This window comes from Stigmatopora argus, chromosome 1 (assembly GCF_051989625.1).
Source record: "Stigmatopora argus isolate UIUO_Sarg chromosome 1, RoL_Sarg_1.0, whole genome shotgun sequence".
NCBI lineage: Eukaryota > Metazoa > Chordata > Actinopteri > Syngnathiformes > Syngnathidae > Stigmatopora > Stigmatopora argus.
In genome coordinates, this window is record NC_135387.1 from 24,631,065 (window position 1) to 24,753,906 (window position 122,842).

At 41.1% G+C, this 122,842-nt stretch overlaps 5 protein-coding genes across 11 annotated transcripts; all 5 read right to left on the reverse strand.

Annotated features, from left to right (window-relative positions):
- Positions 1-2,463: 2,463 nt before the first annotated feature.
- Positions 2,464-10,103, reverse strand: rnf41 (ring finger protein 41). Its single transcript, XM_077611808.1, has 7 exons — positions 9,959-10,103; positions 8,915-8,974; positions 8,721-8,836; positions 6,894-7,165; positions 6,510-6,645; positions 5,732-5,835; positions 2,464-3,949 (listed from the first exon to the last, which is right to left on the reverse strand). Exons 3-7 carry the CDS (start codon positions 8,808-8,810, stop codon positions 3,595-3,597), a joined length of 957 nt encoding a protein of 318 aa, XP_077467934.1. The 5' UTR covers positions 8,811-8,836; positions 8,915-8,974; positions 9,959-10,103; the 3' UTR covers positions 2,464-3,594.
- A 2,351-nt stretch (positions 10,104-12,454) lies between these two features.
- LOC144083273 (serine/threonine-protein phosphatase 6 regulatory ankyrin repeat subunit C-like) lies at positions 12,455-38,304 on the reverse strand. The gene is made up of 28 exons (XM_077610959.1): positions 38,057-38,304; positions 37,433-37,516; positions 37,256-37,334; positions 36,188-36,258; positions 34,516-34,716; positions 34,350-34,437; positions 33,453-33,595; positions 33,139-33,351; positions 31,924-32,002; positions 30,931-31,045; positions 30,250-30,332; positions 30,042-30,159; positions 29,038-29,106; positions 28,804-28,944; positions 28,449-28,511; positions 28,255-28,366; positions 27,873-27,944; positions 27,572-27,773; positions 26,631-26,718; positions 26,413-26,530; positions 26,019-26,241; positions 25,842-25,929; positions 25,542-25,625; positions 25,118-25,263; positions 24,572-24,654; positions 24,401-24,483; positions 24,186-24,277; positions 12,455-23,359 (listed from the first exon to the last, which is right to left on the reverse strand). The coding sequence occupies exons 1-28, from the start codon at positions 38,081-38,083 to the stop codon at positions 23,088-23,090; spliced, it is 3,237 nt and encodes a 1,078-aa protein (XP_077467085.1). The 5' UTR covers positions 38,084-38,304; the 3' UTR covers positions 12,455-23,087.
- Positions 38,305-39,786: 1,482 nt separating this feature from the next.
- Positions 39,787-67,909, reverse strand: src (v-src avian sarcoma (Schmidt-Ruppin A-2) viral oncogene homolog). 4 transcript variants are annotated; one of them, XM_077611000.1, is made up of 14 exons: positions 67,499-67,909; positions 50,102-50,362; positions 49,243-49,342; positions 48,903-48,920; positions 46,939-47,037; positions 46,343-46,369; positions 46,109-46,212; positions 43,913-44,062; positions 43,675-43,830; positions 43,331-43,510; positions 42,225-42,301; positions 41,918-42,071; positions 41,685-41,816; positions 39,787-40,814 (listed from the first exon to the last, which is right to left on the reverse strand). In XM_077611000.1, the coding sequence occupies exons 2-14, from the start codon at positions 50,352-50,354 to the stop codon at positions 40,606-40,608; spliced, it is 1,659 nt and encodes a 552-aa protein (XP_077467126.1). In that variant the 5' UTR covers positions 50,355-50,362; positions 67,499-67,909; the 3' UTR covers positions 39,787-40,605. The 4 variants fall into 4 exon arrangements, with proteins under 4 accessions (XP_077467126.1, XP_077467135.1, XP_077467142.1 ...); XM_077611009.1 differs by lacking the exon at positions 48,903-48,920 and having other exon boundaries at positions 67,499-67,908; XM_077611016.1 differs by lacking the exon at positions 46,343-46,369 and having other exon boundaries at positions 67,499-67,908.
- An 814-nt stretch (positions 67,910-68,723) lies between these two features.
- Positions 68,724-92,046, reverse strand: kcng1 (potassium voltage-gated channel, subfamily G, member 1). The gene is made up of 5 exons (XM_077597527.1): positions 91,948-92,046; positions 89,293-89,370; positions 80,845-80,982; positions 71,653-72,499; positions 68,724-69,992 (listed from the first exon to the last, which is right to left on the reverse strand). Exons 4-5 carry the CDS (start codon positions 72,442-72,444, stop codon positions 69,213-69,215), a joined length of 1,572 nt encoding a protein of 523 aa, XP_077453653.1. The 5' UTR covers positions 72,445-72,499; positions 80,845-80,982; positions 89,293-89,370; positions 91,948-92,046; the 3' UTR covers positions 68,724-69,212.
- A 1,667-nt stretch (positions 92,047-93,713) lies between these two features.
- nfatc2a (nuclear factor of activated T cells 2a) lies at positions 93,714-120,393 on the reverse strand. 4 transcript variants are annotated; one of them, XM_077612825.1, is made up of 10 exons: positions 120,256-120,393; positions 115,912-116,830; positions 115,663-115,831; positions 111,456-111,658; positions 111,108-111,280; positions 110,015-110,155; positions 106,067-106,122; positions 105,864-105,996; positions 104,406-105,077; positions 93,714-95,554 (listed from the first exon to the last, which is right to left on the reverse strand). In XM_077612825.1, exons 1-10 carry the CDS (start codon positions 120,311-120,313, stop codon positions 95,499-95,501), a joined length of 2,580 nt encoding a protein of 859 aa, XP_077468951.1. In that variant the 5' UTR covers positions 120,314-120,393; the 3' UTR covers positions 93,714-95,498. The 4 variants fall into 4 exon arrangements, with proteins under 4 accessions (XP_077468951.1, XP_077468962.1, XP_077468945.1 ...); XM_077612836.1 differs by lacking the exon at positions 120,256-120,393 and adding an exon at positions 118,500-118,583; XM_077612819.1 differs by lacking the exon at positions 120,256-120,393 and adding an exon at positions 118,007-118,412 and having other exon boundaries at positions 104,412-105,077.
- Between the last annotated feature and the right edge of the window lie 2,449 nt (positions 120,394-122,842).

Below are 122,842 nucleotides of genomic sequence, written 5' to 3' on the forward strand. Positions count from 1 at the left end.
ATATGAAAGGTGCATGCAAGCACGCTGTGTGAGGCCAGGTCACAAGTTAATTTGAGTCCATTTCACACAAGCATGCTGGATTTCCCTGCAAAGGCAGGAAGGAGACAGACGAACGGATGGACGGACGGACGGACGGACAGACGGACAGGCGGACTGACTGACTGACTGACTGACTGGCTACTTCATTTCATGATGAATTTGATCCCAGCATGAAAAAGGACTCTTCTTTGGTTTCAATTTAAATAAACGTGTATCATATACTTCTACTTTGAATTGATTTTTGGGGTCCTAGTCAACTCATTGATTCACTGCCACACATTAGCTTCATTTCTTCAATTTGAGTGTTTTAAGTGGTAAAAAACAACAACAACAACAACAAAAGTTAAGGTGTTGCCAACGTAAATACAGACCGTCACGGATCATTTTCTTTACAACTTACAGTGTGGTACATGTTAGCAACTTTAACTGCTATTGATGACATCCAATGCCTCCCAAACAAATCCCCCAAATTTATAGTAAATAGGAATTATCAATTATCAAGACACCACTACACACAAAAAGTAAAACATGGCATTTAAAATACATTTCTAATATAATTGACTCACCGTTTAATCTGGGCCTGTTACAGTAAATTCAATAAAAATGATGCACTAACCATGATTTACTTTTTCTTGTATATAAAAACAAGTGCATTAACAGTTGAAGTGTTCCTCTCATCTCATTTTCTGAACCGCTTTATCTTCACTAGGGTCGCGGGGGGTGCTTGAACCTATCCCAGCTGACTTCGGGCCAGAGGCGAGAGACACCCTGAATTGGTGACCAGCCAATCACAGGGCACAAGGAGACAAACAACCATTCATAATCACACTCACACCTAGCGGCAATTTAGTGTCCAATCATGCATGTCTTTTGAATGTGGGAGGAAACCGGAGTACCCGGAAAAAACCCACGCAGGCCCAAGGAGAACATGCAAACCTGGATTCGAACCCAGGTCCCCCCACTGTGAGGCCGACGCGCTAACCACTCATCCACCGGGCTGCCCTCAAGTGTACTTTTGTCCCCCAAATAGACGTTCAATAATGCCCCCTAAAAAACATCACAAATGTCTTGCCGTTCATTGGATAATTTAGTCGTCGTGCACATAAAAGTTATGTTGAGTTCAACACGTTCCCAAATGTCCACCCACGTAAAGGCCACACTGAGCAACGCATCCCATAATGCGGAGCGTCGACAACAATGCGTTTGGGAAGTCCCTTGTCACATTCCAGTGTCCACAATGGACACGGATTAGACACCACAAAGAGGACGCGACTGGCCTCTGAGGACAACAACGACGGGAAACGTGCGGCCCTCTGACAAAAGCCAACCTCGGACCCCGTGACGCAGTTGACTGGTTTAAACTTCCCTTCCACTTGACCCCAATGAGCAGCTTTTTCAGGGCACCACTGCCCTGATTTGATCTTTTACATCAAATATAAAAGCGTTCTGGGCCTAGAGCGCTCCCTAATGGCGTCTTATAACATAGTTTAAAAAAAAGCAAGTACATATAGACTACATTTGCTATTTTAAAAATCCCAAGGAAGCTTTCTTTATACGCTTGGCCTACATCCGGCCTGGGATGCTGCTTGACCCTCAATCTATCCATATTTTCAAATTAACCTCCACTGGAAAGTGCAGTGGTTATTTTTATATCATAATAATTACTCTGTATTAGTGTCAAATGGTGTGATTTCATTGTGCCAATAATGCAAGATGATATTCAAAATAACAAGGCAATTTGGTTCAATTTTTAAAACCAACTACATATGCAAAAAAGGGAAAAACTGGTCCTCAATGCATACATTTGACAGGGCCAGGTCTTTAATTTTTTAACCATTGTTTGGTTAAATCACGCAAATATCATTTTAATATTTATTTGTGAGATGCCTACTTTTCCCCCTTTAACATTTGCTGAATTTACACTTTTTAAAATGTGTCAGACACACAAAAAGCATTTTCAACACATTATTCTAGTGTGGTGTTTAAGGTTTAAACAACTCAGGAAGAAGCAAAAAATAAACCTAAAAATAAGATGTATAATATAAAACATTTGTTTGGATGCTGCATCAAATCCACAAAAAAGGACATCTATCGCCGTCAATGACAATGAAACATGATTGGTCACTGTTAACCAATCTTCCCTCTAAGCTGTGCGCGTGATCCAATTCGACATTTTTCAAGACGTCATACAAATATCAATGCCTATACTTTTAGCGCAGTAAAATAATACAAAGAATAACGTAATTAGTAAGTCATAAATGGTCCCTGGTCCTAAAACCACGACTACTGAAATGTATCCGATCTCGGGACCACATTCGATACACGAAAACTAGCTGTTTCGCTCACAAATATTAAGAATCATCTCGGCACTTCGCTGGTAAAAACTCAAGGCAACCATGCGATTTTCATCTGACATTGACAAAATACTTGTGACATTTTATTCATTTCTCTGTACATGATTCACCAACACAAAACAAATTTAAAAACATTAACAAGAAACTAACCAAGGGCGCCCATACAAAGTCACTGTTACTGCTCCTGTAGTCATTCTTGTCTATTTAGACTTTAGAGAAAAGACGGTGGGACGCCATACACTTGTTGGAAGCCACGGGCGCGACTTCAATAACGATTTTTTTACAATCTCAATGCTGTTACCACGTAAAGAGATGCTTGCTAAATGCAACCTACAGTTGGACAACATAAAGATAAAGAATAGATTTTGTAAAGGCAACCATTGTGGTCATCACGTAAAACCCAGACACACAAACAATTGAACACATTGCAAGTGGACCCATCCTACCAAATAAAGGCGACCGAAAACAACAAATATTTATCTTCAAATGCACCGAAAAAGGCAGATTTTTGACTTCAAGCTTTTGTGTGTGTGTGTGAGTGTGGGGACACAAAAAAAGGCAATGGAATAAATTAAACAAAAATGGCACCAAAAAAAAAATGGACAATGCAAAAAGGAGTAAATGATCCTGGTGGAATATTCACAGCGCAACTTAATCTCCTGAAAGCTCGCTACGAACGAGAATTAGTGAAAAATGAAACCGTAAAAGGTTGTTCGAAAAAAAAAAAAAAAATCAGAGGAAGACAATGTCATTGGAGTTAATATAGTATTTGTATTTACAAACATTTACACGAGTGAGGTACCACCGTATTGATACGACTGACGTGGCCATGATAAATCCGCAGCGAATAGAACGTCCAAGTTTTTAGCGTGCCGAGCGACGTCTGGAATCGCTTTCGACGCTCCGTGACGATCGTTTCGCGTGATGCTCGAAAAGGTTCCAAGATGGTGCCATAGTTCCTCCGGGAACGAAGCGCCGATCTTGCCAGTTTTTCACTTCATAATGCATGTAGTGGAACAATCATAACATATAATGCACTAAATATAAACCATGTAAACATCACAACTCCTTTCTCATCAGTCATAATCAGCTCTACTTGCCAGGTTGATAGCATCTTTGTCCTTCCTTTAAGGCATGGGTATCAACATTTTGTTTTAAATAGGCCAGATTTCTTGTTGTTATTTTTCTTCCCCCGGCAAAATTATAGGATCTCCTCCACGCCGTGCGCAAAGATCATGACGAGGCCGGGTTCCAGGATCATGTCCTCCCCCATGTGCTGGTTCTCGCAGGCCATCACCACCACCGCCTGCTTCCCCGGGATGCGCTTGGCCACGTAGTTCTCGTAGTAGCGGCGGTTCATCTGCCGCGTCTCCAGCGAGGCTAGACCCTGCGGCCAATTGCGCTCGTGGGCGTTCTCGATCAAGTCGTTGACGATGGAGAGCGGGCAGCCGCTGTCGATGAGCGAGCGCTTGATGACGGCTTGCAACACCGCGTCGGGGGTGGAGATCATGCCGCCCCAGCGGGTCACCCGGGCGGGCTGCATGGAGTTCACCCACCTGATAGACAAGCCAGCCGTTAAAGACGCTTTCACACTGACTTAAGAGACGAGGTACACGGTCGATTGGTCGCCGGTCTTTTGGTCGCCCGGAAGGTAAGTGATAATTACCATTTAAATCGTTGCTCAAATTCCCTAAATACAAACTGCGAATTACTATTTAGTCATACTTAATGCCCTAGTAATTATTAGGCTAAAGGAAAGCTCCAAATTTCCCGTGACTTTTATTGTTTTTTGCTGGAGAACTTGTTAAGACCCTGACTGACGTAGCTTCTTAAAGGGACAACGCATGTACATACAAACTCTTACGTCGGCTCAGTGAAACTGCTCATGGCCATTGTTGGCTTTTATTGATGCGTAGACCGTGTTGTTTTACCTTGTTTTGTCGCCGGTCTTTTGGTCGCCCCGACCGCGACAACGGGCGACCAAAAGACCTGCGACCAATCGACCGCGCTCAAAAGTCGAAAACGCATGCCGGATTTTGCTTTCTTTTTCATTTGGGACGCTTCTCCAAGTCCAGTCATGAACGATTGCACGCCAACAACCAAATGAAGAAATACTTTTGTGCCTCAACGATATCAGGTTGGCCAAAATAGGAGGTTTAAACCAGGGCCGTCCAAACTGCAACCCACTGCCCAAGTTTAGCCTGGCCCGCATCAAATGATGAAATTCTCATTGACCCGCAAGAGAATGTTTAATACAACCTTTACTGTGTTCCATTTCTCAGTTTGAACACTAGATGCTGGTAGTTCCTTAAACAGCGCCTCTCCATTTATTCCAATGTAGAAAACTGCAGAATTTGAGTTTTTCATTCATTCGATTTCAGGAACCGCTCACCCTCACAAGGCTTGCTGGGGGGTGCCGGCGCCTATCGCAACCAACTACGGGCACCCTGAATTGGTGGCCAGCCAATCGCAGGGCACAAGTAGACAAACAACCATTCTCAAAAGGAGTTCAATAAAATGAACATTGAAAAAAAAATAACGCACTTACCTTCAGAATATGTTGTCAACAACCTATCAGATGCTTTTAAGATCTCATTTGAAAATATGACGTCAACAAACTTATCACGTCCTCTCAATATTTCCTTTGAAATGTCGAGAAAAGACCCCCACTTTTGCAGTTTGAAGGAATACTGCCTTCCATCTGGTCTCTCAATGCTAAGTTCACAATGTTGGCGATGTCTAAATCCATCCAATATGCAGTTATATGATTTTGATGTCCATAAAAGTTGAAGTGAGGATGAGCTATATGCAGTGTCTGGAATCTTTCCAATTTAACAACATTGATCGCTATTTTAGTCATTTTTCTGTGCTAACAGGTGACATTGCAAGTGATGTCCTTAATGTTAATGGCATTCTAATCTCCCAAATTGCAGAGTAAAAAGTGCCACATAGTGAGACATTAAGAATTTTGATTACATGCAAGTTGAATTATAAAACAATTGTATCAATAGTGTCAATAGTTTGACTCCTCCCGCCTTTCTGCGGTTCTATTAATCTTTGAAACAGTGGGCTGATCAAGATGGGCTAATAGGAACAGCAATTGCTACTCAAAATATCAGCACACTTCATAAATCTCAGTGAAGAAACAAACAGTGTAGACCTGATTTTTGTGAGTATTATTAAAGGGGATGTTAATGTACCACAACTTGTTGGTATGGCTTTATACAGTCAAGGTTCAAGAAATATCACCTATCAAGAAATTGCACACTTAATAAATTCAACTGTACTGGCAGGTACCGGAGAGGAAAAGGAGCAAAGAAAAAAATAGAGGGACTTACTCCAAGATTTCGTTGTACTCGATGGTCTCCTCCAAGTTTTGCAGGTTGGGGTTAGCGCTGCGGATGGCTCGCATGTACGCTTTTAGCAGTTGAATATCTCGTTTCTGGGGTGCAAAGAGGGCAAAAGGTGATTACAAAGCCCTTTTAAACCTTCTCACGTGACCATTTTTGGATGACGAGCCGACAAGAAGCAGAAAATTGCGCTCTGCTCCGAGGAGTCTTCATTACAAACCGTTTTTTTTTTAATTGAGTAGTGGAGATGCTAGTCCCCATTTGTGAAGGCACCATTAAAGCTGGCACATCATAGGTTTTGAAGGAACATGACGAAATCAGAGCTGTATCTTCTTCAGGGATGTTTTGCTTATTTTAGAAGGACAATGCCAAGATGCAGAATTTTTAGTACATAAAAGAGTGAAAGCACACTACTAGTACACTACACTACATTTTTTTACCTAGGTCTACAACTGCAACCAAGGAAATTTTCGGGATGAAATAAAGTTCTCATCTCATCTAATCTAGCCTGCCAGCAGTTCAGACCTTTCCACCATCAAAAATCTGTGGCGTAATACGAAGCTGTAAATAAGGAAACGAAGACACTGTCTGTCAAGCAACTGGAGTTATAAATCAAACAAGATTCGAAAATAATTTGGTGGCGAAGTCGGCAGCGTGGATCGCCTACTGACACAAGGGTAAGCATTTCGATCCTGGTACTGACTTCCCAAGTATAAGAACAATCCGCGTTTGGGCAAAGAAGCCACGCACAAGCAGACATACTTACTTGTTCGCCCAGCTGGTGTTTATGTTCGGCCACAGTTTTCTCCAAATCTGAAATTTTGCTTTGCTGCTGCTGGACGACATTTCGCAAATGTTTGATGCAGTTGTGATTGGCCACCTCGTCTTTGGGCATCTCCAGGCTGCCGTTGCCAGAACAAAGCAGTGTTAAGATCGAAGATATTGTCAATCAATTTGTGTTGTAAACATCTGTCTATATTTATTATTTGCATGCGATCAAGTCTGGGTTAATGATGTTTGCTGGTTTTGCATGACATTTGGAATCATTACGTGACATTTTTTTTTAGCAGAGGGCACATTCATTCAATGGCCAGCTATCGAATATATTAATTTCACAAAGACGTCGGTCCAAGAGTGAAGCAGCACTCACCCGCACCCCTCGTCACAGTTGACAGGCCTTTTGGGGTTGTGCTCACAGTCCTTGAGGTGCGACTGCAGCTGGTCCAGACGAAGCGTGGCCGTGCAGCCGAAAGTGGCGTTGTCACAGTTGATCTGCAGCTTGGACAGCATGTTGCGCATGATGCGAGGCACGGGCCGAAGGTGAGCCAGCGTCACCACCGTGCGGTCCACGGGACAAATCTGCTGCTGGGCGAACCATTGCGTGATGCAGGCATTGCAGAAGGCGTGCTCACAGTGTGGGGCCTGGAAGGAGAACCGGGAGCAAATTGAAGAATTATTTGATTCCCAATAGATTTCCATACGTGTGGCTTGCGTCGAGAAGGGCATTCGCCGTAAAACCAAAACCAACGGGCGATTCTATGTTTTCGCCGTGGTGATAAACTCAAAGCCCACCGTTATTCTGACTAGAACGTAGATGATCGGTCAAAAGTTGAAACTCACAAGTGTATCATTTTAAGGAAAAACGTGTTGATTTTAAATTTAAGTGTGACAAAAAAAATCTTTAAAAAAATTTAGACAAAGCTTTAGCGAAGCAAAGCTCTTAATGAGCTGATGTAATTACAATGACCAGCCTTTTTTTACTAAGCGCAAAAATGAAGCATTAGTGACGACCAATGTCAAAATTGTTCTGCGTTTCTATATAGCACTTCTAAACATTCATCAAATATTGATATTGTCCATCGTAGAAAATTAATTCCACCCCTTTTAGAGTTAACACTGAATACAGACGCTCCCCTACTTACGAACGAGTTAGGTTCCGAGCGATTGTTCATAAGTTGAATTTGTTTGTAAGTTGATTCAGTGCTATATTTTGTATTATAATTCATGTTTGAGGCCTATATAAGTATATTGAAGGTTTATATAAGTGCATTTGTATGTTTAAGGCTTGTATAAGTAACACACATTGGTTTGTACTGAAAAAACATTTAATAAAATGGAGAGAATACATACAGTACTGTATACATACATTAGAGAGAGAGAGATTTACTAGAAACTGACCGAAAGAAGCTATCTAATGACGATTGCAGTTTTCTTTTTTTCATCATAAATGATGCGATAGCACTGTATGGCATCATTCAATTGATTTGCAAACTTTGTGCAACGTTCAATATTTGGGTCCTGCTGCTCGATCTTTATGTTTATAAATGGTACTGACGGTCGAACGATTCAAGTTGTATGCCCGTGCAACGCTCACCACTCTCACGCGCATCAAGCTTCGTTATTATTGCCACTCATTTCAAATGAAATGGCTTGCCTCTTCCTTGCATCTCCCTCAATAGAAGCCTTTCGCTTTTTACCAACCATATTCAATAATGGATGCACGAGATATTTAATGATACAAATGAAAAAGGTTCTTTGCGCACTGGAGACACGTTCACGCACTTCCGCATTGCAACGAAGTGGGCAGAAGAAGGTAGATGCTGGGTGAGCTGAGCTCTCACAGCGCCAGGCGTTGGTATTAGCGGCTGAAAGAAGTACTACAGGGAAAAATACAAAATCGAACTTACGAACATTTTTCGACATAAACGCAATTTGCAGACATGTTCGTATGTACCGTTGTTCGTAAGTCGTATGTTCGTAAGTAGGGGAGCATCTGTTTACACATTAATTCACCTGCATTTCTCTTGAATAATTGGACTCCTTTCATCAGACAAGAGATTATTAGATCTGATTGTTTTGTATTCATGATCCAAAAATAGTTTTACACATATTGACATTGCATTTCCACATCCAACACTGACCATTTACATTCACTGAACAAAACACCAAACATACAACATCAGCTTCAACATCCTACCTGCACTGGTTCTTCGAGAACCCCGCTACATATTGGACACAGCAGGTCTTCATCCACCTCCCCTTGGAACCTCGTCACGTCGTAGCCCATGGTGCATCCCTGGCACCGACCGCCTCCTGCAACATAACGTCAACTGCGATATCTGTGTCGACTTTATAAAGGAAAAGCTGGCAAAAAAGACAGAAAATGCCTACCTTACTCACAAACAGCTTCACGTAATTCCATTCAGTTGGTGACTCTTTGTTTTATTTACGCTGCACACAAAAAAGGCAACATGCTCACAAACATCTTGATGGATAGTTTGGGTTTGCTTTGAATTCTTACGTGCTTCTTCTGAATCACCGCCCCGGGACTATTATCCTAAACTAAAAACACTTCAGTGCTGTTTTGATTACCCAAGAAACGTCAGCAAATTATCCCAATGACTTCGTTTGGACACCACCCAAGAACTATTTTGGAACTGTGGCTAAAGAGCTCAACCTTTATTTCATTTAAGGGTGTGCACATCGAGCTCTAATTATTTTGTTTTTATTCAATCAGATAATTTTAACTCCTTAGTTAACCACATCAAGTGACATGCCGTTTCAGAATGTATTCATTTCAAGCTCCAGTGAACATAGTTTGACATAAATTCGGAAATATTAAGGGGACAGACAACTTGAAAATAACTTATTTGGGAAACTGCATGAGATTTATGAGCTGATGATAAATGGTAGAGACCTATACGGATTTACGTATAAACCTGTCTGCTAGGAAAAGAGCTGTATTCCGTTAAAAAACAAGGGCACGTAGTCTAATTCTTGCCGTTTTCTTTTCGAGATGTACGGTCAAATCGGTAATCTGTCCCCCGACCCTCCGTGTTTTTATGACCCAGACATGTAGCCTGTTATGGGCACACAAGCAGGTGATGCTGTCCTCTCATCTTCACCAATCATACTCACCGACTCCCCCATCAAAAAACGGCCACGGGTTCGAGGTCGCTCCCTACCACTCTTGCAAAAAAACCTTCCATCAAAATTTCTAGTTAATGCGCGCATCCTTGGAAAATGCTTGCGGCTGTGTCAGTCAGTCTCATACACGTAGCGTAGCTAGCTAGCGCAGCACTTAGCAACACCAGCGCTGTTTCCTGCGGACATTAGCCTCTGAGCTAACCCATGAAAGCTACTATATTATCAAAAATTGGCTATCTATCAACATGCGCGATCGACCAAAACGAGGCGAAAAAGTACTGAACTTACTTTGGAGGGCGGTAAAGTTGCTGACGGGCAAGAATTTTGCGTAATTTGGATCGTGTGACTTTTAGCCAGAGCTAGCCGCGTCCCGCCGTGCTATATCCTACGCCGTCTGCGTTACACGTACGCTAACGGACAGTGACGTCACGACGCAAATTCTGGCAACTGGAACAACAATGCAGTACTATTTATTGATAAAACCATTATTTAGATTTATTCAACTTTAACAAAATGCATGCGTACACATGGGTAAAAAATGCCCCTCTTATTCCATCATGGATGAGATTTTTTTTGCAGTCTATTGTTTGAAATCCATTCATAAAAAAATATTAATATTTAAATATTTAAAATGTAATTTTTCAGTATACTTTACACACGGGTAAAAACATTCGAATACATAAATAAATATCTTGCTAACATTGATGTAAATAAAACAATGCATATAAGCCTTGTTTATCCCCTTCACCTCCACCTACTTGTGTTTTCCATACATGCTTTAGCTATTATAAAAATACACACCATATCCATTCATTCAACCGCTTGTCCGCACAAGAGTCACCGGGGGTGCTGAAGCCTATCCCAGCGGACTTCCTGAATTGGTGGCCAGCCAATCACATGGCACAAGGAGAGGGAAAGCCATTCATACTCATACCTACGGGCAATTTAGAGTGCTCAACCAGCCTACCCTTCATGTTTTAGGATGTGGGAGGAAAACAGACTACCCAATGAAAATCCACACAAGACCAGGGATAACAACCTCCACATGGGAAGGTCCAGACCTGGAATTGAACCCTCAAGCCCAGAACTGTGAGGCTGATGCACTAACCACTCCCCTATTGGGCCACCCTTGAATTAATTGTCCAAAATCGAAGCCTTCTCCAAAACGTTCCCATGAAGCCAGAATTATTCATTTGCAATGAAAGCTCATTACTTAGCATAACATTCGGTTGTTTTGTGGTGGCCAAACCCAGACTGGTCCCACCAGATATAACATTGCATGTGTCACTTTCGCTTCTGTAATTACCAAAAGAGATTGGTGCGTCGGAAAAAATTCTCTAATGTGAATTGGTGTACACTGAATCATAAAAAAACTGATTTGAAAAAAATAATTAAAACATTTTAAGTAATTTGCCAATTGCTTGGTTAAATTCTTTGAAATCATAAAGTTCATTTACACTGTTTCCAGACGAGTTTTAATACAGCAATACCTTGATTCTTAATAAGTATTGAATACAATTATTTTTCTCATCTATAATCCTTACAAAGCGTGATTTATGGATGGTTGTGTGTGTGGGTATGTTAGGATCATCTCGCTATGTTTGTACAAACCATGCTTCGTAGAGAGTTGACATTTTTCATGGTGGCCAGAAATGGCTGTCGGATCCTAATAGACAAGATTGAATTTCTTCACCTCCTCTAAGTGAGTAAACTCAATCCTTTATTTGTTAAAGCTGAAAGCAGACTTGATATATGCACCGTGTGGCTGATTGGTCTTAAGGTAGGACACCTTTCCAAGTCATTTACAAACGTCATTTTCGGAAGAATTTCCGCCAGCAAGTTTCCAGGTGCTCCCCGTTTTTTTTTCTGTTGTGACTTTTCTACTTTCATCCTTTATTGCGATCTGCCCACGTGTGGATTACCCACTGTGCTTCTCCCTACACGAATAGATGACCAAAACACACGCAACCTCTCCAAAGCAGGTGGGACCCTTCTGCTTGTAATATCTATACAGTGGTACCTTGACCTACGATCAGCTCGTGGTTCGACGAAAATTTCGATCGAATAATTCACCCACGATATGATCAAAATTTCGAGATGCGAGAAAGCCAGGTGGCCATGACATGAGAGGCTGTTCATCATTGTAGCGCACTGTCTTTTTTTGCCGCATATCTTTTGTGTATAACAGATATCTACGAGCACTGAGCGATTTATTCAGACGAGTTTCGACCAGGAAACGCACAACGCGCATGCGCGGGCAAAAAGAGGGCTTTCTGGGTAATGAAGTATACTCGTGCACACAACACCGATAGGCCGATATCGCTGTCTCTACCCTTCGCGAAATGCGTCTAATTTTACTTCTATTAAACACATTTTATTACTATTAAACCACTAGTTATGTGGTACTTTGTTAATAGATGGTGAATTAGAAGAAATAAAAACTTTTTTTCCAATCCAACATCCTGTTTTTGGTGTTTTTTCAGAGGGTTGCAACGAATTAATTTGTTTTTAGTTCATTTCAATGGGAAACGTCCGCCCGAGTTACGAAAAGCTCGACATACGATCTCAGTCCCAACGGATTAAGATCGTATGTCGAGGTACCACTGTATTTAAACTTCTGTTAATGGAGAAAATGTTTCAACACAAAAAATGACATTGCTTACAAACATAGCTTTCTGTGAAATCATTCACGCAGAGAATCAAAAACAGGTGCATAGGAAAATATTACATGTGTTAGTGTATTACAATATGTATAAATCGCTAATCAAGACAGCAGACAGTAAATATTTAGCAATAGCACTTTATTGAACACAAACAACCCTAAGCCACAATACTGAATGACGAGACCAATTGGCTGCAGCAAACATTTTATAAAATAGATTCATAGGTTTGAATGTCACTAAATAGTTTTTTTCTTTTAATGTCAGAAAGACAAATGCAGGTTTTTCCAAAACAGTGAATGATCATTTACATATTTAACCTTTTTTTTTCTCGTAACAAACCATCATTCACATGTTCACACAAAGGAATAACAAGGCAAAGTGCTTTCAGGATTGCATTGTCGAATAAACTTAAGTAAGGGGAGGAAACAAATGAAATTGCTTGAAGGTTGATGCGGGGAAAGCGGGTGGGATGAGTTTAGGGGGCAGATCGGTCCTGTCTTGCTTTGGGGGTGGGTGCATAGGGTTGGAAGCAACGTGGATTGTGGGATGGGGGGTTAATTTGACCTCAAAACCTTGTTCTACACCCCTTTCTGTCAAAGTGATCGCAGGGTGCTTGAGCCGGGTGCATAGACAGGACGCCTACCAAAGCACAACATGGTTTACGTGTGAACGCAGAGTGAGCAGAAGGGTTCAAAAGGCAAAAACGGCCCGGAGAGCGTTCACTTTCTCACCATTTGGTGCCGAATCACAAATCCACCCTTCCATTGTCACACCGGCGACAACTTGTGACATTGTCACATTCAAGGGTACTACTCAATACTGTTCCAGAATGAAATTACAGTTATAGTCAGAGGTGAAACTGGGATTTGAGGGGGGTGGGGTCTAAAAGCCAATACATGGTTGCCTGTTTCTACAAGATGAGTCCGCTGTATGCCACTTAAAGGTTAAAGGGGACTATCATCATAATCTGCATTGTGACATTGTCTGGCTTCACATTCCAGTGGTGTTTTTCGTATAAATGCTTCTCATAAATGTGTTTTTTTTGTCGTTTACCCCCGGACATCAACACGTGCAAACACAACCAAGTACACGATTTTTTTGAAACTACCATTGCTTCGGGTAAAATTCACTTTTATTCCTATACTGGCGAGTTCTTCTAGTAGGAACAAGGTGGGCAAACAAAGCATATTCAAAGCTGCAAAATCAAGGAGGTAGGAGAAATGCTACAGAGAACAACACATGTTGCAAAACGCCAAGGTTTGTTTCAAATTCACGAGGTGGAGAGTCCACTTGTACTACGGCAGCTCATCTGGCAAAACTGGCAAACTTGGACAGCCCATCAAGTTTGTTGCCTGCTACGTCTGACCTCAAGTAAACTTTAGTTTGACTTGACTAGTTTTGTTTTCACCAAAAGCCTGACCATTAATACGCCATTGGAGTGTAAAAAGCTGCTTGCTCATAAAAAAAATTGCCAGATCGTAAGAAGCCGATTTCTGCATTTGGCATAGACCAATCTACAAATCAAATACGACAAAATCACTCCAAATATTTTTACTTTGATTGAAAAAAAAAGAAGAGATTTCTAGTTGTATAATATGGCTGTCAAGAATCGTAAAATTCTCGATTCGCTTGATTGGACGCGATGAGCTGCATTATGAATTGACAACACCTCCAAAGAAATTCAAAACCGTACCAAAGCTGATCTTTAAGAGTTTCTCCAAGTTTCTAATCGTCTAACATCGACACTCTGGTCGGTCCTGTATAGTCATCACAGGTCTTGCTGCTGGTGATGGCATTGACTCCTTTAGCGCACAGTAGAACAAGTAGGTTTGCAGATATTGTAAATGAGGTAATCAGGCTAACTAGGGAACCCTGTCACTGATGCAGGCACACAAGCACACGCACGAGGCCACTTCAATCACCCGTAAAGCAAAAAAACACTAACAAGCCTTTTGAGACAGACAGGACCGCGGAATATGGAGTCAACTTTGGAATGTCGGGTGGATGCACCAACTTTTGTGTGTATGTATGTGTGTGTGTGTGTACAATTCCTCCATGTAAAGGTGCACTGTGAAATTAGTTGATTGTAAATCATCACATGCCCTGATACAGAATCATTAAACTCCTGATTAGGGCTCACTTGTATGTCCCCTAGATAAGCCACTCCCGAGTTAAAAACAGGCAACCCCTTTTCTACCTGTTTCTTTTTAGACTTAAGGCTGCCCGAGCAGCAGATCGACACCTGCTTCAAGTCCAGTTGTGAGGATTGTTGATAGCTTGTGAGCATCAATGAGGTGGCGACATCTACGTACAGTGACTAAACAAAAGCAACACGTGAAACAAAGATACACACACAAGCACTCCTAAAATGTCACAGGACATGCAGGTTTACATCCCTTTCCTACAGTAAGCTATTCTTCAAAACACATTCAAGGGGGCTCCTAAGGGACAAGTTCTCCAATATGGCTCTGCTTTAGAGGAATCAAGCACGAAGAGGCGATTTCCACCACGCGGTTAAAAAGGTGCTCGCTCCAAAAAAAGAAAAGAAAAGAAAAAGAAAAATGAAAATCCTCACGGCCTTATTTCTATCAGGCTGGATTTACAATGCAGAGATTTCAATCATATTTGCGCTTTACAAACTACGGGTTGATTGTAGCCAAAGCTAACTTAAACAAGTATAGAGGAAATGAAGTTTTTAAAATTGTATTTCATAAGGAAAATACCTATTTGACCAAATAAACAAAAAGAAATTGCCCCGGTTGTCAAGATTGTCGTCAAATGAACTCGGACTAATGGTATTATGTGAAAAGCTAAATACTAGACTACAGATCAAACTCAAGCCCAGATCTGCTTGATCAATAAATAGGACCTGTATGATAAAAAGTTGTCCCAAAAAAGCTCAGGATGCCAAAACTAAATGCCCAATCAAATTCAAGAAGATGAAAAATGAAATAATTGACATCCATCGTCAGTCTGCAAAGGGCACAAATGGTGAAACCGTGAAATAGTGGTGAAAAGAAAAATGACCTCAAGAGCACAGAGACAAAACATTTGAGAGGTCACAAAGGAACCAAGGACAACATTTATAGAGCTGCAGGTCTCCTATGGTCAATTTGAATGACCAAACGAGAAGAGAAAGCGCAAAAATGGCAAGTTCAAATGGCAAAACCACTGCTTAAAAATAATGATTCGTAGAGCAAACAAAAACATTTGAAAGATTCCCAAGACTATTGGAGGGCCTGATGAAATGAAAGTTGAACTTTTCTTTGGAAGGTGTTAATCATGTTAACACAGCCTTTCAAAAAGAGAATACGTAAACAGTCAAACACAGTGGTGGTAATTTGGTGGTATGGGGCTGCTTTCATGCTTCAGGGCCTGGCGACTGGCTGCAAATGATGGAACCATGAAATCTATTGTTTACCCGCCAAAAAATAAAAATCTCCAAAAGGAGAAGGTTCAGTCATTAGCTCGTGCCCTCCAGCTCAAGTGCACTTGGGTTCTGCAGCTCCCCAACAAGCCAAAAGACAAATAAAAGATTAGAATGACCTAAAAAATATAAATATTGTGGAGGCCAAGTCAAAATCTAGACTTAAATCACATTGAAATGCTGTGGCGTGACGCTAAAACACTCAAACAAACGTGTGTGATAATGAATAGAAAACAATTCTGCTCAGACGAGTGGGCCAAAATTAAACATTTAAAATGGGGAAAAAGTTCAAGAAGTGGCTGTAAATCCAGTATAAACTGGTTTCTGTACCAGCAAAAATCCTAATAATTCTGCTGGATTTGTTGTGTTTCGGTACTGGATTTGCAATGTAAGACAAATTTCTTACCAGGGAAGCACTAAAGGAAAAACATATATGGCTAAATATCAAGACGTTGTTACTTTTTATGGTACTGTTGTGTAGTCAACACAAGAAAATTGAGTGAAGTGCTCAAACGTCAGCGTATTTGATCCTATGAGTATTTTTTTCTGCACTATGCGCTGCTTAGAAAAAAAGGAAAATCTTAATTGTGTCACTCTAGCTCTGCAATGTAAATCCAGCCCGAGTTGTCAAATCAACAATGAACGTGAGCAAGCAAGGCCTTGCTTTGCAATTTCCCTCAAAAGACACTGACTGCTCCTCTGCTGGTGAAAACAAACGGCACTTTCGAGGGGAATGTTTCTCGGAAAAAATAAAAACCACAATCAACTCCAAGTAACAAAGTGTGGAAATACGTACAGTAGGCTATACAGTAGATAGAAATCTCAGGAGTTGGACTGTACAAGCTGAAAAGGGAGGAACACGCAAAAACCCTAATGCTCAACATTAACACAAATAAGGCATTTTCAACACTCCCTTTATCCGCATATATCACAGACAGCAGGACTATACACTTTTTTTTTTCCTTTTTTTGTTGAAGAAATGTTTCATTCACGGAGGAGGCTGCATATACATCTATCTACACATGCAAAAGAACATGGCTACCAGCTAAGAGACCATAAGTGGAGGAATAAAAGATTCCAAATTACAATAGTGTCATCCATAAGGATACGCATAAACATAACCAGCCACCCACCCACACACACACACGCTCATTGTATCTACCAGCCAACTTGTGCACGGTGCTTCCGCCAAGCAGGCTGCTCATCAAAGCTGCATCACAGTTTTAGGAACGGAATAGCACGCACGCACACATACACACACAAAAACACACGGACAAACGCCACCGCTCTGAAAACAAACAGGTGAAAATCCTTTATTTGCTATAGCTGAGTGACTTTTGGTGTTCAACTTAAAATCATCTTAAATAATTAACCGAGGAAACAACGACAAACAAAAGGTTATTGCACTTTTATCTTTTGTCTATTTCCAAACGAGGTCAGCTTAAGAAGATTCATGCCTCGGTTAAGACGACACGTGACGTCACTTCTAGAGTACGATTCACACGGTTATTAACACTGCACACCGGCTACTACTGCAACCCTACTTGTACTCGGTCTAGTCTAAATGACACACAAATCAAACACAACAGTAACTCTGCTTCGCCAAGTGTGTTGCGGAGCCGGAAATCGTCAACGGATACCGAAAAAGGCGAGAAGACTCCGAAGGAGCTCAGAGAGTCCACGCGGTTGTCTTTCTACAGTTTGTGTTTACGGACAGTCAAGTTTGGGATGCACCGATTGGCCAGATTTTCGCGCCACGGTTCGCTGTCATCCAACATAAATGTTGTTCATGCTATCCTTCAATGATAGGACACCTTGGATAAAGACCTTGTTCTCCGAACACCAATTTGTTCCTTAAAGATGTCTTGGTTATGCTACTACACCCTTGGTGCTAAAGGTATCAATGCATCCCATAATCAAATCTACTCTGTATTGAAACAGATCCTCAAAGCTCCTTAAAACGAGGTTTCGGAAGGGTGAACACAACTTTGGATTCGTGCTTTCATAGCGTTTGATCCCAATGCGTGCGCAAAAGATTATCCACAAATGTGCAATTTACACCACCCTTAATGTAGTGTAGCTATAATCAAAACCAAATGAATCTGATGGCAGAGTGTGAACGATGGGGGTTGGATGAACTGCAAGCCTGCGGTTCAGTGAAATTTCATTTTTTCTCCTGTATGTATAAGGCTTCCGGGAAATATAAATGGAAGACCATACCTTTCGGTAGTGACAAATAAAAGGCACTGTGCCACCGCTGTGTTTGATAGTACACAGGTCCTACTGATAGGGAGGGGAAGGGAATGTAGAGTCTTGGCGAATAAAGTGGTTGGCCAGTGGTTTGAAATTGTTTTTCGATAGAAATAGCTACCATTCTACTCTATACCCATTATCTTGTAGGACGGGCACAGGTAACCAACCGACTGTTGAGTTATGGGGAAAACAACAACTTTTTTGACCTCTCCTAGAATCAAAAGAAAGAAATCCTTCTTTCATGCCGGCGTGGATTCGCCATGCGTGAAAGGAAGACGGTAGCGAGGAAAAAAAGAGCTTAGTTAAAGTTGGTGTCGCCACAAGCGGGATGAGGTAAAAACTGCAGGTCCGATAAAAATGACGAGAAGGTGCAGCAAGAATTACTTGGTAAAGGTAGGTAACGCAAGGTAGTGACAATCTGTCAATATCTATCAGTGATTTAGGCTGGTTTAAGCACAATTACTTAAGTCTGGACTTTTCAAGTAGCTGCATTTGTTTTTCTAAAGAGTTATTGATCTATTATCAATGCAATAGTTATTTTATATCGGTTCTGTGTAAATAATGCGAGGCGCAATGCTTTCAATTCCTAGTGGCCATTTTGGAGAAACCCAAGTTGATTGTTCACAAGTGTATACTGAATCTATTCATTCAAAATGGTAAATATGGCATTATCCTCCTCTGGGTCAATCTCTGCAACCATGGCAACCTTCAATGATGTGCTACCTCCATAGATGTGTGTGCTTCTTGACAACTGTAGGCCAACATGCCAGTTTTAGCTGTCTCTTCCCTAACGAAACACAGCCGATGTAATGTGTCAGGTCTTGCCAGGGATCCAAATCTTTTTTAAAAAAATGATTTTTTCAAAAACTATTTTTTTTAAAGCTTTTAAGGCAAAAGGCTCAACAGTGGATCAGAGTTCAATTGAAATTTGCCATTTTTTTCCTCCTTAATATATTCGTAGTAATATTTCAAGTAACAAGTGAGACATCCAAAGAGGTAAAGAAATTCTGAAAACACCATGCTTTTACCCCTTGAAATTGTTATGACATCAACAAATAATTTCGGACACATACACGCACTTTGATTAACACTCAACCGCTGCATTGCGTTGCCATTACCAAAACTATGCTGTCCAATTCAAAAACTCTACTGACCGAGTTATTATATCCAACAATCCCATGCAAATATTCATCATACCGCTGTCCTACATGATACAAAGACATGCAAGTCCAAACATAAATATTGTAATAATTGTGTCTATAAAGGAACAAGTTACTGACCAATTTGAGCTACATCTAAAGGCAAATAAAGGTTTCTATGGCACTAAATGGGTGTTGCGCCGATGCATTTTTGAATTCCAAACATAGGCGAGCATTTTCAATTGTAGACCTTTGCTTATCTTGTTTTGTTCCAGTTTAAAAGGCATTCTCACTGAAATGGATGTCAAATTTCACCTCCAACAAGCGTTGGCGTCACTAAAAATCGATGGAAATTCCGAGCCAACAACCTCCATGTAGCTAGCACCTCAGTTCAAGGTAGACCACAACACAGAGTCTAAAAGAAGCGTCGCTTCCAAGCTACTGGGTATTGGGCACTACTTTGAATCGCCATGCCCGAGGAAAAACCAACCCCAAGCTGACATTCATTTCAGTCGTGGCTCAGATTGAATGGTCAGACTGTAAACAACCTGAACGAAAGCAAAACTGTTGCTGTCGGGAGGAGGTTTCCCCAAGTCTTATGCACGGGTTTTGGCAATAGTTGGGATTGCGTAGATTTGTATTTCAAATCCACCGGTGGCATTGATGACTTTGACTAAGCGGATGGCGATGCATTCTATCTCACACTCGTACTATTGCTACCATTGGACCATCCACATGCACAACACTTGGGTAATTACTAATACAAACCTACATACAAAGCATCTTTAAGAACATTACTATGTCCCAACTAAAGATTGTATAGTTGCAGGGAGGCAATGGCTCCGTTTACTGGTCATATTTGGACATCATTAGAGGAGAAAAAAAATATTCCCTGCCAGAACAGACATCCACAAACAAATGGCCAAAGCGTGTGGCGTTTCTGAGGAGCCCACTCGAGGTGTGTCGAGTCGCCTTACTTGACTTCAAGCGTCTGTCTGGCATATTAAACACAAAAGTGCAACCACTCAGAGAATGCTCTCTCTTTCTCATACACACATTCACACTTGCACACACAAAAATGAGATGGAAAAGCCAACGGTCAGTGGACAGCGCCCCGAGTTGTCAGAGAAACATTTAGCTAATCAATGCATGGCGCGAATCACTGACTCGCCGACCGTTCCTCTAATTCAGCAGCAACACACATGCATGTAAACATAAGTACATACATTACATCTGCTCCATTTTGCACACGTAGAACCTGAATGTACGAAAGTGCGTGCTTGACGAATTAAGTGCTATGGGATTAAGGTCTAAAAGGGAATCCAATTTGATGAAACACCCTATCCACAAAATCTAATGCTAATTATCCTGCTGTATTCTGATTGGTTCATTAATTTTGCTTGCTGCTTCAAGCACAGATCCTGAGATCACAAACGAATGATGTACCTTAAATTGATAACCAAAGAGAATAACAAAGTTCATTTCATCGGCAAACTAGCAAAGGCTCCTTCGGACTGGAGTCGGCGTCACTTTTTAGTAGCGATCTCAGGGAAGGGGGGGGATTCAGCTTTGTCTCATTCCTCACCCATCTGGTCAACTAATGTGTGCAATTGTGCCACTTCACTAACAGTAGATACTGTACAAAGTTATCACGGGCAGGAGATGAACCACATAACGACAAATTTAAAGAAAACACAATGCTAACAGCTCTAACGGTGCGATACAATCATCTTTAGTATGCATTTAGTATGTTTAGTACCGGAAATAGGATGAAGAGACAAATTCAACAACAAAAAAAACCCAGCAAGAACATTTTTGGATATTTGCTAATCCTTAACTCAGCACTCTGGATGGGCATATTTGCGTGGAAAGGATTGTTGCTTTAACAACTCTTGAAGCACCGATGTGTGCTGTTCATTCAGTCTTATTAGAGCTGCTCTCTACCGATGAAGATGCCATGCCAAAGTAGATTTAAAACACACCGAGGGACTGACTAAACTTAATTAATTCCTCGCGCTTCATTTTCCAAAAGAGATTCACTCAAATGCCACTTCTTTTCAACATGTGTCAGCCAAAGCAAATATGTCTCCCATTTCTGTGACAATTTTTAAAAACAAACTTTTGAATGTTTTCGTCCAGACCCTGGGACATTTTTTTTTAAATTAATGAATGTTTTCGTCCCCAGACTGTGACTCGTGCTATCGAAAGAAGGAAATGTGGGGATCGCCAGATAGGAGAGGTTCATACTAATACTTTTGCCACTTTGCAGTCCAACTAATGAGACGGAAGGCATGGGTCGAAAAAGGCATTCCATGAGACGCCGTCAAAGGCAATCCAGTGCATTTGTGTTGACACAGACGGTTTAAAATGCCCCAAAACACACAAAGCCATTCGTTTAGTCTTCAGGTCATCTGTCACAGAGTAAGACCAAAAGGAAAACCAAACACATTCCAGGGAAACAAAAGCCCTTGTGACAGTGATTGTCTATTCAATAAAATAATCGAAAAAGGCCAAAAGAAAAATATTGCTCATAAGTTGCCAAATAATAATAATGGAGGCAGTAAAATAAGCAGACGATACGCTTCAAATGAACGACCACCGAGAGCTAGAAGCTATTAAGACAAGTTCGAGAAATAATCCTTCAACACTGAACGACACGCACGTGAATAAAAAGAAAAGGCCTAAAACGCCACACTGAACTATATTGCTCAGACCAGTCTAACTCTGAAATCTTTGCACAAACACTGTTCAAGAGATGGGAAAGAAATTGAAATGGCTTGTTCATTTATGTGCTCAGATATATGACGCTCTGATGAGGTGTTGTTGGCAGATATTACTTGTAAAGCCTTCATCTAATGAATAAACAAGGCCTCGGTCATTTCACTACATCCTACAGTAGTTATGCTGACCTACAAAAAAACAAAAATAAAAACAAAACATCAGGCCTACGGACTCTGGGCGAAGATGATGGAGCAGCTGCTAAACGAGTTGACGAGGTATATCAAGATCTATTGTCTCTCTCTGTACAGTACAGTTCATCTCAAATAAATAATTTTATAGCCATAGTAGTGTTGATCAACTTTGGTCATACAATATTCTTAGAAACATTCTAGCCTAACAAACATTTAGGATGTTTAAAATGTCAGCGCTGGCATTCGGAGCCGACGCCGGCCGGCGTGGCCTTCCTTTGCAAGGAGGCGCGCTAATGTACGGCTTCGGCGGCATCGCCTAATTATCTTCTGATGCCGCCAAAGTTAGGAGCCGTATGTTTTTAGAAGTACACCACGGAATCTTTGTGACCCTTTTCGGATTGTACGGTCGTACACGAGCATTGCACTTTTCAGCTAATTTGATTTTCGTTTCCCTTGTGTGGTTTCCTTCATTAAAATAAAATTTAAAAAAAAAACAGAACAACTAAGCCAATGTACAATTAAAAATAAAAGGGAGGGGGGGGAAACATCTCTAAAGGAAACTCTTTGATCATTTTTGTTTGGGAAGGCCGGGAGCTCCTCTACAAGGTCACCTACGTGATATGAGTTCACGCAACGATATGACGGTGAGACTTGTTCCAGTGCCGTTACGTAACTGATTTAAAGGGTTCGAATGACTTCCGCGTGGCCAGATTGCGGTCGTTTGGTTCTAACGTTTGATCAGCGTGGCCTTGTAGAGCAACGAGCCTCTACGTCGTAAGCACTAATCTGGGATGGAGGAATGGGGTTCTAATTGCATATTAAGTTTGACTGCACCTCAAGAGAAGACCAAACACTCACGCACACGCAGACACAGACATACGTACGTACATACATACACAGAATAGATATGTAGGCGGGTGCTCTCCTGGTCCTCTTGGCCACATTAAAGGGAGACACCCACTGGTGGTAGATGACAGTGACAGCAGCATGACCGAGCTCGGCCGGCGCCGACGTCCCCCCCCCTCACTCGGACAGGCAGCCGTCGACGCCCACCGGTGCGCCGTGGCGATCTTTGACGTAGCCGTTGTGGAGGCCGTTGCTGGGCAGCGAGGCGCAGGTGGCCGTGATGCCGCAGTGCTTGAGCAAGTTGAGGCCCGGTGAGGGGGAAACGCCAGGGGAGGAGCAGGAGCAGGAGGAAGGGTCGAGCTGGGGGAAAGGCTTCATGGTGGAGAGGATCAGAGCCAGACAGTCAGCCACGTCTTTGTTGGGCGCGCACGCCAGGGCTGGGGTGTGGCCTGGGGAATGAGAGGCGGAGAAGAAAGTCAGGAATGAAAACCCAACCTGTACTCTCCGGTGGTGGTTGATTATTTGTAAATACATACAATGTCATTTTTGCTATGAAATGCAGATTTTCATTGTTTTTGTCCATTGGTACATAGAAAGGAAAAAAGCGCTGCTCTTTTCTGTTTTTGTTGAATGAGTTAATAAACTTTACAGTAAAAACCGTGTGCGGTCGATTGGTCGCCGGTCTTTTGGTCGCCCGTTGTCGCGGTCGGGGCGACCAAAAGACCGGCGACAAAACAAGGTAAAGCAACACGGTCTACGCATCAATAAAAGCCAACAATGGCCATGAGCAGTTTCACTGAGCCGACGTGTGAGTGTAGAAGAGTTTGTATGTACATGCGTTGTCCCTTTAAGAAGCGACGTCAGTCAGGGTCTTAACAAGTTCTCCAACAAAAAACAATAAAAGTCCGGGAAATTTTGAGCTTTTCTTTAGCCTAATAATTACTAGGGCATTAAGTATGACTAAATAGTAATTCGCAGTTTGTATTTAGGGAATTTGAGCAACGATTTAAATGGTAATTATCACTTACCTTCCGGGCGACCAATCGACCGTATACCGTAAAAACACCCGCAATAGGGGAAACCCAAATTCTCATGTGACACATTGTAACTGTAGAGCCTATGAAGACACTCAGATTACTATTCTGTGTCTAAGCATCTGAACAATATATGGTCCAATCGATGAAGGGCCCAGACGTGCAGATTGAGCAAAACTGCACTTGACATGATTGCGGCGCCAATATGAAAATCCTACGTCGACATGCATACAATGCTCACCTTCCTCATCCACAGCCAAAACAGTGGCTCCCCTGCTCAGCAGTGCCTGCACCACTGTGGCCAGGCCATTACGGGCGGCGAGATGGAGGGGCCTAGAGATTGGTCAATTACAAAATGATTAGCTCATATGTATCCTTTCGAAGAGCTTGAATTAAACTAAGACGTTCGACAGTTTTCACCAGTTCATCCACAACATCAACATCTTATATTCTCACATTTGCAGAGCACTGTTGGTTGCGTTTACAAGAGTGGGACTGTGGATCTCTCCCAGAATCAGCAGAGCGCACATTTCATGGGCCTGACGGTCAGAAAAAGGAAAAAAAACTGAGATATCCTGAGAAAACATTTTGGAGGGAACCAAAGAATTAACAAGTGAATGTATGTACCTTGTTGCAGGCTAGGTGCAGGGCAGTGTTCCTATTTTCATCCAGCAGAGTGAGGTCAGCCTTCGCCCGATGAAGGAGGATGGCTAGACACCGACAACCAAAGACAAGTTATGACAATATCGTATTTGAGTATAGGGCCATGTTTTTGGTGCGGAAAAACCTATTACGAAATTGCAGGTAAAAAAAAATGTTATGTTTTCCCTCCATTCCCCAAAATCAACTATAAGAAAAGAAATTAAAATGGAGACATTGTCATTTTACACATGCAAAACTAAACTCTCAATGCTCAAACAACACGATTTCTCGTTTACAATACATTCTGAAGAAAAAAATCACGAGTTGTGATCTTGAGTGAACATGACTGATCAGTTTATTTATTATTATTCTGATCTTGTTTGTAAACCTTTCCTCGGCTTGAACAGTCAAGAAGAGTGGCTGACAAATTCAGCGGGGATCAGATAATTATCCCACAAGACTGCATGTTTACCTAGTACATTAAACTATGGCAGACACATTCGGTCTATATTTGACCCTCAAATGACTCACCCACGGTGCCACTATGTCCCTTGTCAGCAGCAACCATGAGAGCAGAACGTCCATTGTTGTCCACCGCATTGATCTCCGTCCCGTGGCGAAGCACTAGCTGAAGACCTGCGACATCCTCGGCAAAAGCAGCAGCATGCAGCGGTGTCCTGCAGTTGCGCACAGCGACGTTTAAAACTGAGGATTATCTATGCAACTGGTACCCTTTCCTCGTATTTCCTAATTAGTGAACGCAAATGACACTAAACTTAAGTATTAAAAAATGGTAAAAAAAAAAAAAAAAAAAACATTCTTGAACATGTACTGTTATCATTAGGTTTGTTAAAAACATATATAATAGATTCAAACACAGTGTATTTTTGGCATAGTCATGCACCACCTCATGCATAAAAACCTAAGAAAAAACGTAGGGCTTTCGTGGTCTTACCTCCCTTTGGCATCTCTGGTGTTAATCATGTGGACGCCGGCACATTCAAGAAGCCGTTCTGCAGCACCGCTGTGGCCGTTCATCCTGTTTACAATGTTCATTATCGTAAAGTACTCATTTAAACCGATGAGCTTTTTTTCTTATGGTCATTAACGTGACAGATTCCAGGTTATTTCTTAAAATACAATTGACAGTTTGGATCTCACGAAATAATGTATCAAAGATTTCTCTATGCCAACTGTGTCTAAAAACATCAGCGCATTACCACAATGACACAAATCCACTAATATAAGAACTCACAGAGCACAGTGCAGGGGAGTGAAAGGGTTTCCCTCTTCATGAATAAATGTTTTGAATTCAAGTAAAACCTCCAAACAGTCTTCATGCCCTGAAAACAAAGACACCGTGTCACGAAAAGGGAGGAACTACCGTATTTCAATTTCAGTGAAAATTCAGGTAGTTTGAACTCAGTCAGACCTTTGTATGCGGCCCAGTGCAGTGGAGTAAATTTTTTATTGTCCAGCAGTCTGTCTTGTAGTTCCACTGTGGCCGTGACGGCCTGGACCAAATTTCCCAGGATCTCGGCGTGGCCCCTCGATGCGGCGTAGTGCATGGGCGTCCGACCCAAGGAATCTTGACACAGTGCGGAAGCTTTGTGCTCCAGCAGGGCTGACACGCAATCATCATGGCCTAACAATGCCTAAAACAAACAAGCATTGATAATAAGTGTACCAACCATAATCACAAGTGGGTAAAATAAAGTGTCTCCCCAAAATTGGTTCTTTGCCTTGTAGCTATATCCAACCACAATGATAATGACCTACATTTTACTATAATTTTAGTGCAGTCTCATCCATATGTTTTGACTTACCCCTCTGTGCAATGCTGTGCTGCCTCTTTTATCCTTGGCATCTGGAACCGCCCCTTTCGCCAACAGGAATCGGACACAATCGGTGTAACCCCCGAGAACGGCGAGCATCAAAGGTGTCCTGCGCGGCATCACGAGTTAGGAAAACAGAAGTTTTATTGTTTAACAGAGCAGAAGGAAGCGTGAAGCTGTTGTTTAGAATGAGACACAGAAGAACTCACTGGCCAAACTTGTCCGCCACATTGGCAAGGTCACCTTCCTCCCCGCATTCAATCATCTTGTGCAGGCAGTCTGAATATCCGTGGGCAGCTGTAGAAAAGTAAAACATTTTACTGAGCATTAAATACTACATGATTTGGGGAAAGCTTCTGTCATTAAAATACACATACTGCAGGTTATGAAGTTTTTCCACAAATACGAAATGACAAATGCATCCAGCATTGCGACAATGAAAGAACTACAATTAAATGAATTGCATCAAAGACATTGTACAGTAATCCCTCGAATATTGCGGTTAACCCTAGAATGGTAACCCTCTATTTCAGGGGTTACCTTTCACGCTTCTGAAGTTGAGGGTTACCATGGTTACAGGGGGGAAAAATGGGTACCCTTCATTGCACCGTCTTGCTTAGGACCCATTTTCCCCCGGTAACCCTCTATTTCAGAAGTGTGAAAGGTAGGTAACCCCTGAAATAGAGGGCTACCATTCTAGGGTTAATGTAGTCCAGACATGGCCCCGATAAATGAAAAATCGCGAAGTAGGGTCACCCCTATTATAACTATCTTTTTTAAAATTTTGTTTCTTCAGTACGGAGTCCTAGTAGCAAGCGGAAGACAGGGGACTGGCTTCCGCTAACGAGTTTCAGCGTGGATTTTAACATTTTTATGAACTTTAAAAAAATAAGAATATTTTTTCCTTCATTGCTGAAGGAAAAATGAACTTGAAAAAAATATTATTATTTTTAAATAATTAATAGCAGGGAAAAAAATAGCACAGAAGTGAATTCGCAATAAGTGAAGTCGCGATAATCGAGGGAAGACTACTATTTTTTTCCTTTTATTTAACGCAGGCCTTTGAGATCCAGCAGTGCCAATTAATTTGCCTGGCTCACCGAAATGCAATATAAATATTGATTGCAGAACTGATGCAAATGCAACATACCCGCAACATGAATCGGGGTCCAAATGAGGCGGTTGTCGTTTAGAAGACACGAAGCCCCCTGAGCCAAGAGCACCTCCACACATCTGGCGTAGCCTTTTTGGGCAGCCAGGTAGAGCACGGAGCGGCCAGCGGCATCCTGCATATCCACATAGGCTGCCGTCTCGGTCAGTACCTGCAGCGCCTGCCAGTGACCTCTGTCAGCCTGCACGCAAAGGAGTTGAGAGGAAGGACATTCACGTTGCTTTTATTTTAGCTGACAAGGTCATGAGCCAACGTGGAAGGAATGCTCAAAGATACTCACAGCGAGATGCAAGGGACTGACAGGAATACTGCTCTCTATGTCTCCAAGTGCATTAAAAGACATCTCCAACAGCTACAAAACAGGCTTGTGTAACTCTTGTGTGTTAAGCAACATTTTTAAAAACACTTGTTTTCCTACATTAAAAAAACGGAGGCGATGGGAAAATGTTATCTGTACTACGTTTCACTAGTTTGGTTGGATTTTAATCCCCATTGCGGAATAAACCCCCTGACTTGGAGGCATTGTACCTGGAATATTTGAAAGTCACTTTTTGAAGACTGTCAATTACTTTTGCAAATGGGCCTGACATTTTGGCGGCATTTCAAACAGGACAAATACAACGCAAATGTTGCTTTTGGACAGAGAAAAAAAATGGACATACCAACTCCAGGTTCTGTGTGTTTCCATGATAAGCTGCGTAGTGAACAGCGCTGTAACCTTTAGCGTTGACCATCGAAGGATCGGCACCATTGTCCAGAAGATGCTCTAAGCAGCTGTTGATTAGCAGTAAACACGCATGTAGTCATTATGTGATCAACAAAACACAGATGTTGTGAAACAGCACAAGAAACTCACAAGTAGGACTCCTTCACTTCTTCTTCACCCTGCTGATGATTCCCATAAGAATTACCATCACCCCTGAAAAGACCAAATCAAAGCACATTTGTTCCTGCAGAAAAATAAGTCGAATCTTCCGCATAACTAAAATGTTAATACTTTTGCACATTTGCACAATTTTCCAAAACTGAACACTTTAAAATTAAATGTCTTTGTCATTGCACAGGTACAACAAAATGGAAATCTGCAGTCATCGGCAAAATGCGTATATAAAAAGTATCTATGTATGTATGTAAATATAGACCCATACCCAGGAATATTTCCGCGCACGCACGCACACACACACACACGTGTTGCTGATTGTTGTTCTCACCTGCTGAAGGCTTGTGAGGCTGCAGAGTAGTGCAGAGGGGTACAACCTGTTTGGTCAGGCTCGTTGATCTCAGCCCCAGCAATTACCAGGGTCACAGTGCACTGGTACCTCCCATTAGCAGCCGCGTAGTGTAATGGTGTCCTAGAAGCGAGACAGCAAAAATGGTCAATTGCCTTTATTTACTAGGAAGCAGACAATACTGTTGCAAAGAAATCTGACAGAGGTTGCTCGCACCTTCCCATTAGGTCCCTCCTGTTCAAGTCCGTGCCGCTACTTAAGAGCAAGTTCAGACATTCAACATTTCTGGGAAGAAAATTAGACAACCATGGAGAATTGGTGAGTATTCTTTTCAAAAATTCAAAAACCCAACAACATAAAACACAGTAAATTTGGTAAAAACAACAGGCCAGTTGACTAAAGATGGCTTAACTTGTGGAAAAGCAACTAAGCTAGCCGTAGACTGTACAATTTATTTGATGCATGCCACGTTCAATTGGTTTAAAATTCCGTGTCAGCAGTGTGCATGTGCATAAAATATTACTTGTTTAAAAAATAAGGAATTATGGTGGGAAAAATGGGTTGGACTTGTCAAAGTTTAAAAACACCTAGTTTAAAACAAGCAATTTAATGTGAATCTTGATTTTAATTTTTTAAATGTAACTCAGTTCACTCCAAACTAACAAACTAACTGGAAAAATCTTTCCAAAACAAAGAGAAAACAGGACTCCCAAAAAGAAAAAAATAAGGTCTGTTCTTTTTTTAAATCACTGCTGCACTAATCTTTTTATAGGGCTATCTTGTTAGGATGGTTTAGTTTAAAAAATAGACACTTTTTTCCTCCTTAATACATTACCAAAGTATTAGATTAGAATTAACTCAAAATCAAGTGAATAATACTTGTGTAAAAATATGTGAACAGGACATTGCTACAATTTACACTACTGCAGTTAAACCTGCATGAAAAGAATGGCCTCTGGGATCACAGATAGTTAAAATTTTATTGGCCAATGAACATTCCATTTGTTGATGAAAGCTGTAAAGGGGATGCAATAGCTCGTAAAGGTCAGGGGGTCTGTTTTGTCCAGGATGTGTTTATTTGCAGGAGCGCAGATCAAAGAAGGAAAATCATTTGCACACCGACCATTCAGAATGTGATGATGTCATTGAGATAAGAGAGAACAATAAGACCCCCAGCCTTGTCCTGGAGCCGAAGCTATGTTTAGACAACACTTTCTTACCCTCCGAAGGCAGCAGCGTGTAGACAGGTCCTCCCAAAGTTGTCAGGAGTGTTAATGTCGAACCCTGCCGACAGTACGTGCTCCTTACTCATGGAGGAGACGATGCTGTACAGCTGACCTGTGAAAACAACAAATTCATAATTGGACCGTGAACATGTACCACCACAACAGCGGTTCAACTGCTTGAGCTTGATTTTCGGTCACAAACCTGAGGACAGTAACTTGCGACAACAGTCCGAAAACCCGTAAAGCACTGCTAAGTGCAAGGGGAACATTCCGTGGATCCCGCGTCTGGAAAAGTCCCCAAGAAAAGAAAATTAGCCTTTGTCAAATACCGATTCTGTCGTTTAACCGGCACATTTCATAATGTCTGGTGAGTAACACGTGTGCGGTCGATTGGTCGCCGGTCTTTTGGTCGCCCCAACCGCGACAACGGGCGACCAAAAGACCGGCGACAAAACAAGGTAAAACAACACGGTCTACGCATCAATAAAAGCCAACAATGGCCATGAGCAGTTTCACTGAGCCGACGTGTGAGTGTATTAGAGTTTGTATGTACATGCGTTGTCCCTTTAAGAAGCTACGTCAGTCAGGGTCTTAACAAGTTCTCCAACAAAAAACAATAAAAGTCCGGGAAATTTGGAGCTTTTCTTTATTCTAATAATTACCAGGGAATTAAGTATGACTAAATAGTAATTTGCAGTTTGTATTTTGGGAATTTGAGCAACGATTTAAATGGTAATTATCAATAACGATCCGGGAGACCAAAAGACCGGGGACCAATCGACCGTGTACCGAGTAACATACACACCTCAATCACACTCTGCTGAATTTTCCTTGCCCTTTTGGGCAACATACTATGCATTTTATTTAATGGTCTCTTTGCTACCTTGCCGTGTCTGCTCCATTGGTCATCAGCGTGCTGATCAGCAGTTCATGGCCGAACTTAGCAGCGACATGGAGAGGAGTATTGCCATATCTATCCACACAATCAATTTCGCCACCTAACCACATACAAAGAGGATCAAGTTAAACAATCTTTGAATAAAAAACCCTTTATTTTTGATAGATTTCTTTATTCCCCCATGAATATTGCATGTAGCATTACAGACAAAAATCCCAACACATGGGTGGCATCGTATTTTCTCACATATTAGCCGCCACCACGTATAGGCCGCACGCTTAAAATGGACTTAAAAATCATTGAATTTTACAATTTCTCTCGTATAAGATGGCCCCGGATGCACAATTTGCACCTGCATAATCATGGTTTTAAAAGGGACTACAAATGTTTTACTTTGAAGGGAAAATCTTAAGAAAACTCATCGATCGTGGTATTTTTGAGATACTTTATGAAAAGATCGGCCGCTTTATTGCACATTTCTAAAGGGTGATGCCTGCACGTAGACAAATTCACAAAGGAAGTGACGTAAGCAGTACAACCAGGAAGTGTATCCGTAGCGGTCTAGTTTGTCATCCCTAGGTAAGATGGCGGCGCCCTGAGCAGGCAATAGCAGGCACAAGTGAGTTTTTTTCACGTTCAGTTTTTTTTTCTTGAATTTCATTCGTAGACGTCTTAATAAATTTTGTTAAGCGTTTTCTGTTTTTTCTCTATTTTGAAATAAATGACCGTATCGCCCGCATTGACTTGCGTTATGGCGTTTCGTCCTTGTCATCTTGTAGTTTCGTGAATGCCAAGTCTAATTTGTGCACATATAAGCCGTACCCTTGATTCAGTCATTTTTTGGAGCGACAAATATGGCGAATATGCGAGAAAATACGGTACATAACTAAAAAAGTAAGAAAATAAGTTCTGATCCAAATGAGAATTTCTGTCAAAAAAAAGTTCATTTCTAATAATGAAGAGCCAAAAGGTAATTACCATTCTGGATGAGGATCTGAGAGCGAGTGAAGCGTCCATGAATGGCTGCCATGTGCAGGGGGCTCTTCCCTTCTTTGCTCTGTTGTAGGGGGATAATAACGTTTTTTTTTTTTCAAACACTAAAACAGGATCTGAACAGAATACAGTTTCAGTTTTTGTTCAGTCAGCAAAGTAACCATTCAACAGGACTATTTTGTGGTTGTTGTTTTAATACGTGCACCGCCAAGAGATGTAAGCAGGAGTTCGGAACAATATAGCCTTAAGATAACCGAATCGATTTTATTTTACTGCATTTTTTTAAAGCCTAGAGAAATGTATTTTCCTACTGTTACCAATTTTCCTGACTAGAGCATTAAGGTATACTTGCACCCTTATGCTGCTCTACTGTGCATGCATTCCATGCCTGGAGTAATAAAGCAATAAAATAATAAAACAATCATGTGAGTGCTATGTGGTCAGAAAAACCCCCAACTCTTTTGTGCATGTCTATCTCATGGATATAAAACGCGGCACAACAGGAAGGGGAAAACTTGACTTAATTATTAGTTATTTTTTAAATTATGGCAATAAAAAAGGAATAGATCAAATTAATTCACTAAGTCAATGCATCGCTCAAGCCTAGTGAGAAAAATGTTCTCATTTAGTCGGACATTTCCGACTATAGTATTGTTACAATTCTACTTAGTAGTGTGTCAGCATCAAAGGCTTAGGGTGATTATCATTAGGAACCTGTAATCAGATTTTCTTCTTTGCGAATAAAGAAGTACAGTAAATCTATTGCAGCCTGGTTATCCTGAAGTGGATCCCTTCATCTTCTATAGTTTGTTGTCTGTTTTATTATTACCTATAAACTGCAAATTCAAACAATTCAACCGGTCATTGACTCTTTTTGACTTGATCTATATTGTGCTAAACGGTGACGTGCAATTTCTCTAATTTGCAGATTCACTTTTGTAGTAAAACTAGCAAGAGTTTAAAAAAAGGGTTGCTAAATATTAGTTGGCAACAGAAACCACTTGCTTTCTCATCCTCACAAGCGGCACGGCACGATAGTTGTCATGGTAACAAAAACGCAGTCGACATTTGACTGAGATTAAATGCCCTCCCCACAAACACATTGTGACATGCAATATTGTTTTTTGTCCCCGTGCCCAAGTCAGAAGCATACAAAGCGTTCAAAATTGTTAAAAAAAATAAATAAAACACAATACTGACTTGCTGGTTGACATCAGCCCCGTTGTTGACCAGCAACTCCAGACACAGAGCGCCGTTCGTGGAAACAGCAGCCAGGTGCAGAGGCGTGAAGCCACACCTGTTGGGCTGGTTGACGTTGGCGCCGTGGTTAACCAGCTCGGCGGCTACGGCTTCCTGCCCCATGTAGCAAGCCATGTGGAGCGCTGTGTTCCCAAATCCGTTGGGCTCATCAATCTGAGGACGCAAAATTTGCCCCACGGGCCAGTCGCATTATTTCAGAGTCAAATTGTAATGAAAAATCCCAAATAATACAACATTGCGGCACTATTGGTTACCTCCGCCCCCATCCTCAGCAGGTATTTTACAATGTCAATGTGGCCACTCGCAGCGGCGGCGTGAAGAGCCGTGTAGCCCTGCTTGTCCTTGCTGCTCTTGTCTGCGCCGCGTGACACCAGCAGTTTCACAACCTCCCCATGTCCTGCCATTGCATGGACATCAAGAGCACTCGATAAAGCAAGGCAGAAATATAGGTCTCAAATATAGTTTTTTTTCTCCTGAACTCTAAATCCTACTTTTGAACAAAGTTTTCCCGAGTCGGTGACTTTTGTGTACTCGGAGGCAACACGTTTTTTTTCTTTTTTCTCGACGTTCAGTCTGTGTGAGCATATCTGATCTTCGCGTAAGGTTAGAAGATTGAAGTAAAATTTGGGCAAAAAAAAATGTATAATACGAGATTTAAGTCGTTTTCATGTTTTTAATGTTACGTGAACAGGAAGATGTTTGGTTTCAAGGATATCAACTTTTGGCCATGTAAAGTCCGGTGGCAAAACATTGATTTTTGAGTAATATTAAGGGATTTAAGTCATATTAGGAGAAAAAGTCCAAAAATGATGAGATTTAAAAACGTTACATCACTCAAACCGTTGTTTGGAATCAGCAGACATCAACTTTTGGTGCTGTTATGTCGGCGTGAAAAATTATTTCATTCTTGGTGATAAAACTTAATTACATTGTAAATATAGGGGACATTGTTAATGTTTTGGCGGGTGGGACAAAAATACAGTCATCAAAACATTCTTATAAAGAAGTAAACATTTTTTTTTATATATTAGATGTACTATGCTTTCAAGAAGGCGGAAAACCCTAGTCTTCACCTGTACAATGAAATACTGAAAATCCAAAAGCCTGTCTGCTGAGAATTTGATACAGTATGCAATATTTTGGTAAATTACCCAAGTAAGCAGCAGAGTGGATGGGCTGACGCTCCTTCTTATCAATGGCACTCAAGTTGGCTCCCTTGTTCAACAGCAGCTTCACCATCTAGCAGAGATTCTCCATTTATCTTTTTTTATTGCGAGGGCTAATGTGTGCGAAGAGCACCCGGGGTGCATGCCTCACCTCCTGGAACCCACTCTGAGCGGCGTGGTGCAGTGCAGTTCTGCCGGTGCGATCCGCCATGTTCAGGTTACTCAGCTGGCTCAACAAAGCCTCGGCGCAGCGAGTGGCTCGGTTGGCCGCGGCCACGTGAAGCGCCGTCTGCCAGAACTTGTCTCGGGCGCTGGCCTCGGCGCCGCGCCTCAAAAGCAGGCCCACGGCCCTCTGTGGACACAAAAGACAACGCGACAGGATTTTAAACTACAGTGGTACCTCGACCTATGATCAGCTCTACCTACGACATGCTCGAGGTAAGATGAAAATTTCGATTGAATAATTCGCCCTAGATACGTTCAAAATTTCGGGACCAAGCCAGGTGGCCATGACATGAAAGGCTGTTTATCATTGTAGCGCACTGTCTTTTTTTGCCGCATCTCTTTCATGTATAACAGATATCTACGAGCACTGAACGATTTATTCAGACTAGTTTCTCCTACGCATCGACCAGGAAACGCACAACGCGCAAGCAAAAAGAGAGCTTTCTGTGTAATGAAGTATACTCGTGCACACAACACCGACAAGGCAATGGCACCCTTTCTCAGAATAAAACTTCATTACCCACAATCAATACATGGGTAGGCTGTTATTCCTCCCTTAGCCTGTTAGCTCCCGCGATCGCTCATTCAAGACTACTTCTCATTGGCAAGCTGTCGTGCGTTATCCTATTGTGAGGACATTTGTGTGCATCATTTACGGAATATTTTGAAGGGAATACAACAGAAAACAGCCCATCGATAGCGAACGTGAGGGTGGAGGCGTGGCAAACAGCTAACCCGGCCAGAAGGTATAAAAATGTAAAACAAAATTAGAATTCAGTTTTGTGTAAAGTTACATTAAACGTATGTTTGAGTGTGTCTGTATATATTAATCCAAGTTAATTTAAATGTGTTTGTTTGTTTACGAGTGCGTTGTTGCCATGGATAAAGTCCCCCCGAACAGCCCCCCCCACCGCCTCCATGTATGTAGCTGGCTCTACCCTCCGCGAAATCCGTCTAATTTTACTTCTGTTAAACACATTTTATTACTATTAAACTACTAGTTATGTGTTACTTTATTAATAGATGGCAAATTAGAAGAAATAAAACATTTTTTCCAATCCAATATCCTGTTTTTGGTGTTTTTTCAAAGGGTTGGAACGAATTAATTTGTTTTTAGTTCATTTCAATGGGAAACGTCCGCTCGAGTTACGAAAAGCTCGACATACGATCTCAGTCCCGGAACGGATGAAGATCGTATGTCGAGGTACCACTGTAGTTTGTGGCTTTACAACACATAAAAATAACTGCAAGCAGGATCATATACTACAAACATTTAATTGCAAAAACCGTTATACTATACGTCAGCTGGCTTGAGCAATGAAAATACAGTCTTAGCATTAAGACGATAATCAATGACTAATGTTTAAAGCTTGTACATATCAGTAATAGGTTTAGAGGCTTGAAAATTGAAAATATACTGAGCTATTGACAGGTATATTGATTTATAGCAGAGCATAAAGAAACATGCTTTTTAGGAATAACACCGTGTGCAGAAGTTATTGCATAACATTGTGGGTCTAATAAATTACTCTAAGCACTGGAATTAGGTCATGAGTCCTTGTTAAAAAAACAAAAAACAAATACATCGTATTGCTTACTTCGTTCCTGGAGGCAGCTGCCCTGTGCAAGGGGGTGAGCCATACATGGTCTTTAGCGTTCACATTGGCACCTGAAGGTAAAAAGGGGTTATGTTGTGGCCAAATAGTATCAGCAAGTTGTGATTTAAAAGAATACACTCAAATATGCAGTAAGTCTAACACATTGTTACATGATTATTACACTGATAAGTTGTTTTTTTGCCAACCGCTGCAGTGAGATGGTAAAGTGTGCACCAATTTTCAGGTTTTCAGCAGTGTCATAATAATTTACACATCTAAAGTCTAAATATACATCTTCAAAAATCGATTTATCAAAAATCTTAAGTGCTTGCCAAACCTATTATAACTAACTTTGGGCCTTGAACTTCTCTCCAGTGAACTGCAGAGTACATGCAGTTTATGCAGACATATTTTTGGAATGAAAGTTAAAAAACCTAAACGACGGGACGGCCTAGGAAAAACTTCAACACCCTCGACTTTCTGCTGTTCTAACGAGTTGGGCTACTTCTCAAAGTGAACTCGCCATTACGGACAGCAGCCTAAATCGAGCGCAGCCATTATCTCGCATTGTCATTAATATTCTATTTTGATGTTTTTTCCCATATGTTATTGCTTGTATTGGCCCGTGGTCAAAAGTCACTATAAAATAGATACGCTTTCAAAATATGACTCACTGGCAGCAAACGACGTCCGAGTCAAAACGTAAATTCATATCTATATTTCTTTTTTAAAATTATTATCTTTTGAACCATCTCACACACTCCATACAGACATTATAATAAATTACAAAGCAGAAATCCATCCCGATAACGCTTTGCGAGTGGGGCGTGGTGGCAATACACGTGCTATTACCTAAATACTGTACGTGAATGTCATGTGCTGCCTTTTAAAGGCATATATACAATAATGTTTTATTTCAATGGTTATAGTATGTGAAAGAAATAAAACCCATGAAAGTTAAATGTATATAGTCACTACATTTGTGTTTTTGATTCTGGCCGGTAAGTTTAGAAATACATCCTCTACATATATATCATTTTTGAATGAACAGCATGGCATGTTTCTGACCTGATTCAATGAGGAGATCCATGATATGAACATCACCCATGCAGGCAGCAGCATGAAGTGGCGTACGGCGCTCTTGGTCCTGTTCAATTCCAAAATAGAATCAAAACCAGGTTCCATCCCCTTCACATTTTAGCCCGTGTTAAACGACGATGAGCCCCGTTTGCTCTACAAACATACCAGTGCATTGACATCCTCCTTTTTGTGCAATAATTGTTGGACTTCTTCAGCATTACGATTGAAGATGGCCTGGACCAGAGGAGGCTGCAACACAGTACAGAACTGTCACCGTGGTTCTAATGTTACAGCCCAACTTCCTCGTATCGGCAACGTACAGTGACGATAAGGCTTGCCATTCTATTCAATAAACTAAACCGTATTCAAATCGAGTCGGCTGAATCTTTTTGCGATTTTTCCTTGATTTTTGCTGCGTTTTTACACTTGGGCGACGTGACATGGAATATTGCAGCTACTATTAGAAATGAACGAGGCATCCAGCAAATAGACACAGCCCATAGCGAGGCCCGCACAGGGCCCGAGTGTCGCCAGTCACCTCGCCTGATCAAAAAGAATATGATTAGCCGTGAGCTAAGGGAGCCAGCCTGGAGACATATCGGGGACAATTCTACAATGCAAATAAATGCAAGCTTCAAATTTGATACAACAACGGCGCCGACATTAATTTAAAGAAAAGATAGCATGCCAGTAACTAAATATTGAAAAAGTCCGTCTTTCGAAAGAACGCCGCGCTATGCTGCGCAGAAGAACATTCCAGCAAGTAGACGGCGATCATTGTCGGCGTACCTGGTCTGCAATGTTGAGTACTCCCATCTCCCAAACTCAGCCGGGACGGAGCTCCTTCATGGGGCTGAAACTTGGAGGTATATTGCGGCGGGGAGCTGCTGTTTCCACCTTTTACACGACATCCATCACAAGCGGAAAAGACAAACGCGGCTCCCTCCCGACCTGACACTGTTGTTGTCTGCATCTGATGTCGGCTTTGACGATGCTGCCTGACTGTCGCTCGCCTAGCTTCGCGTTGGTCCGCCTACAGGCTCGGCGGGCGCCTATCGCCCCGGTTGGGAAAAGGACGACACCCTGTGGCCGGAACGTGCAAAGTCTCGAGGAGATCCTGTCCCAGACAGAAGCAATCGATTTAAAAATGTCGACACGATGAGCATTGCGCAGGAAACCGTGGCACTTGCGCGGTGGAAAATTCAAGCCCTGCAGTACCAAAGATTGCCACTAAAGGCGGGTTTCAAAACCCTCCATTTAGTATTTTAATTTATATTATGTGCAATTTCATCATAAAAATGGCAGCTTTGCATCGTTTAAACTCAAGTCATACAATAAATTAATAATTCGGTTTGAAAACAAAATCTATATTTCATTTTCTTTTTATTCAAGCAACCTTTTAAAATATGAACAATATTCAGGAGGAGCTACCAAAAAGCTATAATCTCATTTCCATTTGATACAGTAGAAAAGAACATGTACCGCAGCATTATTACTCATTATTGTGTGTGCAGACACAAGTATTATATATATATATACATATATATATATATATATATACATATATATATATATATATATATATATATATATATATATATATATATATATATATATATATATATATATATATATATATATATATACACACACACATACACATATACATACACATATATATGTATATATGCACACACACATCTGCATAGTCGGAAAAAAGACCAATAGAACCCCACAGTAACTATTTTTGCCTGGAGGCATACTTGCAATATGGCCCTTTTTGTGCACGTGTCGGTCAACATGTTTCCTTATGAAAGCACACAAGTCAATTAACCAAAGTAAGATCAAAATGAGTTGACAGGGTTGAGGAGATGCTACAACTCGCGAATCAGACTTTTTAGCGGGCAAGTACCTCTGAATGCCGATCCATCTGCTGATTTAGAATACAATCAGCATGTAAACATGTGCAGTGGCTATTGGAAGATCAGTACAGTTGTTTTTTTTTTTTCTCCATTAACAACCAATAAAGGTTTCACAGAAATACATGCATAAATATTACTGCAACACAAATGTGTTTTCTTTGTAAGCACATCATTAAAAGCAATATAATTCAGAAAAGTACTGCAAAGATTAAAGTTGATTATGTATGGAGTATTGGGTGGCCACAGGGAAAAGAAAAAATACAAGGAATAATAATATAAGAGTACAATTGGCATATAATAGCGAAGAAATTGCAATGAGAAAATACAGGTTTTCATTGCTGTTTTATGTAAAACCCATTTATAATCCTAAACAAATGACTATTGCTTGCATTATGATTTATATTCTCACATTATGTATGTACTATCGTGTGAAAAATATTGTTTATTATTCTATTCTTTTCACATTAAGACTTTTTCCATATCATTTTTCTTTTCCATGTGGCCATTATGAGATGCTAAATGCATAAAGCGTTATTTAAAAAAAAAAAGAAATAAATTATAAAAAAATTACACATGTAATTATACAAATTATAAACATTCAGTATATATACAGTTGCATTTATTTAAAGATTCAAACTAATTTGTCGTGCTTATGTATTTGGGAGGGCTTCTTCTTAGGCCCCTTACAGACAAAAATATCATCAATATTGACTTTGAGAAGCTAGCAAGAAGCTCATTAATTCCAGTGTATGATTTTGCTAGCATTACACACAAAAAAAAATGGAATTTGCCCAAAAATCGGGGAAACATTTAGGCTTCACCAACTCATGTCCAGTCACTGACGGTAAAAGATGACTATTCCATTTGTTATTGAAATATCATATTTGGATCAGACGTCTATTGTCGTCAATAGCAGTGAAATAAATTTGACAAAAAAAGCCACTGCAGTACCTTTTGTACAGTGGATGGGCCCATAAAAACGTCATTGGCACACTTTTTTTTTTGCATCGTCTTCTCCATCCTGAGCTGAACTTTATTTTTCAGTAGCCATTTTGCCACGCTTGATTTGAGAGAGACCATTTGCGGGGGGTCAGCGCCACCAGAAAAGAAATTGTACAAGAAAGCAAAAGGTTTGTAGCTGAATTCATTCCAGCTCATTGCAGTCTGCTGAGCATAATAAAAAAAAGGAAGACAACAAGTCAGCGTTCATCAAAATATGGAGTTTCAAAATTATTTTGGATCGACATCACCACCCATAGAAAAGACGCCGTGATGACAAAAATTCAAGAGCACAAGGGAAGCCCTCCTTTGGAACACTGTGGTCTTTCTTTATGGCCGTCACTCACGTTGGACAAGACTAGAAGTTGCTGCCTTTGATCCCAATTTGATCCATTCATTTTTTGGTAGCCCGTTGCTTCACAAGTTCTCGCCAGGCTGATACTGAGGCTCAGTGGAAGTAAAGTAATCCTCCAGGAAGCTCTGGAGGTACTCAAAGGTGGGCCTTTCCTCTGGATCTTTTTTCCAGCACGTCAGCATCAAGTCGTGCAGAGATTCTGGGCACTCTGTAGGGCACGGCATCCTGTAACCGCGCTCAACCTGGTCCAGAACTTCGCGGTTTACCATACCTACGTAGGAGACACACACACGGATATAAAGACCTATTCCACTGAAAGGAGAATGTCAGCGTCTCACCAGAGTGAGTACACGTCTTATATTTTCATCAATTTATTGTAGCTTTTTTTGGACAATGCTGGGACTTCTTTTATATGTCTATCCTTATAATAATTCCATCTGCGAGCAAAAAAACCCCTCATAATCTAGTCAATTTTTTTCCTGATGCTTTTCACCTTGTCCTAAAAAAACGCCTATTTTTAATTCGTATCTGCTTGAGACTGATGTTATCTGGGGAAGATGGGCTCCTTTAACCATTAAATCCATCACTCTTTACTCAATTTTATTTATATGCAATATGCCTCAAATTAAATGTATTCCGCTCAAACCTAACGATAAATAATTTGTGAGTAAATACTGTTCTTTTATAGTACAGTCTTCCCTCGATTATCACGACTTCACTTATCGCGAATTCACTTCTTTGTGATATTTTTCCTGCTATTAATTATTATTATTATTTTTTTAAGTTCATAAAATGTGAAATTCCACACTGAAACTCGTAAGCAGAAGCCACTCTTGCAACTAGGACTCAGCACTGAAAGAAAAAAAAGGTAGATATAATAGGGGTGGCCCTACTTCGCGATTTTTTAATTATTGCGGCCATGTCTGTTCTACATTAACTGCGATATTCGAGGGATTACTGTATAGCACATTTCTTTGTGAGGACCGGCTTTACATCAAATTTGCTGTCCAGTTAGGTTGCAGACAGATAAACAAAGAATGTGGGCATATCTGTTTGTCACTAATGTGATTGAAAATGGAAACCCTTTTAAATTATTTTTGGAATGCGGCCTAATAACAAGATTTGAATAAACATGGCTTGCCTGGATATGGCACTCTTCCTTTGGTAGCCAGTTCAGTCAGCAGGATCCCGAATGACCAGACGTCAGATTTAATGGTGAAACGTCCATAGTGAGCTGCTTCTGGAGCCGTCCATTTGATGGGAAATTTGGCTCCTGCAAAACAAGTTAGCACAACACAGGGCAGCGCTTCACGTGAATGCCGACATTCCCTATTTGGAGAGTAAATTGATGCTAGAGGATGCCTCCTTGCTCACCTTGTCTCGCCGTGTATTCATTATCCTCGATGAGGCGAGCCAAGCCAAAATCTGCCACTTTACAAACCAGGTTATCTCCCACCAGGATGTTGGCGGCTCTCAGGTCTCTGTGCACGTAGTTCATCCTTTCCACATACGCCATCCCTGAAGCAATCTGACAAAGAATAATGTTTGTATATTGAAATATACAACCATAGGAACGGAATGATGATGAAAAACAGGACATTTAAAATGCAAGGGATAAGAGATTGTGGCTCAGGTACCATATTGGAAAATGATATTACTGAATGACAGTATATATTCTGACCTGTGATGCCATGTCCACCAGCTGAGGGAGGCGGAGCATCTTGCCCATTTCACCTTTTAGGAAATCCAGTAAACTACCTGTTGTCAAGGCCATAGAAAGTGAGATAGCTTCAAAACACTGATTCATTTTTTTTAATGGTGTTTAATGTGGACATGTTTTATTCATCTTTTCGCTAGATTTGTCCGGTTAATCCCTGCATTGGGTGCTATTCACACATTAGTCTGAAGTCTCAAAATGATACAGTGGTAATCAACACAATATGTAGAAATATATATTATCCAGACTTTACAAAAAGTAAAACAACCCAACATTGTATTTCGTTGGAGGCAGAGGTTAGCAGTGGCTAACAGCGTCCCCGTTCCATAAGAAACTTTGTGTACGTTGGCCATGAAATGTGAATTTACTAATTCCTAATTGATCTACTTTGGGTGTTGTGAATGGTACACGGTCGATTGCTCGCCGGTATTTTGGTCGCCCGGAAGGTTATTGATAATTACCATTTAAATCGTTGCTCAAATTCCCTAAATACAAACTGTGAATTACTATTTAGTCATACTTAATGCCCTATTAATTATTAGGCTAAAGAAAAGCTCCAAATTTCCCGGACTTTTATTGTTTTTTGTTGGAGAACTTGTCAAGACCCTGATGGATGTAGCTTCTTAAAGGGACAACGCATGTACATACAAACTCGTATACACTCACACGTCGGCTCAGTGAAACTGCTCATGGCCATTGTTGGCTTTTATTGATGCGTAGACCGTGTTGTTTTACCTTGTTTTGTCGCTGGTCTTTTGGTCGCCCGTTGTCGCAGTCGGGGCGACCAAAAGACGGCGACCAAAAGACCGGCGACCAATCGACCGCACACGGTTGTGAACCCTGCATGTTATCCTACTACTACACTTTCTATGTACATGTTAGCAAAACATCCATGAATATGTTAGCATTTTATCCAGCTACAATTGTAAAATGTCACGACTTTCACGAAAAGAATGAATGTCCTAGTCAGCAGAAAACAATTTGGGTGTTTGTGACTAAACGTCAGAAGACCTCTGAAATTCATCGCAGAAAACAAAACCAAGCAGTGTTAGCAAGGGTCTTAGTCTGACCTTTTCCCATGTACTCAGTGACAATGTAGATGGGCTCCTCTGATACCACGGCGTAAAGCTGAACCAGCTTCTCGTGCCTTAGCTTCTTCATGACCTGGGCCTCCTGGAGGAATGCTTCAGGAGACATGGTGCCAGGTTTTAGCGTCTTGATTGCCACACGGGTTGTACCGTTCCATGTTCCTGACAAAAGATACATCCATGTCATGAATTGCAATCAATCAATCTAACCATTAAAATACTAGACCAAAGTTTTCGACCGTGAACTTCTTGTACAGACCCTAAATTGCTAGAACCCCCCGTAATCTTTGTTACTATTGCAATTCTAGGCTAGCAGACATTCTTACCCATCCAAACTTCTCCAAAGCACCCCTGTCCGAGCTTGAGGTCTAGACGAAGAGACTCTCTGGGAATTTCCCACGCATCCTTAGCTAAACCCTGAGTCTGAGGTTTCAGCACTGGACAGATGTTGCTCAGACTGTGGCAAAGCCCGTCCGCATGTTCTGGAGACGCAAGGCAAAAGACAGTGTTTCAGTCACTGACAAGAGTACAATCAAGATGATTCAATGATGCCAAGTCACTCACTGCGATAGTGATTAACAAGCTGCTGCAGAGTGCTAAACTGCGTGCGGGAAGTAATGTAAAAGCCGCCACTGTCCAACTTCCTGATCTTGTAGTGTTTTACATTCAGTCCCTTGGTGTTGTCGTAGTCGAGCACAGACAAACAATAAGCACCTGCAGACAGAAACAACTTTGGCATAGCATCTGAGTTTATCTTATCATATAAGAATAAGACAAATACTATCTCCATCACAGTTGTTGAATGAAAAACACAAATTCATGTGAGACTCCTGTGCCAAGTTAAATGAAACATCATACCGGTCAACCTCGGCCAATTGCTCCCCTTATTAATGATTGCAATTCCCCTTATTAAGCGATAAAAAATAAATAAACGTACAAATGCAATGCAGTGCATATTTACTACATCGGGCACACTTAAAAGTCAGAAATTTCCTCCAAAGTGGTCAGGGTGCCCTATCAGGATGCACTAAATTCAAGATTCTGTAGATGTCGCTGTATGACGCGGACAGGTTGACTGTCTGGGTACATTGCTTGTTGACGCGCTATATTTATATAGTTAAAAGGCGGATGGGTGAAATGGGAATGCGCATATAATGCTTAAAGCATGACTATTAGCAGTCAACGAGGATGTTTTCGTCTGCTACCAGTGACCGAGACGATCTGTATTAGAGCCGAAATGGGTCAAACAAGATCGGTTATTCAAAAAACGTACTTAAAAAAAATCCCGTACAAAGGTTTTTATACGGCGTACACAATTTGAAATGATCAAAAACATAAAATATGGGAAAAACATTAAAGTAGACAGGTATGAAACATGTATATTGTATTATGATACTAGACCCTCCATTTGCTCTTCTAAATTAAGCAACCGAATGGGACTAAATTTCCCAGTCAATTGGATTGGATTGGATTGGATAACTTTATTCATCCCGTATTCGGGAAATTTCATTGTGACAGTAGCAGAGGGTGATTAGACAGAACAACAAAGCAAAAGCACAAAGTACAAAGCAAATCAAAGTAAATGGGAATTACTGAGTCCTGCAAATGAACAACCATTCAAACTCACATGGGCACCTTTTAAAAATTTAGACTCAAAGAGCCCCAATTGGTATTTTCAGAAAAAGTTCCTAACTAAGGAGTAGCTACCTACTAACATTGTTGAGCATGAGTGCAAATCATATGTGTAACTCCATGAAGCAACAACATGTTTGCTCTGTTAGGGAAGAGACAGAAAAGAAGAGATGTGGGATGACTGCACGGAATTTGAAAGCAATAAGAACCCATCAGAAGTTGCCGTTTTAGAATAGCTTGCATTTGACATCCACTATGCGACTATAAATCCCACAGGCAATGTAGTCTTAATGCCACCAGAGGGCAATCATCATCAAGTCAAATGCACTCCACTGGCTCCGGGCACTGCCCCTGGCATGTATAAATGTGGGCGAGATTGGTCGGTGGTTGTATAGACCTCATCTCCACACTGACCTAATTCTGTCTGGATAAGCCAGCCAGGACCTCCACATGGCTCCTTCTCACACTGTCCCCTCTGATGTCCATAAACTGTCCCTGTTCTGTTTTTCATTTTAAACACAGCCTAAAAACCAGAAATAGGACACACACACACACAAGCAGCTGAACCCAAAGGAAGAACGCAGCCTATCGGAAGCATCTTCAAACATATCCGAGAGGCATCTCGTCGGACATTTTCCCATCTGCTTAAGTTAGCCCGTAGCCCGGGACAGCTGACAAAAAAAGCATTATGTTTCACCCTTCTTGTAGCAACACGTTTGGAGAAATGTGTTACGGAATTCGAGCATTTCAGCCGTAACAAAAAAGATTGTGGATATCAAGATCTCCAATTCTTAGTGTTTTGGATTTTTGTTTCGCTAGCATTTTTCATTCCCAATACGTCTCTTAATAAGGGGGCATTAACATGGTGACTAATGGCAAATTATAACTTGTGTCATTTGTAAGCAAAAATGAGCTTTGTACAAATAAAGAAACATTAAAAACCCGGGCAGACAGGTGGAACAGTTGAATAAATTGGTTACGTTTCATTTAGTTACGTAGCTGGGATAAGCTCCAGCACCCCCGGCGGCCCTTGTGGATAAGCGGTACGGAAAATGTATGAATGAATAGTTGGTATTGTGAGTTATTCTACAATTCCTTCCTTTCCATAGAAAGGGAGGTCAAACTAACCTTTGGTGGTCTCACTTTCTCTCACCAGGAATGTTCCCCTTCTGTTCTCCAAACTGAGCAGGAGCCTCTCGGAGTCACGGCGGGTAATCTTGCCAAAGTACCACCTGATTAAGTCGAAGAGGGTGGGGGTGGGCAAAGGAAGGAACAGGTTGGTGAAGGCCTAGCGAATCTTTGTTAAAGACAAGAAGAAGCAAACATGTAAAGGCACTAATCTCTATGACAACAGCTTCTTACCTGGACTCTGCAGTCAGTCTGAGATGACTGCAGAAGAAGGAAGGCAAAAGGTGAGACAAAGAGATGTTAAAGAAGGTTAGTAAAGCATATCAAGACTGATCTGAGCATTCTGTGAAAGGAGGAAGGAAACATACTCCATGGATAAATGTACTGGGATATGATCAAGCTACAAGAAGTAAAAGGTGAAGGGATGTGGAGTTATTTCCCTTTTACACGCAAAACAGCTTCCACAGATCTAGGAATTATTTTTCAAGATGGAGTACTTGAGTGGGAATTTTTATCCATTGTGAGCTAAGAAGCAACCAATAATGGACCTAACAGAAGTTCTGCTGGCACTACTTCAATCTTTGTAATCCAAAAGGTCTTTGATGGTTGTGTTCTTCCTCAGAAAAGTGCCTTTCCCAAAGCGGCCAAAAGAAAAGTACAAAGGTTTGGATATTATTACCAAGTAAATTTACATTTAAGACTACCATTGAGCACCAGTGTTGAACAGTTCAAATGTGAAAGGCACCCATCCTTAGTGCTAACTGAAGAGTGTATGTATGACAAGCATGAATGATTAAAGTGAGGATAGAAATTAAGGGAAAATACTGTACTCTTCTGCTTGGATAGAGTCCGATGGGGCCACGTAATTGCTGGGAATATATCCATTCTCACCGGAGGTCAGGGATCGCGCTAGCCACCAATCACCCTCTCTGCAACGAAAACACATGTAGCGTGAGGTACAAAAACACAACATGGGCAGTTTGAATGTTTGGGGAATTGTTTGGGGCAGCAAAATTATGATTATTGTGAACTGCCAGGGATGGGCATGATCAACCGTTTTTTGTTTATTACAAATTCGGAAAATGAACAGATATTGCGGTTACCAAAATAATTGTGATAATAGTCTCCACATATTTTTATGCTGATATATACAGTACTTATTCCACTATGTTGCTTGACGATCCTCATCCTTGTTGCAAAGATGGTATCATATAAAAAAAACAACAACCGTATTTACTCGCATATAAGCCGCCGAGCGTATAAGCCGCACCCTTAAAATTGCCTTAAAATTGTTGAATTTTACAATTTCTCGCGTATAAGCCACCCCCCCTGATTCCCAATTTTCACCTCCATATTCATGGTTTTAATAGGGAGTACAAATGTGTTACTTTGAAGGGGAAATCTTGGTAAAAACGTGGTATTTCTGATACTGTATGAACCAAAAGCACATTATTAGGGTCAATATAATAAGGAAGTTAATATGCCTGTCTTTGTAAATGCAAAATATCAAATTATTCAATTTGAAAAAAGAAATAAGTCTATCTTGATGAGAACTTGATGCTTTCTAATTACAGAAATTACAATTTTGTTACCAGAAGTTTAAGATGTTGTGGCAGCCATATTGCTTATTATGTCAAAATATCTCAAATCTTTCGATAGTTCATATTACTTCAATAGTTATCACTTTCGAACAAGAAATAAAACAAAAAAAATCAAAGTTAAATCTTGTTTTATTTTAAAATTAAGGCTACTCACGTCTGGCCAGTCAGAGCATGTTTAACTAAGTTTAGACGGCAGCGCCCCAGGTAAGATAGCCGCGCCTCGACCTAGGTAAGATGGCCGTGCCCGGAGCGAGCAGTGAGGGGAACGTGAGTTTTTTCACGTTTTATGCAAGATAAGTACGTTTATTTTTATTTCATTTATAGACGTCAAAATAAATGTAGTTTAGTGTTTTCTGTTTATCTCTCATATCAGCCGCATTGTCTTGCGTCGTGACGCCACGACGCCATTGCATCATGACGTCATCGTGTCATGGCGTCGTCACACGTCGTCAATGCCCATCCCTAGTTTGTTCACAATTAAGACAACACATGCAAATATGGGTATGACAATGGGGTGTGATTTTGTTTGTATGCTTAGTAATAGTAGGGAGTATCTGCTGAAGTTTTGCAACATTGTAACAACCATCTAAAACGCTGAAAGACCTCAGACAGATGTGACTAGACTTAAGAGGGTCATGGCCAGTTCTGTTTGGATTTACTGCAAACATCGGGTAACGCAAGCAAACACCTTTGTAGGGCAGCTCATTTAGGATGCTTTCACACGAAGAGTTGTCAATTGGGTTGCCAACTTGGTTGAGTATGCCAAGTGAACCAGAATACGCAGTCATGGAATATATAAGTAGAAAAATGTATGTTTTTGGAAACACAGAATAAAAGATTGCCAATTTACACATCACTTTGTAACATTGTGATAACATCACATTATGATCTATCAAGTAATCTATCAGGCTATAGAACAATAGCAAATAATAAAGCCGACAGTGGGTATCTCAATCCAATTATTAGACTTCACATGGTGAATGGGGACATGCTACAATGCTAGCATACATCCGTGTAATTGAATAATCATCACGGTGTATATTTCAGTTGATTTCAGCTGCACTCTGCTCTCGAGTTTGAGAACTGCGTTTAAACTTCACATCAAGGGGGAAATGAAGAGATTGATTAAAAGAGATAAAATGGCACTCGTGTGAAAGCACCCTTGAATGCAATTTCATCGCAGTTTCACAAACCTGCAGTTCACCTTTCTCCTGGAAAAACGTGATGGACGAAGAAAATAAACAGTAGGGGGTTTGAGGGTAGGGAGGAGAAGCAATAGTTATAAGCAGTGGTAGAGTAGCAAAGCGGATCAATCGGATATTGGATTCTCTCGTCATGACTCGGGGGGGCAAACAATATCACTCTGACAACCTGTAGGTCACTAAGCAGAGCAACAATCTGGGGAGGAGAATTAGGAGCTTGACTCTTACGCAATTGGTGCATCATAAGAACTGCGTGAATGTAACCTGATACCTACAATTTTTTAGATGTTTACCATACAGGCATTGTATGTTTTATTTGAATATTTCTTACGTGTTGTTGACTATCTGCAGGCGTTCTCCTTTTCTGAATGACAGATCAGAAGCTGTTCGAGACTCGTAGTCATACAACGCCACAAAGGTCGTTACACCCCCTGTTTGGAGAGGAAACCTTTATGAGTGTGATGCAGACACGATTCAGACAAAAGTTAGGGAGTACACATGTAGACACATGTCGCTAACGATACATACAGCTAATATTCTCATGCAAAAAATTTCAGTTCAAAAGAGATTTGAGATCCATGAACGTTGCTCGCTGCCTATCAGATTTTTGCGTGCAAATTGCATGTAGATTAAAGGCGGGACAAGGCAAGTTTTATTTGTATAGCACAATTATCTACAAAAATCGTAAGTCACAGTTAATGTCAAAATTTGGACAAGGACAGAAAGACACAAATCACAAATAAATGGATTAAAAAGCAGGAGCGATTAGCAACACGCTGAAGTAAAAAACAGTGTTTTGGGGCCTGATTTAAATGGATTGAAATGCCTTTCTGGAAAGAATTAACTAGTCAAAACATTCTCCCCAAAAAAATCCAGCCACACAATTTAGGGTAGATAAAACATTTCATTTTACTTTCATTGTAACAAATTTTAGGCAAAACGTCGCCTTGCTGTACTGCAATTGTAAGACTATGTTTGTATTTTTTTTTGAAAATATTACTAAAAACATTGACTCGATAGTTAACATGATATGATGACAAAAGTTTTCTGGAATGTTTTTAAATAAAAATATTTCCCATAATTCATTTATTATCCATTTCCAAGCTTGACAATTGACACAAAAAGGATTAGGGTACACACAATAAACACCTCAAATGATAAGACCGATGCTTTTAGCAAAAATATCTCACCTGCTAGTGTGATTCTGCTCGAAGAAGAGTTGAGGCTACCACTGTCCACACCCCCAAACAGGGTTAGTTCGGCCTTATTACCCAAGGGGTGATTGCCGCCGAGGCCTCCCTCCACAGTGGCGCTACGACTTGGAGTTAAAGACTGTAGAGCAGCGTTATGGTGTAAGCCACTGGGACCCCCAGAGCTGAGGTTGGCATCGAGGCTGACGGTACGTAGACCCGCCTCCTTAGGCTTACTTTTGGACCCCCCCATTATGAGGCCTGGTAGGCACAGAAGTACAGAAAAGGGCAGCTGGTTAGAGAAGACGATCGATCGCTGATGACATTGCAAGCCACTGTATAACAGGATGTTTAAAAATTGTCTACATTAAGTTGTCTTGTTTGGGCCGATCCAGGGGTCCACATTTTCAATTACCGTATTTTCTCGCATATTAGCCGCATCTGCGTATAAGCCGCACCCTTGAAATTGCCTTAAAAATCGTAGAATTTTACAATTTCTTTCGTATAAGACGCCCCCACATTCCCAATTTTCAGATCTATATTCATGGTTTTAATAGGGAGTACAAACGTGTTACTTTGAAGGGAAAAAATCATCGCACGTGGTATTTCTGAGATACTTTACAATTTCTCTCGTATAAGACGGCCCCTGATGCACAATTTGCACCTGCATAATCATGGTTTTAAAAGGGACTACAAATGTTTTACTGTGAAGGGAAAATCTTAAGAAAACTCATCGAACGTGGTATTTCTGAGATACTTTATGAAAGGATCGGACGCTTTATTGCACATTTCTAAAGGGTGTCGCCTGCACGTAGACAAATTCAAAAAGGAAGTGATGTGCGCAGCACAACCAGGAAGTGTGTCCGTAGCGGTCTAGTTTGTCATCCCTAGGTAAGATGGCGGCGCTCTGAGCGAGCAATGGCAAGCACAAGTAAGTGAGTTTTTTCATGTTTTATGCAAGATACATTTTTTTCCTTGAATTTCAATAGTCGACGTCAAAATACATTTTGTTAAGCATTTTATCTGTTTATCTTTTCTCTCTTTTGAAATAAATGACCGTATCGGCCGCATTGTCTTGCATTATGGCATTTCGGGCATGTCAAGTCTAATTTTTGTGCTTAAAAGCCATACCCTCGATTCAGTCATCATTTTTTGTAATGACAAATTCGGCATATAAGCGAGAAAATATGGAATTATTATGTACAGATATACGTTAACAGACACAAAAATATAGATGACATTTTAGCATATATATTATTATTTAAGTAAGGAGAAACAAGTCTACTTTAAGTCTGAAAACGAATTTAAAAAAATTAACAGCTGCAAAAGATAACCTAGCAAGATTGAATGTGAAAACACCAAACAGTTCATATCACATTACCAAATAGTAAGTACATTGGATTACAGAGTTGCCATCTTGCATTGAAACTTCGTAACAGTATAAATTCAAAGAATTTTGGATTGTGACCTTCATTTAAGAAGAAACCATTGCATGTCCAGAAATATGCAATATACGTAGATGGTATGTCTTTTGAAATACTACTCATTTTCAAAAACCCATGGGAAAATTCCCAAGAGGCACAGAGTGCATTGGACATTGGCTGCATACCAAATAGCAGCTGCTTCTCCTCACTTATTAAATGTGTGTGTTGTGCGCATACACTCAGACGCACTGGCACTAAACGTCTTGACACACATATGCAGCAAATCCATATTATCCCGCTTTTGGCACGGTAGCCATCAGTCGCTACATTTCCATGTAGCACAATAACCCTTTCATAATTGGATTGGTACCAGTAACCTGTTTTTGTTGCTCATCTCATACTTTCAAAAACTGAAATATATGAGCATATTCTACTTTTGAAAAATCTAATTACCACCAGGATACGTACATCATTTGAAACTAGCATTCATTCATGCTTTGTGTATGCTTCATTGAAATGTATTTTGGTCAATTGACTCTAGAAAGTAGGTCATTTTGATTCACAACATGTTAATATAAGCATAAGAAAAGTGAGCAGGAAACCCATGACATCCTTAGTGTGGTATAAAAACTGAAGATGATGTCTTTTATTGGCGAGAGAAATTTCGGACAATCATGTCAGTAAAAAGTTACAAAAAGTGAGACTTGGTAGAATAGAAAAACAACGTGATTGGCATTAAGATGTTTTCTGTGTCCGATAATGTTTCCATGCATTGGAGTTTGAAGAAGAGAACCCCAACTGGTTTACAACCATTGTACTCTCCAGCAATTAAATTGTTTTTCCAAATCCGGAAAATAATATTGGCGTTAACCTTAAAATTCTTGCACGTACGCACAGCCAGTTACTCAAATTCAAATAATGAATTGGATCGTTTATTCCATTGGAGGGAAAGGAGTAATAAAACCAAGGAAGGGTGGTTATGAGGTAACTAGACACATTCAAATACAAGCTTATGCTTTTCAATTTTCACTTTGTGGAAATATCTATTTGGTTTGGTTATACATTTTAGTCAAGGTTGTCAAGTCTAGTCAAGGTTGACAGATATCGCTGGCGAACAACAAATCCAATTCATTAAAGGTTAATTTAGTGATAATAAAGATCAATGGGCTATTTTGGATCACTGTATCTTTTCCCGCTTTGCTTTATATAACATCCATGAATGAGCTGTAATCACAGCTTAGTGTGGAAATATGATTACACTAAGCCAAATCGGTGCTATGGTGGACAGATATAGCCACAGGGGGTCTTCTATGAAAGGCTAATTTTCAGAGGAGGCTGATTTGGGAGCTTTTGTGACAAGTGGGCAAGGGTCAGCGAGGCTAATGGGAAGCGCCAAGATGCTCAGCCCGCCATTGCTCTTATTTCGTCGGGACGTTTACTTCACTCAAAAAGAGCTCATACTAGATTTTAAGTAGTCTAAAGGTGCATACTTTTTAATATGGCAAAATACATGGAATTGTATGACATTCGAGGGTGATAACCAACAACAACAAAAAACACAATCACACACACACACACAAAAACAATATTGCCCAAAATGGATAAAGGCTGAGTTGCATGAAAATCCTTGCGGGTGTCTGCCCACTTGCTTGAGAAAAGGTTTGCTTAATAATGCATAATATCTGGGAAATAACTTCAAATCCTTGAGGTTTTCAAGGCTTTAGTTGAATACAAATAATTATCTTTCCTTACGAGCATAATCAAAATGAACCTAAAAATGTTATCAGACTATGAATACGTTTATTATGATCCAGATACGATCAAAATTCAGCCATTATCGCCAGTTCATATTTGTTTGATCTGAGTTTTAAATCTGACAGGGTCCTTTCTCAAGTCTTTTCATCTATTGGGGCATCAAAATTAGTCAAACTCGTTTCAGATGTTTTTTTTAATGCGTGCAGACTTGATGAAAAGACATTCCCTGCTGTGAGGATGAAACAACTTCAACACAGACTGACAGATGGTGAAACGGATAAAGGGGCAAGAATCTTGAAAGAAAAACCACAATCGTGTTCCTTCCTTCAAAATCCACTAATTCGGGTACCCTCAACATAGATTGAGACACTTAAAATCAAATGGGGAGTTCAGTGTATATAGGTTGTTCACTAGCACTTAGTTCTCAACCAGCAAAACAGTTTTAACTCTGTGAGCAAGGTTTGGTTATTCTTTTGGTTATGTTTGAGTCATTCCTTCTATTTTCCCACTATCACAATTTTTTACAGTGTTAAATTATAGAATCTGGTCAGAGTATTCAAAAATAAGTTAAAGACTGACAGAAATCCATAAATATTGAAATTGTATTAAAAAAAAACCAAAAGCAACATTGTGGTATCGGCCCAGGTCGGTACACCTGTGTGGAGTTTATATGTTCTCCCCGGGCCTGCGTGGGTTTTCTCCGGGTACTCTGTTTTCCTCCCACATTCCAAAGACATGGTAGGCTGATTGGGCACTCTAAATTGCTCCTAGGTATGAGTGTGAGCGTGAATGGTTGTTTGTCTCCTTGTGCCCTGCGATTGGCTGGCTAACAATTTGGGGTGTCCCCCGCCTCTGGCCCGAAGTCAGCTGGGATAGGCTCCAGCACCCCCCGCTACCCTAGTGAGGATAAAGTGGTTCAGAAAATGAGATAAGATGAGATGAACATTGTGCTAAGGGGAGGAAAGGCCGTATGACTCAATCAACGGGTAGGTGGACAAGTAGAGTTGTTATCTTTATCACATGAGGAGTTAGAATACAAAAGTGAAAGTGGGTCAGAGGAGGAAATAAGTCTAAAAAACATGATTCTGGGGAGATTTTATATACGCAAGTTCAAACTGGAGGCAGAATTATCATAACAAGGCGCGTGAGAGAAAAGAGGCAAAGTAGAGCCCGACATCGAAGCATCTTGGGCTCCAATAACATTAGCTTTCAGGTGCCTACTAAAATGGTAAATATCTTACCTTTACAACCCTCAACTATACAAGAAATCATAGCGATTGAGATTAAGAATTTAGCATCTGAAAGGATTAAAACTTTTAGCGATGCCAAAACGGCGGCTGCAGCCTTGGCGTTTTAATTCCGATCCTGGCATGTGAGAAGTTTATATATTCTCCCCTTGCCTGCGTTGGTATTCTCCGGGTTCCCAGAGTCCTGTGGTTCCCTTCCACCTCCCCAAAACATGAATGGTAGGCAAACTGAACAATCCAATTTGCCCCTAGATCCGAGTGTATGCGTGAATGGTTATTTGTTTCCCTGTGCCTTGCGATTGCATGGCAACTTTTTCAGGTTGTACCCTGCCTATTACGTGTAGCTAGATGGGATGGGCTCCCACACCCCCGTGACCCTCGTGAGGATAAGCGAAGATGAATGAAGGAATTATAAAGACATTATTTGCAAGTTTGTGCACCTGTCATGTCCCCCAAGAATGGATGGTCCGAGGTAGATGATATATTATGAAAGTATCATTCTTGAGAGTCTTCCAAACAAATAAGCTTCCTGTAACGACCGAAGCGGCAGTTGAAGTGAAGATAATGGTCTGGTCTCATTGCGTTTGTTTACACGAAGCCACGTAATAAGCAGAGTAGGTCAGTGGCGGTCCATGCATTTTCTCGTAGCAATCCAACCCTCAAAAACTATTTGACGGCTATAAAACCTCTACTGCAGCTACAGCTGCGACACATAAAAATAATCAATAAATCAATGCACAAAAATGGGGTAAAATCCACTTCCTAGCAGAATTTAATGATTAAATACAAATACTGGAGCTTTTCAGACATTACAACCGGGCCAGGGCGGGTGATTTTCCCGGGAAAAGACAGCGATGAACGTCAATGACGTAGCGGCAAACATTGCCCGAAAATGGGGTAAAATCCAGCCGAAAACAGCATTTATTGATTAAATACAAATACTGGAGCTTTTTAGACATCAGAACCGGGCCCGGAGTATCATTCCCCCGGGAAAAAGACAGCGATGAACGTCGGTACGTCCATACGCGAAATGGCAAAAATTGCACTAAAATGGGGTAAAATCCACTTCCTAGCAGCATTTATTGATTAAATACAAACACTGGAGCTTAAATACAAACACTGGAGCTTTTCAGATATCAGAACCGGGCCAACAGTTGAAATATTATTTCGGTATATAGCCATATTTTACTCACCAAAAATCATTTTTAACTGTACACAATATCCATCCTCCTTTCTTTCTTCCTTCTTTTCTATCGCCATCGAAGCTAATGCTGAAAGTCGAGCCTGCCCTGTCATATTTCTGGCATAGTCCGTCTTGAAAATGGCTTTAAATCAACACAACAATATATTTGCTTGTGCAGCTTGCTCCAGATACAGTCTGGTAGCACTGGCTAATCAATAGCCAATCATAGTTGGTGAACGCAATGACGTATCCCTACGCCTGCGAGAAGGCAATGACGTATCCCTACGCCTGCGACAAGGCATTGTGGTGTTGCCAACTCGAAATCTGATTTGTTAAAGCAACAGTCTTATTGACGCTTGTTTAATGCACCAGAGTCTGCAGAACTGATTGTGAAGGCCTTGAGGCAGATTTCTGACCCTGGCAACAAATAATGGCTGAAATGCATTGGTTAAATGCTTCAATATGAAAACACACATCTGGAAGCAGTGCAACCAGGGGGGAAAGCAATGAAAGGAAGCTAACAGACAATTTGGAATTATTTAATAAGTATTGATGGACAAAATATAATATATGATTCAGATATTTCTTAGGCCAGAAGAGAAGGTGAAGGCCCTAACGGCCCGCCACTGGAGTAGGTGAAGTAGAAGCAGCAGATCAGTTTGTTCTACGATTCAAAACTGGTATCAGATTTGCTTTTGGATGGCTGCATCAAGGGGAAACACATCTGGTCCTTTTTGTTTTCTACTTATCTGTGAAGTGGTCTGCAGGGGGCTGGCCAAGTCATGGGGTTCACAGATTGAGAAGTCTGTGCATGTGATCCTCATGTTAGCCCACTGCATGCATTCCTTCATCTTAATACCCTGCGTGTAATTACAACACTACTAAGGGGGGCTTCCTGGGCACCACTAGCGATTGCCACATGATCCAAATGCTTATGTTCGCGTCCTTATTATTGCCACCGTTTTTCTAAGCATACTAGCCAAACCCTGCAATGATATTCCATCAGGGCCTGCAAACAAACACTGCCTTGCAATGACAAGACTGGATAGACCAGTCTGTCAGCTTTGAGAACTTCTCTTGATCAAGTCTCAACACAAAAAAAAGAATGCAAACTACAAGCAGTTCACTTGTATTTTTGGTCTCCTTATTTACTCATCCCTCCCATCAGATAAATTAACTGTACCGCCAGGTTCTTTTTTCGCCTGTTGCCTTCACCATTGTAACAATATCAATGCCATTTGGATTTTTTGGCAATTGTATCAATTGTAATTGTATTTCAATGTATTTCCGAGGTGCAGATTATTGATGAATATTATTTTTCTCAGACTTTGGTGTAAGGGGCTATGTAGAAAACGTAGTATGATTAAATCATTTCCTTAAGAAAATCAAATTATTGGCTTAGTATTACTAAAATTTGATTTGTAATGTAAATGTAAATACATGTAATTGTATTTCTTTGCGATAAACCAAAAGCAGCAACCTATTCTTGTTTAAATGAGTTGAGTTGGAATTTTACTGGGTCAGTTTTTCTTTTCCTTCACAAGCAATCTTGAAATTGAGTTGGAATTTTACTGGGTGAGTTCTTCCTTTCCTTCAAAAGCAAACTTTAAAATGAGTTGGAATTTTACTGGGTCAGTTCTTCTTTTCCTTCAAAAGCATTCTTTAAATCTCAGATATAAGAAGGAGGACTGTGTAAAAAAATAAATAAATAAATAAAAGTCTCCATTGTAAGGAGTCCCCGGCACCAAAAGCTTAAGAATCATGAAAATTTCTTTAAACTCCATTGTCCATACTAATTTTCAAACATTCTTTATTTTGTCACTGATGTAGAACCACGGATTTAGTCACAAAAATTAAAATAAGAAGATATGATTTAATCACAACAGCAAATGACACGCTTTAAGGCAGAGGTCTCCAAACCGGTCCTGGAGGGGCGCTGTGGGTGCAGGTTTTTGTTCCAACCGATCCAACACAAACAGTTCAACCAATGAGGTTTCTGCTGAAAAAAGAAGCACCTGACTGCAATCCACTGATTGCACTTCTAGGATACCAGATTGGTGGAAAGGTTTCCTCTTACCGATTGGAACGAAAACCTGCACCCACTGCGGCCCTTTCTGGAATAGTTTGGGGACCACTACTTTAAGGCATAAACTCAACCAGGTTTCCGAAAAAAATAAACCAAGTTGCCCATTGTGCAGAACAAGGAAATTCCACACAACCTGCTGGCCATGATTGTTTCATATTCTATACCAAGTTGCCAACACAGTTACGTGTTTTTATTCCTTTTTTAAGCTCCAGCAAGGATCAGCAATGAGCAACAAGGTGGACACAGAACAACTACAGACCACATTGCATGTAACTCAGGTATCTATTACTACCAGGAACTGAAACTCCACGGACAGTGAGTGGAAAAAGGATAACGAGACCCAATCACAGGCCGGACACTGCCACTCCATCGACATGGAGTGACAATGGGATAGGCAGGAGAAGTCAATATTTACAGCCCCAGGGACACACAAATACCCTTATGGTTGCCATGGAGGCCATTCCGAGCATTCAACACATGGCTACACTGCATCGATGAATGATGGTGGCCCACGTAATTAGGAATTACGTTTTTGGAAAGTGAAAGAAGGAGAGATTACTTTCAAAGATAACATTTACTGTGATGCTTCTGTCAATACCCAGAAGACAAACATTCCTGTGCCACATTCCAGCCTCTCAGGAGCCAGCAATGTTTGAGGCTGCAACATCGGATCACAGTTATGCGGGTGGATTTTTTTTTTTTTGAAAGACCTATGTTCAAACTACCTTTGTGCTTGTCATCTCTAAACTGACCTTTAAATCATATGACATCCCAAAGCTTGTCAAGCAGCAGCTGTCTTATAGCTTACTGAAGAATTTTCTGCCTACTTGCAAACAACAAACACTGCTGGCACCAACTGCAAATTCATGGATTTATTTGATCGTGGCCCACACCCAACTTTTTAATCCGAGGAAGGCACACGCCAAATCTTTTTAGGTTAGAGGCTCAGAACATATACAGGCCATTTTTAAAAAGTGTAGTTTGCTGATTTTGCAAAGAGAAGTATTAGCGGGGAAAATGCACAAACATTTGATTCGGTAATTTGTTTAGTCGGAAACATGTTAAACATACGGAAAATGTTGATTATTTATTTCCACACATTAAATGGGGTGTGCAAATGTATTATTTTGATTTTTTTTTTTTAAACTAGTCTGCTCTTCAGATGGATTACAGAAAACAAAATCAACGACTCTGAACTAAGTTACAATGTTTGTTTGAAAATAAAGATCCTCAATTAAACAATGCATAAAATAATTTTACAATATTCTTGTACTTCTGTACTGAGCAGTTTTCTTGCTATGATTTAGTTATTGGGATCAATTGTTGTGTTATACTGCTTTTATGTATAAGTACTGTACAGTGGTACCTCGACATACGAGGACCCCGACATACGAGCATTTCGAGATACGAGTAAAATTTAGAGCAAATAATTATTCTCTAGATACGAGAAAGCCAGGTGGCCAAGACATGAGAGGCTGTTTATGATTTTAGCGCACTGTCTTTTTTGCCGCATCTCTTTCGTGTATAACAGATATCTACGAGCACTGGGCGGAGCGGTGCATTTTTTTCCAGTGTTTTTTCCCCGTCACTCAGCGCGAATTGCGGAGCGATCACTAATACGAGGATTATATATTACTTCTCGTTGGCAAGTGGTCGTGCGTTATCCTATTGTGAGGACATTTGTGTGCATCATTTTCGGAATATTTTGAAGGGAATACAAAAGCAAACAGCCCATCGATAGTGAAAGTCAGGGTGGAGGCGGGGCAAATACTAGAGCCAACCCGGGAGAAGAAAGGTATCAAATTTTAATAGAAAATTAGAATTAAGTTTAGTGTAAGGTTAGATTAAACTTATTTTTGTTTATGTTATGGAACGAGCGTGTTGCCATGCAAAAAGCGCCGCCCTCTCTCTGTCCGTCTCTCTCTCTTTCCCCCCTTCGAAATCCGTATAATTTTAGTACTATTAAACACATTTTATTACTATTAAACCACTAGTTATGTGTTACTTTGTTAATAGATGGCGAATTAGAAGAAATAAAACATTTTTTTTCTAATCCAATATCATGTTTTTGGTGTTTTTTCAGAGGGTCGGAACGAATTAATTATGTTTTTAGTTGATTTCAATGGGAAACGTTCGTCCGAGTTACGAGAATATCGACATACGAGCTCAGTTCCGGAACGAATTAAGGTTGTATCTCGAGGTACCACTGTACAGTAATCCCTCGAATATTGCGACTTCAACTAACGATTTTTTTCTAGGATAAAATTTTTTAAATGATTTTTTTTATGTAAGTTCATAAAAATGTGAAAATCCACGCTGAAACTCACAAGCGGAAGCCACTCCCCTGCCCGCCGCTTGCTACTAGGACTCAGCACTGAAGTAAAAAAAAGTGCGGTTTTTCGTCTATCGCGGCCATGTCTGGTCTACATTAACCGCGATAATCGAGGGATTACTGTACACACATTACAGTAAATGAATGTAATGCTCATTCCTTCAGCTCAGGTATGCACGCCACGTACTGTACACGGAACGGAAGGGGTTCCAAACATGCTGGATCAAGGCATATAGCATCAGTCAACCTAACCAGCAGACATGTTCAGATATGTGAGCCAGGTGTGCATGTGCTGTGACATTCCCCAGTACGGTGCAGCAGTGACACAAAGCGTAGTCATCAGTCAGGAATGCCGAGGCGAGTTTAAACTCAACGCCTGCTCGCACACCCCAAGGTAGGAATGCACAGTGAACAGGTATGGAGTCTCTCGGCCAACAGTGGGTGAGATTCTCTGGTTAGCCACCTCCGAAGCAATCCCCAAAAGAACGACGCAAGAATATTAAAGATCTCCACCAGATTTGTTATAATGTAATGTATTATCAGAGATTTGAATTGGTGGACCTTTGGGTTCAGCTTTTGAGTTGTAGAAGACGTGAATCAAACCGGCAAGTGGTACCTGTTGCTTTACGTTGATAATGCAGGTGATATATTGTAAAAAGTCAGTCCATATAGTCGTAAAAGAAAAGTGAGTTAGCTATTCTAAAGAGGTACATGTTAGGTAGGACCCTTTGTTCTCTGGGAGAGAGAACACCAAGAAACCGTAGTCAAATTTGCACTTTGTAGCACTTGTACATGAAGTGCTTATTTATTTCCATAAGAGATTTGATCTTATCTTTTTTAATGTGTCCCTTTGTTTTAGCAGGTCTCCATTTCAATATTCAAACCAGCAAAGCAGACAGAAGGACACGCTGAACGTTGATGCCATTGTAGGATGATATCACAATGCAAAACACAGCGTTGGAAGAAAGTGCTGAGAATTTGGGGGCAAAAACTCTGAACAAATGTAGCCAGAAATATTTAGGGATTTGGGGAAAACAAATTTGATGACATTCAGAAGATCTCCTTAATTGTCCTAGTCAATATTCATGCACCACGATTTACTGACGACTAGTGTGAGCTATCGTGCGACTTTCATTTGGAATAGGCTCCAGCGCCCCGTGACAATGAAGAGGATAAATATTACAGAGAATGGACAGATGGGTGGTAAATATGTGTTTAGACCACATGAGTGGTCAGAGTGTTCATAGGTGGGTGGTTAATCCACAACTAAACTCCTGACCTGATGATGACATGGAAAGATGGATTTAGATCTTTTTTGGGGGCATGTTTGATTACTATGTTTGATTCGTGAGCAAAGATAATAGAAGCATAGTGTGAGAGGATGCACAACCTAATGCGAAACATGTCATCGTCCCGACCAAGCTGGTCCAGCTGCGCTGCAGCAAAGCGACACAGAGACATCTTTCTTTGTGCTAAACACGCCTTTTCCGGTCACCAAAGCCACACAGAACGATGGGAACCAAGGTGATAGCTTTGCTACAGAGAGTGGATTGAGTCGAGATGAGTGGCCTCTGTCACACTGGACTATTTCCAACACTGCGGGAAAGGAAGTGGCCAGGGACGCTGGGATGGACACAAGTCCTCCACTGTTTGTCTGCATCAATCATCTATAAGATAGAGCATTCAAATCCACACCAGAGCGACTCAATTGACTGCTGTTAGAGATCCCTTCTCCTTTGTGATGTAACATTTAGGTACTCAGTTATTAGACACAATTGTTGTAATAATGGACACACAAACCCTGGAAGTTAATGACTACTAAAGTTACAGAACTTGGTTCAAGTATTAAAGTTTTTTTTTTCCTATGGCGTAGTTCACGCTACGTTATCATCGGGCCAAAACATGTACAGAATCTGAATTTTGTGGACCATGATGAACATAAAAGGCTATTTTCAAAAGGAATTCCAACTTAAGCCAACAGATCGGATAATGATTGCATACCTGTCAACCTCTGCCGATAACTGCCCTCATAAATGATTATGATTCCCCTTACAAACACCGTACTCGTACGGTGTTTGTAAGGTTTTGGGGGGGGTTGTAAGGGGAATCATAATCATTTATAAGGGCAGTTATCGGCAGAGGTTGACAGGTATGAGATTGTCTGAGAAACGACGCGCTAATTGCAAAAGACAGAGTCAACGGAGTCTGAAGTGGCAAGTTACCGTATTTTCTCGCATATAAGCCCCTCCGCGTATAAGATGTACCCTTAAAATCTTTGAGTCTTACAACTTCCCTTGCATAAGACGCCCCCTGATTCATAATTTTCCCCTCCATATTCATGGTTTTAATAGGGAGTGTTCCTTTGAAGGGAACATTTTAAGAAAAAATATCGCATGTGATATTTCTGAGATTCTTTATGAATCGAAAGGATCGTCTCCTGGATTGCACATTCCGAGAGGGTGTTGCCTGCACTTAGATAAATTCAAAAAGGAAGTCACGTGAGCAGTACAACCAGGAAGTGTGTCCGCAGCGGTCTAGTTTGTCATCCCTAGGGAAGACGCCATCTTCGCCCTGAGCGAGGAATGGCAGGCACAAGTGAGTTTTTTCACATTTTATACAAGATACGGTTTATTTTTTTCTTGAATTCCATTCATAGATGTCAAAATAAATTTTGCTTTGCGTTTTAAATTTATCTTTTCTCTATTTTGAAATAAATGATTGTATCGGCCGCATTTTTTGAGCGACAAATACGGCGAGAAAATACGGTAAATGTCTACAATTACTTGTGCATGTAAAGTACAACAAAACAAGAGAATGGCAAAATAAAAAACAAGGTTATGGAAAATATTCCTCATCATTAATAATGGATACATGATATTTCTAGTCATGCCTCCATACCCAAATGCCAAAGTGGCATTTGAACAGTTCCATTGCAAACAGAAAGGCGAAGAAGAGGTCGGCATATAAACTACGACAAAAGTAGGCCGCTGACAAAATGACGGAAATAAGTTGAACGGATGGAAATTCTCTGAACAGGTGGTGCTTTCGTTCTTACGACTGGCCACTAATTAGCACAAAACTGGGCCAGACTGTCATTTGTTTCATACGAGTCTCATAAAAAATTAACAAGTCATCCCCAAGGATTATATCGCACATCTTTTTGCCAAATCTAAAAGGTCCGGATTAAATACAGCCACATGCAGACAGAGAGCATATTCATTATGTTTCTAATAAGAAAAACACAAAAATGAATACTATAGTAGTTGACAGTGGGCTTAGTCCTTTCCTTTGTCCAAGAAGCGTCCTAATGTATATAAAATCTGAAATAATTGCTATGTACATCCTTCCAGGTGGTACCGATTACTAAATTTAATTTGACCAAAATGTGGGACAACAGCAGGATCAAAACAAAGCCATTTTGACATTTTTAGCTATTTTGTTGCTAAAACATTCAGGCCATTTGAATGAAAACCATTGTTTTTTTAAATGCAATGATGATGATCAATGTTTTGCATTTCCAATTATTTTATTTGATTGTTGCGCAATCGATGCATCAATTTGAATAGATGAATCATGACACCACACTTAAAACCATATATTTTTAGCAAATAGTCATTTAAAAACATTACCATAAATTGTGCTCGGATGGATTTTTCGGTTTACGTTAGAAATTAATTCATTCTTTTTCTGAACCGCTTTATCCTTACTAGGGTAGCAGGGGGTGCTGGAGCCTATCCCAGCTGACTTCGGGCCAGAGGCGGGGGACACCCTGTATCGTAGATGGACAACCATTCACACTCACACCCATACCTAGGGGCAATTTAGAGTGTCCAATCAGCTCCAATCAGCCTACCATACATGTTTCTGGAATGTGTGAGGAAACCGGAGTACCCGGAGAAAACCCACGCAGGCCCGGGAGAACATGCAAACTCCACACAGTTGGATCGACCTGAATTTGAACCCAGGACCCCAGAGCCCTGAGGCCGACGTGCTAACCACTCGAGCTGCTCCATCTTAGAAACCATTTTCTGTTATTCTTCCAAGGCCAAGCTAATTTCCAGGAGCATCACAAACTTACAGTAAGACCAAGCAATTCCTCCCTCAAATAGTATTGTGTGTCAATTGCAGAGCTCATTTTTTCCAGAACTCCTGTTGCTGTAACCAAATGAGCGTCACAGAAGCTTCCTCGAGAGAATTCAAGTGTGGGCGCTCATTTTGTTATGTGAAAACAGTCGAGAATGTTGTGTGATATGACATGCCACAGCATGAGAACAAGTCTCTGGCAGGACTGCTTCTAAATAATTCTACTTCCACATCCCCGAGTAGGTTCACAAAAGCAATTTTAAAAGTGGAAGTGACTCGTCCTGAAGCCGCAGGGTCCGGATGGCCGTGGAAACAAGCGGCACATTGAAGCCAGCCAGGCCCAGTGTATCAGCCTGACAGGCAGACCGAACCACTATACGGAAGAACAAAAGCCTCCAGTCCAAAGCCATACTGCCAATTAGCAGGAATTTGAGCCCCTTCCCACCAATCTCCATTTGAGGCTTTTCACTGAATGGCATTCATTGGATTCCAAGACGCATTAGGAAAGGCCAAAATATGCGTCTTGCAACTGAGAAACGCTCAACCCCACATTTGAGGTTGTGTTTGCCTGCTGTCAAAATGCTGTAATTCTATCAGAAAATACAAAAATAACTGCTATGATAATCTGCGGAGGATTAGACTAATGCGCTACTGAAAAGCGGATGGAAGCATGACCCATGTTGATTGAAAATGTATTGACGCTCCTCTGATATGTGTCACTGAGAAAAAGAAGTGAAAAAAAATGAATAAAATACCTTTTCATATTCCAAGAGGATTACCGGGAGGAAAACAAGCCAGAGTTTCAGGGCGGGTTAACTTCAGAAAGCTTTTAAATGCATGTGGCGTTCCCAAGTCGCTAAACCAGGTCGGTTTGTTGCGGACACGGCCGTCCTTCCTCAAATTACAGGGTGCGCGATTTACGTACGCCGACGTCTGGGCGAACCTCGTTGTTTCCATTAGCGCCACATTAAAGGCAACACTTTGTCCTTGGAGTCACGCTCCATGGAAGAGGGACTAATCCTGGCTGCATGACAACAGATGATTTAAGGCAGCCTCTCCCAAATTTATAGGCATGAATCTGTCAGAAGAGAAAACTACGTTGCTCCGCTAAAGAGTTTAGTTTCAATCGGAAAATATGCTTGAGTGTGCCTGTGGGATTTTTTTTTCTTTTTCTAAATGAAATGTCACAAGTCAGTGTTCATTCTGAAGGGAGAGAATTTGTTGAATGGGTTTGTTCCTCCACATCTAACTTTAGAAAATATGCTTTTGTCAACCTTGTTTTGTCAACTGGGAACAAAAGAAGGCCTTCCCTTAAACTTGATTTCACGTGGGCCGGACCATTTTAGATATAATATTTAGATTTTTTTTAAATAAATGGATTAAAAGCCCTGAATTAAAAGCCCTGAATATTCCATTTTTTATAGATCTAAAACAATGTTTATTTTAGCTTTATATATATATATATATATATATATATATATATATATATATATATATATATATATTTTTTTTTAGATTTTACAAAATGATTTTTGAACTAAAAACACAGAAAAAAATGATTTAAAAATTACAATTATTGATTTAAAAGGGGGGAAATCAGGAAATTTAATATACATCTATACTCTTCATTTTAATTTGATCCTAAAACAGAAAGTCGGCACTCATGATTTACTTTCCTGGGCCACACAAAATGATGTGGCGGGCCAGATTTGGCCCCCAGGCCACCACTTTGACACATGGGCCTTAAACTGTTCCCAAAAACGTGAATTTGGAGAATTTGTCCTTCTTGCCGATATCAAGAATGTTGTCCCCAACTGATAGCTGAAGATATTTGCAGACATTCTTAAAGGCTCTCATTTCATACTTCTAAAAGTAGTTTTCTATGCTGAAACTTTTCAGGTTGAACAATTCTTTTTTTTCCCCGCCCAGAAAACCAGTTAACCTTAAAATTGTTTGGATTGTGTTATTTTCCCCTTTCGGGAAAACATGTCATTTAAAATAACTCATTTAATAGGGTGAAACTACTGCTTTAATGTGAGTGTTTATTTCACATAATAGCACAAGAATATTGTGTTATTTTTCTCTCGCTTTAAAGTGAATATTCTTGTGAAAGTTTATACTTTTTTTTTTAATAAACTTAAAAACCTAAATTACAAAACAGGCAAAGGTGTGCAAAGTTTATTTTGTTCTCTTGCTGAGATTTGCACAATTGTAAAACAAAACAATATAAAATGACAGAGAGGATTTACTGGGCTTGATCTTTAGCTCAATGGTAAATAAATTAATTATGTATACGCAGTTTTTCTTTAGGGCACAGTATTTTCTACGAGATTTTCTCAAGCTAAACATTTGTGGTTTCAACCCTGCTAAGAAATCCAGCATATACTGGTTTCGGTACCAAGGCCAATACCAACACACAAATAAACCCAGAAGGGGCCTTGAAGTACTTGCCTGCTAAGAAATCCAGGATATGCGGGGTTCTGTATGAGCAAGACTGGTATCAAAACACAGTATAAAGTACCTAAAACCAAATTTCTGCTGGATTTATTTGATATAAATCCATAATATACCAGTTTCTGCACCAGCAAGACTACCATCAAAATACAGAATAAAGTAAATCCATCAAGATTGTGCTGGATTTATTTGCATTTTGGAATTGGTTTTACTGGTACTCCTAAAAAATCCAGAATATGCTGGTTTCTGTACCAGTAAAACTAGTATCAAAACACAGTAAATCAACCCATCAAGGTTTATTTGTTTTTTGGTATTGCTTTGGTTCTGAAACCAACATATGCTGGATTTCTTATCAACCATTTGCTCAAAAGTCTACTTGGGGTCAAGATCAAACCCCCCTGATACCATAAATACAGGTGGTCTTGGGTTTTAATTTGAAGTTCTCTTCCTGTGACGGAACGTAACCCGTAATTTAAGAAGTCGGAAGGTATTTGCCTCGTGTGTCACTAAAGCATGATGCTATCCTAAAGTCATAATTAGCGTGATATCTCAATTATACTCCTTTTCCATGCCACAGATTAGGAAAAAAACCACTCTGACAGGGGAAAAATACAAATCTGGCAGTAATTTATCGTCCCATCTGTTGACGTAAATGTTACGTAACGCCAAAACGTCGTATGTAGGTAAACGGAGGACCCCCTGTGGGGACGCATATGGCAACGCATCACGTTACAGTAAATTTGAAATATAATGCAGGGATTTGTGTCCATTTTTTGACGCAGTGATGATCTGTAGTGAAGTGAGCAGATTCGAACACGAGCAAGTTTACTCACCCAAGCCACTCGTGGAGGTATGTGGTGGTCCTTTCTGCTTCCGGTCACGTCTTCAAATCAAAACATGAACGCACGCGATTAGAAATGAGAGATACAGAGGCCCAAAAACGTCCTCGCTCCTCAAAATTTGTCTTTTTTTGGGGAGGGGGAGAAGGGTTGGGAAGGGGGGTAATGTACAACAACAGCTACTCCCCGTGCCACGATTGAAAGTCGACAAGGGGGCGCCGGTGGGTTGAAGTCATAGCGCAAAGGAAGATCCCAGATGGCGTAATAATTTTCACGCAGTCAAAAGAAAACAAAATTAGGTTCCAAATATAAAGAGTTTGGTGAAAAGCCGTCGGCGTGTCAGCCAGGGAAGAGCCAGTTCCGTCCAAAACACCGGGATGTGTCAGAGTAAGGGGAGAAAGGGGCGTGGTTTCAGAGGAGTACTGAGCACTGATTGGTGGAGTCTCTCATGCATAATTTAACCCCAGATTGCGTTTAATGACGGCCGTCAGGGAGGATGGAGACCCCCAGACCGGGACCACCTAGAATTAGGATAATTTAATGATATAAACTTGGTACATTTCTGATTGCATTGTGGTAAGAATATTTTTGTCAGTGAGTAGTTGAGACTGTGTTCCATTTAAATAATTAATTTGAATTAAAAAGAAATAAAGGGGAAAATCTTCTAAAATATTGTTTATGGATGGAGTTTTTACTAGGAAGGTGTTGTACTCTTAAATACTGCAATCATGAACAATGCTGCCACCTGCTGTTCAGTGGTAGTACCAACAGCAAAAGACTTTTTTATGTTATTTATGAGTTCTTCGGGGACCAATTCAGACCCAGTCATAAGGGTCCTTGAATCCAAGATGATGGAGCCCAAGTTGAACTTGATTCAAGACAAAACATCTGCTATTTTTCATATTTTTCTGTAGCTACGCATGCTCCAAATCCCTGCACGGCATGTTCTTGGAAAATGCTGTTAAGGTTGCCCTGCGATTGGCTGGTGACCAGGTGGCCAGGTGTGTCTTACCTAATGACCATTATAAAGAATAAATGTATCTCTTCACAAAGTGAATGCAAAAGATAAGGCAACATAATGTAAAAAATCGAATGTAGTGCTTCTTCGAGTAAATGCCATTTTTTTAACAATTAAAACATAATTATCCCAAATAATCAGAAAAGTGAAGTAGGGTTTCCATCTAAATATAGGGTTCTAAAGCAGGGTCTAAAACCAAGGTTAGTTTTTCAACATTTCAATGTCAAGTTAGAACAAGACAAGAACATTCACCTCTCTCATTGTTCACATCAATGCAGAGTAAATGGTTACACAATGACTATGCAGAAAAAAGTTCAAAATCCATACTAAGCAAACAAACTCAAAGAGGACAATGGCGGCCATAAAGATAAGAGTAATCTTCAAAGTGTCCATAAATCGTGAAAAATTGCATACAATACGTATCCTCAGGCACAAGAATTAGTTGAAGTCATATTTGTGGGTTGTTACAGCATACAATAATTAAGAGAATTTTATAACACGTGTTAGCAAACGATGCAGGCGTCCTTTCAGTGTTACAGTATGTTTTCATGACGAGTTTCTTCACCGATGAAGGAAAGTTACGCTTCATCCAGGCATGAAATAGTTCTTCGTTTTGTTAGTCCACAACTTTGATGCTACATAGAAAGGCAATATCTCTGGGAAGATCTCCTGTCTACTTGACCCACAGTTTCAGTCGTCCAAGTCGCGGTTGTCGGGGGCCCCGGCGGGGAACAGCATGTCGCTTTCCAGGGAAAGATTGCTCCCCAGGCCGGGCATGTGACCCCGCATCATGAAGTGCGTCCTCCTCTGCAGGACCCTTTGCTGTTCCTGCTTGAGTTCCATGTAGGAACGCGAGAAGGTGTGGAAGATGGAGGTAACAGGGAAAGCCATGAGGAGGATGCCGCTCAGGATGCTGCTCAGGGCCACCACCTGACCCGGGATACTACGGGGCACCATGTCACCGTAGCCCACGGTCGTCATGGTGATGACCGCCCACCAGTAGGTGGCGGGGATGCTGGTGAACTCCTGCGAAATGGCCATTTCGTTCTCAATCAGGTAGACCAGCGGGGAGTACAGGGCGATGGCCACGCACAAGAAGAGCAAGAGCAGGCCAAACTCGCGGGTGCAGCGACGTGCCGTCAACCCCAGGGTCTGCAGGCCCAGGGAGTGGCGAGCCAGCCTCATGACGTAGAGGATTCGCAGAGCTCGGAGCACACGGAGCACCAAACCCACCTTGTCCAGGTAGCTGCTGCCCGAGCCCGGGCGCTTCTCGCCGTTGGAGGTGGTGTCCACCAGTAGAGTGATGTAGTAGGGCAAGATGGCGAGCACGTCGATGAGGTTGAGGGGTTGTCTCAGAAAAGTCAGCTTGGAGCGATCCTGGATGAAACGCAAGGAGAACTCCAGGGAGAACCAGGCCACACACACAGTCTCCACGATGAAGACGTTGTAGCACATCTGGGAACACGTGCCCTGTGAGAAGATAAAAGACACAACATTTGCTTAATGGCCACCAGGTGGAGACACTGTATTGACAACGCTACCATGGTGATGTAGTTCCAGAATAAACTTATTTTCCCTCATCTCATCTCATTTTCTGAACCGCTTTATCCTCACTAGCGTCGCGGGGGGTGCTGGAGCCTATCCCAGTTGATTTTGGGCCAGAGGTGGGCGACAACTTGAATTGGTGGCCAGCCAATCACAGGGTATAAGAAGATGAACAACCATTCACGCTCATACTCATACCTAGGGGCAATTCAGAGTGTCCAATCAGCCTACCATGCATGTCTTTGGAATGTGGGAGGAAACCGGAGTACCCGGAGAAATCCCACGCAGGCCCAGGGAGAACATGGAAACTCCACACAGGTGGACCGACCTGGATTTGAACCCAGGACTCCCACTGTGAGGCAGATGTGCTAACCAATCAGCCGCCGGACCGTCCCCTAAACTTATTAGACTTACAAAATAGTTCATGAGAGTGATCCCAAACAAATCAATTCATAGACTACATTAACATTTCAAACCAATAGATGCAGGATATAAAACTCTACACACCCCTTTCCAAATGAAACTTTTTCAGAATAAAAGAAAAATGTCAGACCTGGTTTTGGCATACATGCTAGAAATTTTGAAATAGAGTTTTAAGTTTTTGTTAACCGCAGGCCATCTTCTAATCAATAACTTTCTTCCTATACCCATGGTACACAGTCGATTGGTCGCCGGTCTTTTGGTCGCCAGTCTTTTGGTCGCCCAGAAGGTAAGTGATAATTACCATTTAATTTGTTGCTCAAATTCCCCAAATACAAACTGCGAATTACTATTTAGTCATACTTAATGCCCTAGTAATTATTAGACTAAAGAAAAGCTCCAAATTTCCCGGACTTTTATTGTTTTTTGTTGGAGAACTTGTTAAGACCCTGACTGACGTAGCTTCTTAAAGGGACAACGCATGTAGTACATACAAACTCTTATACACTCACACGTCGGCTCAGTGAAACTGCTCATGGCCATTGTTGGCTTTTATTGATGCGTGGACCGCGTTGTTTTACCTTGTTTTGTCGCCGGTCTTTTGGTCGTCGGTCTTTTGGTCGTCGGTCTTTTGGTCGCCGGTCTTTTGGTCGCCCCGACTGCGACAACGGGCGACCAAAAGACCGGCGACCAAAAGACCGGTGACCAAAAGACAGCGACCAAAAGACCGGCGACCAATCGACCGCACACGATAACCATCATGGGCTGCTCATTTGTGGCCTACTGCTCATCTACTATGATCCAGATGATGGTTATATTGTCTGGATAGTTGGTGCACTCTTGGTGGACGTAGCCCAAGACCACTTTGGTTGCGTTAAAAAAAGATCGCCCCAAATTTTCCACTGCATTTGCCGTCAAGTCCACTCACACACTTGCAACGTCGATATGCCTAATTTAGCACTTTGCATTCATTTAAAACTCTTCTAAACTGCGTCATATGCAAATTTTGGTGTTTTTCAACCTAGAATCCCACCCAGTATATATTTACTTGAACATACTTCAAAAAAGATTTTAAAATAATATTGTGTGTTTTTTTTCTGACTCCAGTATATAATTGAAGTTTATATATTACTACCAGAATGTTGAATGTTTGGAGGCAACTCACCGCCTCCTCTTCCTCCCTTAAGGAAGGCATGGTGCTAATGGAGAGGTTGACAGCCGTGATAGTGACAAACAACACAGATAGACACGCAAAGATCTTCCCGGGCAGTCCAGAATGGGGTCTCTCCACCATGTCCCTCAGCTCGGTCATGAAACGACTCAAGCGGGACTCCGCCGGTCCTCCGCCGCCGTCGGAATCGGACAAATCCCCCAGGAGATCCTCCTCCTCCTCTTCCTCCTCGGCGGCCCGCTCCATGGCCTCAAACTCTTCCAGACGTCGGAGCAGGCGTCGGCGACAGCACCACTCCAAGCTTTCCTCCGGGACACCCCAGTAGAGCATCTCCTCCCTGAACGAGAGGGCGCACATCTCCCTGAGGGAGCGCAGTTTGCCTGCCCGCAAGAAAGTCAGGATGGTGCGGAAGGCGCACGGGTTGCGGTCGAAAAAGAACTCGTTGCGCGCCACGTCGTAGTCGTCGCAAATGCCCATGATCTCGTCGTAGCTGCTGCACAGGTGCAACTGGCCCAGGCGGGACAAGGGGAAGTCCTCCAGAGTGGTCCAAGGCAGCTGGTAGCGCATGCCGCCCACGTTGATGATGGCGTGGAGTTTGCGCCCGTTAGACGGCGACGCGGGGCCGAGCTCGGGGGCCGCCTGGGCCCTTTTGTAGAAGGCTCCTTTGCGGGCTTCGCGCTCCTGTAAGGGTGGAGGTTGAAGGAGTGGATGGCTGAAGGACGTATCGGAGGTGCAGCTCAGGGCGCTGTAGTCGTAGTCAGAGCCATCGCCTGCCAGCAGGGTCATGTTTACTGACCTGCTCACATCCCCGAGCCTCCACTTGCCACCCGGATGCCGTCACCTGTAACGAGACACACAGCAAACCCACGGTGACCTTTGTTGAAGAAAACATCCAGTTTCAGATACAGAGGTACCTCGAGATACGATCTTAATTCGTTCCGGGACTGAGCTCGTATGTCGATTTAATCGTAACTCAAATGAACGTTTCCTATAGGAATGAACTAAAAACAAATTAATTCGTTCGAACCATCTGAAAAAAAAACACCAAAAACAGGATATTGGATTGGAAAATCATTTTTATTTGTTCTAATTCGCCATCTATTAACAAAGTAACAAATAACTAGTGGTTTAATAGTACTGAAATGTGTTTAATAGTATTAAAATTAGACGGATTTCGTGGAGGGGAGCGAGGGGGTGGACTTTATGCACGGTAACGCGCTCGTAACATAACATAAACAAATTTAAATGAACTTGGATTACGATGCAGACACACTCAAAAATAAGTTTAATCTAACCTTACACTAAACTTAATTCTAATTTTGTTTTAAAGTGTTATACCTTTCTTCTCCCAGTTTGGCTCAGTACTCGGACGTTTCGGTCCGTCGGCCAAACGTCCGTCTACCAAACGTCTTTCGGCGAAACGTCCGGTCACGGGTTGGCTCTATTTGCCCCGCCTCCACCCTGACTTTCAGATGCAACCTATCGAGGGTTGTTTGCTTTTGTCTTCCCTTCAAAATATTCCCAAAATGATGCACACAAATGTCCTCACAATAGGATAACGCACGACCACTTGTCAAGGAGAAGTAGTATATACGCCATTCGCATTGACAAACGGGGAAAAAAACAATGAAAAAAATGCAACGCTCTGCCCAATGCTTATAGAGACATTACACGAGGGAATTGCGGGGAGAGAGACAGTGGCCATGATGTTCTTATGAGCAGCCTCTCGTGTCCACTGTATGCTCGTATATCAAAATTTATCTCGTATCTCAAGATAAATATTTGCCCGAAATTTTACTCGTATCTCAAATTGCTCGTATGTTGGGGCACTCGTATGTCGAGGTATTACTGTATTGAACTATCGTTAGCGTTTAACATGTAATCAATAGAATCATTACTATCAAAGGTCGCTGGACAACACAAGCAGTAAGTAGATTGAAAAATCTTATTTGCAAAATGTTTACAAAAACACACGATCCTCTAAAGACTAAATAGTTTTTATAGTTTACAACAAAAGGGCATGTCAGGTACATTCATTCATTCATTTTCTGAACCGCTTATTCTCACAAGGGTCGCAGAGGGTGCTGGACCATCACAATAAAATACTAGTAATATACAACTACATTTATACTACATTCAAAACCATAATGTTGTTGATGGAAAAGAAAAAGAGGGATATTCATGGTTGCATCTGTGGCCGATGCCTAAGCAAATTCAATCATTCCAACAATTTAATTGGATTTCCAGCAATTAAAATGTCAGCGCCTGCATCGGCTCAAAGTAACAATTGTGCTGCTTCACTGAAGAAGGTGTCAACTTTGAAAAGAGTGAAATTGGAGGAAGTGAATGCTTATTAGACACCTGCACTGTCACACTCTGATTACCGTCTTCTGAATGTTATACCCACAATTAGCCTTAGCCAAGGACGTTTTTCATTTGTTGAAAAACTATTTAAGAGTGAGCAATACTAATGTATTTATTTTGTAAAGGCAAGAAAAGGGTTTTTAAAAAATCATTATTTGTGTTTTGCTTTAAAAAAAAAAGCAGTTTGTTTCCACAACAGTATTGCAAGTTCAATTAAAAATCTGTACTTAATCGGCCCACTTGTGTGGAGTTTGCATGTTCACCCCGGGCCTGCGTGGGTTTTCTCCGGGTACTCCGGCTTCCTTAAACATTCCAAAAGCAAGCATGGTAGGCTGATTGGACACTCTAAATTACCCCTAGGTATGAGTGTGAGTGTGAATGATTGTTCATCTTCTTATACCCTGTGATTGGCTGGCCCCAAAGTCAGCTGGGAAAGGCTCAAGCACCCCCCCACGACCCTAGTGAGGATAAAGCGATTCAGAAAATGAATGACTAATTGAATGCATGCACAAACATACACGTCTACACACATGCCACCAACGAAAGTTCTTGAACTAAAAAAAACGTATTTGGATTCTGCAATTATGACCTCATCATTTCTAAAATCCTGGTTATGGCCCCACACCACTTTTGTCATGGTTACTTTACAACTTTAAAAACCGGAACAAGGCACATTTTCTTTCCCAAAAGGAAAACCCTTTAAATGAGAAGAAATATTCATGACTTAAAGTGGATAGCAAAGTTGTTGTAGCAAAGGTTATCAATACGCCCACAGTGCTTCACCAGTATAGATATGCACAGGCCTACACCACACTCGGAGAGCATTAAATCATACTCAAGCCCTCCAGGCTGTTTGATTCCTCACTTTAACTGACTGTGCTTTTGCCTCCCCGCACTCACTGGAGGGTTTTTTGTGGGTATTTTGAAAGTCTACTCTTGGCAGAAGAATACCGAATGGGAACGTGAAGGCTGTTCCCTCCACCAGATCGGCGGCGGTCTGGCCTCTCCGTGTGCCAGTGTGATCACAGGCAGGCCGCAGGGCATGTTCTCCAGATTGCCTGGTGACTCATTGGCTTGTGTTTTGCATCCCATAGTGCCCTCTTTATATCATCAGCGAAGGAAGAAAATTTGGCAATTCGAACGAAAAACCTGAGTAATTTCAGACCATGCCATGTGTCTTTCCGAACACATAAAATTGTCTTTATTTGTGACCAGAGTCTAAAAATATAAGATGTTGACAAGCTTTCTGTTGGAGTTATTTTGGGTACTCTTATAAATGTGCTTGAAATATTAATCATTATATGTATATGTGAAATATTAATCATTATATGTATGTTGGGTTTATTCTGGGATGTTAGTATATGTTCATTAAGCATTTTAATAGGTAATGAAGCTATAAATTAATTTGTGCTTTATGTTGGGACAAAGTAAGCACGAGGACACTTTCCCCCACAGCTGCATTCGAGGCCAGTTAATTGTTTTCAGGACTATTGACTCAACAGAACACCTTGTTCCAGGCCGAGGATGTTGATCTAGAAGGGACTCATAAATTGCTTTGACTTGGACTCTGGCAGAGGGGGATAATCGCATTATTGTTTAAAAATACGGCTGCTTTGTTTACCTTATAAAGAAATTATTATGCTTACTTCTGCAAATTCTTACACAGTTGTTTTTGGTTTCGATCTAAATATGAGATTGTCATGGCAGTTGTTTTTTGACCTTAATGGTGTTATTCGGTTAGCTTATGCAATTGTTTTAAATCAGATTACATTAAATGTTTTGAGTATGGCGCGACAAAATGGACATTGGAGGATACAGTTTTTCAGAATCCTCCTGGATGAAGACGAATCGGGAGTGATTTTCCCTTGCAAGTTGTAACCAGTGTATGTTTAAAGATGTCTCCATATTTGATTAAATTGTATTAATAATTAATCCATCTTGTATATGTGAAATATTAATCATTATATGTATATGTGCTTGCAACGAAGACAAACGCTTATTTTAATGTTCACCGGAACAAACTTGAAGGTCACTCCCCTCTGCAGCTGGCTCCGAGGACTGTCGATTGTTATTAACCCTGAAAGGTCTCTATCAAGTTGGACTTATCAAAATTGTTTTTGAAACCTCGACTTCTGACCCAGTCGCAAGTTCACAATGAAGATCCGGGAAGGACTCTTAATTGTTTTGACTTGGATCCCGCAGCAGGTGGCGATATCGAATCGACCGCCGAAAAGACTCACAATTATTTTGATTCCTGAGCTGAATGGATGCTTGCTTGTTTTAATTATTATGCAGTTGTTTTTCCGACCTTAATTGTTTGCTCGGGTTACCTCTTATGCAATTGTTTTGAATAGATAACCTTAATTGTTTTGACTCTAATGCAACTAAATGGGCAGGAGAGGGTTTTGGTTCTTTAGAATCATCTGGGACGAAGGCGAGTCAGGATCGATTCTCTCTTGCAAGATAAAGTGTATCTATTGGTGAACCTATCACTTTCCAAAATTGCAGATATTTGAAAATTGATTTGAATTGAAAAAAAAAAGTTTTCTAAGCTTGAAGTTCAAAATTAATAACATCTGAGAGTACAGCTAACGAATTTGCCACATTTGTTTTTCACAATGTTTCATTAAATCTCACCTTTTTTGCATAATATATAGAAAATGGGCTACACCATTTGGGTGCTCGGGGTAAAGCAAAAACAACAAAAAAGTGGTAACTGGCAACAAGGTGTCAGAATTAAACCATTGATGTTAAAGTTTCTGAGGTGAGAGTTTGTTCTTCAATCATTTCAAATAGATCCCAAAAAGCATTTCAAAAAATACATATTTCAATCCTGTCTGATTCAATGGAACGGCTTAGATTTTAGAATGATTAGATTTGTTGCAGTATCTGCTTGAATGGCACTACTATATGTTGGTTGATCCATAAGAAGATCACATTCAGTTTCAGACCAATAAAGTAGCGAGATGGTTTACCAAGTCACCTAACAAGAACCAATCTGTTTTTTGACAATTATTCACTAACATGTTAGTTATGAAATAAAACAGTGGCGGTCGCTGAAGGTTATTTTCAGTCTTTCCGTGTGTCAAGGATTTTCATTTGGCTCTCTTATTGCATGGATGAGTCAACAGTGGGGTCAACATGTTTCACAGCCTTGTTTTTCTTGCCTTTTCACTGCGCCATGTCATCAAAATGTTTAGGTCAGGACGTCCCTCAGGTAAAATGACCATCCTTACCACTCCAAATCCATTTCCTGTTCCCTTAACAGCTCATTGTCTCGTCTAATGGACTCTTACGGGAGATTTCTTTTCAGAAATGAGTTCAAAGCTGCCAGTTAATGTTGCTGTTTCTAATTGCTTTTCTCGCTGGTTCATCTAGAAGTAGTTTCAACTGCCAAAAGAAGAGCCTCTCAGCAGTGTCAAAGGTGCGGCCTGAGGGCCTGAAACGGCCTGCTAAGGGGTCCGATCTGGTCTGCAGAGTTGTTCTGCATGACGGGCACTTTGTAGCTCTTCATACTGTACATACAGAATTAATTGCATTTTTTTATGACAAGGGAGCTGCCAACAAGGAGTTTGTGAGTTTTGTGATCAAGCGCGTGCATTACCGCAGCTTCATTTCCTATCCGCAATCACATTTGTTCATTTTTCCCTTGACGTAAAAACAGCGCCTTCAATGGCAGCCAATGAGTTAAAACAGAACCTTGAAATGCCCCAAACCAACAGGAAGTACCCTGGAAATGCCCCCAAATCTGCATAAACCGACAATGGAACAAAAAGCATCCAGAAAGTCCTTTCTAATGAATAGCGAATGACCCAAAATTCACCAGAAATGACCTGCAAGCAATGTTCCCTCTAATTTTTTGTTTGTCTGGGCAGAAAGACAACCTCCCTGAATGATTTAGTAATAATAAAATGTAATGATTAACATCTATGAATGTGCGGCCCGGCGGATGAGTGGTTCACGCATCGGCCTCACAGCTTAAAAAATAAAATAAATTAAAAAAATTAGGATTTTATTTTGTGCGCTCCATATGATTTGCTGTGCTCAGAGAAGACGAGATTAGTGGGCAATTGCGCATGCGCGCAGCTTAGAGGAACATTGCCTGCAAGTTCCCTAAAATGGCAGTGAAAAAAAAGTGACACAAAAATAACTTGCATGCTATTGACAATGATAGATGTCCAATTCACTTAAAGTGGCTGTGGATGATCACCTTTCAGTAGCATTGATGTCGGCAAGTAAGTTAACCTTTTGCGCCAAAGCTAAACTGGTACGGCCCAGTTGAGCCTTCGTGATCCAGTCAATTCTTCCATATTCTACATCTTATACTGTCCAATGTTACGCTTTTCCTGTTGATACCAGCCGACAGATGCAGACTACATCTTGGGCCAAGTCCTACACAGGGTACATTTAGGCCGACAGCCATTCACACTCATTTTCACACTCATGTCACGGAGCAGAAATTGATCCCACATTGCCACGTATAAAGTCAGTCTTGTGAATCCCAGTGCTACCAGTGACCTAGTAAAGGTTGGGTCGCTCAGCATTTCATGAATAAAAAATGATTATGGGATTGCGTACAAATATATAATAACAGGGGGGAATGTTAGGTTTATCATTATTATAAATTTGCTTGAAATATAATCATTATATATATTTATATATATATGTGCTTGTAATGAAGCTTATTGACATTAATAAAAGGCATTTTAATACATCTCTTGCAAGAGAAATGCTCACCCCAAAGTTAACCAAAACAACTTTGGAGGTCACTCCCCTTTTGCACCTGGACTTCTCGAGACTATGGTTCACATCAAGAGAACGGTAAATTGTTTTGGGAAGCATCAAGATGGTTCACATCGAACTGTGCATTGTTTTGGGAAGCATCGGCTTCTGAAGATGGTTCACAACAAGCGCTCTTGGGAACTGTGGATTGTTTTGGGAAGCATCGGCTTCTCAAGATGGTTCACATCAAAACTCTCTTGGGAAGATTCGACAGACCTACAATTGTTTTGAGAACTGAGATAAATTGTTATGAGACTCTAAAAATGTTTAGACTTCTGTGGGGCATGGTGTTAAATCTTATGAATAAATTAGGAAGAGAGACATCAAGTGATCAGAATGATCTTGACCGGAGACGCGTGTGGATCGATTCTCTTCTTGCAAGAAATACGGATATGAGTTCAGATGCCTCTTTTGTTGAAAGGTAAATATTTGGGAATACCTATATGGTGAACCTATCAATTGTTAACTGGCTCACTACATGTGATCAATGTTCCCTCTAATTTTTGGTTTGTCTGGGCAGAAAGATAACATCATCATTGCTTGCTATGGGCACAAGCCAGTATCACACCTGCCATAAGCAGGTGTATGTCTACTACACATAAATGATTTAGTAATAATAAAATGTAATGATTAATATCTATGAATGGGCGGCCCGGAGGATGAGTGGTTCACGCATCGGCCTCACAGCTAAAATAAATAAATAATAATCATAAGAGGGATTTTATTTTGAGCGCTCCATATGATTTGCTGTGCGCAGTGAAGACGAGAGTAGTGCGCAATTGCGCATGCGCACAGCTTAGAGGGAACATTGCATGTGATACAGCTAAATATTGAAATAAATTCAAAAAACTTCTTATTGCACAGATGACCTGATGAGCAATGATTTAAGAAAAACTAAAATCTCAAAAAATGGATAAACATTAAGCTTAATCTTTCACTCTTCGACTTCCAATGGGATTTCTACGGCAATCACTTTATGTGACGACACCTAGGAATAGCACATTTCAATGACCTTGTAATTTAATTTTTTTAATATACAGGAGAATCAGAGATTACAAGTTAAAACTGGAACACGTCATTAGTTGGTCTCATTATAGACGTAATTACCTGCAGAAGGGAGAGCAAATGATCGATTGCATGTCATCTATCTTGGCTTCAAACTTTGAGAAGTGTGTTTTCTGTGGAGGACATGATATCCAATATTTCTTTCTAGTGAGAAAATACCAATAAATCTTCCCAGTTCTCATTCTGCTCGTGCTTTCTCCGAGGTCACAAATGTAATCCACGAAAACATCTTTAATAATAAAAAAACGAAGATCCAAAGGCTGAGATTTCGCCATTGAGCTGCAAATAACGGCGCAACCTCAATAAAATGCTTCAGCGTTTTACTCTGTGTGCATTTCCAATAAAGCACTAGCACGGCACTTCTTTTGAGTGTACGGAATCATTTCATTCAAATGATTCCAAGTGTACTTCAAAGCCTCTTACCTTTACCATACAAATGTACACATACTAATAAGTGGCAATGAAGATGATTTCATGAAACATCCAACTACTACAACTTGAACTATAAGTGAGGACATGCCGATTTCATGGTTTCATTGGAGTAGAAACTCATCATTACCAAGTGCAAAATAGGCTCTTATTGCCATTTTCAATACCCGATCAAATTAAACAACAGCATGAAGAGAAACAACATCAAATTTGACTTATTCAAGGAACAGACTGAACATCACGGCTGCGCATGGTGTGATAATATGCATATAAATATGTTATCATGGCATACTTGCCTACTAAACCCTGTATGCAAATTGATGTCATAAATATATAGGACGTCAGATGCCACATCAAAAATTGCTGTCAATTTTGCCTCTCAGGGTGGCCTTATTGCCCAAAAAGACGAACATGTGTGCCCAAAAGTCAAACGGTGCCAACTTGTGACTTTGAGAGCACACCATCTGATGCAAAAACATGATATTATATGATATAAATACAAGTCAGTGCACCCAAAACCAAAAATACTCAAAAAACCATACTCACTGTGTATCCTGAATCCAAGCAGCTGGTGCTGAACTGGTGAGGATGTTTTACAGCAGCTTCGCTGAAGGTGATGAGCAACAGGCGATGTAGTCGCCTGCTTCTCTACAGCGCCCCACTCTCTTCTCTCTATCTCGAATGCTGACATCAGAAGTGGGATGTGCCGTTGTACACCACGTTTATGGACAGAAATCCATGGCAACCGCCTTCTCGAGAGCTGAGACACTTCCGCTCCACCTTCTCAATAAGAATAATTGTATGCTTTTGATTGTGGCTTCTCACAAAAAAAGGTCTGTGATGCTGGGAAATACCAGGAGGGAACCAATTCCGACTCACCAAGGGGTCCATTTTTGTAAGCTTTTCTTTTTTTTGTTGGCCAAATTGAGTTCTCTAATCCCATTATTGATGGGAAGTAAACATGCATGACAAGTCACTGAGAGGACAAAGTTCTGCAAATAATCTTTCATTGCAAGACAATTAAATTATTTCAAGCAGCCCTATGTGAATACATCTATACTTTGTACACTGAAAATTCTAATAAATTACAAAAACAATTGTTTTTTGATATGTGACAACCAAGGAGAAGAAATAATAATACGTTTACGGCTACTTGGTGTTTGACTGCTAAGTATATTTGCCATATGGTTTGATGGTTTAAGTTCCAACTTTATGTCTTTTTGAGTCTGTATCCGTTTTAGCCATCGCAAACAAGATGGCGCCGTTCAAGTGGCAGCTGGCGGCGGTAGCTCCGTCCACTCTTGCTCGTTTTGTGTTTTTGCTGCTTTTCTGTCTTAATGATTTGATTTGGTGATTCTCAATGATCCCATTTACTTTGATTTGCTTTGTAATTTGTGCTTTTGCTTTGTTGTTCTGTCTAATCACCCTCTTGCTACTGCCACAATGAAATTTCCTGAATACGGGATGAATAAAGTTATCCAATCCAATCCAATAATTTTTAAATTAGATTTCCCAAGTATGTGTTGTACAAGCAAAGAGAAGCTAAAAGTGTGAAGATTTTCCCGGCCATCCATCCATCCATTTGCAATACCACTTCCCTTGTGCAGTGTCACCCGATGCTAAACCCTGAACTGGTCGCCAACAGGCCACAAAAAAGATAGACAACTATTCTCACTCTCATTCATACCGTCGCTGAGTGCAAACTGAAGCCACACTGCCCACAAAGAGGTCGGATGGAAGTACTACCACTACATCATCCGTGACTTCCTTGAAGCCCATTATGACAAAATGTGGTCAAAACGGCACTATATCAAATGAGTTAAAAGTGAGGATGAGAGTGTGGGCCCAAATGTCAAGTGGTTCTGTTGGAGAGCCAGAGAAGAGGAGGAGAATAACATCCTTTCAAATACTGTGCAGCCATTAACAGAAACATTTTTGCCCGATTCGTTCACAAGCACAAAAGGAAAATATCACGCCCACATTAATGAAATTGAATGCTTTTATTGTCATTATACAAGTACAGTAATCCCTCGAATATCACGGATATTGTACTATAAATGTTTTCGCGCCTAAATAAAAAATACAAGTACTATACAGTGATACCTTGAGATATGAGCTTAATGCGTGCCGGTACTGAGCTCGTATGTCGATTTACTCGTATCTCAAATTACAAATCTCCTCACAATAGGATAACGCACGCCCACTTGCCAACTTGTCCAGGTGCTCCTCTCATATTGGCGAGCCTGCTCCATCACGCATACACCACTCATATTTTTTCAATTATTTCGTGCTTAATATCGATTGTCATCATATGCACTTTTCTTCGCACTACCCTTCATTGCAACTGCTGGCTTTGGACCCATTGTTTTTCCCTTAATTCTGCAATGACTAACGCAAAAAAAACCTGGAAAAAAATGCCACGTTTGGTCGCCCGGACGTTTGGTCGCCCGGACGTTTGGTCGCCCGGACGTTTGATCGCCGGACGTTTGGTCGCCCGGGTGAATATCATTTTGAGAGCTGGTTTCAACAGTAGATATTTAGATATTGAACTCTATCTCTCATGAATATAATTTTGAGAGCTGGTTTCAACAGTAAACTCTCTGTCATGTTGTCAAACGTCTGGCGACCAAACGTCCGGGCGACCAAACGTCCGGGCGACCAAACGTCCGGGCGACCGAACCTCCGGGCGACCCAACGTCCGGGCGACCCAACGTCCGGGCGACCCAACGTCCGGGCGACCGAACATCCGGGCGACCAAACGTCCGGCGACCAAACGTCCGAGTACGCTTCGCACGAGGGAGATGCGGCAAAATCAAAATCAAACCTGACGGAGGAAAACACGGGGAAGCGAGGAACGAGGAAACATGGCAGGGTAAATCAGACGATCCAACAATGACAAAATAAACAGTTCCGCAACAATTGCTTATCCCAAATTTAGTTTGTTTAATGAATATTATCAAAGGATTTAATAACAAAAATATTGTGGTTAGATCTGTGGGACCGAGCTATCTCCATCAGTCTAATGGTATTTCCTGGAATGAGTGTGTTAACAGGCGAAATGTACCCACATTTTTGGATATACTCCCACCCACAGAAGTTCTATCAAGCATCATGAGCAGGTTTGAAAACACACTGTTAAAAATGCGCACAAGGTCACATTGTTCAACTTGTGTAAACGTGGGCCTGAAGTTGCATTATTGCCATGACACGGTTTCCATTAGCACTTGTGGAGGATCAAGCAGAACAACAAAGCAGCTGCCCATTTTGTCACCGCATTAGTGAGCATGAACAGCCACAATGCCAACTTTACGTGGGAGGCCTTTCTTTAAAATCATATAAATAACTTTCCACAGAGATGGTAAAATAACAACAATGCACCAAGGCTTCCAGAAGATGCGTTGTGGGCTCCTTTGTCCTCGCTGCGAATCAATCGAAATCTTTATAAAGAGAATTCAGCCTTGGCAGCATATGATTTGAGCACTGCGAGTTTTAGTAGAGGATGGGGTGATTTTATATTCTCATTTCTGTCCTTGGTTGAGAGTCTGGCTTAATTAACTACCTTTATTCAAACTTATTCAATTTCTAACAGATATCCCATTCAAGGTCAAATTGAAACTGGATCATATCCCAGTTTATGGGACATCTTGGATTGCAGCATACTGTCATTTAAAAAGCATTGAAATTTAGACCTACAGTGTCAAATTGATGTAATGCACTTGTGGCCACAAAATATTGTTGCAGTTGGATAAAGCTTAGAAAAATCCTTCAGTAAAATTAAGTGTATTATAGGTGGGTTGGGTTCTTAGCTAAAACAGTAGAGCGCCCGCTTACCAGGCGAAAGGTAGTTGATTCGATGCCCACATTCTAATGTTCCATTTCTTAATTAAAGCTGCTGAGAATTAAAAAAAAAGGTGCTTTCACAGGTATATCATGTGAAGATGCACAGCCTGAAACAAAACAAAGCAGGAGGGAGAAAATGCCGTTGGCATGGTAATATTACAGCTTTGGCTCCGCACGTTCACATGTCGCAAGTTCGCACGACTCTAAACCAAAAATAGCCTGACTGCCTGATCCCTGCAAGTGTTTTGTAAAATATAGCATGCTGATTGGTATCTTTTTGCAATACAGACTGACAAGTCTAGCGGAAGAAAACTCACTTTGGAAACACTTGGCAGCTTCTCGTCAAGCCACACTAACCAGAACAAAATCTATCCGCATCGCCACAGTTTAAAGTAGGTCTTATCATATTAATATGTTTAGACCACCCGGAGTGGATGTGACTATCCCCTGGTGGTGCCACTCAACACAGGCGGGTAAAGTAGTCAAAAACTGTACATAAGAAGAGTACAGTTACTCAAAAATCAGATTTGCTGAATATGAGCCCAAAAATGTGTTTACTTGAGAGTTTAAGAAAATTCGCTGTACGCCGGGCGAGTATCACGTGAAATATTGGTTTTAATTATAGTACAAAAGTCAAATAGAACAAAATACTTCGGAGGAATGTGAAAAAACCTTCAGAATATGAAAAAAATCCATCTAGCGGATGTATAACACTACTACTACTACCACTACCAACTACTACCACTACCACCTACTACTACCACTACTACTACCAACTACTACTACTACTACCACCACTACCAATTACTACTACCAACTACTACTACTACCACCACTACCAACTACTACCACTACCACCTACTACTACCACTACTACTACCAACTACTACTACTACTACCACCACTACCAATTACTACTACCAACTACTACTACTACCACTACCAACTACTACTACTACCACCACTACCAATTACTACTACCAACTACTACTACTACCACTACCAACTACTACTACTACCACTACCAACTACTACTACTACCACTACCAACTACTACTACTACCACTACCAACTACCAACACTACTACTACTACCACTACCAACTACCAACACTACTACTACTACTACTACTACTACTACTACCAACTACTACCACTACTACTACCACTACCACCTACTAATACTACTACTACCACTACCAACTACTACTACTACTACCACTACCAACTACTACTACTACTACTTACTACTACTACTAACTACTACTACTACTACCAACTACTAGGGTATGTCCCTCTACAACTCCTACTACTTCTACTATTACTACAGCTCCATCTAGTGAATGTATAACACCAACCCTACTACTACTGCTACTATTACTACTACTACTACTACCACTGCATCTTATAATACGGTCCGCCTTATATATGAAACAAATTTCAACATAGGCCATTCATTGAAGGTGTGCCTCATATTGCGGAAAATACAGTAATTGTCAATCTCTTCCCATAAGGCTGACATGCTGTGGCGACCTTAACGCGACATACCAAAGATGTACAAGGAGTCTTCACACAGAGTCAACACAGTAAATGATCTTTACATTAGCTAGAAACTTAACACCCCGAAAAAAATCCTTTGGTCTGTTGAATGAGGTCTCTATGGTTACTGTGTGGTTGCTATGTTATGACGATAGAAGATGGAGGGTGGATATTTTTCATGTAGGAACTGCATGTTTTATGCATGTACAGGACAACACAGTAAATGTTGACATGTGAAGTTAAAGCTTTAAAGTTAATGGAAGAATGAAACAATTTTCTTTAGGTGACCACTGTTTGTTAGAGTTTAGATGAATTCAATACCCAATTAGTGCTGGTTCATTCATTTGCTCAGGGGGAGACAGGATGCTGCTGAAACACAGTGATTACACAGGAATAATTATCATGGGATTAGACTTTTTGTCTTTTTTCCTGTCTCTTGTTCTTTTTGTCAGTGACAACGAAAAAAGGTCGAAGTTTCTAACTCTGCAGGATGGCTGATTACAAAACGCTGGCTCGTTTCGCTGCAGTGGCCCTGTTAATGAGGTCCGCCTCCTGGTGACACGTGTGATTATTATTATTATTACTTGAGATGTCTTCCAGGAAGATTTTTTTTCCAGCTGCTATTATTAATGATCTAGCAATTTGGAATTCTGGCATTCATGCTGGAAGCCTTCCTGCTTTTTCTTATTCAGTGTGGAAACAGATACAGTAACAGATGATTAATCATTATGATTCTCATTTAGACTTATAACCAGAGAGCATTCACTTCAGAATAGAATAGCTGAAATGTGTAAAAAATAAAAATAAAAGATTAAAATATGCTTTTCATTAATATACACGCTTCCCGACACCAGTTGTCAGATTGTAAATGTGTTCCTTGGCACTAAATCAGGAAGCTTTGTTGACAGATGGCTGACACTTTCACACTTCTTTCCCAAAGACAATATGGAGCTTTAGTGAAAGCTAATGAGGGTTGAGCGGAACCTCTGATGTAGAACATCTGCTCAATAATGTAACGACGCCATCTTGGAGAAAAAAGGGGAAAAAAAGAAAAAAAAGTTAAATATCTAATAAAAGATTTACACTATTTATATTACAATGGGGCTTGCCTCTCTAATGATGTGACAAAAAGTGGTGAAAATATGTTAAGTGAAGACCTAATGCAGCTGATGTATTAAGTAGGAGGCGTTAACTCTTAACCACGTCTTGAATAAACGTATGTGAAAAATGTGATATGGGACTCTAACTGGGAAACAGCGCCCTCGTGTCTCCAATCACGATTACAACATGCCCACAATTCATTGTGTCATCAGTATATGTACATAACTGCTAAGCTTTGTCAGCTGTGCGCTGCTCACTAGTGGACGGGAGTGGAAGTGCAGCCACCTATTGTTAATTTTCACAAAAAAACACTTGTAAGGATGGTTTCAGACGGATTTTGAATTGCTGCGAGAATTGTGCAACAATTGTCATATTCTTAAGGTTTTTCAACACTTTTTCTTGGCATTGGTGTGGGCATGATCGTTCACGTCGGAGCCAATGAACAATCACCCTAACCTCCCCTTTAAATTAGGGGAGTCCTTGAAATGTTGTAAGATGACCTGGTTTTCTAGGGTTAGTGAGCGGGAAGATGGACGTCGAAGAAAAAGCAGACCTCCGCAGGCAGATGATGACAAATTTTTGTGTAGTGGGCACTTGGAGACCACCATCGGTACTCGGACATTTCGTCGAAAGACGTTTGGTCGACCGGACGTTTGGTCGACCGGACGTTTGGTCGAACGGACGTTTGGTCGAACGGACGTTTGGTCGAACGGACGTTTGGTAGAATGGACGTTTGGTAGAACGGACGTTTGGTAGAACGGACGTTTGGTAGAATGGATGTTTGGTCGCCAGGTTGTTACTGTTGAAAGCAGCTCTAAAAATTATAATCATGAGAGAGAGTGAGTTTAATATCTAAATATCTAATATCAAAATATCAACAGTAAACTGTCATAATTTGACAGCGAGCGAACCCGGCGACCAAACGTCCGTTCGACCAAACGTCCGGTCGACCAAACGTCCGGTCGACCAAACGTCCGGTCGACCAAACGTCCGGTCGACCAAACGTCCGGTCGACCAAACGTCCGGTCGACCAAACGTCCGGTCGACCAAACGTCCGGTCGACCAAACGTCCGGTCGACCAAACGTCCGGTCGACCAAACGTCCGGTCGACCAAACGTCCGGTCGACCAAACGTCCGGGGACCAAATGTCTTTCGACGAAACGTCCGGTCACGCCACCATCCAGGCCAAATACTCATGTAGTGACTAACCTCCCTCACCATTTTTTTTGCAACCAGTAGGTTAATTTTAAGAGATGATAATTGCTACAATGTGTTCATGGATTGATTTCCTCAACGATTCCTGCATTTCGCAAGTTTTCTAATGAAATACACACCCACAGATTTTGCTTATCCAGCCTGCTCAATGATCAGACCCGCTAAAATGCTTTGAGATCAACATTGGACAGACCCTGAAGAGATGCTTTCATGCAGGAAAGAATTTACTAATTGACAATGACTCACAAATCCCAGACCCTCTATGTCAGCTGATGTGACATAACGTGTCCAAAAGTGATTTCCTTGAATGCACTAATGTAACAAACACCCTGATGATTGTTTCCCTCCAAATCAAACTGACTGAACTATTCATATACGTGAGATGAATAATTCGACGGCATTTTGTTTCGAGGCGTCCACACAGTTAGAAAGCCCCTCGAAAACGAAGAAAAAGTGGCTGGCAGATAAGAAGATTCTTTCTTCTCTGTGTGCAGAATAGATGAACGACACGCAGAAAATCTAATTTCGGACACGAAACCACTGATGCCACTCATTCGGTCCTCCGAGATGTCCCCCGCTGCAGCTGTCAAATGCAGCCAAGTAATTTGATTTACATGGGCAGGGGCGGGGCAAACAGTCCGCCTTTGACCTGAGTTCCATCAAGTCTCTTTAAAAATGAACAAAAATGACAAGCTTAGCTTCTAGGCATCATCCTAAAGCAGATAGGATGTCATCCAATTATTATTCTTTCCCAGAATCTGAAAGACTGCTGCAATCTATGAAGCAATTTGTATCATAAAACACTTCCTGCTCAAGTAGAAGACTTCCATATTTACATGTTAATATAGAGCAACTCAGTTGAAAGCATTAACTGGCTGGTGCAAACCAAATTAGACCATTCCGATTCTACTACAACTAAACAGACCTTGTGGGAAAGGGAGATAGAAAAGATGGAAAAATAAAATATAGGTGTACGTATTTTTATCAGAATGGTTGGAGGTTGTGCAGAAACTGTATGGCAAAGCAATTCCATATTTATTGAGAATGTTACAAGAAAATTGTAAATCTCTTTAAAACGGGCGTTTAACAAATAAAAGATAGAGAAATTCAATTACTAGTCTATTAGGATCCGACAGACGTTTCTGGCCACCATAAAAAAATTCAACTCTCTATGTTGCACGGTTTGGGCAAAGATAGCAAGAGAATCTTAACATACACACACACACTCACACACCCATAAATCACGCTTTATAAAGATTATAGAAAACTTTCATATGTGAGATCTGTGTGTGTACCCTACCATTGACTGGCGACCAGTTTAGGCTGTAGTCCGCCTTTCTTCTCGGGTCAGATGGGTTAGGTTCACTCTCTCCATGACCTTGACAAGGATAAGCTGTGTTGAAAATGCAAGAAAAACTTGAGAAACTAAGTGAACCTTTTAAAAGCAATTTAGCAGCAGTATAAAGCAGTGGTGTCAAACGGGGGGCCCCCTATGGGGTCTCATCCATCCCACAGGGTTTTTCTGCCTGATGAGAACTTTACAGCTTATTCGTGCTGCATACTGCATAAAACAGCACATTCAATGGCAATGAGTAAATAAGGAAGTAACACCCCTGCTAAAAAGCCACCATATGAAATATTAGGTTCCCTTTGAAACAGGTATAAAATTGTCAATATTATTTTCTAAGGGTTAAATGCATTTGATATAACTAGAATGGCGGTGAACAAGTGTGTGCATGTGTGTGTGTTTGTGAGTGTGCTTGTGCGTGTGTGTGAAAAGTTACAATGAATATAGTCATCCATCCTCAAATATGATTAAGTGTATTGTTTTCATGTACACAACACAGTTTGCAAACCAGTTCATCATCTTTTTTTCAGCTCACATTCACCCACCTGAGATGCTGGGAGATTAATCATTACATCTTTAAAGCAAAAGATAAGAGAAAAATGTAGGAAGGTCCTCTAAGAGTCCTTGATTTAGATTAAGTCAATAAACAAAAAAGTGAAGGCAAACTTGACTTGCCACTCATTGAACTATGCTCGTGTGACTCATAACTGTGCAACTCTTAATTATTCTAATTAAAGCTTGCATACTTGCATACAGAAAGCAAAAAAAAAGTATTTTCTTTTGTAATACAGTCATTAATCCTTTTTTAAGAAAGAAAAGAAAAGGTAATACGGCCTGGTCCTAGTTTAAAATGATATGTATACCCACACAGAAGCAGCATATTAAACAAATGGAATTGCCTACTAATTGCATTCATTTATTCACGCTTGCCAGCAGGAACAAATTGCATAAAATCAAGAACTTTGACCTCAACGTTGGTGGGGACCAGAGTAGTGTTACTGGTGGTGGGCGGCAGTGTTTGTTACTGATATATATTATTAAATATTCATGTTTCTTCTGTTTAATGAGCACCATCACCAACCAACTTGATTGAAGGTGTTTTCAACAATGACTTGTTACAATGTTACATTTGTGAAATTTGGTTTTTTTCTACCGCAAAAATAAAAAAAACATGTACAATTGACTACAAAAGTGGAAATTGCTGAGTTATTTGTATTACTTTATTATCACGATTACGTGATACTTGAGTGTAATGATTATTAAATTAAAGACAATCAGATAAGGCAGAATTGAAAATGAAAAAACAATCATTCAAGTGGCAGCTCATACTGCTTACAAAAGATACCTTAACAGATTAATAAAGTAATGAACCCTGAATTGTCCACCTTTAGTGCTTATTCACTAAGGAAACAGTGAAACTCTAATTCTCAATGGAACCAAGACAGTGTAACATTTACATGGTATGCTATTGTTCGCATTAGAAGCTAGTCATGGCTTCTTGTCAATATAGTAAAAATGTCTTGCAAGGTGTTTTTTTGTGTGCTGACATAATGGATCAGCGCTTCAGGTCAAATGCTTTTGTCGAAATCCTGATTTTCTTTTTGCGATAACATTTCTTTTTGAACCTGAAGGAACAATCCCGTCAGTTTCATTTGGTTTCGTCAGCAATATGCCTTTACATTTTCCAAATGTCACATAGAAGTGATACTTGAGAATAAAGAGCGGATGTCAAATGTTTTTGTTTCCAAGTGTGATTCAATAACACTGGTTTTCATGATGATTGTTTTATTATTCTTTTTTTGCTCAGTTCATGTAGTTTATGATTCTGCTTTAAGGCCCATTGTCTCCCTCTTTTGTTAGACTTTAAACCAACACTCCTCTATAATAGCTAGCCATGTATATTTTCTATGCAGGTTAACCTTTACAGGTAATCTTAATGAATTTCTTTAAACATTTAAATGCAGTAAATGTTTCAGTATGTTTTTTCAATCCAGGCTATAGTCTGCCTTTGGCATGAATGTTTATACCTTTTAAAATAATAAAAAGTGTTGGTGGACTAATTTTTTGTAAAGTATCTGTTGTAAAGAATTCTGTGCAATATTTTAGAATTCTGAGCAATATTTTAGAATTCTGTGCAATATTTTAGAATTCACCTAGCCAGGATGTGACTTTTTATACTTTTATACTACTATTTATGTTTTATTTTTACTGGGAAAACACACTTTGAAAAGCTTGGAGTAGCACCACCAATTTCGTTATACGCAGCTGTCTATGATGACAATAAAGGCTTTTGAATTTGAATTGAATTTGAAGTGCATATATATATATATCTTAAAAATGTCGTTTTCAATAGCCATGAGTCAAAGATGCAGTAAGGTCAATATGATTTTCTTCTTTATAAATGGAATCCTTGGAAAATAACTGAAAACATTCGAACAAGTGAGTTTTAAATCTCCGAGTTATAGGCAGAAACACACTTGAACTTTTTTTTCTAATGAATTTCTAATTAAAATTCATCCAGGTTTACTTTACTTTCACCCAATCCAACAACATCTTCATTTGTCTTTAAAAGGCCGACAACAAAACTGCAAAACTGAACAAACTTACGCGGAAAAAACAGCCAGGAGGCAACCACGGATGGTAGTGACATCAACTTGAAATAAACATACAATCTAAAAAACAAAAAGAGGCAACACTGACAAAAAGTTTCAAGAGACAATAAGGAACAGGTGGGTGACAGGAGAGGAAGCGGATTGGCAGAAGTAAAAGGGGGCGGGACCCAACGAGACGTACGGTGTTTGTAAGGTTTTTGGGGGGTTAGTAAGGGGAATCATAATCATTTATAAGGGCAGTTATTGGCAGAGGTTGACAGGTATGGTTTTGATGACTATTAAAAGCCAAACTAATACAATGGCAAGTTCTATATATTCCATTCATGTGGCGGCTTTTATTTGGCAAAAGCGAAACATTCAAAACGGAAAAGGCCGCATGACTCACGCAGATGCACACGCGTGAGCGTGCGTGCATGCGTAGATGTAGACCAGAGTCAGCTCATGTATGCGGCGAGACCCACGTGGCGTCTATTTTAGAGGGCGGCGGGCTGTCGTCATAAGCCAAATACTTCCTGAACAAAAAGCTTCATTCACAAAGAAAGTGCCAAACGGACCGTCTCCATGGCAACCGTTACCAGCGTACTCAATTGCCACACCGCCTCACCCACCCATGTCGCCATTTGACAACTTGTATAATTTAGTTCATTTAAGGATCCATTAATGCTCGAATCAAATTCATGTATATAGCTTTAAATCAGGGGGGTCCAAACGGTACCCGGACGTTTCGTCGAACGGACGTTTGGTCGCCGGACAGTTCATCGAACAGACATTTCGTCGAACGGACAATTCGTCGCCGGATTCGCTCGCTCTCAAAATTATAATCATGAGAGAGAGAGAGTTTACTGTTGAAAGCGATCGACCAGGTAATCTCTCGCTCTCAAAATTATAATCGTGAGAGAGTTTGTCATTGCATTGACAATGTCGGAGCATTAATATCTAAATATCTAATATCAAAATTATCAATACGTTGCATATTATTGGCGTGTGTGTACATGTTATTCGTCGCCGGATTCGCTTGCTCTCAAAATTATAATCATGAGAGAGAGTTTGTCATTGATTGCATTGACAATGTCAGAGCATTAATATCTAAATATCTAATATAATTTTGATATTAGATATTTAGATATTAATGCTCTGACATTGTCAATGCAATCAATGACAAACTCTCTCTCTCTCTCATGATTATAATTTTGAGAGCGAGTGAATCCGGGAGCGAGCGAATCCGGCGACGAATTGTCCGTTCAACGAAATGTCTGTTCGACGAACTGTCCGGCGACCAAACGTCCGGGGACCAAGTGTCCGTCGACCAAGTGTCCGTCGATGAAACGTCCGGTCACGCTCCAAACTACTGCCTGCAGGCCCACTTATGGCCTGCTGCCCAGTTTTATTGGCTCCAAACTACTGCCTGCAGGCCCACTTATGGCCTGCTGCCCAGTTTTATTGGCTCCAAACTACTGCCTGCAGGCCCACTTATGGCCTGCTGCCCAGTTTTATTGGCAAATTATGAAAATATCATTAAGGGGCCACAATATAAGCTTGAGTTCAGCCTCACACTTCTCAGTTGTAACACCAGATGGAGCTAGATTGGATCGGACCACCACGTTCAATGGCAGCCACCGAGTTAATTTTGAAGATGAAAATAAATCAATAAATTTTTGCCTTTTATAGACCAACAATTCAATTGAAATGTAAAAAAATAAATTAATAAAATAAAATAAAAAGAATTGTGTGACAAAATGACAACTGATGAGGCACAGCGGATTGAGTAACGATATAGTTTATTGTTGCTTTTGAGAATACAAAAATATCCTGACCTACAGTTTAACATACAGAATGTAAACCTCAATGAAAACAACACACGAATAAAATTCCAGATATTAAATGAGTTCTAACTTTCTTCAGTTTTTCCTGGTAAAAAAACAACAAAATGAATGATATGGTACACAATACAGTATTAACAATAAAGACAATGTAGCATGATACGCAGAGATAAAAATAGCACTTTTTGGTTCATTATACAAAAAAGGGGGCAATTACATTCAATATAAGGCAGCTGCAATTGTGCTGTTCTGGCTCAATGGGGGAAAATATTCTCAATATTACAAAATAAAACGTGCTCTATTGTCTACTAAAACTTCCGCCTCTGGTAGCATTTTATGCTAGATATATGTAGATTTTAGCCATTTGTAGCATTTGAAACAAGAGCATTCAACTTATCAACATGTAACTTTAAGTCAGGTCAATTCTTATTAAACAAAATTGATTAAAAAAACAAAAATAGAATAATTTGAAAATCAAAGACGAAAAAAATATTTGAAAAACAAGCCCAGAAAATAACATACCGAATTTATAAAACAGTTTTCCAAAATAATTCAAAAAACAACCCCAAAAAATCAATTAATTTGAAAAACAAAGACGAAAAAAATTAATTAAAAAAACCCAAAACTAAATTCATTTGAAAAAGAAAAATAATTCAAAAACAACCCCAGAAAATGAATTAATTTTAAGACTTTTCAAAAATAATATACTCCGAAAACAAACCCAAAAATAAATTATTTTTTGACTTTTTTAAAAGGCAAATGCAATAAGCTTCCATATATCCTAACGTGTGTACGTTAATAAAGTACAAAAATAATAAAGTACTGTCGCTCCAGTACCCTGCTTCAACAATCCTGTGCATAGGCAAGACTTTGGCATTGAATATATTGTCATTCTATATAGGCTTAAAAATAAAAAATCTGCTATGTACAAGAAAAGTTTGAGGAACTGCAAGTCAAATTGGTCCACTTGTAATTCCCTAAGGTCACTTAAAATGGTGTCAAAGTGCAGATTGTTTCTCAATTTAGAATTCAGAATGGAAACTACAATCAGGAATGCAGCATCACAGGCCTAGTCAAGACACTTTTCATGAAAAAAATATATAAAATTAACAATATCCATGACCCAAACATGAGATTACAAATTGGATGATCTCTTTTTCAGATGATTGGAAAAAAATTGGAGCTCCTTTTTATTTAGAAATTGACTTTAACACCTCAGATTTGGAGAAAAATTGATTTAGAAACCTAAGATCGACGTTTTGTGCAAATTTTCAGCTGCCGGTGGGAAAAATAAAGCATGGTGACTAAGAACATTTAAAAGGAAAACGTCTCATTTTTAGCTATTTAATCAGATTTATAATGTTAAATTTCCTGAAGGCTTCAATCTCTTTGGCATTCTAAGTATGTATAAGTCAAATATCCATTATAACTAGGACTGAAAAAGTAGAAATAACAAAACTGCCCTATTGAGATGATTGACCAGTTAAGTTTTGATATTCTTCATTCATCATTCATCATTGACATCACTGGTAAACAAATCTAGGTGCTTTTCTTTATAAGCAAAATAATAAGTTACCTTTAGTTTTGGTGCTGCCTTCAAAAGGAGCATCTATGTAGGTTTTGGGTTAAAAGTATTGGAACACAAAACCCTACAATGTCTGATGTTGTTGCTGTCGGAGATTCTTCAAAGTGGACCTGGTCCACAATACTTCTTCGGGCATGTCCTCTAGGACTGTCCTTGAGTCGGAACACCGGTCAGGTCCTTGCATATGATCTCATTCACTGTAAGAAAAAGATTTGAAAATATTAACACAAAAAACAGTATCCAAATGAGAACCATTTTTGTTAACAATCCCATTTTTCAGAAACCTTTCATTGCAACTTCACATAGTCAATTGTGACTGCACATAACATTGTCTGTCCAACAGTCATTTTGATCTGATTTTACACTACACGCATTGCTTCTACAGTTCATTATGTCTCCTGAATAAAACTCGAAAACACGCCCGGAAAAATTTCACTGTGAGCCTAGCTAACCCAGGCTTACAGAATTTGGTACACAGTCGATTGGTCCCCGGTCTTTTGGTCGCCCGGAAGTTTATTGATAATTACCATTTAAATCGTTGCTCAAATTCCCTAAATACAAACTGCAAATTACTATTTAGTCATACTTAATGCCCTAGTAATTATTAGGCTAAAGAAAAGCTCAAAATTTCCCGTACTTTTATTGTGTTTTGTTGGAGAACTTGTTAAGACCCTGACTGACGTAGCTTCTTAAAGGGACAACGCATGTAGTACATACAAACTCTTATACACTCACACGTCGGCTCAGTGAAACTGCTCATGGCCATTGTTGGCTTTTATTGATGCGTAGACCGTTTAGTTTTACCTTGTTTTGTCGCCGGTCTTTTGGTCGTCGGTGGCTCTTCTTTAAATGAACAGGGGCCGTTTTTGCTCTCACTTAATGCAAAATACCTCATTTTCCACTCACTGTCGATAAAGTGTGCTGCGACTCCCAAGTAGTTATGGTTGACCGACATCCAATGGTCCCCCTTTAAGGTGATGTAATAGAGCAGACCCCCTGCCAACAGTTGTTTTCTCTCTCTTTCATTCAAATGGGGTGCAATCACCACCAACCCACTTTACAGTGAAGTTTGTCACATTCTCTGTCAAATTCTGTAAATAAAAGCCAACAATGGCCATGAGCAGTTTCACTGAGCCGATGTGTGAGTGTATAAGAGTTTGTATGTATATGCGTTGTCCCTTTAAGAAGCTACGCATCAATAAAAGCCAACAATGGCCATGAGCAGTTTCACTGAGCCGACGTGTGAGTGTATAAGAGTTTGTATGTACATGCGTTGTCCCAAAAGACGGCGACCAAAAGACCGGCGACCAAAAGACTGGCGACCAATCGACCGCACACGCAGAATTTGACAGAAAATGTGACAAACTTCACTGTAAAGTGGGTTGGTGGTGATTTCACCCCATTTGAATGAAAGAGAGAGAGAGAAAACAACTGTTGGCAGGGGGTCTGCTCTATTACATCACCTTAAAGGGGGACCATTGGATGTCGGTCAACCATAACTACTTGGGAGTCGCAGCACACTTTATCGACAGTGAGTGGAAAATGAGGTCTTTTGCATTAAGTGAGAGCAAAAACGGCCTCTGTTCGTTTAAAGAAGAGCCACTAACATTCTAAGGCAAGGGTGTCAGACTCGGGTTGGTTCGCAGGCCGCTTTAACATCAACTTGATTTCACGAGGGCCAGACCATTTTAGATATAATATTTAGATTTTTTTTAAAATAAATGGATTCAAAGAACTGGATTAAACGCCCTGATTATTCAGTTTTTATAGATATAAAACAATGTTTATTTAAGCTTTTTTTAAATATATTTTTTGATTTTACAAAATGATTTTTGAACTAAAAACAGAAAAAATGATTTAAAAATTACAATTATTGATTTAAAAAGGGGGAAAATTTAATATACATCTATACTCTTCATTTTAATTTGATCCTAAAACAGAAAGACAGCACTCATGATTTACTTTCCCGGGCCACACCAAAATGATGCGGCGGGCCAGATTTGGCCCCCGGGCCGCCACTTTGACACGTGTTCTAAGGGATCAAAATTTCTATGGTTAAAACGTGATTAGAATTTTAATTCTCAGTTTTGTGACCGAACGAAGATATTAGATTGAAATGGGATGAATTAAATGAGGCCGTTAGCGCGTTGGCCTCATACTTCTGGGGTCCTGGGTTTGAATCCAGGTCAGTCCACGTTTGTGGAGTTCGTATGTTCTCCCCGGGCCTGTGTAGATTTTCTCTTAGTACTTCAGAAAACGAATGAATGAATTACAAATGAGAAAATAACCCTGGCTCATATCAGAATAGACACATCTTGCGATTTCCTTTACAAATTAATGGATGGATGTCGTATTGCGACAGGCTACAAAATAAAGATGCACTACTTAACAACAAGCAGAAGAGGGAGCTATTGATTTGGTCTCAATTAGGATAAGGTCTTAAAGCCAATGTTACGTATTAAGATTTGTGCGCCAATTTTTAACAATACAGAGCCATTAAAAACATGACACAAAAAATCTCGTTAGGCGTGTAGAAAATTGTCCACATCATACACATTCTCATAAAGCAATGTCATCAATTCAAAATCAACTGGTGGGTTTCTAGCAAGTGTACAATGACATGGATTTGTGCAGTCAACCTGACAAACTCAAAAAAAGGTCAAGTGTGCAGTTGTCATTTTGGGTCGGTCGGAAGTAAAGGAGACCAACAGACCAAATTGGCTGTCAAAATAAATAAGCAACGTAATCGCTGGTCTAGCATGTGTGTGTGTGTGTGTGTGTGTACATTGGCGCTTAGCGATGTTCCGGACCGCCACTGCTTCCACTGTGTCACTGGCGACTCATTAGCTCCAATGACTAATGTGAATGTTTCAAAATGGGCCAAAATCCCTCTTTGCTTTCTACACGGGCAATTACGTTGCATGTTGTGTCTGTGCCTGTTGTAGTCATGGCAACCCACCGCTTTGCTTTGTTATCTGAAATCATTGAAATACAGAGCGGTGAGCAGTTGAGCCATGTTTCACTACTTTCATTCGGCCAAGTAATCACGCGCCAACCAATACGTCAGTACTACTATAAATATTGAAATCATACGATGACTTTCTAATGGCATTATTCATGCTTCAAAATGAAGAGATGAATAAAAGCATTACATGTGGGAGGAGCATTTTTCAAACGCTATTTTGAAGGGGAATGGAAGCTTTTGATAAGAATGATGAAGTCAACAAGTCCACTCCAAGTAAACTGCCTTTTTGAACAAAGCGACGTTATTCAGCCCTGTGCTGGACATAGTGGTGAGTCAAAGGGTGTAACGGACAAAAAAACAAACAAACAACTCCATAACAGCTCACTGTATAAATAGCCATAGTTTCATAAAGCAAATAAGCAAATATACCTTAGACTTTTAAGGGAAATTGGACTTTGGAATGGCTTGCATGCACATTTTCAGGCCTTCTGCAGTAGCTGCTCACCCGTCAAGTGCCACATTAAAAACAACCAAGTAAGCTTTTTGTCAAAGGCCTATTTCTGAAAGTCTGCCTGTAGGCGAGCCGTTCTGAAATTCTCTTGTCTACTGTTATGCTACAATGGGCCTCATACAGCATGGAATAAGGGCCCAAAGACACAATGCAATTTACCAGGGACAGTCTGACACAATTTGTGTCGCACAAATAGATGTACTGTATTTTTTGGACTATAAGTCTCATTGGAGTACAAGTCGCACCAGCCAAATAATGCAAAAATAAAGATGAAAAAAAAGAAAATTACATAAATAGATGTGTGTGTATATGTATGTATGTATATATATATATATATATATATATATATATATATATATATATATATATATATATATATATATATGTGTACGTGTGTATATGTGTATGTGTATATATATGTATGTGTATGTGTATATATGTGTATGTGCATATATGTGTATGTGCATATATGTGTATGTGTATATATGTGTATATATGTGTATGTATATATATATATATGTGTATATATGTGTATGTATATATATGTGTATGTATATATATATATGTGTATGTGTATATATGTGTATGTGTATATATATGTGTATGTATATATATATATGTGTATGTGTATATATATGTGTATGTGTATATATATGTGTATGTGTATATATATGTGTATGTGTATATATATGTGTATGTGTATATATATGTGTATGTGTATATATATATGTGTATGTATGTATGTATATATATATATATATATATATATATATATATATATATATATATGTGTGTGTATATTTCACTTTGGGAGGGCATATTTTGATTCCATTAGAAACTAAGAGCAAGCATGCGTTGAAGTAACAATAGTAAAATGGCTAAATAGGCATCTGTCAACAACAGAATTTCAGAAAACTATAACTTAAAATAAAAAAAAACATAAAAGGTTCTTGTGGTCAGAGAGAAAAAAAAACATACCTAAGTCGCACTTATTATTTCCCAGACATTCATTCATTCATCTTCCATACCACCCATCCTTGCAAGGGTTGCTGGAGCCTTACCCAACTGTCTTTGGGCAAAAAGGCAGACTACACCCTAGACTGGTCGCCAGTCAGTCGTAAGGCACACATTTCCCAGGCAAACTTAAAAAAATAAAAATAAAATATGACTTATAGTCCGGAAAATATGGTAGTCTTTTTTTCTACAAAAGGCTAACGAAGTGAAGTATAAGCACATTTTTAACATTTCTAGCAACCAAACACGATTCTGTGCCTTTCTCACCACATCTGTTTATTTTAAGCATGCGTTGGAATTTGCTTGATCATCTCGTGCCTTCGGGCGGCTTTTATCTCCCCACTACAGCCACAAGCCCGAATCCCCTCTCCTCATTCCCTGAATGTGAAAAATGTTCGAAGACGGCAAAGCACAGAGTGTCGTTCAACTTGATCTAATGAAGGCTTGGCACCCTTCAATCGGAGAGTGTCTTGCCCTCGACGCCGGTGCCAGCGGGGCGGAGAGTTGGAGTTGCCGACCTGCACAGTAGCTGAGTAAAGTCGAAGAAACACGCCTGCTGACGTCTGGAATTAACGTGCGTTCGCGTGCTCACGGTTGGACGGCACAGGTGTGAAGCACCTTGGAACAGCTTTATTGGAAGTGTGTCACAAATTCCATCAATTTTCTTCAGCGCTTGCTCAGACTAGGGGGCATACATGCTGGACAAATTGCCTGTAGACAACCTTTAACTGAAAACTGGAATGAACTTGTATTTATAAAATACGTGGCCAGCCAACAAATACTGACTTGAAGTAAAAATAAATAAATGATCAAATTGGACGCGAGTATTTATTGTGGTCAACCTACAATCTTACAATTTAACTCAATTCAAGTCTGACATAATCCTTTGCAAGAACGTAAACCTCTTCTTTTGGAAACATGTTACACTGTTCCCGTTGAATGCAATCTTGTCACAAATTTGAGCCAAACTAGCGAGCTGGTGCGCACGTGAAACTAAATGACACCGTGACCGGACGATTCGCCGACGGACGTTTGGCCGACGGACAGTTCGCCGAACGGACGTTTTGCCGAAACGGGATTTGCACGCTCGCCCCGCCCCCGGCTCGTGTGTGTACATGTTTCTAAATACAAGTACGTACTACAATGTGCTGGCAATTTTTAATATTTTTTATTTTATCCTTGCGTTTAATGTAGTAGCCATTTGGACACGGAATGTAATTTATCAAAGCTGGGGATTGATGTCTGACACTGAGAAAAAACAACACTAGAAGACTTATGTGAAATTCTAAGTGCCTTGGACAGACTAGAGGGCTTAGAGAACAATACCTGAAAATGCCATGGATTGCACACTTTTACTTCTAGTTTAATTTTAAATAATTTCCCATTATTTTAGGAAATATATATTCAAAATGATCGGCTGAGAACCTTAATTCAAAGATTAATCTCAACGTTTTCTATGCTGGTGTAAGTTTTCTGGAGTAGGATTTCTGGATTTACAATTTGATTACAGTAGTACTTACTGTTACTACTACTTTATTTTCTCTATTTCTTCTGTCACGTAATGTTCTGCGTGATCTCCAAATGGCTACTACTTTAAACGCAAGGATGAAATAAAAAATATAAAAAAAATGGCAGTACATTGTAGTCCGTACTTGTATTTAGAAATATGTCCAGCGGGGGGCAGTCCGTGCCCTTGTTATTCCTAAATGAATGTTATCTGTAACGGGCCGTATATGGCCCGCGGGCCGAGGTTGAAAAACATGTACACACACGATCCGGGGGCGGGGCGAGCACACGAATCCCGTTTTGGCGAAACGTCCGTTCGGCGAACTGTCCGTCGGCCAAACGTCCGTCGGCCAAACGTCTTTCGGCGAAACGTCTTTCGGCGAATCGTCCGACTACCAAATGACACACATTGACTCATGAAGATAACCTGTCGCCTAGCATTGACAGTATTGGATGAAACCTGTGAGGACTACCTTAAGGGATATTTCATCACCACTGAAAGAAATAACAACATGAACAGTCCTCTAAAATAGCCCTTACAACACTCTGGCATGTGCTATGTCCGCCCAAGTTGTCACTGTGTGCTTTATCTCCTCTGCCCAGCCATATCTTTACCTGATGGAGGCCTTTCACCTGCTTCATTGCCTCTGACCATTTTGTTCCACAGCCCCACTTTCCTGCTTCTTTTCAACTAAACATACTGAAGAAAGACAACACTTTGTCTCGTTTGAACAAGTGCATGCAGCATGGAAACAATAGGAGGGAAAAGACATAGCAGGTTTCAAAGAGGAAAAACCTGACTTTCGTCTGAAGCTGTCACTTGGCGTTATGCAAAGTGAATGGACTCCCGTGCCATAACAGAGGTTTGACAAGCAAGGCCCAATATAATAAAATGCATATTGCGCCTTAATGTCTCAACATTGTCAAAAGTAAGAAAAAAAGGAAAAACATGGTTTAAATTAATTAATTAATTCATTCATTCATTTTCTGATCCACTTTATCCTCACTAGGGTCGCGGGGGGTGCTGAAGCCTATCCCAGCTGACTTCGGGCCAGAGGCGGGGCGACACCCTGAATTGGTGGCCAGCCAATCGCAGGGCACGAAACCGACAACCATGCACACTCACACCCAAACCCAGGGGCAATTTAGAGTGTCCAATCAGCCTACCATGCATGTTTTTGGCATGTGGGAGGAAACCGGAAAACCTGGAGGAAACCCATGCAGGCCAGGGGAGAACATGCAAACTCCACATAGGTGGGCCAACCTGGATTTTCACCCAGGTCCTCCACTGTGAGGCCGATGCGCTAACCACTCGGCCGCCGGGCTGCCTTAAATGACTTCAATCAATCTTATACCACCAGAGAAAAAGCCACTCGTACCTCGTACCACACTTTAACCTCCTAGACCTAGACCCTTGCAAGGCATGCATTTTTATTTTCTCTTTGATATTTAGGCTAATTGGGACCTGATGAGTGTTAAAACAAAGAATTATCTTTTTACATGATGTAGTTTCTGGAACGGTACTCGGACGTTCGGTCACCGGACGTTTGGTCGCCCGGACGTTTGGTCGCCCGGACGTTTGGTTGCCCGGACGTTTGGTTGCCGGGACGTTTGGTCGCCGGACGTTTGGACGCCGGACGTTTGACAACATGACAGAGAGTTTACTGTTGAAACCAGTTCTCAAAATCATATTCATGAGAGAGAGAGTTTAATATCTAAATATCTACTGTTGAAACCAGCTCTCAAAATTAGGTTCACCCGGGCGACCAAACGTCCGGTGGCCAAACGTCCGGGCGACCAATCGTCCGGGCGTCCAATCGTCTGGGCGACCAAACATCCGGCGACCAAACGTCCGGTCACGAATCTAACATTGTAGTCTTTGACAACCAAAAATGTGATGTCCACATATGTGGACGCCAGGTCATAGGAGGTTAAGAACCACTAAAGGCCGCTATTTTGGTATATTGCGACATGACACGTATCCATAAAGACACAATTTACTTCATTTTGGAGGCAAATCGAAAGTAGCTAAATACTCTTTTCACCGCAAAAACTTGTCCAATGACCGTCACACCCAAAAATAGTTTAAAAAAAATAAATACATAAATAAAGCTGACCGAACACTCATAGACACTTGGCATTCACAAATTGAAAAGACAGGAATCAAACAGCGTAAGTGTTCTCCCAAGTGTTAATTTAAAAAGTCACAAGCCTGTTGCTGTTTACTGTGGCGGGAAACCCTGAGAGTGCCATCCAAAAAACACAAATTCCATTGCTGCTTTAATATTTTCCATTGACTCCACATATAAAACCCACCCTCCCCCACACACAACCCTCCCCCAAATAAAAAATAAACCTCCACCCTCGGCACCTTGCTGGATTTTTAGTACAGCAGCTGCAAACAGGAATTTCTGGAGCCAGATTGGCAGAATTCTGCGCTCAGGAAAAAAAGCTAATGCTCTGGTGGGTTCCCCCGCATGATCTGGGAAGGGGGCGTGGGGGGATATGGGGCCAAGGAGAAGCCCCGGCCAAATACAACAAACAAAGAGGCTTTCCCCGGCTCTCCCAGGCAGCCCGTTCCGCGCTTTGACAATGGTTACCATGGAAGTTGTTTTTCCATCATAACACTCACTGTCAATGTGTCGGTGGTCCGCAGCAACACTTTCTTTCCTTGCTTCCAAATGAAAAAGTCATTTGCATGCTAACGTCTCACCTGAACGTCCAAACAATTTTGGAAAACCCATTGCTCTCAAATTGGAAATAGCACATCCCGCCTACTGCTGGTTGACAATTCTGTCAGAGGGTGATAGGGTGGACGGGCCGAAGCACAAACATATGAGTCATAATCTATGTTATTTCCACCTCGGTTGGCGTATCATAACCCCATGTTTGAAAAGAATGAGTTGTTTGATCATAGCGTCTCCTACAAGGAGACGGAGATGATATTGTAAATATCCTTCGATTGTTTGAGAGGGAGATAAGAAAGCCATCTGTGTCTTAGTTGATAAAAGCTACCGCGTGCCCTCAGAGTATGAAAAAAACACTAACTTACACTCACCGTCATCTAGGTAGACCTGATCCAGGTTCTCCTCCTTCACCGTCACCCTCCGGGCTCTGTCTGTTGGCGTCCCTCCGGGAGACTCTCGTTCTTTCGACGGCTGCTCCTTGTCAACATAGGTTTGCTGCTGGATCACAGTTGGGTATTGCTGAGGGAGATTCCCAGGCGGGGTCGGAGACCGGTGGGTCCCCTGCGGGGAGTAGTCGTCGCAGAAAACCATAGCGTGGTCGTCAAGCTGCTCCGGGTCGCCTGCACGAAGCAGGTGTTGGTTGTTGGGGGAGAACTGGATGATGGACGTGTGCTTGCCGGCACCCATAGTTGGGGCAGGAGGCGCCTGAGAGCCTGCGTGAACCAGGACGGAACGTTGGGGCTCGGGGGTCAACGGCACGGGGTGCTGATAGGCCGCCGGGCTGCCGCTTAGCCCTTTCCCTGCACGAGAGAAGACAATGGCCGGGCTCTGGTTCGGGAAGTGGGATTCTTGTGCTGGGAGGCTGGAGCCGAGGCGCTGGCACGAGGCCATGTTGGAAACGAGGCCGTGATCGGGGTGGAGTATGCCGTGTCTGTTGTGGTAGTGGGAATGAGGGACGATGCCCATGATGGGGGACATGGGGAAGCTCATGCGGTTGTATTCGTACTCGTCTAGGGGCTCGGTCTTGATGGATGGAGCTAAACAAGAAAAAAAATGTTGAGTTTTTCTCAGTGTGCGTCACATCATTTGGAGCTGTCGAGTGTGCGTCACATCATTTTGAGCTGTTGAGTTGTGTTTACATGCGTGTACGTATGTTTTCTCAGCTGTCACTCGTAATTCAGTGGATAATGCATTTCTTATTTTACTGGGTTAATAAGTCATTTTGTTTTTTCCCATACATACATCTGCATGGTACTCGGACGTTTGGTCGAACGGGCGTTCGGTCGAACGGGCGTTCGGTCGAACGGGCGTTCGGTCGAACGGGCGTTCGGTCGAACGGACTTTGGTCGCCGGGTTGTTACTGTTGAAACCAGCTCTCAAAATTATAATCATGAGAGAGAGAGAGAGAGAGTTTAATATCTAAATATCTGATATAAAAATATCAACAGTAAACTCTGCCATAATTTGACAGCAAGCAAACCTGGCGACCAAACGTCCGTTCTACCAAACGTCCGTTCTACCAAACGTCCGTTCTACCAAACGTCCGTTCCACCAAACGTCCGTTCCACCAAACGTCCGTTCCACCAAACGTCCGTTCCACCAAACGTCCGGTCGACCAAACGTCCGGTCGACCAAACGTCCGATTGACCAAACGTCCGGTCACGTATTTGCATAGATGTATCATACAAAATTGGTATATTTATATAATTTTCTTCAAAAAGTTCAGGAGGTAGTATTAAAGAACAAATGATGCTAAGTCGTTGTAAAATATGTCTCTAGTTACGAAAAATTGAACGTTATGAAACAACTTCCGCTGAGCTTACATGGCAGTGGTGTGTAGGTGAAGTGGCGGGGCTGACTACGTTTTCGTTTCCCGTTGACCACACAGAAGGTCACTTTGACAGGATGGCAGACGGACGAGTCGCGGTAGGCCGGCGCCTCCACAAACAGCATGCTCTATGAGACCACAGCAAATATGAATAACTTCAAACTCGGTCCATCTATTACTGTCATGTCATCTACTTACCGGCTGGCTCTTGTCTTTGTCCACAGTCGCTTCCATTTCCCAAATGTGCATCCCATCTGAGAGGAAAAAAAGCAGTTTGTCACTCATCTACTCGTTGTACTTTTTAACTGCGTTAATCGTATGTCTTTGGGTGACACTTTCATTGGAGTGCTCACAACAGACAAGGCCAGATTGTTAAAAAAGTCGGAAACAACACTGGAATGTAGTATTTGTGTTTGACTCAGCAGGATTCTTCCTTGCTGGAGGATATGTAGAAAAGCACTCTCAAAGTGGGAACTAGAGAAATACACTTTTCTAGTCAAGTATAATTAATGTCTTGTAAATGTATTGTAGGGTTACTTGAATGGGTTTTCTCCGGGTATTCCGGTTTCCTCCCATATTCTAAAGACACGCATGGTAGGCTTATTGGACACTATAAATTGCTCCTAGGTATGAGTGTGAGAGTGAATGGTGGTCTTCTTGTGCCCTGCGATTGGCTGGCTACCAATTCAGGGTATCCCCCGCCTCTGGCCTGAAGTCAGCTGGGATAGGCTCCAGCACCCCCCGCGACCCTAGTGAGGATAAAGCGGTTCAGAAAATGAGATGATGGGTTACTTAAATGCCTATTTATCCACCAAGTGTGCAATTAAATAATTAGTCTGCTGCCTGATTGTAAAAATGTTGGTGAACTAGCTCTATTGTAATGTTACCTGGAGGCGATTTTACATAATACTGAAGCACCTCCCACATACATATTTTCTCCTCACAGCTTGCCAAAATTCCACAACACAATTCATGTGCCGCATTACACTCAACTCCAAAGTTTCCCCAAAATTACACAACAATTGGGTGGTAAAAGTAATACAAATGGTAACATTTGGGCTCAATCTTGAATTTTCAGGTAGTTTGATTCAAAGAAATGTTATTCAGAACATGGCAACTGCTTTAATGCTGACAAAAACTCCGGAATACAGTGTCACTAAGTATAGGCGGAGGTATTTAACGTGCCAACAACCATTTAAATTTTCACAAGTCATTACAATTTGACTTCCACCGTGTCAGGAAGAATAAAGGAGAGCGATACCGTGTGCGGTCGATTGGTCGCCGGTCTTTTGGTCGCCGGTCTTTTGGTCACCGGTCTTTTGGTCGCTCCGACCGCGACAACGGGCGACCAAAAGACCGACCACCAAAAGACCGGCGACAAAACAAGGTAAAACAACACGGTCTACGCATCAATAAAAGCCAACAATGGCCATGAGCAGTTTCACTGAGCCGACGTGTGAGTGTATAAGAGTTTGTATGTACATGCGTTGTCCCTTTAAGAAGCTACGTCAGTCAGGGTCTTAACAAGTTCTCCAACAAAAAACAATAAAAGTCCGGGAAATTTGGAGCTTTTCTTTAGCCTAATAATTACTAGGGCATTAAGTATGACTAAATAGTAATTCGCAGTTTGTATTTAGGGGATTTGAGCAACGATTTAAATGGTAATTATCAATAACCTTCCGGGCGACCAAAAGACCGGCGACCAAAAGACTGGCGACCAAAAGACCGGCGACCAAAAGACCGGCGACCAAAAGACCGGCGACCAATCGACCGTGTACCGAGCGATACCATGCAAGCATGTTAATGAAAATTTGGCACTCCCAAAAATAATTTGTCATTTCTGCAGCTAGAAAACCCTTTTGTCAGTGTTAAAAAGCACACAACTTCATGAAAAGAGCATTTGGGGCTGGGGGGAATGTGGCTTAGGGTCCGGGGGATTCCACACGTCGCCAAACTTCTACCATCATCTTTACCCCACTCCTCCTCAATGATTGCTCTCTTGGCATTGTGTTTGTTTACACAGTGTTTCTAATCCACTCTAAGGGAGACCCCGACATGAGTTCACCCCTCTGGACATGATTATGAGAGGAAGTGGAAATCAGAAGGGGAGGGGGGCAGCGGTGACATCGCACAAGCCGGCAGAGATCCAGACAGACGCAGCTGTCTTCCATTCACTGGGATTTCACGGTTATAGCGTCCACAACGTTGCAATTCTCCAAAACACTAACAATCCTTTTCCGAAAGATTTCCTTTTCCATGTCGGCCTTGCTCCCCGTCACAGCCACGTTTCGTAACAGCAGAAGGGAAACCCGACGGGTGGCGAGAGCTTGGAAAAGGATTCGTGGCTTTGCTTCACTTTTAGGTGAGAGAGTTTTTGCAGTGCAAACTTTTAGGGTGACATTCCCTAAGCACACAGCATATTTATATATATTTTTTAATCAATACTGGAAATGAGACTTCAGTCTCCACTCTTATGATCAAAAATAGTATTTTGACTTTTGTGATTGTAGTTTTCCTTAGCGAAATAAACAAAAATGCTATTACTATTATGTTGCTTTCTTCTAAAAAAATCTTCTTGTTCACCTATATTAGCTTCACCCATTTCTCAACCATTCTTCTCCATAAATAATCATTAAATAACCTCTATTGATCTGATGGAGTGACTTTTGCTTCGATTTATATATTATTTCACTGCTTAATTATAAAGCCTATATTAAAATAAAAACGCACAGAAATGGGAATGGCTCCTGAAGAAAGATTACACAGAAAAAAAACGGGGAAAAAAAATCCAAAAATGTCATTTTACAAGTACCGTATTTTCACGACTATATGGCGCATCGTATTTTTAGCCGCAGTGTCAGTAACGAGTGCTATTTCTGTATTTTAAACACACAAAGGACGCACCGTTTTTTAGACGCATATATATTATATATGAATGTCGAACCGCAATAGCGCTGGCTACCGGAAGCAGCCCCAGACTCTATTTCCGGTTTCCGGTGCGCAGTGACTGCTGGGATATATAGTTCTTGCACGATACACCCACACGCTAAAAACACGTTTTTAAAAAGGCAACGGAAGCAAAACTGAGTTCGGTTCTACTTTATTTAGCCATTTTACAACTTATTCACGTCATCATCACCCACAAATCCATCAAAGTCCTCATTTTCTGTGTCCGAATTGAACAATTAGTCATCGAAAACGCTGAGTTTTATACGTTCGTCCAGGCGGCCACAATCCATTCGCAAATAGTAGCTAGCTAGTAGCTAGCGTAACTAGCCTGGTGCTGCCTGCCACCCTTCGTCAAGCGGTGCTGATGTCAATGTATACAGGCCACAATCCATTGGGTGTATTGACAAAAGAACTACATATCCCAGCAGTCACTGCGCAGTACTTTTTCTACGGGGAAAATAGTAGAGTCGGGGGCTGCTTGCCGTAGTTGTGAGAACTGTAGAGGATGGTGTACCCTATCGACAGATTTATTTTATTTTATCGTGATAACAATTTTAGTATTGGTCCATATATAAAGCGCACTGGATTATAAAGCGCCCTGTCTATTTTGGAGAAAATTTAAGAATTTTATGTGCGCCTTATAGTCATGAAAATACGGTACTCACTTTTTGCCTTCCATACCTTTCTTATACAACAAAAACATTAATAATACATCCGCACTTTATCAAGACTCACACCAACTGAATGGCGTCTTAATTGGCTAATGTCCCATCGCGTTACAAAATGTATTTTTTGTATACTCCTGTTAAACCTAAACCTGTGTTAAATACAGGCACACCCGCTGTGAAAAAGCTCATTAAAACAACAAAATCTTGACTAACAGTTTGTCCACTCGTAAAAACAGGAAACAAAGGAACATTATGCCATTTAAAAAAAGAAAAACAAAAACAGATCCAGTAAAAAAGATGTCAAAATAAAGCCCAATAGATTCTGAAAACCGCATTGACAAGTCATGAAGAAGAAACTGGCAAAAGGAAGTGAGCACTTCAGCATAATGTAGATAAGTTACTATATGGCCTAAATGTTAGCTTGATAGTGGCTTTCTGAGTCAGCAGTCACTTTCTTGTTGCGGTTTCAGCAGAACTTGCTAGCATATGTGGAAATTTGCTCCCAAAAAAGTCAAAGATGCCAACTCACCCTGTGTTTTTTCCAAGAAAACCACTTTGGAATCGGCGCTGAAGTTGTGTCCGCTCAGGATCATCTGTTGGCCCCCCAGAACAGAGCAGCTGTCAGAGTCCTGCTTCTCTACGATGGGCAGTTCATGTGCTGAACGCTGAGCTGTAAGGGAAAAAGGTTCATCAGATATCCTAATGACGAGAAGAAAAGAATTGATTTTCTGCCCACAGTTCATAATTTTTAGTTTGTACCTTGTCTAAGGCTTTAGTTAAAGTTCAAAAGAAAAAAAACACAATGTGCCACTTTGCGTTATAATTAGGTACTCTGTTCCATAGAAACCAAAATCTACGATTGAAGAGGGTGTGAACACTTGTGTAACCACATTTTTAGTTGAATTTTACAACCTAGTATACAACGCGCAGATGTGTACAATTTGAATATCCATTATGAATTACAATCGTCAATCAATAATGTTCATACTCAAGTATTAATTGGGGTTATGTTGCCACGAAAAGAAAAGAAAAACGAAACCCCCTCATAAACAAAGGATCCCCTGATCGAAGATAACACTGGCTCACATTGGCAAGAAAATATACTTTTTTGCAATATCATAGATGGCATTTCCTAAAATGGTGTCGCACTACTGCTGAAAAAAAAAACAATTACACGCAGCTTCCTCCTCAATTACGAGCCAAGGAAGAACCCTGTGATCTTTGCACTGTGGCGCACCCGGGAGAACACCTACGACGACGCCTCGCGTGCAGACAGGTAGCGCCGGCAGGGAACTGAACCGAAATGACGCCTTGCCAAGGGGAATTTTTGCCGTGGTGATTTGCATAAAGAGGAATGTTGTCTTCCAAGCAAAACTGCATCCAAAAAGAGGCTCTTGTTTGAGTTTTGATTACAGCCGGAGCTTTAATAAGGCTGTGTACACATACTTGGATGGAGCCAAGCTGTACTCACAGTCAGGTACACACGTAGTAAAATCCCACTGCCATGTGAGCATAAAGACATCTTTGAGTGGTGGGTGCCACGCTGAACTCATTTGAATGTCAGTGGAAGATTAAAAAAAATGGCCAACTGAAAGCAAAACGTGTGATTGTATTGTGCTTACAACACTCAACGGGATGCGAGGCCACTTGGAGCGAAACGTGCGGTCCTCCGGGCTGAGGTATGTGCACGCGGAACACCATGCGAATGCGGGTGTTCTTTCGCCCGACGTCCGTCTCGCCTTTCCGAAGCTCGATGTCGGCATTTCGCAGCTTCAGGATCCCGGCGCAGTCGATTCTGTCAAGCGGAACAATTGAGGTCACTGTACAATAACTGTAGGCGCTTCGGGATGCTAAAGCTAACTTTGAAATAGTCAAAACCGGACGGACAACATTTGAAATTCACATGTTTTCATCCGGTTCACCTTGAGAACGTCTGAACCCGAAATTTAAGAGTCTTCTATTATTCTCACATTGCTCTCATGTTGTTCTTTGGTTCTAGCGGCATCTCCAGGACCTTGGTGCCACTGATGATCTTCTCAAAACTGTTTGTTGTCACGGTCTTTCCGGTGATGCGGTGCACTTGGTAAAAAGCGTGTGGCTTGAGAATGCGCTCGTCTGCCGTGCCGATAAAGATTTGCAGACCCAGCGCCTCTTTGCCTTTGTAGCCACGCAGCTGCAGAGAAGACAAAAGCAACACGGGTGTTAATGTTAATGCCACATGAAAACCAGCATATGCGGCACGTTAAACCGGTTGTCTGTGTGGCATTGATGGCTTGTCAACAGCAATTGTGTTGAGCTTACACGCTGCCAACTGCGCTAACTTTAGATCTGTGCACTATAATGAGAAAGTTAACTTAGTAAGACCTGCTCCTTGCCGATTGACAGATCCACCCCATCGCGGCTACTCGAGGTTCCGCCAAATATAGTAATTGTTGCGCTATTAAAAAAATTCTCTTTGGAAAAATGGGTGTTTACCAAATAAAATATTGGGTTTACACACTTAGAGAAGGTGAAGAAATTCAATCAATTTGGATCCGACAGCCATTTCTGGCCGCCATAAAAAAATTCAACTCTCTACGTTGCACGGTTTGGACAAATGTAGCGAGAATATCTTAACATACACACACACTCACACATTCACACACCCATAAATCATGCTTTATACAGATTAATAGATTGATGAAAAGTTTATAGTGTAGGAAGAATAATACAAACATGAAAGGGGGGGGCGGAGTCAAGTCACAATTGGAGATTTTACTCGCCAGTAGAAGGTCGTGTCTAACTTTAGGAGTTAAGGAATAAGAACAGAGTGAGTTTTACACGTATTTAATATTAAACAGACAATAAAAACACTGACCCTAAATCACGATTATTCACCTATTGCGGCAGGTCTTGAAACCTATTAACCGCCATAAACGAGGTATTACTGTAATATGTTTGGCTTTGGTATTTGCAGTATTTTCATTTCTGTCGTTGGCAGTTTTTATCTTCTCTCATATTTGTATGACAGTCTCTATTCGAATAACGTATATTTTTAAGAAAGGCTTTGAAATGGTCATGAAAAGAACATATAATGTAACTGAAAAAGCACATCACTTCTTATATTAATGCTCCCATTTTTATCCAGAATATAATTGAGATGTCTCCCTAAAAGACGAGAAAATTAACTTTTTTAAATTCTCATCAACACTTTGTAACATCTTTGAGGACGACCCGTCGCTATGGCAACTAAAGGGAGTGGACAAAGGGGAAAGCGAGTGCAAACATGAGTAGTGGACCGGTTGTCACGGCGACATGCAGGAGCAGTGAGTCATGACTGAGCGCAAAGTAGGAAAAGTAAAGCACGGAGCCAGTCACATGGAGGAAAGGGTGAACGGACGCCAGGCGGTAGGAGTGACAACGGGAAGGAGTGCAGCTGTGTCCAGCCAGGCAGAACCAAGCAGCCAACCGGAGGCCTTTCAAGAGTGTGGAAAAGATGCAAGAACAACACAAACAGTCCCCACTGTGAAAACCAGAATATGATTTGGTGGCGCTTGGATTTTCAAAATATGTGGCTGAAAAAGGTGATTAAAAGAGTAAATCTGGTCGCCAGCCAAATGCATGGTAAATGTGAACAAAACGGCTATTCACGCTCAAAATCACACCTGTCGACAATTTCAGGTTAGTTTGCTGTATTATATATATTTTTTTCAGTCTGCCAGACTTAGCAGCTCGTGAAAAGTGCCACTGAATGGAACAACCCTATTTCTGATGCTCTTATTCTGAAATCATTTTATTCATTTATAAAATGGGAATTTAGTTTTAAAGGTACTGCTGTAAAGACCAGCTTGAAATGATAGAAAAACTCTTTTGGGATAACAGTTTCCATTTTTTTTCATTTGCAGTCCTGTGCTGTTATTAACAATCATTTGCACAAAATCGTCTGAATTACTGTATTTATTGTAACCAATTTTCATAGAAACTACAGTGTTACCTCTAAATATGAGCAACTCTACCTACGAGAAGCTCGAGATATGAGGAAAATTTCGAGCAAATAATTATCTCTAGATACGAGAAAGCCAGGTGGCCATGACATGAGAGGCTGTTTATCATTGTTTATCTTTTTTGCCGCATCTCTTTCGTGTATAACAGATATCTACGAGCACTGAACGATTTATTCAGACAAGTTTCCGCTACACCTTGGACCAGAAAACGCACAACGCGCATGCACGGGGAAAAAGAGGGCTTTCTGGGTAATGAAGTATACTCGTGCACACAACACCGATAGCCAATGGCACCCTTTCTCAGAATAAAACTTCATTACCCACAATCAATATGTGGGTAGGCTGAGCTGTTGCATTCCTGTTATTCCTTCCTTTGCCTGTTGGCTCCCACGATCGCTCATTCGAGACTACTTCTCGTTGGCAAGTGGTCGTGCGTTATCCTATTGTGAGGACATTTGTGTGCATCATTTTCGGAATATTTTGAAGGGAATACAACAGCAAACAGCCCATCGATAGCCATTGTGAGGGTGGAGGCGTGGCAAACAGCTAACCCGGCCAGAAGGTATAAAAATGTAAAATAAAATTAGAATTCAGTTTTGTGTAAAGTTACATTAGACGCATGTTTGAGTGTGTCTGTATATATTAATCCAAGTTCATTTAAAGTTGTTTGTTCGGTTACAAGTGCGTTGTCGTGGAAAGTCACCCCGAATCCCCCCCAAAGGCCGCCGCCCTCTCTGTGCGACTCTATCTCCTCTCCGCGAAATCCGTCTAATTTTAGTTCTTATTAAACACATTTTATTACTATTAAACCACTAGTTATGTGTTACTTTGTTTATAGATGGCGAATTAGAAGAAATAAAAAAAAAAATCCAATCCAATATCCTGTTTTGGGTGTTTTTTCAGAGGGTTGGAACGAATTAATTTGTTTTTAGTTCATTTCAATGGGAAAAGTTCCTTCGAGTTACGAGAAGATCGACATACGAGCTCAGTCCCGGAACGAATTAAGCTCGTATCTCGAGGTACCACTGTATATGTAGTTATTTCACCGAGTTTCGGCTTTAACTTGGTGACATAGCATAACTTCTATCAAGATCTCTTGACATACAGCGTTGACAGAAATGCAAGCAACAAAAGAGAAGCAGAGGAAGTGAGCTTGTTTGTGTGGTAGCACCATTTTTATGGCGTGTGGCGGATATTTAAAAAAAGAATACATGCGGTTGTCTCCTCAAAAGCACTTTAGCACTGCGTCGTGAGGAGTAAACACACAGGAAATAAAATGACATGAACATCACCCTGGCACTTAGAATAGCAGCTTTTCGGGCAAGGAAAAAGAAATATCATATATATATATATATGATATTTCTTATATATAGAATATATATATATATATATATATATATATATATATATATATATATATATATATATATATATATATATATATATATTTATTTGGATCATTCCCTAGCGGTCTTTCACCCACGTACTTAATTTTGTGAATTAACAAAAAATAATCAACAACCAAAAGTAATCGCTGGACTAGTAAAAAAAAAGTTGCTAGACAAGTAATTTTTTTTTAAATAGTCACTGAACTAGAAAAAATAATCCATCCATTCATTTTCTGAACCACTTTATACTCAGTATGGTCGCAGGGGGTGCTGGAGCCCATCCCAGCTGACTTCGGGCCAAAGGCGGGAGACACCCTGATTCGGTGGCCAGCCGATCACAGGGCATGAGGAGACGGAAAACGGAGTACCTGGAGAAAACCCACGCAGGCCCGGGGAGAACATGCAGACTCCACACAGGTGGACCGACCTGGACTTGAAGCTACTAGTAAAAATAAATAATCGCTAGACTAGCCAAAAAAACTTATCACTAGGCTATTAATTATTAGGCTAAAGAAAAGCTCCAAATTTCCCGGACTTTTATTGTTTTTTGTTGGAGAACTTGTTAAGACCCTGACTGACGTAGCTTCTTAAAAGGGACAACGCATGTACATACAAACTCATACACTCACACGTCGGCCATTGTTGGCTTTTATTGATGCGTAGAACGTGTTGTTTTACCTTGTTTTGTCACCGGTCTTTTGGTCGCCGGTCTTTTGGTCGCTCGTTGTCGCGGTCCGGGCGACCAAAAGACCGGCGACCAAAAGACCGGCGACCAATCGATCGCACACAGGCTTTAGTGGCTGTACCTGCACAACAGGGTGTCCTCCCGTGTGGGCCTTGACGGCGCCCCTGCTTCCCTCCGTCTCGTAGTGAGCTCTGTGGTGCGCTTTTGGCTGTACTTCGATGTGGAGCTCGTAGTGGTCTGTGCGGCTGGGCATGGGCCATTCCAGAGGTGGGAGGGATGCCAATGGGATGCTACGGGGGAAAAGGGACACGCGTGAGATTATTGAATCGACACATGGCGTGCGTGTTGTCGCTTCTTCTGCCAAACGGACCTGCAAATGCTGGAAACCAGTGGCTTAGACCAGATGGGAGGGATCACGAAGAACGGTTCTGGAACAGGTTTGCTCTTGGAGTCCTGGTCGCAAGACACCAAGTAGTTCCCCTCGGCGTGATGCTCCGGGTACAGAGTGTACACCTGGTTGGACGTTTTGACTAGTTTTGGGGGCAAATTAAAACCATTGGTGGTATCGGGCAAGGTGCAGTGGGTATAGTGGGGCGCCGCGTTGTGATCCTCGTGCCCGCCGAGCGGGGAGGGGCTACGGGATCGGATGTTGGGAACCAAATTGGCATTCCTGTACATGTCGTAGGTGCGTTTGCCCTGCGGGGAGGCGGAGCGGGAGCCGGGTCGCGGGGAGGGCGAGCACGTCCCCAGGTAGCCGTCCTCGGTTACGCCGGTGCTCGGCGAGGTGCTCGGAGAGGTGCGCGGGGAGCCAGCGTGGATGTTCTGCAACCGGGGGCACAGGTCTCCGGGGTTGTGGGCGCTACTGGGGGACACGCAGGGGGACGCCCAAGGGGAGTAGCTCTCCGAATGCCAGCTGGTGGAAGAGTTGCTGCTGGCCGGGCTCAGGCACTGAGGCTCGCGGTAGGAGAAGCTCTCGTGGCCGGGGACGGTCAAGGTGGGTCGGGGGCTGTTAACGCTCGTCTGCTGGTTCTGCAGGGAGTCGCGAAAGTGGCTGTAGTGCTCTCGGGACGGCGTGATTTCGATGCGGGGGCTCAGGGCTAAACTCGGGGGGCGGGTGCCGTCCAGGTAGTTGGGTGCCGGCTGGGTGCCATATCCCGCCAGAACCTCTGTCTGCTGTTCAATGTAGGACCGACTGCAGGACTTGATGGCGTAAGGGGAGACCTCTTCCAGGGGGAACGCCGGCTCCGATTCGGGACTGAGGACGTGGTGAGATGCGAGGTTGGGCTCATCTGCAAAAGAAGGGAAAACGGATCAGGATTTGTATTTTTAACATCATACTTCCGTGCTTACAAGCAATCAATATTGAAGACTGTACAGGACATCGCATTCATAAGACCTTACCATTACTGGCTGCTCATTCTTTGACTGACGGGTGACCAGTCAATGTCAGGTTTGAATTGAATAGTAAAATAATAATAATCTATGTGTGCCATTTTTTGATGGGTTCCAATCCATTCAATGGCTATATAAACCCTGTAATTGATAGAAATCGATTCCTAATCTGACTAGTGGCCATTTTTTTTTCTGTATAAATGTTTTCTGTGATTGACATAGTGACCAATCTACTTTGTCAGATCCACTTTGCATTCCCAGTTTGAAGAATCCTTAAATTTGATTAAAATGCCCTGACAAAATCAGAATTTTCATAATGTTGCCCAGGTAAATAAATGGCATGTACAGTTAACTGCAATACAACTCAGTCGAAATACTCAATGGTGTACCATTTAATTACGTTACTGTTGCATTGAAACTTTAAGAACCGTTTGCTTGCTTGAACTTTTTGCAAAGCGTTTCTCTACTTTTTTTCTGTACCGCTGTCGTCTTACATTCAGATAAAGAAAAAGGGAAATAAATGACCACACAGTGGTGAATTGGGCTGTCCACTTGTTACAAAATTTTAACCTCAAGAGCAGTGGTGGCGAACTCGTTAGACACAAAGAGCCAAAAATTTGAAACTGTGAGAGTCAAAGAGCCACACCTTACGTTAGAAGCAGCATTAAACATCCAAGCTGCCAAATTATTATTATAAAATATATTGTATTATTTGTTTTTAATGAGCCTTGATGAAATTGAGTGTGAATAAAAATAAGAGAAAACGAGGCAAAGAGCCACAGTATATACAAAATATGATCGGAAGCAAAGAGCCGCATGTGGCTCGAGAGCTGCATGTAGCTGTACTTGAATTTAGATGGGATGTAAATAAATAAAAATAAAAATATTGACAACCGGTCTTTTGAGCCTATTTTGGAATAAAAATGCACATTTGGAGACGGAGTCCCCCTAAATTTCGAACCAAAAACTGTAGAAAATCACGTCTTGGTATCACGCACAAATCACCCCCCAATTCTTTGGGATTCTCCCCCCAAAAAAGAGGACAGTGAGGCTCGTGAAAATTACTCACAAACCTTGACATCCTCCCTCAGTGTCAGTCTCGCAGTTACAAGGTGCTTCATATTCAAACAAGTACTCAAAGGGCAAGTCGTCATCGGTACAGTCGGCCCGGTTCAGATCCTCCTCCAGGCGCTTCTGGTCGCACAAGGAGCTCATCTGTCTGATGCCAAATCCGGGCTCCGCTTGAGGAGGGGGCGCAGACATCAAGTGCGCCCACCAGTCGATATTGTCAAAAAACAAAAAACCAATCGCGCTTTCACGAGGGAGGAGGACGAGTGCGCATGTTTCCTTTCTCACTTGTTTGCGTGTGTGAAGGCGGAACTATTGATACTTCGCAATTCGCATCATGGCTACAAACCCCGCCTTTCCCGTGCATTTGGGAACGGACGCCGTACAAACATGTCACATAGTACCTGTCAACTTATACGTTTTTCCCGTATTTAAACTTTTTTTAACAGTATAACAACTTTTGTATATATATATATTTTTAAAACGATCTCGTTTTACCCATTTCGGCTCCAATGCGGATCGTCTCGGACACCTGTAGCAGACGAAAACGTCATCGTCGACTGCTAATTGTCATGCTTTAAGCATGATATGCGCATGCGCATTCACCTTCCACATTTTTACGATATAAATATAGCGCGTCAGCAAGCAATGTACCCAGACAGTTAAGCTATCGGCGTCATACAGCGACATCTACACAGTCTTGAATTTAGTGCATCCGGACTGAGCACCCCGTCCACTTAGGAGGAAATTTTAGACTTTTAAGTGAGCCCGATGTGATTAAATATGCACCTTGTTGCATTTTTTAAAATCGTTTAATTAGGGGAATTGCAATCATTAATAAGAGGAGCAATTGGCCGAGGTTGACAGGTATGCATGTCATTATATTATTATCAAATTAATTATCATTGAGTCATTAATTCATTTTCTCAACCCCTTATCTGCACAAGGATCGCAGGGGGTGCTGGAGCTTATCCCAGCAGCCAATCAAAAGGCACTCATAGCTCAGGGACAATTCAGAGTGTTCAACCAGCCTACCCTGCATGTTTTGGGGATGTGGGAGGAAACCGGAGTACCCGGAGAAAACCCACACAAGCCCAGGGGCAAAATGCAAATCCCACACAGTGAGGACCACCTGGGATCGAACCATCCACCCCAGAAATGGTAATGTGCTTACCACATGTAAAACATCATTAGAACTATTAATTTATTATAATATGATCAACTTTATAATCATTTTAAGTAATTTAGGCCCCGGCAAATGTCTGACTATTATATTTATTGATATTCCATACAAAAGGCTTTGCCATGGTACTCGACATGGATTAAAATTTCATCTATTTTATGAACAATTCTAAATTTTGGTTGACATTTTAAAACCCCTTTGCCCGGGTGCTTTTAAAATCTGGTTCGAGCAGCCCCACGACTCTCGTGAGGAGAAGCGGCAGGGAGAACGGATGGATTTTAATTGGCTGTTGTTAACAGAGCACATTGTACTGCTGCACCCTGGTGTCTGACACGCTCCCCTGACACTTTGCAACACTGCTTAAAGTGGTTTCAATTATTCTGTTTACAATAACATTGCATTTAGGATAAAACTGTTAAACAGAACTTCTGGTGTCATGTCCCAATGGACCAGAAAACTTCACAAGCATGTCCACCTCTGCTGTACATCCAATGGGAAACAAATGCTAGATGTCACAAGGCGCTTTACTTGTTTGATAAGGTTCTCTCATCTCATTTTCTGAACCTTTTTATCCTCATTAGGGCTGCGGGGGGTGCTGGAGCCAATCCCAGCTGTCTCCGGGCCAGAGGTGGGGGACACTCTGAATCGGTGGCCAGACAAAGGACAACCATGCACACTCACACCCATACCTAGGGGCAATTTAGAGTGTCCAATCAGCCTACCATGCATGTTTTTTTGGAATGTAGGAGGAAACCGGAGTACCCGGAGGAAACCCACACACGCCCGGGGAGAACATGCAAACTCCACACAGGTGGACATGACCTGGATTTGAACCCAGGACCCCAGAGCTGTGATTCCGACACTAATTGATAAGGTTTACATGACAAAAAAAGAGAATAAAAGTACTAATTTAATTTAAATCACTCTAATGTGGCAATGTTCCTTAAACATTGATGTAGCTCAAAACATGGATATTAAAGAACATCAGTTACAGACTTGCATTTATTTAGCGAAAAGAAATAAATATTAAAATCTGTTGATTACCATAGAATCACAACACTTGAGCAGTACCTTGATCCATGGACCTCATGGTATGGTACTGGGCCAGCCTCCACGTTCCTCTAAACATCAGGACACCGAAGAAAGTGCAAAAAAAGAGGAGAGAAAAAAAAAAGTTGAAAAAATAAGTAAAATTCAGATCACGCTGGTCTTAGAAGACTGGGCACATTTTTCGTTTCTCAGTTTAAAAATGCTTTAAAAAGAGGAAAAACAAAAGTCCAAGTTGTAAAAAATAAAGTCTCGTCCGAGTTCTGTGGAAAGAGCAGCGGTGGCGGAGGTCCGGCCGGGCGGCCAGCGGTTCTTCGGACTAGCGAGAGCGGCTTCCCTCTCCTGCTCTGAGTGTTTATAATGGTGCAATGCTGTAAAATAACGGGATTCCCTCAGTGTTTCCTCCTGTTTGCGCGCCCTCGCCATGGAAACCTGGAGCCGCTCCATGTTAGGAGACTCAGGGCTTTTCCTGCAAAGACCCACACTCAGGAATCTATGACGTCTCCTGCTCCCCAGCCAGAGCATTTCTGTGGCTTTCTCTCAGACAGTAGCGCACAAGAACCTCATTGTGGGGCCCTAGAAGTCTCCGAGGGAGCGTGACCACTCAGCGACAAGAGACGGATGCTCTTGCTTGGATGACATGATACTCTAGTCCAACAAATTAGACACAAAACAGCAAAAAATTCAAACTGGGAGAGTCGAAGAGCCACACCACGCAGTGACCTGCCCAAAAAGACACACAATCACATACACACACACACAAAAACACAACTTAAAACTACATTATTCACCATAATACTTTCTTCCCCTTACTTATTATTTGTTTTTAATGGACTCTTATGAAAGTGAGTGTGAATAAAAATAAGAGAAACATGAAACGAAGCAAAGAGCCCGATTCATTCATTCATTTTCAGACCCCCTTTATCCTCATTAGGGTCACGGGGGGTGCTGGAGCCTATCCCAGCTGGTACACGGTCGATTGGTCGCCGGTCTTTTGGTCGCCCGGAAGTTAAGTGATAATTACCATTTAAATCGTTGCTCAAATTCCCTAAATACAAACTGCGAATTACTATTTAGTCATACTTAATGCCCTAGTAATTATTAGGCTAAAGAAAAGCTCAAAATTTCCCGGACTTTTATTGTTTTTGTTGGAGAACTTGTTAAGACCCTGACTGACGTAGCTTCTTAAAGGGACAACGCATGTACATACAAACTCTTATACACTCACACGTCGGCTCAGTGAAACTGCTCATGGCCATTGTTGGCTTTTACTGATGCGTAGACCGTGTTGTTTTACCTTGTTTTGTCGCCCGTCTTTTGGTCGTCGGTCTTTTGGTCGCCGGTCTTTTGGTCGCTGGTCTTTTGGTCGCCCGTTGTCGCGGTCGGGGCGACCAAAAGTCCGGGACCAAAAGACCAGCGACCAAAAGACCAGCGACCAAAAGACCGGCGACCAAAAGACCGGCGACCAATCGACCGCACACGGGACCCCAGACCTGTGAAGCCGACGTGCTAACCACTCAAGCCATCAAAGAGCCACAGTCTATATAAATATAAGAAGCCGGGAGCCACGTGTTTGTCACCCCTGCTCTAGTCTTTGGTAGTTACCGACTGTATGTGAGAGTTGCTGAAACCACTTCCTGTCAAACAAACATGGCACACAGTACTGCAGTTGATTACAAATTTGCTTTAAAAAGCTGTGGACGCTACCAATTCACTAAGGCTAGCACAAATACATTTTCTCGTCCTTCACTGTATTTTACTCATAGTTAGTCCTCATTAGTCACTAATTTTTAGCTCTAGTCGGTACAAATTACACCTCACGTGTTGCTCCATCTTTATTATTCCATCAATATCTACTCATGCTTAATTTGAAGCTTGTTTAATACGATGTGACAGTAAAGATTCATTATCGTCAAAATGAACCTTGTTGCAGCAGAATAAATGTATTCAATCTTTTGGTTGTATGTTTACTAGGTCAAAGTTATATAACGTGCACAATGAAAGGCTAAATGGATATGTCCTACATTTGAGAGAGGAAAACTGATGGCGTCCAGACAGTTTGCGCTTCCGCATCTTTTTTTTCTGAAAGAGCGTCTCAAAAGAAGCAAATTTTCCGAATGCAAGCGCCACTTTCCATCACTGCAAAACTTACTCAAACTGAGGCCGACGTGTCTGGGTTACGCTGTTGCCCTCTTTGACTTTTCCGAATGTAACATGTGGGGCTTTGCTCTTAGATTTAATCGCTGAAAATATGAAATGGAAATTGTGTCTACTGGAATTATTTTGGAGGAATCGAGTGGAAAAAATAAGTGTTTTCATCCATTTGTTTCTTTTATTCATATCTGCACATGATCCATGGGTCCCATGTATGAATCAAGCAGTGGCGGGCCGTCAGGGCCTTCAAGGCCTTCTCTGCTGGCCTAAGAAATATCTGAATCATATATTATAGTTTGTCCATCAATACTGATTAAATAATTCCAAATTGTCTGTTAGCTTCCTTTCATTGCTTTCCCCCCTGGTTGCACTGCTTCCAATTGTGTGTTTTCATATTGAAGCATTTAACCAATCATATTTTAGCCATTATTTGTTGCCAGGGTCAGAAATCTGCCTC

What these genes read in the sequence shown, in the direction of transcription:
- LOC144083273 (XM_077610959.1), bottom strand. Translation starts at nt 38,083, where the DNA reads ATGGGAGTACTCAACATTGCAGACCAG. An exon ending in AATGGAGCAGACACGGCAAG is followed by an intron (nt 30,333 to 30,930) that starts GTAGCAAAGAGA and finishes GGACTTTTCCAG; the next exon opens with ACGCGGGATCCACGGAATGT. An exon ending in ACACACAGAACCTGGAGTTG is followed by an intron (nt 27,945 to 28,254) that starts GTATGTCCATTT and finishes CCTGTTTTGTAG; the next exon opens with CTGTTGGAGATGTCTTTTAA.
- nfatc2a (XM_077612809.1), bottom strand. Translation starts at nt 118,196, where the DNA reads ATGTCTGCGCCCCCTCCTCAAGCGGAGCCCGGATTTGGCATCAGACAG. An exon ending in TTTCTTGGAAAAAACACAGG is followed by an intron (nt 106,123 to 110,014) that starts GTGAGTTGGCAT and finishes TTTTCCTCTCAG; the next exon opens with ATGGGATGCACATTTGGGAA. An exon ending in ACAAAGACAAGAGCCAGCCG is followed by an intron (nt 105,997 to 106,066) that starts GTAAGTAGATGA and finishes GTGGTCTCATAG; the next exon opens with AGCATGCTGTTTGTGGAGGC.
- src (XM_077611000.1), bottom strand. Translation starts at nt 50,354, where the DNA reads ATGGGGGGGTCCAAAAGTAAGCCTAAGGAGGCGGGTCTACGTACCGTC. An exon ending in AGAAAGTGAGACCACCAAAG is followed by an intron (nt 44,063 to 46,108) that starts GTTAGTTTGACC and finishes TTCTGTCTGCAG; the next exon opens with GTGCTTATTGTTTGTCTGTG. An exon ending in AGGAAGAGTGCCATATCCAG is followed by an intron (nt 40,815 to 41,684) that starts GCAAGCCATGTT and finishes TCTCCTACGTAG; the next exon opens with GTATGGTAAACCGCGAAGTT.
- rnf41 (XM_077611808.1), bottom strand. Translation starts at nt 8,810, where the DNA reads ATGGGCTACGACGTGACGAGGTTCCAAGGGGAGGTGGATGAAGACCTG. An exon ending in TTCTCGAAGAACCAGTGCAG is followed by an intron (nt 7,166 to 8,720) that starts GTAGGATGTTGA and finishes TTCTCCTTCCAG; the next exon opens with GCCCCACACTGTGAGCACGC. An exon ending in GAGTACAACGAAATCTTGGA is followed by an intron (nt 3,950 to 5,731) that starts GTAAGTCCCTCT and finishes CTTGTCTATCAG; the next exon opens with GTGGGTGAACTCCATGCAGC.
- kcng1 (XM_077597527.1), bottom strand. Translation starts at nt 72,444, where the DNA reads ATGACCCTGCTGGCAGGCGATGGCTCTGACTACGACTACAGCGCCCTG. An exon ending in TAAGGGAGGAAGAGGAGGCG is followed by an intron (nt 69,993 to 71,652) that starts GTGAGTTGCCTC and finishes ATCTTCTCACAG; the next exon opens with GGCACGTGTTCCCAGATGTG.